At 41.2% G+C, this 144,179-nt stretch overlaps 1 protein-coding gene across 4 annotated transcripts; it reads right to left on the bottom strand.

The window, feature by feature from the left end:
- Positions 1-41,256: 41,256 nt before the first annotated feature.
- On the bottom strand, positions 41,257-140,803 carry LOC141146942 (transducin-like enhancer protein 1). 4 transcript variants are annotated; one of them, XM_073633761.1, is made up of 20 exons: positions 140,063-140,803; positions 136,836-136,936; positions 130,094-130,157; positions 129,946-129,990; positions 107,045-107,107; positions 105,478-105,582; positions 97,079-97,283; positions 93,517-93,533; positions 82,771-82,887; positions 78,275-78,328; positions 75,337-75,489; positions 72,334-72,478; positions 67,745-67,932; positions 67,199-67,275; positions 59,884-60,133; positions 54,864-55,111; positions 48,693-48,840; positions 46,416-46,566; positions 42,875-42,951; positions 41,257-42,787 (listed from the first exon to the last, which is right to left on the bottom strand). In XM_073633761.1, exons 1-20 carry the CDS (start codon positions 140,084-140,086, stop codon positions 42,680-42,682), a joined length of 2,340 nt encoding a protein of 779 aa, XP_073489862.1. In that variant the 5' UTR covers positions 140,087-140,803; the 3' UTR covers positions 41,257-42,679. The 4 variants fall into 4 exon arrangements, with proteins under 4 accessions (XP_073489862.1, XP_073489870.1, XP_073489881.1 ...); XM_073633769.1 differs by having other exon boundaries at positions 97,079-97,280; XM_073633780.1 differs by having other exon boundaries at positions 105,508-105,582.
- Positions 140,804-144,179: the final 3,376 nt, after the last annotated feature.

The following is a 144,179-nucleotide window of genomic DNA, read 5'->3' as shown; positions in this document are numbered from 1 at the left end:
CAGAACAATGCATTCCTTCCAGACCATGGAGCCGTCTGGAGGGGGTTAGCCTTAAAACAGGGCAGAAGACCCCCACTGTATAATAGGATCAAAGGAGAAATACTTCAGTATTCCAAGCTTCATGACAATACTCCCCCCTGGAAAACAGTCCAACAGCCACAGTGGGACCCCGAACGGGTCAACTGTTGGGATGTTGGAAAAGGAGTCTTAAGGTTCCAACAGTATGAATCGTCACTCTTTGTAATATGGCAAATACAGGGTTCCCAGAGTCTGTGTCTCTTAGGGATATATGTACCTGAATCCAAAGTAACACCACCTCAAGGGTCCTCAGGCATACAGCTCACAAAGAGCACCATTCCCCCAAATGCCAGCGCCCACGATTGGTCAGCAAGAGGCTAGCATTCAGTCCCCTCCAAAAGCCTCTGTCCTGGCTAAGTCTGTCACATTTCTCCCTTGTCGGCAGATGACTAACACAGGAGGAGACCCCAGGCGGATTTACTCCAAAGTTAGTCCATAGTTCCAGTCCCCTAATGCCTGTACCCACACAGTACCCCAAACAAATTGTTTCAAACAGAGCATTACTTACCCAGCCAATCTCTGCCTCTTTCAGAGAACATGCCCGCCACTGGGGACAGGCCTGGACTGGGCCTTCTCCCTGGAGTCCTTTCAGCCGCTGGAGAGAAGACATGGTGACTGGGCTCACTCCATCATGCTGTTGGGGATCTGGGCTGACTGCCCAGCATCCCTGGTGTATACAAGTGGGGACTGAAGTGCCATCCACTTTTAGTAGGTGAAAATCCCACAGTGCTTGCAAAGCATGGCTGACATCCTCCTGTCTCAGTGTCGCACCATTTTCTTGGGTTGTGTCAGTGGAGATCAAAGTCCCATCCACTACCACAGGAACTCCCTCTTTTGTTAGTTGAGGGCAGAGGCCAGCAGCACTCTGGCCTCTTGCCAGTACTTCTGCTGGGGACTCTGCACCCTCTGCTCTGGCTAACCGGTGAGGCAGGAGGCTGGCTTCCTCCACTCCCAAACTGTGTAACTGCCATTGGTGAGGTGAGCCGGCTGCTTCCTTTTCCATTCCCTCATCTGGCTGATATGTCTGTGGTACTGTCTCCCAGGTGCACGGATGTTTGCTCGGGAGGAAAGACCGCTTCCTCCACTCTAGCCAACTGTTGGGGAGGCACGACGAACACTACCTCTCCCTTCTCCCCCTGTATCCTGATCTGCTGCTGGGAAGTGACCACCTCCTTCTCACCCTGAGCCTCCGGAACTGCCACAGATGTGGGGCAGAGGTCTTGGAACCTCTGTCCGGTGGCCAGCGCTTCAGCTGAGGAAGTTCCTTGTGACTCCACAGATACTGCTGTTGGTGCTGGGCAGAGCACAGTGAAGTTTGGCCCTAATAACAGCTCTTCTTCTGCTGGAGGCTCACCAGGTTGTTCTTCCTCAGCAGAAAAGTCTATCAAATCCCCTGTCTCTGCAACTGGTGTCTGGGGATAGAGGTTCACCATCTCCTGTCCATGGAACCCAGAAGATGCTATCAGTGCTGGGCAGAGGTTAGCAGAGCTCTGCCCTGTTGTCAGCACTTCAGCTTTGGGGATAGCGATCTCCAGATTTTCCACTGCTGATTCTCTGGCATTCTGCTGGACAGGCACATTCCTCCATCCAAGATCATCCAATGCAGAAACAGGTTCATCAAGGTCAGTCAGCACTTGCTCCATCCGCCATAAGACCTCCGCGTCCATAGCTGCGGGGGCAGGTTGGCAAAGCACACTGTTACTCTGCCACATTGTCGACTCTTCAGCCAGAATTTCAGAGTTGTCAACTGGTATTTTCTGATAGTCCCAGGCAAAGGGAACCCCACCCTGCTGCTCAGCAGAGGCTAGCAGCTGTCTGTAGGCAATCTCCAGCTCCCATTCCTGAACCGCCAGAAACTCCAAATCTTCCTGTGCCCAGTGCACTTCCGAGACATTCAGTCTTTGCTCTCTGTGCTCCATTATTTCCTCCAAACGCCACTTCCGATCACTCCCAAAGTCAGGGTCCCTGGACAGCCTCCAGTACAACAATCCCAGGCCATGGTAGTCAAAGCCTTCCGTGGGGCTGCCATCTGCTGTCCACGGGCACACTTAGGCTACATACCACCAGAGGGCTCTGTAGCTCTCGTCCAATCGCATTTCTGCCCGGATCAGCCTGCTTAACTCAGCTGTCCACTCCTGGTTCGGTTGTTCCCCCAATAACAGCATTCGTACTTCATACTGTGACCAGTACCTTACATGGATGGAGGGGAGAACTTTTCCCTGGTGTCGCTGCTCACGGGCTAGCACTTCCTTCCAGAGTTTGCAGTGGATAGAATCAGACCATCCCAGCAGGACCTGCTCTGATACTGGTGATCTGTACTGTATCTGCATCTCTCGCAACCTCCTTCTGAATTCCTCTTCCATGGTGGCTGGTATCTGTACCTCTCCTCTCCTGCTATCTGGACCTTGGATCCAGGTGATGGTTTAGATGTGTTCACGGCAAGGAAGCACGATCCCACTGGTCCCTCCCCGGCTCTCAGGTAAGTCTATCAGCATGGCTCTCCTGCAGGCTGCATAGCTGGTCATTCACTGTGGTGGTTTGGAGTGTCCCAGTAACTGGAGAGCAAATCTCACTGCTGTCAACCAATGTAACAAGCCCCTGCTCGCTCAGTTTCACTCTCCCGACACTCCTCTGTGGCTATAGAATTAGATTGCAGATCACAACATCTGATGGTTCGGTCATCCGATGCTCCGGGATTCGAACTACAGCTATTTGCCAATCAAATCCAATTGTGATAGCTCAGAACAAACACCAGGCAGGCTGTATGTAAGTTCAAACAGGGATCTCACTTTTATTGGATGCACACAACACACTTTTATACACAGCAGTTTAAACAACCCCACCCCAATAACCACTTTCCTATTGGTCAATTGTAAAGTACACTTTAGTCCTCAATTAGGTCCTCTTGGCCATGCAAATGAGGACTTGAAACAGGGTCAGCAGGGATTGGTCCGATAGCTTGAATAGGAGGACTGATATGTGTAATGACACAGAGAAATCCCAGGGGGTAATTAAAGTACATAAACAAACAGTCAAACACAGAACAATGCATTCCTTCCAGACCATGGAGCCGTCTGGAGGGGGTTAGCCTTAAAACAGGGCAGAAGACCCCCCCCCCCCCACTGTATAATAGAATCAAAGGAGAAATACTTTAGTATTCCAAGCTTCATGACAGATACTTTAGCTGTCAATTGTGGGGTCGTGTGACCCAAAAAAGATTTATGTGCTTTTTTCCCACAAATAGAGCTGTCTTTTGGTGGTATTTGATCATTTCTGCAGTTTTTATTTTTTGCGCTTTAAACAAAAAAAGACAACCTTGAAAAAAAAACAATATCCTTAAATTTCTGCTATAAAACATACCCAATTATAAAAAAATCAAATTTCTTCAAAAATTTAGCCCAATATGTATTCTGATACATATTTTTGGTAAAAAAAATCCCAATAAGCATATATTGATTGGTTTGCGCAAAAGTTACAGTGTCTACAAACTATGGGATAGGTTTTTGGAGTTTTTATTTATTTAATTTTTTTTACTAGTAATGGTGGTGATCAGCAACTTATAGTGGGACTGCGATATTGCGGCAGACAAATCGGACACGTAACTGACACTTTTTGGGGACCAGTAACACTAATACAGTTATCAGTGCTAAAAAATCTGTCACTGTACTATTGACAATGGCATGGAAAGGGTTAACATCAGGGGAGATCAAAGGGTTAAATGTGTTCCTAGGGAGTGCTTGCTAACTGTGTGGTATGTTCATGTACTGTGGGAAGGCAGGGATCCGTGTTTCTGCTTAGCAGAAACACAAGATCCCTGCCTTCCCTTGTCACAGAACAGTGATCTGCCTTGTTTACATAGGCAGATTGCCGTTCTGCCTGTGCCTTGAACGATCGTCGGATCCAATCACAGCAGGAGCACGTTCACAAGTGGCGCAAGTGTGCGCCCCAGACCCGAAAGTGCAGAATCACGTACCTGTACGTGGTTCTGCGCAGAGGAGCTGCCACCCCGCAGTAAATGTACGTTGGGCAGTCAGCAAAGAGATTAAATATAACTAAATATAAATTTATCTTACATCACATTTATCAGGATAACCATCTCTGTACCTTTGCACAACTAAGAGAAAAATTTGGAGTGCCCAAGACCTGGTTCTTTCGATATGCGCAGTTACGCCATGCAGCGATTCCGCAGTTTGGGGAGGGTGAAGTTATGGTGCAGAACATGGATTTGGAAAAGGTTCTGATTGATCCGGATCCAGCTAAGTGAATCTATAGATACTATGGGGCAGTGGGTCCAGGGGTAATGACTACAACTTCTAGGCCCATGGCATACTTGGTGTCTGTTGCCCCCTCTACGGATAAAATGATCCAGTTCCCGTACCTTCACCAACAGTATTATACACCAACTAGACTTTACCGAATGCAGAGGAGGGAATCGGCCCTCTGTCATAAATGTAAAGGGGCAGAGGGCACTTTTCTACATATGGTCTAGGAATGCGAAAAAGTGAGATCACTATGGTCACAGGTGACTAAATTTATTTCAGAGCAGTTTGACCTACCTAACATTTGCTCCCCCCTACGATGCCTCCTTGGGGTATTTGATCAAGAGGAGATGAATGCATATACAAAACTATTCCTTAGGATTCTATTCTTTGGTGTGAGGAAACTTATTGCCAGACGATGGATACATGACGAACTATTGACGCTGGGGATGTGGATGAAAATAATAAATGCTGATGTATTGATGTATAAAATGACCTATGAAGCTAGGGAGGCCCCTAAGAAGTTTAGGAAGGTATAGTTTAGGTGGGTAGACTCTGATAATACCCTGGAGGATGAGGGGTGATAGACCATTTGACTGCTTGAGGCCATTTTCTACCTTTTTTTGAAAGCTGATGGAGGGCAGATAGTGAATTTTTTTTTTTCTTGATGTGGACAAAGTTATTTTTTTGTATCCTACCGAATACAATACCAAAAACAGACATCACCTGGGGAGGGAGAGAAGGGAGGTATTATTAGCTGGGTTATCCGGCTGTTTTTTTGTTCTGGTTAATGTTCGTTTTTTTAAGAAAGAAAAAAATGTACCTCAATATATGATAGGGATGGAGACATGGTTGGCTCAGATAAGAGAGCATTGATATGTATAATGTTATTGTTAATATCGGATGTGGGTCTCCCTATTGATTGGGATGTAACTCCTATCTGATGTATTGTATGAATAATATGTATGTGCGCAATAAAACATTTTTGAAAAAAAACAAAAACATAAATTTATAATGCACCTAGAAAGAGATAATTATTTAAACATATACTTGGTAGAAAAACTAAAACATCACGTCTAAAAGTTAGAAAAAATCCTACACAATTTCTTTAAACATCAAGGGTCTTTAAACAAAGGCAGAAAATTCTTGAATTTCACTTAAAATCTGTATTTTATATTGCAGATAGAATATTGACAGAGCACCAAAGGTTAGTTTTTCTTGCAGTATTAATAGCTGCACTGGGAGTGTCAGTGTCGTGCTATCACACATATTTTCAAAGCCTGGAGATACAATTTCCTCCAATCTGTAGGCTATTTCCCACCAATTTTCTTAGTGAAGTAATAAGCTGTGACAGGAGATGGAGCTAGCAAGCAGCAGGCAGCCTCTAAAGGAGAAATTGGCATCTCAACTAACTAAATGGGCAATGTACTTTAGTCAGGTAAATGGAATTAAAGTATTTCTTGACAACTGTACTTGTGAATAATTTATATATTAAGGACAGAAGTTCAAGGGTTCAAGTGTAGAGGAAAAGTTATCTACACAGCATTGATCTACTTTATTTGAAAGGACTTCATTACACCAAAAATAAAAAGTGCGGGGATGCATGTAAGATTTTTACGCTGCTTGGCACACCTGTTGAACATCTATGTAATTCAAGTAATAAAGAAAACCCATGTGACGGGTTGTACACACACACAAATATTAACACATTTGATTTAAAATAATGGGGGTTATTTATGAAAGGCAGATCCACTTTGCATTACAAGTGCAAACTACAAGTGCAAAGTGCACTTGGAAGTGCAGCCACTGTAAATCTGAGGGGTAGATCTGATATGAGAGGAAGCTCTGCTGATTTTATTATCCAATCATTTGCAAGCTAAAATGCTGTTTTTTATTTTCCTTGCATGCCCCACTCTGATCTACAGCGACTGCACTTCCAAGTGCACTTTCAGTGCAATTTCAAGTGCACTTTGCACTTGTAGTTTGCACTTGTAGTGCAAAGTGGATTTGCCTTTCGTAAATAACCCCCGATGTTTTTATTTCAATATATGGTGTCTGTAGGATGTTGCATCATGCATATTTGTTGCACCGTTCCATCAATCTCTTAAAACTAAAGGCTTAAAGACCAAAGACCAGGAAGTGAAGGGAGCAGTGCTAAGGACAGAGACAGTACTTGAGGGGAGACAGTGAGACATGGAGCCAGGTTCCGCACTGGGACCGCAGCTGCGTGAGCGCTAAAGTGCTGATCCTTTTAGTGGCGCTTTAACGTTGTTTAAGCGCTGCTTTTCAGCCGCTAGCATGGCGCTTTTAACCCCAAAGAAGGGATTAAAATGTCCTTGTTGCGTCGCTTTCGAAATGCTTTTCAGGCGCTTTGGAAGCACTGCCCATTCATTTCAATGGGCAGGGCGTTTTGGGAGCACTAAATACAGCACTCCCAAACCACCCCATAGATGCTGCTTGCAGGACTTTTCCTAATGTCCCGCTAGTGCACTGCTACGTGTGAAAAGTCACACTGAAATGAATGGGAGACGGTTTTCAGGCACTTTACAGGCACTATTTCTAGTGCCAAAATGCCTGAAAACCGCCTCAGTGTGAAAGGGGTCTTAGGGATGGGGGGAGGTGGGACAGGGACAATTGCAGAGAATGCATTAAAGTAGTAAACTCCGCTACCCCCAGGTGGTTTAGGCCATAATGTGCATTGCAGACTTACCTGTCAAAGGAAGCCTTCCAGTGTTGCAGTGCCAGTGCCTGGGAACTTCCATCTTCAACCCTGTCTTTTTTTTGGATACTGTCTGTTGGGCCTATTTAATGGTGGGCCGTGATGACATCATTCCCACACATGCACATGGAACTCACATCATAGCAGCACAGATTAGGTGCCATTAATACACGCTGAGCTGCACATGCATGGATGCATGGCTCAGTGAGCATTACAGCTGACAGGCAGGGGAAGCACTTATGACATAAAAGACCGATAATGTCTCACCTGTCATAAAATCCCTACCAGTCAGCAGTGGGTTTACAGCCACTTCAAAGCAGACCTTCAGTCATTTTTTCATCTTTCATCTTTCCATTTAAATCTTATGCCCTTGTTGTTTTAACTTTGGATAGTATAAAAAAAAAAAAAAAAAAATTCTCTGCCAGCAAATACCCTATACAGCCCACTTCCTGTTTCTTGTCTGGTAAAAATCCTAGGCATATGACATCATGCACAGCTCTCTCTCTCACTCTCGTAAAAGGGCCAACGAAAGCTGCATTGCTGTAGAGCTGGAGGTGTGCGTCTATGTAAATCCAGGAAGTGAACAGCCAGCAGCTTCAGCTGTCCACAGTTAAAATGGATGCAGCCAGACTCAGTGGAGGGAGATTTCTGCAGAATATTTGGCAAGTACAGAATCACAGTATATATAAAATAATATGCAAAGTGGTTGGAGGGAAGCTTCAGAATGGCGAAGATGTTTTTATTACAAATTATGTGAGCAGACTGCAGGCTCCTCTTTAAGGTTAAAAAATAGATTTAGGCTTTAGAATCATTTCAAGCTATCTAGCAAATAATCAAAGCATACTCATAAATCAATTAGCAACCAACTGACTGGTGGCAGATTTCCACCTTCTTGTTCTGCTACAGTCCTTTTCATTTTGACTTGCAGTTTTCCCTATTTGACAATGAAGAATGAGATAATAAAATCAGCACAAGGGACATTACTTACTGGGAGTGTGATGCACCCATTGTCACCCGATTTAGTTAAAGTGGATGTAAACCCGCAAATTTTTTTTTTATCATACTGTAGAGTATAAGATTTCCTATCATTTGAGCCCAGTCTTGCCACACAGAGTTAATCCATCTCTGAGCAATCCTCTTTTATTGACAAACTGAGAAAAACTTTGTCAAATCCTCCCCCTTGCTGTGAGTGACAGGTGATTTACATATCTTGTGCACTAGCCTAAGACATGCAATATTTTTTAATTCCCTCCCACTCCTTTCTTCAGCAGCTCTGCAAGGATTGGCTGTTCCACACCTCAGCATAATTTGGCATGCTGAAGTCATGTGGTTACTTTCCTGTCTTTTCACTGGATGTTAGAGATCATAGCAGAAGTTCAGTGTAAAAAATACACAGGATAAATGCATATTGACAAGGGGAGTGTAGAGGTGGGCGGGGAGTCTACTGGCATCACGACTCCACCCACCGAGCTCCAGACAACAGACCCACCCACAGACTATGCAGTTTTTCGGGTCTAATAACAGACAGAGGAGAGACATTTGACAGGTAAAGATACATGCAGGAGGCATATATATCCTTATAGATAACCCCTATGGCAGTAGTTTAGAAAGGATGACATTGGGTTTACATCCACTTTAAACTATTTCTCCTTGGATTATCTCGCCACCATAATGTTCCTGCACAGCAGAGGTTAAACAAGTTGAGGGAGCTGTGAAAAGCATTCATCAAGAGTGCCCAACTATGCCCACCCTTTTCAAACACCTCCTCCATTCAAAGATGTTGTAGTACTATAGCTTCGAAGAATGAAAAACTATCTATAAATAAAGGGAGGGCAGATAATAGGATTTTTATAACAGCTTACCTGTAAAATCTTTTTCTTGGAGTACATCACAGGACACAGAGCCACAGTAATTACTGTATTGGTTATATGGCACCTTCAGGTGATGAACACTGGCACACCCTAGACAGGAAGTTCAATTCCCCATATAACCCCTCCCCTTACCGGGAGTACCTCAGTTTTGTAGCAATGCAATACACGTGTAACCAGAAAGAGGGGAGGGACCTCTGTGTCCCGTGTTGTACTCCAAGAAAAGGATTTTACAGGTAAGCTGTTATAAAAATCCTATTTTCTTTATCGTACATCACGGGACACATAACCACAGTAATTACTGTGTGACAGACCTAGCCAGGAAAGAGACTTTTGGAGGGGACTGAATGCTAGCCTCTTGCCGATCGATCGTGGGCCCTGGCATTTGGGGGAATGGTGCTCTTTGTGAGCTGTATGCCTGAGGACCCTTGAGGTGGTGTTACTTTGGATTCAGGTCCATATCCCCCCAAGAGACACAGACTCTGGGGACCCTGGATTTGCCATATTAGAAATAGTGGCTGATTCATAATGCTGGGACAAATACTGTTAGGAGATGCTGATGTCAATTCCAGCCACCTGTCTGTCTGTTGCCTGCTAGAATGTGTTTATTGTAAATAAGTCTAGTATGGGATCTAAGAGTCATTAGATCCCCATTGTTGTTTGTGTTAATTAACTCTGCTATTGTGTGAAGAAGAGTTATGTGTTAATTTGTGATAATGTTGATTGTGTTTTCTGAGCTACAAGACGGCCAGTCTGGCCTAAAAGTCATGACTGAGTCATCTAGGCTGTCTAAAGGGATTAGTTAATTAGCCCATGTTAATTCGGTTTCTGGTCACAGGTGTATGTTCAGAGTAATATGAGCAGGAGGTATGCACCTCCTCTTTTACTGTATAAAAGAGCCTGTATTCCTTTCAATAAAAGAGATTCCTGGTTGAACTTACATACAGCCTGCCTGGTGTTTGTTCTGAGCTATCACAACTGGATTTGAATGGCACATAGCTGTAGTTCAATTCCCGGAACATCGGATGACCGAACCATCAGACGTTGCAATCTGATTCAATAGCCACAGAGGAGTGTCGGGAGAGTGGAACCGAGCGAGCAGGGGATCGTTACATACTGTATGGGATGTACCAGAGCAATGCCACCTGAGGGGAGGGGACACAAACAAAAGTAGGGTGCAATCAGACCCAAGGACCTATACTGCTGCCTGCAGCACACTGCACCCAAAGGCAATATCCTCATGCCTTCTTACATCCACCTGATAGAATCTGGTGAATGTATGGACTGAAGACCAGGTTGCGGCCTTGCAGATTTGAGCCATGGCGGCTTGGTGATGCACTGCCCACGAAGCACTAACAGCCCTGGTGGAGTGCGCTTTGATTTGAAAAGGTGGAACCTTCCTCTTTAAGCCATAAGCTTGAATAATTACTTGCCGAATCCATTTGGCAATAGTGGATTTCGACACTGCCTGTCCTTTCCTAGGACCTTCAGGCAACACAAACAAAACATCTGTTTTCAGAATCTGAGCAGTCGCCTTCAAATAGATTTTGACTGCTCTCACTACATCCAAAGAATGTAGTGACTTTTCTTCCTTAGAACAGGGTTCTGGAAAAAATTAAGGTAAAACAATATCCTGGTTTAGGTGAAAACCTGAAACCACCTTTGGCAGAAAGCTAGGATGAGGACGCAATACTACTCTAAGAAAGAGCCGCCAACTCTGATACCCTTCTTGCAGAAGAAATGGCTACCAGAAAAACTAGCTTCCTTGTCAAAAGGACCAAGGGAATATGTTGTATCGGCTTAAAAGGCTGTTTCTGTAATGCCGACAGAACTACATTCAAGTCCCAAGGGTTTAGGGGTGCTCTAACCGGTGGATTAAGCCGCGTTATCCCCTGTATAAAGCTTCGGACCAAAGAATGCGAAGCAAGCGGACGTTGAAACAATACCGATAAGGCCGAGACCTGGCCCTTGATAGTACTCAAGGACAGTTTCATCTCTAGCCCCATTTGCAGAAAGGCAAGAATTCTACCTATGACATACATCCTAGGATGCCAACCCCTGGATTCACACCAGGAAACATATGCCTTCCAGACTTTATAATAAATGACTCTGGAAGCTGGCTTCCTTGCATTAATCAAAGTAAATATCACTAAGCCTAAAAGCCCACGATTCTTCAGAATGTGGGTTTCAATAGCCAAACCGTTAAATTTAGCCATGGGGCCCCTACCACCATCTTTACTATTTCTGCATACCAAAATGTTCTGGGCCATGCTGGAGCCACAAGAACTACCAACTTCCTTTCCCACTTGATCCTGCAAAGAAGTCGAAGTACCAGCAGAATAGGAGGGAATGCTTAAATCAGTGAGAACTGATCCTACTGGGTCACCAACGCATCTGTTCCACATGCGAGTGGATTCCTTGTTCTTGACACAAAGTTGGCGACTTTGTTGTTTAACCACTTCCCTACCCGCCCATAGTCATATGACGTCCCCAGATGGGATCTCCCATCCTGGGTGGACGTCATATGACGTCCTGGGATTCCCGGGCGTCTAGGGGGCGCGCGCGCGCGCCCGCCGCATTCCTCGGGACCCGGTGCGTGTGCCCGGCGGCCGCGATGTCCGCCGGGCACCCGCGATTGCCCGTTAACCGGGCCGGCATGTGGATCTGTGTGTGTAAACACACAGATCCACAGCCTGTCAGCTCTGAGGAGACACTGATCGGTCTCCTCCCCTAGTGCGTCCCCTCCCCCTTCAGTTAGTAATCACTCCCTAGGAAACACATTAACCCCTCCCCGCCCCCTAGTGGTTAACCCCTTCACTGCCTGTCACATTTACACAGTAATCAATGCAATTTTATAGCATTGATCGCTGTATAAATGTGATTGGTCCCAAAAATGTGTCAAAAGTGTCCGATGTGTCCGCCATAATGTCGCAGTCACCAAAAAAAATCGCGATCGCCGCTAAAAAAATAAAAAAATTTTTTTTTTTTAAAAATGCCATAAATCTATCCCGTATTTTGTAGACGCTATAACTTTTGCGCAAACCAATCAATATACGCTTATTGCGATTTTTTTAAACAAAAATATGTAGAAGAATACGTATCGGCCAAAACTGAGGAAAAAATGTGTTTTTTAAAAAAAAAATTGGGATATTTATTATAGCAAAAAGTAAAAAATATTGTGTTTTTTTCAAAATTGTCGCTCTTCTTTTGTTTATAGTGCAAAAAATAAAAACCGCAGAGGCGATCAAATACCACCAAAAAAAAGCTCTATTTGTGGTGAAGAAAGGACGTCAATTTTTTTTGGGTACAACGTCGCACGACCGCGCAATTGACGTTTAAAGTGCGACAGCGCTGAAAACTAAAAATTGGCCTGGGAAGGAAGGGGGTGAAATTGCCCTGTATTGAACCGGTTAACCCTGGACACAAACAGATCTACATCCGGGATTCCTCATCTTTGGCATATAGCCAGGAAGATGTCGGGGTGAAGGGACCATTCCCCCGGGAACAACTGCTGGTGACTTAAGTAGTCCGCCTGCCAGTTCTCTACCCCTGGAATGAAGATTGCCAATATGCACGGCACATGCTTTTCTGCCCAGGTTGGGATATGGTTTACCTCTCCCTGGGTTGCCTGACTTCTGGTGCCCCCTTGGTGATTGATATAAGCCACTGCTGTGGCATTGTCGGATTTAATCCTGACAGGAGAATACTGCAACCTGAATGTCCAGGCCCTTAGGGCTAGACACGCTGCCCGAATCTCTAGAATGTTGATGGGCAAGGTCCTTTTGGTTCTGGACCATTTTCCCTGGACAGAATCCTCTTCCAGGACTGCTCCCCAACCTGAAAGTCTGGCATCTGTTGTTACCACCTTCTAGGTAAGGATTTCCCCTTCTGCAGATTCTTAGATATCCTCCACCAACTGAGGATCTGGCACACTTTTGGTGACAAATGCATCAGAAAATCTAGTGCTTGGACCTTCTTGTTCCAGGCCGATAGGATACTGTTTTGCAGCAGTCTCGCATGTAACTGAGCATAGGGTACTGCTTCGAATGAAGCCACCATCTTCCCCAACAACCTCATACAAAGGTGAATGGAAGGACCCTTCTTTGCCCTGACCACCTGAACCAGCTCCTTTATGGCACTGATCTTTGCCTGGAGTAAAAACACCCTCTTCTGGGCTGTATCTATAACCAGACCCAAATACTCTAATCTTCTTATTGGCTTTAAAGAAGATTTCTCTAGGTTGAGGACCCAACCTAGGTATTCCAGGTAGTCGACTGTGGTGACTATGCTTTGGTCCAAGCGGGCTACCGACCGGTCTATCAAGAACAGGTCGTCTAGGTATGCTATTATTGTTATACCTTGAGTCCTTAATTTGGCCAGAGGAAGGGCCAGAAGTTTTGTAAACACCCGAAGTGCAGTAGCTAGATCGAAAGGCAAGGCTACACTCATGGGGGGCGTGACCGGATGTCGGTGTTGGCTGAGTGTGGAGCGTGAACGAGCAGTGTGTTGTGAGCTCCCCCTCAGCGTATTGCCACGGCTGAAGTACCCGGCAATACTAGACTGCTCTGCGCCCTGTGTGACAGTCCCCGGTGATCTGAGCGGTAGAGGGCGAGTGTGGAGGAGGGGTCCGGCGGAGGAGGAATCGGCGCCTATAGCCTGAAAGCCAGCGCGCTCTGTGGCAGCGTCGCTGGTGCTGCTGCCACCACTGCGCATGTGCAACCGGAGCCCCGGGAATTGAAAGTGCTCAGAAGCAGTGGAGGGTGAGAGACTGGCGGCTTCAGTGCGGAGGTCCCTGCCAGGTGGCACCTAAAGAACCCCCCCGGAGGCTGGGTGGAAGCCAACGGATGTGCAGCTGAAATCCGGTCTGGAGAAGGCAGGTGAGCAGGACTTTGAAATAGGGCACAGGCCTTGACAGCCCGCTGTTCGCTGTTCGCTGTTCGCTGTTGCTGTTACTAAGAGACGGTGTGCGGGTAACTGTGGCACAATCTTCAAAGTTTCAGGATCAAGTAATAGCATACAGCATAATTATTGCCTGTTTAAAACGCCACACTGCCAACTATAGCGCTTCTGTTTCTAGTGACACTTGCCATTGGTGACCATTCTGGGACCTGCTGTTTGCTGTGCTGTAATAGGACTTTGGTACAAGTTTCAAAGTCTCGGGATCAAGAAATAGTGTACAGCACAAATAGTGCCTGTTAAATGCCATATTGCCATTTATTTTGCCTCTGCTGTTAGTGACATTTTGCCATTTGTGACCACTCTGGGTCCTGCTGCTTGCTGTGCACCCCTCTATTTTTCTTTGTGTGATTTAGACATTTAAAGTCAGCAATGTCAAGGAAAAGAGGGGAGGAACCAGGTAACATGGAGAATCTGGGGACGCAGTCACTGCGATCCGCAAAGGAAAAGGGAAATCAGGCGGCGGCAGCAGCAGCAAAGCTGGAGAAATTTGCGCATGCCCCTGAGCAGACCCCCACAAAAACTGGGTTAGCAATGCAAGTTAAAGCATCTGGGGATAGGAAAAGCCAGGGACAGGCTTCATCAACCGCAGCAGGAGGGGGGCCTAAGAATGTGAATAACAACAAAAGCACAAGGATGGGGGAAAATGCTTATATACCATTACCAACTAATGCTCCTACTAATGCTCCTACTATAGATGCTGAACCCACCCTGCGGGAAGTACTACAAGCGGTTAATATGTGCAAAACATCATTGGAGGGTTTAAGCTGCCAAATTAAAGAGGTTAAAGAGGAACTATTATTAATAAAGCAAGAGTTGCAAAAGGCAGTGGAGAGGATAACAGCTTTGGAGGGAAGGGTGAGCCAAATGGAAGATGATGTATTTCCACTACAGCAAGATGTTAAAATCATGAAGGATCAAATGGGCAGAATTACTGAAAAAATGGATGACATGGAAAACCGTTTAAGAAGGGACAATGTAAGGGTAGTGGGGCTCCCAGAAGGGTGCGAGGGGCATAACTCTATTGTTTTCTTGGAAGGTTGGCTCATTGAAATATTTGGAAGAGAAACATTTTCTCTACAGTTTGCGATTGAACGGGCTCATCGAGTCCCCTTCAGGGCCCCGCCTCCTGGAGGCCGCCCCAGGTCTCTATTAATGAAGCTCCTGAACCACTATGACAAAATAATTTTACTGCGTAAAGCCAGAGAAAAGGGGCCTATTTTTTACAAAGGAGCTTACAAAAATTCGAAGTAAAATACGCTCTATTGTACCCAGCTAGGCTACGGGTAGAGGCAGCTGAGGAGGTTCTCTTTTTTGATTCCCCGACAGGAGCAACACGCTGGTTTGAAGGAAACAAACAGAGACTGAAATTCAAGGAGAGGAGCCAAGTGAGCTAAGATACCTGATATGAAGATTTGGGACGATGGGAAGAACTATGGGCTTGGCAAAGGGTGGTAGTAGGAATTTGTATGTTAAGTAGGAATGAGAGAAGGGGATGGTTTTACACTTAAAATTTGGTACATGAGTACATTATTAGCAGTGGGTGGGGGGAATATGGTAGGAATGGGTATGGCACTGGGAATGGATGAGGTGGTCACGAATAAAGCCGCTAGGGCGAACCTGGTAAGGTGGGGGAAAAGCGGGGGTGGGAGATTGTTGGGGTGGGGGGGTGGGACGGATGGGAGGCAGGGTGAATGGGGGTTTGTAAAACCAAGACAGAGTGAAAATAGAACACATTTAGTAGTTGGGGGGGAAGGGGATAGGGGATAGGGGAAGGGGATCCAGGATTGAAATCAAGTGTGGTAAATAAAAAAGGAAAATGGAAGATAAGGGGGAACACATGGAACAGTCACCAGAATAATAGTAATAGTAAGAATAGTAGGCTAAGTCATACGGGCATTAAAGCACAGAGTGCAAGCATGGGGTGTTTTTTTTTTTTTTTCTTCTCTCCCTCATATAATGCACTTCACGGCAATAGCAGTGGGTTTCTTTGTTATTTGCCTTAAGGGTATGGAGTCACAGAGGATGCAGAGGATTTTTGCAGAATATATTGTACTAAGCCTAAAGTTGGGATTCTCCCTGTTTTTTTCGTTTTTTTGTTTTTCTGATATGCGTACCACGGGGTCTATAAGAACTGTTTCCCGCTCCTCGCCCTTTTGATGCAGTCTAAGGTTTTTAAGATAGGCTCCTGGAATATACGGGGGATGGGGAACCCAAACAAGAGATCGGCCATCTTCTCGCTGTTGGAAATGAGGGGGGTGGACCTGGTCTGCTTGCAGGAAACCCACTTTATAAAGAACACAGCAAAATACCTGCAAAATAGGAGGTTTCAGGCCCAATTTCACTCGGCTTACTCCTCGTATTCCAGAGGGGTGAGCATATTGGTGAAAAGAGGTGTGGTGTTTTCCTGTCGGCAGACCAGGATAGACGATATGGGCCGCTATATTTTTCTGCATTGTTTAATAGAAAATAGAATGTATGTCTTAGCTAACATCTATATCCCCCCACCTTTTAAACTCGAAGTGTTGTACAAGCTAATGGAATTTATGGTAGACAAAATGGACACCCCGGTAATAGTCGTAGGTGACTTTAACGAGGTGACGAACATAGCACTGGATAGATTCCCACCAAGAGCTCAAACACACAATCTAGTAGAGGGCTGTTTAGGCCAGTTTTTGTTAGAGGCACGATTGATAGATGTGTGGAGGCTTCGGAATCCTGGAATAAGACAATACTCCTGCTTCTCGGCCTCCCACTCCACCCTTTCCAGGATAGATCTGACCCTCGGGAATACAGAAGTGCTGCCGTTAATAAAAGATGTAGCATACTTCCCGAGAGGGGTCTCGGATCATTCCCTGATGGTGGTCTCAGTGAATATAGGGGGTAGGGAGTCCCGGGGATCCTGGAAATTGAGTCCATATTGGTTGGAGTTAATGGGAGAACCGGAGAGGATAATAATAAAGCTAGAAGAATTTGTAAGATTTAATGCAGGTTCAACCACAGGGGGTATACAATGGGATACCCTGAAGGCATTCCTCAGGGGTATACTGATCCAGGGGGTGGCAGGTATCAAGAAGAAATCAAGAGAGTGGGAGGAAGGGATTAGGAGGGATTTGGAGATGGCAGAGAAACAATTCCTGGAGGATCCATCCCCAGAGAGGCAGAAACAGTGGGAGGACAAACAAGAGTCTTACAGAATAGCAGTATTAAGGAGGGGGGAGAATAAGCTATTTTTTCAGAGACAACGAGTCTTTGTGGAAGGAGAAAGTGTGGGACGCATGTTAGCCTACCTAGTAAAAACCAATTCCTCCTCTTCGACAATTCCTGTAATTAGGACCCTAAATGGTGAGATCTCTTCTCATAGTTCAGAGATCACGGACACATTTGGGAAGTATTACGAAAAGGATATGGATAAATTCTTCAGTAATATGCCAATCCCCAGTGTCACAGAGGAGGATAAAGAGAGATTGGACGCGCCAATAACTTTAGCTGAACTAGGGCAAGCGGTGAATGGAATGGCAAATCATAAATCTCCGGGGCCAGACGGTCTCCCGGTTGAGATCTATAAGCAATACGGGAAAATCCTGTTACCAGAATTACTTAAAACTCTGAATTGGGCATTAAAGGCGGGGAGGTTGCCCGACTCTATGACCGAAACCACCATTATCCTGCTCCACAAAGAAGGGGGGGACCCGTTAGAGCCGTCGGCATATAGGCCAATATCTCTGTTGTGTACGGACGCCAAGATTCTGGCAAGGGTACTGGCGTCTAGACTTAATAAAATCATTTGTAAACTAATACACCCGGACCAAACGGGATTCATCCCTCACAGGACTTCTAGCATGAACATAAGGAGGGCATATATGAATCTCCATACCCCGACAGAGAATATGGGGTCAAGAGCCGTGGCGTCCCTAGACATAACTAAGGCCTTTGACAGCCTGGAGTGGAATTATCTCTGGCGGGTTCTGGAAGAATTCGGACTAGGCCCCGTTTTTATAAAATGGGTAAAAATTCTGTATAATGGTCCGAGTGCGAAGATTAAGGTTAACAATGAATATTCACAAAAAATCTGTTTAGAAAGAGGAAAGAGGGACGAGGCAGGGGTGCCCTCTATCCCCTCTCCTCTTTGCTCTTGCTATGGAGCCACTAGCAATCTACATCAGGTCTTGTCCTAGGGTGAGGGGGTTTATAAGAAGAACAGGAGAGGAGAAGATTGCCCTGTATGCCGACGATGTCCTGCTGTTTCTTGGAGACACTGAGGACTCCCTTAGGCAGGTAATGGATATAATGGAAAGGTTCGGTAACTTGTCAGGATTAGTGGTGAACTGGAAGAAATCGGCACTTCTGCCCATAGATATCCCTAATATTTCTGTGTCATCTGGAATTTCCCAGTTGAAAGTGGTTGCAACAATACGATACTTGGGTATAGACATGACAAAGGATCCCAAGCAGTATATAGAAGATAACCTAGCCCCATTACTGGTTAAATTTAAGCGCAAAATAGATATCTGGAACCGGCTACCCCTATCAGTGGCAGGGAGAGGTAACTTAATTAAGATGGTCTGGCTGCCCCAGTTACTGTATCTGTTACATAACACACCGGTGTGGGTGAATAAAAAATGGTTTAAGAAAATTGATACTCTATTTAGGGAGTTGGTGTGGAAGAGGGGTAAGGCTAGGATCAGCCTCCAGAGTCTACAGCTGCCAATCAAGGAAGGGGGAATGGCACTCCCGCATCCAAGATGTTATTTTCTCGCAGCACAGCTGCAGCATATAAGCGGCGGAAGCGTAGATGGAGGGTTGTTGACCCTGGAGGCGCCACACAAGACAGTGGTGGAGGCATTGGAGGCTGACTCTTTTCCTGAGAGCGGCCCCACAATTAGGATGTTAACAAAGGTCTGGAAGGCAGTAAAGAACTTAATGGGCTATGTTGGGTTTACAGAATATGCCCCCCTGTGGCACAATAGGAACTTACAGGAGGTGGTGGCCATGGGGGAGTTTAAAGAGTGGGAGAGATGGGGCATAAACAGACTATCCCAGCTATACAAAGGGAACGTATTAAAATCTTTTGGGGAACTTCAAACTGAAAACGGAATCCCAAAGCAAACCTTCTTTAGATACTTGCAAATGAGATCTGCTTTGGCTACCCAGTTTAGGATACATCCTTTAGTGTGGAGCGAGGCTGCATTGCTTCAGAAAGTGGTTAAACCTGGAAAAATAAAGGGATTTATTTCAGAAATATATGCACAGCTGTGCGGTAAAAGTATTGTAAGGCCAGAACACCTTGGGTGTAGGGAGGGATGGGAGGTGGATGTTGGGAAATTATCAGATGGACAATGGAGGAAGATATTGGAGATCGGGCAGCTGGTCTCAGTATCCCCTGCGCAGAGAGTTTCTCACTTAATGCTGGTACATAGGGCATATTATACACCAAAAAAACTATTTAGATGCGGACTAAGATTAGATGCTAAATGCCCTAGATGTGGTGGGGAGGGAGACCTGATACATATGGTCTGGAGATGTCCCAAGTTAGCTCGGTACTGGACAGGGGTAGTAGAAGCCATTAGTAGCAGGTGGGGGATACCCTTGGAAACAGAGGCCAGACTATGCATTCTTGGAGATAGAATATGGGGACAGGAGGAGATAACACTAAAAACAGCAGTTTTGAGGTGCCTGTATCAAGCCCGGAAGTTGATTATGCAAAGATGGCAAACTGTAGCCCCCCCGACGGTGGAGGAATGGGTAAAAACAGTAAATGAGATCATTTGGAAGGAGAGAGCCCTATATATTAAAAGATGAAATATAAAGAAATATGAAAAGATGTGGAACCCCTGGTTGATAAGTATCGGTTGTAAGGAATAAATGAAAGAATGTGGGACCTTGGATGGGATGGGAGGAGGGGGGAGGGGGGGAGGGGTTAGGTAGAAGGGGTAGATAAAATGGACATGGATTGATTAAATGAACTTTGTCTATACGAATTGGAGGTTGTCTCCACATGCCTGTTGGAAGATATGTAAATTTTATGAATTGGAAATTATAAGAAATGTTAATAAAGAATATTTAAGAGAAAGGCAAGGCTACAAACTGAAAATGAAGTTTTTCTACTCCGAAACGCAGATACTTCTGGTGAGCGAGGAAAATAGGTACATGCAAGTATGCATCCTTGATGTCGATTGATGCCAGAAGTTCTCCTCCTTGTAGGATGGAGACTACTGATCGGATTGATTCCATGCGAAATTAGCAAATTTTCAGGAACCGGTTTAGATCGTTGAGATCTAGAATGGGTCTGACGTCCTTATTTGGTTTTGGCACCGTGAAAAGGTTTGAATAAAACCCCAACCCCTGCTCTTCCATGGGGACCACCATGATCACTTTTTGCGACAAAAGTCGGTCTAACACTAGAAAGAGAGACTTCTTTTTCTCTGGGTCTTTGGGGACATTTGACCTGAGGAAACGAGGAGACGGGAATTCTCAGAACTCTAGTTTGTAACCTAGAGCTATTGTGGAGACCACCCATCTGTCCCGAAATTCTTCCTGCCAAACCCTTGAGAACAGCAGAAGTCTTCCCCCCTACTCGAGTGAGTGGGGGGCGCCCCTTCATAAAGAGGCTTTAGCGTTCCTCTTGAACCTGACTGTGGAGGCCGTCGCGACTGCCTGGAGGCTGATGCCCCCGGCACTGGAGAAAGAGCCCGTTTTAATGAGAGACGTTTACTCTTTTTCTTAACTGGCAAAAGGGTACTTTTCCCACTTGATATTTTTTGGATATATTTGTCCAAATCCTCCCCAAACAGCTTTTCATCGCGGAAAGGAAAACCAGCCAGGAGATTTTTGTATGGCGCTTCGGCTGACCAACTTTTCAACCATAAGATTCTACGCATATGTACCAACCCATGCGTAAGGCGAGAGGTTTGAAGAATAGAATCTCTGATTGCGTCAATTGCAAAACACAAAGATGCTGGCAGCTCGGCTAACTCCTGGGCTTGCTGTTCAGGGAAAACCTTGAGCATCTGTTTCAAATGGTCTCTCAAGGATTGACATACCCCAATTGCCACCACTGCGGGCTGAGCCACTGAACCTGCCAAGGAGAAAATGTTTTTTAACAGGAATTTCAATTTTTTTATCAGTTGGATCCCTAAGCATTTGCACATTGTCAACCGGACAAGTCAAACTTTTATTCACAGAGGAAATAGCAACATCAATTGCTGGTATACCTCACATCTTAGTAAATTTTTCCTCCATAGGATAAAGTGTTGAAAACATTTTAGGAGGGAAAAATGCTTATCTGGGTGATCCCACTCAGAATACATAAGCTTTTCTAGTAATGAATGGACAGGAAAGGCGTGCAAGGCTTGAGGAGGCTTTAGTGAACCCGCACAGGAAGTGGGCTCCTCAACCGACTCCATTAAGGGTAGCTTAAATGTGGAGCGGACCATTTTAGTAAGAGAATGCTTCAGCAACTTCGCAGTGTGTGAAGCTGAAGAAGCTGAGAAAGGTCCTTCCTCAGATAAGGAATCATCAGCCTCTTCACAGTCCCCTGAATCATCTTCCCCCTCCCACTGTTCCTCTGTTTGAGGATCCTGGGTGGTAGAAGGGGACCTAATGCATTTTCTTCCACTGTGTGAAGATGCAATTAAAGCTGCTAATCTTTCCTCCAATCCATTCATAGCTGAGGACAAAACCTGCTCAGTCATATAGACAGGGGCTGAAGTGTTCGAAGCAAACAAGCTAACCAGGTGGGGGACATTCCAAGGAGAAAAAACAACCCTTCCCACGTCTTACCTGGAGCTTGAGCCGGAGGAAGCATGCAGCTTGTGACACAGAGCGAGACTGACAAGCATGGAAACAGGTACATGCTCGACAGCCCCCGATGGTGACTATAGGCATGACAACATTTACTTTAAAGGAGAAAACCCACAAGAATTAGAAAAATCCTTAGGAATCTCCCTTACTTTATCCAGCTGCAGGGTTCTGTGGTAACAGACCCAATCTTCACCACTCACAGTGGGCTCCGTTAAAAAACCTTCAGGGGCCGGGGCCCCTTTTTCATCAGGGGATCCACAGCCCTGGGCCTGTAAAGGACCCCACCAGGAATATGGCTGAAAAAAAACAAATACTGGATCACGGGGTCCAGCTTTCTAAAAAGAGAAGCGTTACAGGCAAAACCTTGTTTCTTCGGGCACGAGGCCTGGGTACCATTCAATTCGGCCTGGAAAAGACACTTTGAATGGATCCAGTTGCATAGCTTGACCCAGCAAGGAATATTTCAGTGGAGCTCAGCACAGCACATCTTTACTTGTGCCCAACACCTAAGACACTGGCGAAAAAAACAGGTACTCCCGGTAAGGGGAGGGGTTATATGGGGAATTGAACTTCCTGTCTAGGGTGTACCAGTGTCCATCACCTGAAGGTGCCATATAACCCATACAGTAATTACTGTGGCTCTGTGTCCCGAGATGTACGATAAAGAAAATTGAATGGTTTACCTCCTCTATTCATAGATCATGTTAAATTAATGGAAGCAATAGTAAGGTTTCTATGAATAAAGGAGGCGGGCGGAAAGGGCAGTAACAGTCAGATACTTCTGATGGAATACATCACACTGACAGTAAGCCCCCTCCCTTGTGCTGATTATTTTAACTAAACTTAGGCTTTAGGTTTTGGATTGAGTGGGGTTAAAGAAATCACCCTGTAATGTATTTACTGCTGTCTTTGTCCTTGTGTGGACATTCAACATTTGCCCTGGTGACCACTGTCATCAACACTGTGAGTAAGAAAAAAACAAAATTTTAAATTTGAATTTTGTCACTGGAACAGGAATAAAGGGGAAACCTACAATACAAGACTTTCTCTGATTGGATCAGGTGGAGAGGCAGGCAGATGATGCCACGCTTCCTACCACAGAGGAAGCCTTGTATTCATTACAAAATCCAAGGCTTCCTAAAAATGGCTGAGCAGCACTCAGCTTAAAGGGGTTGTAAGCCCTCATGGTTTTTCACCTTAATGCATTCTATGCATTAAGGTGAAAAACCTTCTGTGGTGCTGCAGCCCCACCCCGAGTCCCCGTTTTACTTTTTTACCTGACCCCAATCTCTCTCCGGCCGGGAACGAGCACACCAGCTCCACCTGGCGTCTCGTGTCCTGATTGGATAGATTGATAGCAGCGCAGCCAATGGCTCCTGCTGTTGTCAATCAAATCCAAAGATGAGGCGCCGGGGGGCGAGGCCAAGTCCTGCATTCTGTATGCGGGACTCGGGAGCGGTGTTCACCGAGGAGAGCGCTTCTGGACAGTCGATGCAGGGAGGAGCCACTAGCGCCGCTGAGGGCCCCCAGAAGAGGAGGACCAGGGCCACTCTGTGCAAAACAAACTGCACAGTGGAGGTAAGTATGACATGTTTGTTGTTTTTTTTTTTTTGTTTGTTTTTTTAAACGAGGGTTTACAACCCCTTTGATTCGATTTTGTTCCCACCAAAATCCAGTGAACAAACTATACATAAAGCTAGCTTGCAAAAAAATGTGGGCTCTCTCCGGGCAAACCTATTCTTAATTTATCCACTGTTATGTGTCCACCAACTTGGAGTCTCAAATATAGTTAGGACCACAGTATATAGAGCATCCTTGCCGAGGCACTGCGGCCATGCACATACGTTTGTAAATGTGTGCAACTAAACCCTCTGTTACTCGCGTGAATTGTTACACAAGGTCAATTTTTTTTTCTAGCTGGTAAGTGTGCTCAGAAATTTTTGTTTGTTTGATATTAAGGGTGGTTGTCATCGTTTGTATAGCTTATTTAGTGAAAAGCTGCCACTTTGCTCCTGCTAGGCGTCTAATGTGGTCCTGTGCCTTTAAGGAAGAATGGGTTCTTTTCAGGTAAACCTGCCTAGATTATCTACTACTATATACTGTATGCTCCAACCTAAAGTCTTTCAATTTTAGATTTAGAATTGCAGTATATAGAGGATCCTTGATGGGGCACCGTGGAATCCACATATAATTGCAAATGTGTGTAACTAGTTTTTAATTATTAGACAGGGTCAATTTGTTAGCTTTAAAGAGTTGCTAATGTGCCCTTACACATAAGGAGTCAGTGGAATTATTTGATCAATGCTATACCCAGGGCTGGTCCACAACGTTATTTATTTTGGGCCTTTCCTACTGGATTCTTTTTATCAGACAGGAAGTAAAGGAATCTCTTCAAAGAGCCTCCAATGACAATAAAAACTTGACAGGAGTTAGAATTCCTGACTCTTTCCAAAACTACAAAAAGTTTTGACTATGGATACATTTTAAAATGGATTTAAATCAAACCTGTGTTTTGTACATTGCCAAACACACAACTTTACACACACTGGTCTATATGAAGTTGGGCAATGTGAATTTTCTCTAAATGCCACATCAACGGGGGCAGTTCTGGAGATCGGGAATGCATTCCAGTGAAGCTGGCACCGGAAATAAAGTGGAAGGAGGAGGGAGGAGACTATGGGAAAAAAAAAAAAAAAGGAGCGCACTGCAGGGTAATTTTTGCAGCAGCTGTTGTTACTAAAACTATTACTCTGACTAGTTTGTAGCATTTAGACCAGTGGTTGTCAACGTTCTTGATATGGGGGCCTCAAGTGCAGCTATCAACATCACCAAAGGTCTGCACATTAAATTAAGTAAATATTCAGTCTCGTCTCAAGATAAGACACAGCAAGACATAGGCAAAGACTTTGGGTATGATACAAGAGAATCACACACTGTGGACATGGTACAGGAGATGGTCAGAGAGAGTGGACATGGTACAGAAGATGGTCAGCGCTTGCAGACATAATACAAGAGATATTACATGAAGCTGATAAAAATCGCTGCTTTATCAGGGCAATAAGGAAACCCAGATTAGTGTCTGCACAGGTCCTGAAGGCCCATAAAAAAAATTCAAAGGGCAGCAGGTTGGGCACCTGGGGTTTAGACTGAGATCCCACCTTTGCAGTGTGTTAACACACATGTAAATGTGAGTTTTACATGTTCACGTGTGTTGCGTTAGGGCAGCTCATTTATTTTAAATGGGCTGCCAACATACCCTAGCGTGGACAAAACTGTACCTGACCCCCTTTTTTTTTTTTTGTAACACAATGCATGGTAGTGCAATACCGTGCACTGGAATGCAGGCATATTGTCTCAAAAAGAATTCTACGGCTTGGATGGTGCAGCATTGTGCATTGCGATTTCTGGCCTACAGTAAACCTGTTTTGTCCTCAACAGGCAAAATACTGGTTCACTTTATGCAAATCATGTTTTTTGTTTTACTTAAAAAAGACCTCAGATGTCAGCGAGTCATTAATAGGCTTTGTATAATAAAGAAATAAAAAAATATCGGCTTTGTCATTTAAATTTCTTAAACTGAAATGAAAACTAAAAACATACAGGAGGAGAGAAACAATTCGAAGAAAAAAAATGTCTTTTCTGAAGAGGCAATAAAGGATTTGTGGAACAGCTTGCCAAAACCTAATGAGTATTTTGGCATGGTTTTGTAGCTGTTGAGAACTAATAGCTCTGAACAGACCAATACAGCCTGTTCAGATGTATATTACAAATGGAGCAGACACTACAAGATACAGAGCAAATATATAAATATATATATATATATTTTCCAAACACTCAGTTTCTCAAACAGAAGATGTTCCCAACAGCATATGTTTGTCTTAAACCTCATTTGAAAGAGTGATTAGTGGTATTAAATACGAAGCTACTGAGATGCTAGAGTGAGGAAAAAAAACACCTTGGTAGTTCTCCAAAAGAGCACAATGCAGTTAACCAGAAAATATGAGTTATTAGCTTATCATAATTACATCCAGTTTCTAAAGTAATGGAGCAGTCCACAGTGAATTTCTTCAGGGAAGTGTAACAAAGAGTGTGAAATGAGCAGATGGATTTAATTTTTGATGAATTTCGACTGCTAAAATGATCTCTCAAGCAATCCTTGGTTAGGCATGTGCTATGTTAGTAATTCTTAACCCTTCTGATGATCAAATTGCTGCAGAATATTAGGTTACCCTTTTTTTTTACAGAACCACGCACAATACAATCACCTCTTTTTATACCATATATGTTTTCATTTAATGCATTTACCCAGCACAAATAAAAATAAGTACAAGTGGTAAGTAGATTTTTAATAAAAAAATGGTTTTAGGTCAGCCATTAGCAGGCAAAAGCTAAAAATTAGGGACTATCAAATTTCAGGTTTTTATTGTTGTGTCTGTGTTGAGATTTTTCTGTCAGATATCAGGGCCCATTTACCAGATTATAAATGCATTTTCCACTAAGTCAATAAAGAAGCAACAAAAGACGTGTTTGTGTGTTGACGCATGTTAACATACAATCCACATTGTATTGCATTAAGTGGAAATGAAGGGTAATGTGATGAAAACATTTTAATGCGATAAACTGACACGTGTGAACGGGCTTCCAGTGCTGGGTCCCCATTAAGAGCTCTTTTTCTGTTTTGGCAACCATCACCCAGTTAGGAAATGTGGGGAAACACCCCTTTATGTGAACAGTGTTTCTAAACTATCCTCACTGAGCTTGAACATTTTATTTTAGGATACTTCCAATTGAAGGGATTTCCTGTCTTCCTGTTCTGTCTGACACCCATTGAAAAGACAAGAAGGGAGAAAAGTTTTTCACTTCCTGCTATGAAATATCAAACTAAAAGAAATAAAGGGAACTTTCCCAAATGGGGACACAGGCAGTAATGAAAACACACCCTAATTTTTTTTTTTGACTGCAAGTGGACTAGAAGTGCAATCCCAGGTTTGGAAGGAATTAAAATTTAAGCATCTGAGGTTCTTATTGAAAAAGCAGTCGGGGGGAGATGGGCGGAGTCTAGCGGAGCAGACATGCATTGTTAGACCTCCGCACCCCTGGACAAAGCGGAGCCTGCAGGCTCAAAAGGTATCCATTTGAACCTTTTTGCCCCAGGGAACAAACTGTGAAAGTTTGGGCAGGAAATATGGTACTGGGAAAAAGCCGTGGCAGAAATAAAAATCACCTCACAAAGAGCTCACAGGCACTCACTGCAACTAAAGCAGCTCCAGTCACCTCACAATATACAGCATCAGGGCGCTCTCACAGACAGAAAATGTCACAGCAAGACTCTCCATTTGAGTCAGATACAGAACAAATCCTCTCACAAACTTCTCCACAAGCCTCCTCAGCATCCCCAGTAATATTATTACAATTTGAAAAGATGCTTCATAAGGCTTTAAAACAAACCTCAGACCAAATAACAAAAAGCCTAACCAAAGAAATAAGAGAGCTGGGAAACCGCACCGCAGCCTTAGAAATAAAAATGGATGAAATTGAAATTACAACCCAAGAAAATATAACAGAATTGGAACAATTAAAAGAAGAGAATTTAATACTTCAAACTAAGCTCGAAGATTACGAAAATAGAGCCAGACGTTCAAACTTGCGCATAAGGGGAATACCTGAAACTGTGACAGACCTGCAATCTACTATTACTGCTCTATTACAAGAACTAAAGCCAGATATCCCTATTGAACGTTTAGAACTGGACAGAGTACACAGAGCCCTCACAGCCAAAAAGAAAGATGGACCCCCACGTGATATAATCACAAAATTTCATTATTACAGAACGAAAGAACAAATACTAATTGCTGCAAGAGAAAAAAAGGAACTTAATTTTCAAGGACACAATTATCAAATTTTTGCTGACCTATCCCAACTTACTATTACTAAAAGATGATCCATGAAACCCCAACTAATGGAACTGCAACGCCACAACATTATGTATCAATGGGGCTTCCCCTTTTCAGTCAGATTTAACTACCAAGGTACAATTTACAGAAGCAGATCAGCAGATGAACTACAACAAACCCTTTTAAAATTAAATCTGACAGAACCCACAAGCAGCAACTCTCCCACACGCAGAAGAATGGCATCATCTTCACCTTCAGGCAGCACCCAGAAAATTTCAGAACAAAATGGGAATCATCATTCTCACAAAAGAGGCCGTTATGCCACATCATCCATGGACCAAGAAGATTCAATGGACTGACATCCTAATTCCTGATATCTCTTCATTTATTATACTAAGAGATGGTTCTCTATAAAAAACCTGTATTTATAACTGAATGTAACTGCATTCTGATAGTCACACACTGTGTGGGATCATGTTGCATTCCAGTTATATTTCTTATTACTTCTGATTCATATAGCCTTAGAATATATAAGTGAAATAAGGAAATTCTTGTTCATTTATATATTTTCAGGTAATAACAATAGATTTATTACTTTTTAGGACAAATATGTTCAATAATCCAGAAGTAATGGAAGCTTTTTCTTTCTTTTCTTAAAACAAATATATTATTACCTAACTAGTTCCTAGAACTATGTTTTTGTTTATTCTAATCTGAAGCAATACAACCTCAATTTTATGAGTTAACATATCTAAACAGTTACATATGAATAAAATATGTAATTGTTTACTCTAAAAGGGTTAAAATCCCAAAATAATTCAAACTATCTTCATCAATACCAAAGTTATTAACAGTACCTTTTTAACTGAATTATTTAGCCTAGGGCAAGACTAACCATATACAACCACCCTGGAATAAATAATTTCAACAAAAACCATATTCTGCACTCCAATTAATGAATCATCATTTTGATGTCTTTTGACATAGCACTTCTCTCCTGTAAGCGGAAGATCCGTGTACCCCCATTAGCCCTCCTCATTCTCCCAACCATATTATGTGGGAGTGTGACGAAGGCACTTATTCCCCTGAGAGAGATATTTATTCTCTTTCACGGGTAAATTGTGATTACTTGCAAAAAATAATTTATACAATGTATCATCTAATCTCATATGTTTTTTGTTTACTCTTTACTCCAGAATTCACTGGTTTCTTTTCTATCTTTTCATCTCTTCAGTCCACACAGGTTGATCTGCGCAGTCAGCTCTGCGCAGTCAGCTCTGCATAACAAAAAGTAAGTCAAAACTATTTGATCTGTTGCCATGGCACCACTGAATATACTTTCCCTGAATGTTCAGGGAATAAATGTCCCTCAAAAAAGGACCAAAGCCTTCCGTACTTTCCATAATAAGAAGGCTCACATAGTATGCCTCCAAGAAACACACTTCACCAAAGATTCTACTCCAAAATATATTTCTCCTTTTTTTTCAACAAATTTACACGGCTTCTGCCTGTACCAAACAAAGGGGAACTCTAATTGCATTTCACCGATCCACACCATTCACCTTATCATCAGAAATTAAAGACCCAGAAGGTAGATACCTGATACTCATGGGTTATATAATGGATACAGCAATCACGGTGATTTCCTACTACGCTCCTAACAACCTACACCATTCCTCTCACATATATTACAAGTGATTAATACACACAAAATAGGAACAGTGATAATGTGCGGGGATTCGAACCAGGTCCTCCTCCCATTTCTAGATAAATCACCTTTTACACCATCCAAAATAACCTCTAGATTACCTTTTTCTCAACTTCTTTCCAAATACAATCTGGTAGATTCGTGGAGAGAAAGTAACCCAATGAAAAAGAAATTCACTTATTTCTCGCACCCTCATCAAACTTTCACCAGAATAGATCATATTTTTCTAACAATAGGAATGATACCAGAAATTATTGCATCAGATATAATTCCGATTCCGTGGTCTGACCATAATGCAGTATACACGACTATAGCCTCAGCCATACCAAAAGCGCATGACCCAACGTGGTACTTACCGGACATAATGCTCAAACACCCACTACATCAGATGGCCATTGAACAAGCTTTAAAGGAATACATATCAATTAATAATACAACAGACATCTCCCCAATAACACTGTGGGAAGCTCATAAGCCTGTCTTGCGTGGTACAATACAAAGACAAATGGCACTATTTAAACGGGAACGCAAAAATCTAGCAAAAAAACTAGAACTCAATTTTAATGCAGCCTACATATCATTCCAAGATAATCCATCTCAGAGTACAAAATCTCATCTGGAAAAATCTAGATTGGAATACGATCTATTTCGCACTGAGTCAGTTGATAAATCCCTCAAACGCTCCAAACACAATTTCTACATGAATACAAACAAACCAGGTACATATTTGGCTCGGGCATTAAATTCAACTAACAAATCTTTCAAACCAATACGTTTGAAATTATCAAAAAATGTTTATACTTGTAATCCAGTTAAAATAGTCCATAAATTTCACTCACATCTCGCAACTTTATACAAGACAAACAATTAATTTAATCCTACAGAGGCTGAATCCTTCTTCTCAAAAATAACCTTACCTGAGTTGTCTCAGAATCAAAAAAGCAGTTTGGATGAGCCTATAACTATAGATGAAGTTGCTAACGCCATAAAAGACCTAAAACTTAACAAAAGACCAGGCCCAGACGGCTACTCGGCTTTATACTATAAAACATTCTCAGAAATACTCTTTCCCATTCTCACTGAAACTTTTAACAAACTTCTAGAAGGACATTCTTTTCGGCAAGAAACACTAATGGCAATTGTTTGTATGATCCCAAAACCCCTTTCTGATGATACTTCCTGTGTGAATTATCGGCCTATCTCTCTGTTAAACCTTGATATTAAATTATTATCAAAAATAATAGCAAAACGCCTCAATAGCATTATAGGAAAATTAATACATAGAGATCAAGTAGGCTTCATGCCAAATAGACAGGCAGGCGATAATATACGCAGGGCAGTGTTATTGGCACATATTGCTAAAAAACGGAAAATCCCTTTATGTTTTCTATCTCTCGATATTAAGAGGGCATTTGACACAGTATCCTGGCAATATATGCAATATTCATTACAAAAATGGGGTTTTGGACCCCACTTTTTAACATGGATCAAAGCATTATATAATAAACCCAAAGCCTATATAAAATATGCTGGATACAAATCTGATGCCTTTAATATCGAAAGAGGTACCCGACAGGGTTGCCCATTATCTCCCTTATTATTTGCCCTTATACTCGAACCCATGGCCCAATACATCAGAACAAACCAAACTATAACTGGCATTGAAGTAGGAGGTATTACACACAAATTATGTATATTTGCAGACGATATATTACTTTTTCTATCATCACCACAGGTCTCTGGTCCTAACTTAATACCAGCTCTTGATGGATTTGCAGCCCTATCCGGCCTTATGATTAATCCTAAGAAATGCCTAGTGCTTAATATTTCGCTCACAAACATGGAATTGATCCCGGCTAGGGCTGCACTCCCATTCACATGGGCAGAAAAATCAATCCCATATCTTGGAATTCATTTAACAGCATCTCATTCTGACTTATTCTCAACCAATTATCCTCCTGTATTAAGACAGATCACAAATCTAATAAAACAATGGTCGCAACTTCCTTTATCCTGGATAGGGAAGATTAATGCAATCAAAATGACTATTCTACCCAAATTGCTTTATCTATTCAGAGTCCTCCCTATTCCAATTCCTTCCTATTTTTTGAGAATAGTACAAAAAAGAGCAACTTCGTTTATATGGGGCTCTTCTAAACCACGTATACCTATACACACACTACATCTTCCCAAAAATAAAGGAGGCCTGGGATACCCTAATTTTACTAACTACTACAGAGCAGCACATTTGGCCAGTCTGTCCAAATACCATGCAAAACAGGAAATCCCATTATGGGTATTTATAGAGGCTTCAGAAAATGACCCTCTATTAATATCAAACTTGTTATGGCTTGATCCTAAAGACCGCTTTAAAATTCATAATCCCATAACTAAACACTTCTTATCTCTCTGGGATAAACTAAAAACCAAATATCAGTTACAATCTCCACACAATCCTCTCCTTTCTTTTATCAGAAATCCGGCCTTTTATCCGGCATGGATCTACCCAAATTCTTTTAAAGCTTGGACAACATCAGGCATTCAGACACTAAATGACTTCATAGCATCTAAATCATTCCTTTCATTCCCATCGCTTAGAGAAAAATATGATCTACCAAACTCTGAGATATTTAGATATCTCCAAATCAAAAATTTCTATACACCATTCCTAAAGGGGGATACACCATTATCCCAATTATCCATTTTTGAATCAATCTGTACAAAAGATCCATTTGCTAAAGGTACAATTTCATCACTTTATAATCAATTATATGGAGTAGTAAATCTTAATAGACCCTCTTACGTTCAGAGGTGGGAGGAGGACCTGGGACGAACTTTAGAAGACACGGACTGGTCTAACATATGGCTCACATCTAAGTCATCTTCACCCAACATCTTAGCACTGGAGACAAATTATAAAGTCCTAACTCGCTGGTACCTTGTACCCGTTAGAGTGGCAAAATATTCACCTAATACCTCAGCTCTTTGTTTTCGAGGATGCCCAGAAATAGGCACACATTTACACATATGGTGGACGTGCCCAATAATCCAAACCTTCTGGAAGGAAGTCTTCGTGATTGCATCTAAAATATTTAAAAAAATAATACAACCAGATCCATATATAACTTTACTTAATCTAAAACCGGAATAGTTAACACTCTCTCAATTCAAACTTATGATCCAACTAATAACGGCTGCAAAACAAACAGTGGCCAAGGCATGGAAATCTCCTACATTGGTACTAGCAGAAACAATTCACAGAATGAATAATACAATGTCCCATGCTAAGATGGTAGCCATCGATCAAAATCAAATTCCAAAATTTGAAAAACTTTGGCATCCTTGGATAAAACAACAGTTCCTGTCAAATTTCAATGACTCTGTCCTGTTGCCATGGTAACAGATTAAATGACTTACAGAGACACCCATTCTAAGGCTTCAAAGAGAACTAAAAAGAATAATAAACTGACGAGCGGGACAACCTTGTGGACCATACCTCTGCCTTTCTACCCTTTTTCTTCTTTCTCTTTCCTTTTCTCCACCTTACGATTAAAGCTCACTATCAGAATTTATTTGACCTATATACACTCTACCTGTAAACAATATGTATAGTAGGTATAAATCATTTAAATACCTACAAAAGTAACTAAGGAAATGATATATATCTTTAATTTAGGTTTACGTGAACCCAATGTTTAATATTTGAAATTTCATGATATTTACCTATATAAACCCTACTGTAAAACAATGAGTTTACTTTATAGATCCTTGTAAACTTACTTTATGTATCTTTATAATATTGTATACTCAATAAACTTCTTTTGACAAGGAAAAAGCAGTCATGTGGGCCTTACTGTGCCAAGAAAAAAATCCAAAAATCAAACACTGATACTTTCTTTGCTTGCTTCAGGACTCCGAAGCATTCAATTTTGAATTAAATTAATTTTTGAAAAAAATCTTGGAGGGAGAAGATCTTGGGCATGTGACCTATCAAAGTGAAATAATGGAACACTCTATGCAGCATAATGCAGAGAACTCAATGAGCAACTGCAGGCTTCAAAACGAGCTACGAGTGTAACGTGGAGTAAACACTTAAGTCCAATGAACAGCGGATGGCAATATCTGCTCTCTATTCTAAATGGGGACAGAATAATTGTCCTTAGGACTGAAACAAGCATTGTTGTAGACCATTATTATGCATGCACTATATATGCTTTCCAGAGAAAGGATAACAATGCAGATTAAACCAGTACAAATATGGATAGTTGGCCTAATGGGGCCAATAAGCCTTCCAGTGGCAAGACAATGAGGGAAGGCACCAACAAATATCAACTTAAAATACAGAACTGTTTGCTCACTTTACATACATCAAGTAAACAAGAGCCACAATGCATGTTCCAACAAAATTGAGGTAAGTAGTAGGCATCAAGCTGCACATCATCAGATGCAGTTCTTTTTACACATGTATAATACATTTCAGGTCATCAGGCAGCAAGTGAAACAGATAGTCAGTTTCCTATGCCATTCAGTCCTTAGTCCTTATTTTCTATTGCTACTAGAATAAAATGACGCCACTTCAGAAAGCTGTATATTTATGTCTGCTAGCAACAGATATAACACACAAAACATTATAGAAACAGTTGTGCCTTCCACCGGTTTCATTTCTGAGATCATACGGCTTGACTAACCATAATTCATGTTAATCACATTAATTTCATCTAATCATCTTTGTAACGAAAAACAAACACTTAAAGACACAGAAATAATGTCCAACTGCAATTACAGGTCGCAACCCTCATTTTACCATTAAAATAGTTCTGGAGCTTTAGATTAATCTTTTGTGTTATATTTACAAATTGAATTTACATATATGAATAGTTACTATTAACTGATATAACAGGTCACAAAGGTTTGGTGTCATCCTTGCGGTTAGGAATGGGCCCCCCACCCCCCGGTTCGGTTCACACAAGAACAAGCAAAGTCTATGGGACATGAACATAAAAAATAAAAAGTGCTCATTTTAAAGGCTTATGTGCAAGTTATTGCCATAAAAAGTGTATGGGGGCCCGGGTACTGCCCTAGGGGACATGTAACAATGCAAAAAAAAAAAAAGGGTTTTAAAATAAGTTTTTCAGGAGCAGTGATTTTAATAATGCTTAAAGTGAAACATTAAAAATGAAATAATAAATGATAATAAATGATATTCCTTTAAATATCGTGCCAGGGGTCCTCTTAGTCTGCTTGTAAAGTGGCGCATCTGTGTGATGTGTAGAACAGTGCCGCAGCAATAATGACATTTCTAAAAGGAAAAAAACTCAATTTAAACTTGCTTGCGGCTGTAATGTATTGCCGGTTCCTTTCGGGTCTGGTATGGTTTTTAAGAGGAACTCCACGCATACTAGCTCATTATGAAATACTTACCTTAGTTCGAAGCCTCCCGGAGCGGCGCCCGCACACCACTAAGACGGTTGACATCTCCCCCGGCGTTTCTTCCAGGTTTGCGGGCTATGACACGGAGTGGCTTCTGAAGTTTCACGAAAAGAGTTTGTAAACTGCTGGACGTTTTTTTTTTTTTTTCTTACCTGCAAGGCAAAAGCATAATTTGCTAGTATGCATTGCATACTAGCACATTATGTGAAACTTACCTGAAAACAAAGACATCGCATCGCTGGAGGCCGATTCCATCTTCACCCTTCTTGCTTCCAGGTTTGCGGACTTCGGCTCTGTGATTGGCCGGAGCCACGATGACGTCACTCATGCATACACGAGCCACCATTCACGGCACAGGGCTCGGAAGGAACAGCACCCTTGGCCATTCCTTCAGAGCGCATGCACCAGTAATGTCATTGGTTGCATGTAATGTAAATATCTCCTTAATGGTACATGCTCAGGAGATGTTTATACTACCTATAGGTAAGCCTTATTATGGGTATACCTATAGGTAAATGTCTGCAGAGGACGTTTCCTCTTTAAGCTCTGAACTGGTTATACATAAGGAATCCTAGTAAAAATGGTTACTTTAAACCACTAATACAGTTTGCATACCCTGGCAGAAATCTTGAAATTTTGGCATTATAATTGAAAATATGATTGATCAAGCCAAAAAGCTATTTTATTTAAGAATAGTGATCATACGAATCCATTATCACATAGCTGTTTGGGTGATTTCTGTTATGATTAAAACAGAAGTCAAACAGCCGATAAAAAGTTTACATACCCTGGAATGTTTGGCATTGGTACAGACATACAGCGGTTAACCACTTGACCTCCGGAAGATTTAACCCCCTCATTACCAGGCCATTTTTTGCAATACGGCACTGCATTACTTTAACTGACAATTGCACGGTCATGCAAAACTGTACCCAAATAAAACTGATGACTTTTTTTCCCCACAGAGATTTCTTTTGGTGGTATTTGATCACCAGTGCGTTTTTATTTTTTTGCATTATAAAAAGACCAATAATTAAAAAATAAAACAGTAAAAAACTGCTATAGGGTGGACCTGAACTTGTTAAAATGGCAATTAAAGGTTAATTTCCTACATCTGTGGCTTTTTAAATTGCAATTAGCGTCTGTGTATAAATTGTCAGCAAGTTTGTTAGCTCACGTGACTGCACCGAGCAGGCTGGATACTGAGCCATGGAGAGCAATGGTCAGAAGACCTGCGTAACAAGGTAACGGAACTTTATAAAGATGGAAATAGACATAAGATAATCAAAAGCCTTAAACTTTGCCAGTAAGCACTGTTCAATCACTTACTAGCCTCCCACCTTGGATATATAATATGTGGCTATTTCAACGTTAAATATTGGGATTATGGCAGCAGTTGGCTGCCATAACCCCTGTATATTTTTCGCCAGTGGGCGATCCTCAAACATAAAAGTGGTCCCAGTGATGCGCACTGTGAACAAAAATGTATCTATTAAGGGACTAGACCTAGGACGTACCCACTGTAAAACTGCCACTTACGCGGATGACTTTTTATTCCTCCTTACACAACCACATATCTCGATCCCCAATCTTCTAAAGGAATTTGAATTATATAGTTAGATTTCCAATTTTAAAATTAATTATGATAAGTCTGAAGCCCTTAAAGTCTCCCTGAATCCCCAAGGCGTCGTGGGGGTCCGATCCAACTGCCCTTTCAAATGGGCGACAAAATTGGAGATTGAAGCCTTTCTCCTGGTTTGGCAGGGCGGTTGTGGTGAAGATGACAGTACTGCCTAGGGTGCTGTGTCTTTTTCACAACTTACCCATCCTTTTGCCCAAGGGCTTTTTCTCTCAACTAAACTCAATGATACAGGAATTCAGTTGGGCAGGTAAGAAATCATATATTAGTATGCAGACCCTGACTAAGCCAAAGACAGAGGGAGGCATTAATTTACCAAATTTTAAACACTATTATGCGACTCAGTACAAATCCTTGATTGGAATTGTCACGCAAAGGCTAAAGACTGGATGGGAATTGAAGGAATGCAGACTAAAACACCTTTACGGTTCCCCTTGGGTTTCCAAGGACAGCACCATGCTAACCTCAAAATCACATCCCACCATTGGCCATGTTGCCCATGACGACAGAATGGCTACTTGCTGTGGACTCCATTTATAAAATGGAAGCGACAGCAGCTATTGCTTCCGAAAACACAGAAAAATTCCACAAATTGTGGAGGTCCTGGTTTCTTTTTAACCACATCAATACTGGGCACTTTCGCCCCCTTCCTTCCCAGACCAATATTCAGCTTTCAGCGCTCTCGCACTTTCAATGACAATTGCGCGGTCATGCTGTACCCAAATGAAATTTTTATCATTTTGTTCGCACAAATAGAGCTTTCTTTTGGTGGTATTTATTCACGATATAAGCGAAAAGAGATTTGGAAAACACACAATATTTTCTTCTTTGTTTTAAAAGAAATCCAATAAAATCAAATTTTGTCATAAATTTAAGCCAAAATGTATTCTGCTACGTTTTTGGTAAAAAATTTTCCGTTAAGTGTATAATTGGTTTGTGTGATCACGGACATATGTGTGCAGATAATCAATTGGGACATGTGATTCTAGTGGGACATATGTGGGGGACAGGTGTTTTTATTATTCGGGGACATGTGTGTTTTACATTGTGTGGTGACACTAGATCAGTGAGTAAAAAGCTGTATAAAAAAAAAAAAAAAAAACTCATACTCACTGATCACCAGCTGGCTGCAGCGATCCCCTCTCCTCACTGACAACTTCTGCGAGAGGAGAGCCGATTGCCTAGCAATCGGCTGTTTACATCACACTGTTTATGTGCATTGGCCGGGTGGGAAGTAGTTAAATACTCTGATTCCTTTGACAAAATGCAAAATGGCTGATTTACCGTTTCTACTCCCTGACTTTTTCACTTCTATTTGTTGCAGACACGTCTGGATATTGTATATTTTATGAAAGTTTAGACGACTTCTCCACCTTGGCTATCTATTTGTAAACTCAGCTATGAGGGACTCTACCTAACTAGCTAAGGCTGTGAACATAAATTTTGTTTAATCCTTAATTATGATCTAGAATGTAACGAGCCTCCTCTTCCCTTTTTTCCTTCCTTCCCCTCCCACCACACTCTTTTCTACCTAATTTGCATCTTTGGCTCTTTCTACGTACTCCAATGATCTTTAGGATATTCTCAAAGAAAAAAAAAAAAGTATGGTTTAAAAAGTATCTTTATGTATAACCCTTAACAGTTTTTTTTCTGTTACACACTGGATGTACGCTTAAAATTGAGGTCACTTGTTGCACTGGAGCAATTAACACTACCGTTTATGCTCAACATATGTGTAAAACTAATTTTGTACACTAATGTTCAAACTGTTGTCATTTCAATAAAAACCTTTATCGCAGGAAAAAAAAAAAGTGGGCAGCGAGAGGGGTGGTCCCCTGCCACATCCCGGAAAGATAAGCAGAGTCGGAAATTGCGCTTGTAAGACCGCTGCGCAAATACATGTGACGAAGTATTGCAACGATCTCCATTGTATTCTCTAGGGTCTCTGCTTAAAAATAAATAGAAATATATATATATATATATATATATATATATATATATATATATATATATATATATATATATATATATATATATATATATATTTTTTTTTTTTTTTTTCAAGCAAGAAAAATACTGGATTTTAATTTGCAAACAAATGTCAGAAATAGGCTTGGTCCTTAAAGGGTAAGTTCACCTTTACAGAAAAATCTGTAAGGTGATCTTACACAGGACCCCCACCCTCCCCAGTCCCGCTGACCTGGATTGCGGCTATCTCCCGTTCTGAGCCCTGGTATAGCCGCCTCAGGGGTTAGAAATGCTCACAGCTGAATCTACAAAAAACATACCCTGTCAGGAGGATGTTTGAGCATTCTAATTGGGCGGCGCCAACCAATCAGAACCCGCGTAGCCAGTCTTGTCAGTGGGGAAGGCGACGTGTGAATGGCCGAGGGGAATTTCTAAGCCTCGGACCCCTGATGCGGTTATACCGGGTCTCAGAACGGGAGATCACTGCGCAACAGGTCAATGGGACTTAGGGGGGGTCTTATGAATGTTTACCTTATAAGATTTTTCTGTAAAGGTGAATTTATAGTTTATAGTGGTTAAGAAGTGGTAAATTTGGGGATCTCAATACCAAACCAAGGTCAGGTAGACCAAGAAAATAAAATATCCCAAGATACCTTGCAGGAATTCCTGTACAGACTATGCCTTCTGAAACTACTCCTACCTCTGTAGTTCAGACAACAGGCTCTGTGAAATGTGAGGAAGCAAACCATAGTGCATATGAGTCACGGATATAAAATAAATAAAGCTTCATCCACACTGGGCATTTGCCCAGCTCTCCTAACCTTTCCTCAAGGTAGCAGTGTTTAGGCAGAAAAAAAAAGGCTGACGCATGTAAAAACGCATCTAAACGTGTTAAGTGCTTGGGAGTGAATTCATTTCAATGGCCAGAATAAAATATTATGCTGGCAAATTAAAAGAACACTCGAGCGATTGACTGGGCTAGTGTTAACACACATTTGGATGTGACATTGGCAGTGGAATTTTTTTTTGCCTGTAAAACTTGTGTGCATGGACACACAGGTTAATATAGATAGGCGGTTATAGGCCAAAAAAAAGAAAAATGCCCCTAAAAGCAGCTTTTTGACAGTCAGCATGCATGAGGCCTAAATGTGTGGGGATCTTCACAAAGTAGGTTTACAAATTACATCATTGTTCATAGGATAGGAGTAGGCTAGAAATAATTTAAATATAATGTGGAAATGTAGAGGATTTTACATTTTAACCATAGCTCTGATTTAATAGTGTCCAAAGGCAGGCACTTAAAAGGTACTACCAGCTTACATGAAAGAAAATCAAATGGTTTTAATAATTGTCAATTTTCCCCCTTTTAGTACCCTAGAGCAGTGGTTCTCAACTCCAGTCCTCAGGACCCACCAACAGGCCAGGTTTGCAAGATAGCTGAAATACATCACAGGTGATATCACTTGCTGCTCAGTGATTGCAGTATTCTAGTCTGCAACTCCCCAAGGTGATACTTAAAATCTGACCTGTTGGTGGGTCCCGAGGACTGGAGTTGAGAACCACTGCCCTAGAGTGTCAAGCACTATACCCAGGAAAAAGACCTTAGGGCCTTACAGCAAGGCACTGAGCTAGTATTTCCTTTCTGTGTCAGAATAAATTTCATGCAATGTCCACATGGGTTCCTTTTAGACTAACATGATTAAAAACCAGACTATCACAACATGTTGGTATCAGAAACCCAAGCTCTTTTGCTAGAGATCTGACAATTAAAAGGTGTCCTTTTTTTTTTAATTACATGCAACTTTTGACAGTTTATTTTAGTAGTAAAAAGAGTTGACTTTCAGGTCATAATTTCACGTGACTTGTAGTATAAAATGTTCAAAATAATGTTTAGGACACGAGTGCTTCCAGCAGCAATTATTAGTAACATAAGGAATGTCATACAGCTGGCCACATTTTGGGAAAGCTACAAGTGCAGCGGGTATGCTTATGCTTGTTCATACTGCTACAAATTTAAATGTTAACCCAGCTGACTTTATTATGTGTGTTGCAGATGCAGTAAAGTGTATGTAAGGATATTTATTTTGCTTTATACAGAATAGGGGGAATGATTAACACAACTGTCAAGGTATGTTTTTTGTGGTCTTTGTTGAGGAGCATGGGCGTGTTTGGATGCTCTTCCACCCCCCACCAGGACGCTGTCATCTGTAATGGGCCAGTCATCTGAGGGGGGTGGGGTTACTCCCTGCCCCACTGCTGCACATATACAAGGGGCGTGTATACATACAGCTGCAGGGTGAGGAATGCCTTCTGCAGCAGATGATTGTACATTACAAGTGACAGTTCCTTGCAAACTTGGCCATGTGGGTTTGGAAAAACAACTGAACAAACCCAAGTTCATCTCTAGTCTTTTCCATCAGGGGAGATTTCCTCTTACTTCCGGTCTTAAGCACATCCCTCTATTTATCCAAATAGAGGGATATCCTCTGGGACAGCTGTCACTTCAATAGGTTTCCTTCTGGAAGATGTCTGATCCTGTGAAAAATTGGGATTTCCCATCTCCGTATGAGAGACCATGATCACTAGGATAAATAAGGGTGAATCTTCCTAGCGGGGACAGACAGTCATAACAGCCTTACAGATTCTAACCTCTCAACATACTAAACAAGACAAAAGTTCTGATTTTACATCAAAGTTAAAAGGAACCAATCACTCAATCACGCGTAGAAAATTGCTGAATAATCAAACACTTTGCATGTTCAAATTCTGTGTGCATTAACAAGCACTTTTATACCCATCATTTCAACATATTACAAAATTATGATACATATTTCTCAGCCTGCAAAATTTTTCAATAAAAAAAAAAAAAAAACACTAAAAAACTAAAAACTTCATTTCAACATTTGGACTTAAAAAAAAGTGAAAACCAGAAAATAGTGTATTATGTTTTATTCAGACATAGTAATGAAGTATAGACTTCATTAACAGAAACCGAAAGTCTTTGCTTTTAGAAAAACATTCATAATGGACTCTATGGAAGGCTTACAATATGATGCAAAGTTTACTGCTCACTAAATGTTTTCATCTTAAAATAAATAGATCAGGTGTGTGGTGGAGGTGCAGCTGAACAGCCATCATCCCAAACGATGATGTAATATTTAAAAAAGTGGGAGGAGCAGCACAATAAGTTTTGGGTTCTAAGACCCACAAGAAGCCAATTACACATGGCTGAAATACTGAGCAGGCTCATCATATTTATCTGCTTAATAAAAAGGAATAAACCAGAGTAACAGAAGCAAAATAATTCTGCATAACTATTTACAGGGACTTGTCTATCGTTTGTTAATCACAGAAGTGGAAAAACCTTTTAGTATTAGAGAAGACTAAAGACCATAAAAAAAAAAAAAAAAAAAAAAGTTCCCATGGGCTGCACTTTTTCACAGAGATATGATTAGGATGCCATTAAATGGCGGCACCCATCTAGACTGACTACACAGAACGGAAACAAATCATATAAAAAGTGTATACACCTAATCCTCTTAGAAAGGCATTTTAATTGTATATACATACACTTCAAAAACGGTTCTTCATAAATTCTGGATCGACAGTCAGATTTGTGAAATGGAAAGAAATGTTTTGAAAATAAATCGAATGACAGTCACACTACAAGAGCACGTTATGAGGACAGAATACTGTCTAGAGAAAGAGGATTCAGACTTTAAAACTTACAGGATTCGGAATTATATAAACTAATCAGGCGTCAAGTTACTGTGCATCTGCTATATCAAATAACATTTACAACTTGACTAGACCTATCACAGTGTAGTAAAAGAATAGACAGTCACAACCTTGGTAAATGCAAGTAATTACAAATCCTATATACACCATGAAAATCCATTTACATATTGACAGTTACAAAATAAAAATGCTGTTGGTACTAAAAGACTTTACTGTAGGAAAACAAATATATGTACATTTTTACAACTGACCTTCAACAAAAATAAAAAATAAAATTCTACGAAGCACAGAACCTTATATTTCAAGAATCTGATAAGTTGCCATGTTGAGAATATCTGTGAGCTCACAAAAGAGTCACATTAAATGTAAGACAAAAATAGATGCTTAAAAACAAAACAAAAAAGTTTTCAGCAGACATATTAAGACATATGTTCACTTCAGCTTGTTCCAGGCAGTCATATCCACACTGGTAGGAGATACAGCAAGTCCATATTGCATTTTCTTTATATACACAGGCAAAATTTTATAATCGGGATTAAAAAGTCTGCTTGTTCATCCTACTGATATGCAAAAGTATATTTTGGCCCAGATAATTTGTACAAAATAATAATGTAGTCTTTCAGTAGATCACTTCATACACTGTAGCCTTCTTGTCCCCTGATCCAGTGACGATGTATTTATCATCTGCAGAGATGTCGCAGCTCAGCACCGATGAGGATTCTTTGGACTACAAACACAACAGCACAGATTAATCCACACTTCTTATACCCAGAGTATATTCAATATAAACAAACACATATATGCCAACACTTGCCTGGAATATGCTTGCTCCATATGGTGTTCTCCAGGCATTAAGAAGGTTGTCTTTCCCTGTGCTCACAAACCATTTACCTGAGCAAACAAAATCAAAAAGACGTCACATGCTGAACACTAAAGTAGGATGAAAATATGACCAATAAAGCTGCTCCAGCAAAGTAATACTTTTTTTGATAATGGTCTTTTCATTAAAGTGGAAGTTAAAGTGGTTGTAAAGGCAGAATGTTTTTTTTTTTTTTAATCTGAATGCATTATTCTATACATTCAGATAAAAAGCCTTCTGTGTGCAGCAGCTGCCCCAGCACCCTCTAATAGTTACCTGAGCCCCATTTTTATCAAGCGATGACCACGAGTGCCTCGGCCGTCGATGACTCTCCCTCCTTATTGGCAGAGACACAGCAGCAGCACCATTGGCTAACTGATTTTGACCGCAGCGGGAGCCAATCAGGAGAGAGATTGGGCAGGGCCGAACTGGGGCTCAGTGTCTGAAAGGACACACGGAGCTGCAGCTTGGCTGCCACCATAGCGAGCTGCTTGCTGTTGGGGGCACTCGACAGGAGGGAGGGTCCAGGAGAGCCAAAGAGGGATTCGAGAAGAGGAGGATCTGGGCTGCCCTGTGCAAAACCATTACACAGGGCAAGTAAGTATAACATGTTTGTTATTTTTATAGAAAAAAAAAAAAAATGACTTTACAACCACTTTAAGGCAAAACCTAACTAATACTAAATCTACGCTCAGCTACAGTCTGAGCTTAATCTAGCCCTGTAAAGAAAAGATTGCTATACTTACCTGTATTGAAGTTGCTCCGGTCAGGTCTCCAGCAGTGCCCTCTGTGTGCAGGAGAAAGCCAACAAAGGTTGGGAAATGACATCACCCATAGAGTTACTATGGGGCTTCCTTTGTCGACTGCTCTCTTGCACACAGAAGCCACCGCTGATGCTGGGACTGGACCAGAGTGGCTGCAGAAAAGTTAAGTATAGAGAGATTGTTTTCTTTACAGGGCTAGGATTAGGCTTAGAATGTGGCTGAGAGCAGGCTTAGCGTTAGTTAGGTTTTGCCTTTATTTTCCACTTTAAAATTTTCAAAACTAAAAACGGACCACAGTAGATACTAAGTATACAAGCCCTATAGCCCATGTTGCACATATAAAAAAAGTGTTATGAAAGAGGCTCAGAGATATCAAGGTATCAATTAGATTTTTAGGTGGTAGTTTATAGACTTCCAGGTGAAAATACAAGCAAAAGCATTGCCATGTACTGTATGTTGAGCTTTGATTCAGTTAAATCAGCAAGGCACAGTGGTCTACATTAGTCACAGTATGAGAAAAGATGCATTCTGTATGGGAAGTAGCCTATGAAGGAGGTTAACCCAATTTGGAACATAGGAAGCAGAAAGGTATGGGGGAAAATTGTAAAGTTTAGGCAAAAGGAGAAAAAGGAGTGGGGAAAAAGAAAAGGATTTGAGTAACCAACGTCCTCTAGCCTCCACCTGTAATGAGCTTGTTACCATTTAAGTGCAACTAGATAGCTTGTTGCTGTGAAAATATGCATTAACTGTAGATGCTTTGCAGGTTGCAAACTTTTGTACAGATAGTTGCAGGGAGGAAGAGAGAGCCAGGAGGAGGTGTGGGCTACACTCTCTCCCGCCTCTTTCTTTACAGGAATTAACGCAGGATCGCTCTAACATCTTAAAGTACAGGGTCGGGACAGCTTGCCCCTTTTGCCGCGACACCCCTGAGAACTCTTTGCGGCACCCCAGTTGAGAAATACTGCCCTAAGCCAAAAATGTAATATATTGCAGCTTACCAATCCTTAGATATGGTGGCTGCATAATTTTAGGATTTTTTTCCCTTGGATCTGGCCATTAACACACCTCCTATATTAGAGTGCCCCAACTCTGAATGAATGAGCATAGGGGGCACCTTTGGAGAGCAGCATTGTCAGTCTGGGGGGAGGGGAGTGTTAGATGTACTAGCAGCTTTAAAACACTAACAAATTGAAGCTGAACTCCAGCTAATATTTTACATGCATTTTCATCAGTTCTTTTCCTTTATGGATAAAGGTTTTAAAGAAATGCTGATCATTGTAAGCATCCCTGCTAGTAGTAAATGGTTTCCCTCATCTCTCTAGCTAATACATTCTGTTGGAGAACTTGTTCTGTTAAAAAACAGACTTACTGGTTGGATCGCTAGATGAAAACAGAATTAAGCTGGGAAAAAAAAACAAAAAAAAAAAAACAAAATGCACCATTTAAGAAATGGTAGGCTGCAATATGATAAAATATTTGCTTTTGGGTTTAATACTGCTTTAGGTGTAAAGGGGATCCAGGAGTTAAACAAGTGATACTTCTTTAGAGCCCAGGAAAATTTAGGCATCATTCATTAGATATAATCATGGACAGCCTAAAGAGTAAGGAGGTACTATTACCTTATTTATACTACACGCTCAAAAAAAAGCAGGGAGATCAGTTCTCAAGTGCTTCAAATGTATATTCAATAGTACGGGCTAAAAAAAAACCTTGATGGGTTTTGGCCAAAACAAAAGTACTGTAGGACAGGGGCATTCAATAAAAGTGGTTAAGCTTTTGACCTACACACTGGCTAAAGAATCTACCCTACCATTTTCCTGTTTTAGAACATGCCACATTTAGGCCTCATGCACACTGGACGTTTTTACAGCTGCTTCTAGGTGCGTCTGACTTTTTTCCTGCCTCTAAAAACGCCCCTCCATGTTGGTTTGTGTTCATGCACACATAGGAATTTAGCAGCATTTAGTGGCAGGGGCTTTAATGCCCCTTTCACACTGGGGCGTCGGCGGTAAAGCGTCATTTTTGCGGTGGCTTTCAACCCCCACTAGCAGCTGAAAAAAGGTTAAAACGATCCGCAAAGCAGCACTTTGCCGGTGGTTCGGCAGCAGTGCCCATTCACTTCAATGGGCAGGAGCGGTGTATACACCGCTCCAAAGATGCTGCTTGGAGTTTTTTTTTTTAACGTCCTGCCAGCGCATCGCCTCAGTGTGAAAGCCCCCTAGCTTTCACACCGGGACTGCAGGGGAGCCGTTTTTCAGGTGCTTTACAGGCACTATTTTTAGCCCAAAAGTGCCTGGAAAATGCCTCAGTGTGAAAGTTGTCTTAAGAGACAGGTAAAAAGACCCCACTACTAGTGCATCCAAGAGCAGCAGAGTTAGGGCAGAGTAAACTATTGACGCTGCTAAACTCGCCTAAACGCTAGTGCTTGAGCATTGATTTATTTCAATGGCCAGAATTAATGCCCAAGAGCTTGATACCTGTAAAAGCTAAAAGCTTACCTAAAAGCTTAAGGACACTTTTACAAGCATCAGGCTTCCTTTCTGCAAAAACGCTGCTGGCTGGTGTGCATAAGGCCTTAGTATATTTAAAAAAAAAACAAAAAAAAAAACAAAAAAACAAAAAAACAAAAAAACAAAAAAAAAAAAAACACACAAAACAGATGTAAAATATATACACAATGAATGTTACTGTTCCTGTATGCCTCCATTTTTTTCCTTTATTTTTACACTTACCACAATATGCAAACTTTAGCGACAACACACAGCTCTCATGTAGATGCAGCTGATATTTATCTGGTTTATTTACATGCAGGACTTCCACATTACTGCTTTCCATTCCTACTGCAAGCCATTCCCCAGTTGGACAATACCCAAGGGAGAAGATCTAAACATAAAACAAAACACAAAGCGTGTTTAAAATATCAAAGGCTAAAAACATAAGAAAGGAGGTAGGTACTCACATAAGAAATCGCATTCTCTGTACAGGTTAATAATAAAAGGACAGTCAGGCAGCCTATGAGCACAGAACAGGCACATTCGTGAACTTTCTATGAGAGGGTAATTACCCGACAAGCTTGGACATTTTCAGCCACGACCAAACCGTTTGGACTAAATAATCAGAGCACACAAAAGAATGGAGCCAAGGCACTCAGCTTCCAACATGCATATGCTTTCAGTATATGATGTAACATTGTCTTGCTGGAAGACGGTGGGCAGAGAGATCTTTATAGGAATTTTTTTTTTCATCCTACTATAATTTCATATAAACAGTATGCAGATCGAACCCGATTGAAAGAAAAAACTCAAATCTTTTTTAAATAGTCACTCAGACTCTCTGTACTAGCTGCCGGTAGTAGTGCCTTGCACATCAGCATTAAGATTTGGAGAGGAACTGACAGCGCTGTAAGTCAGGTAGGCTTTACTACACTGCACAGTACTCTAAATCCTTACAAATGGATCTTGCTAATTGGAGAAGCTGACCTAATCCCTGAGCTGCTTTTACTTCACCCAGTTGCATTGCTTTGACTGTTGTCTAGTAAAAACAGAAGAATCTAGTAAAACAGAATCTTGTTTAGTGCCTGGAAGGAGTATCTGGATTAAACTTGAATTATACATTTTTTTTTTAGCAGGTGAGACAGTTTCCACATGCATTTCATCATTGTATTTTGCAGTCTGCCAGTCAGAACAGGCAATCCATTGCTCCATACAGAACTATTGATCTCTATTCTATCCTACTGCGTAGTTGAGACAGCTTTTCTATTTTTCTTAATATTCTGGATGTAGAAATGGGTCCGAAAGAGGTGTGTGTACCAAAGCTGTTAAGTTGACAATAAATGTTACCAATGCTTTTTTTTCTTTAAATAAAAACACAAAAAAAAATGCAATCACAACAGTTTTGCTCTGCCACATTAAATTGTTTAAAGCAGATCTCCAACTTTACTTTCCAATTTAGTTTGTTTGGGCCAATCGGGCCCAAACAAACTGCTCACTATACTAACATGTCGGTGGGCTAATGATGTCACATTCGCTGCCTGTGAATAACTGAGCTTTGCTCAGCCTGATGCAATTTTGTTCCGCGTGCGAGACAGAAAGTCTCGACTCTCACCTAGAACAGAGTGGTGTATACTGTATGTAGCTGGGGCTAAATTCAGTTTATACAGCACATTCAATGGGCACGTTAGTGTAGAAAATAGTTTGTAATGCTGGAGATCAGCTTTAAGCAGATCTGTCACGTGGTTTGTAAATTGGGCAAAACAATTATTTTGGTTATATTAAAAATGGGAGTAAAAATTTGTAGATCTAAAATCTGGAAAGCAAAAAAGTTAAGCACATAAGCACTTTAGGGCTACCAGTGCATTACCACAGCATTCTAAAATGTTAGGCTATTCTGTTGGCCAGTGGTGTTGCCACCAGTGTATAAATACCGTACTTATTGGCGGATAACACGCACTTTTCCCCCCTTAAAATCAGGGGAAAATCGTGTGTTCGTGTTATGCGCCGAACGGCTGCCTCGGAGGGGAAGGAGGGAATGAACGCCGCCAAAATAGACAGAGCCCAATCTCCTGTGTACTCGGCTCTGCTCACAGTCACGCCCAGTGCCGCCTCCTATAATTGACATCCCGCCATGTCTATCATAAGAGCCGGGCACACAGGAGATCCGGCTCCGTTTATTTCGGCAACAAGGCTGCAAATGCGTACTGATCATGCTGCATAGAGGGGCAAGACTGCCGATGAGCACTGATCATGCTGCAATGAAGGGCAAGGCTGCCGATGGGCACTGATCGTGCTGCAATGATGGACAAGGCTGCCGATGAACAACAGGCACTGATCAGGCTGCAATGATGGGCACCAATCAGGAGGCATAGATATGCTTCAGACCTCCAACTCCACCCCCCTCCCCAATCCATATCTACATTTAAATGTGTGTAAAGCAAGCGTAAAAAAAACAAACAAAAAAAACAAAACACCAATTTTACAGAAAAAAAAAAAAAAAAAAATCACAGCATTTACCTGTGACGTGAAGTCATGTTGTTGTAGCTGTCGTCCTTCACGCAAGTCCCAGGATCGCACTGTGTTGTCCAAACCTCCTGTCCAGAGCTTGGTACCATCATTTGAAATGTCAATACAGCTGGCTCCATCTGTGTGGCCCTGGAATTGCCTGATAAGACAAACAAGATTGAATAATGATTTCCTGCCAGTACTCAAGGTAAACACTGCTGCGTTGTTAGCTTTGGACTTTCCCTACATGTGTCATCTCTTGTAAATCTAGTGAAATGGAACAACACTCCTTTTTCTTGCAGAATTAAAATACACCCACAAGTTCTTAACAGCAGGAATTACTCTGGTTAATTCTAATGGCTAGCAATCACAAGCTTCTAACAAAAAGGCTTTTGCCATCAAGCCTACAATAACATGCCTTACACAGACACAAAATGAGAAAAAAAAAAAAATCAACCATTATCAAATTTTACACAATCCCACCAGACCAATGAAACTAATTACTAGTGCTAATTATGTGTCAATCAAATGTCTTATTAGCCTGAAAACTAACAGCAAACAAGTAAAACAGTATTATCACATACTAAAATGATTACAAAATGGTGTGTACATAGTGCTTGAAGCGGGTGCCCATTTTAAACTAGGCAGGAGTTGCAAAATATGATGGAAGGCAACAACTCGTGTCATCTTAAATTATGTTAACATTAACTGTTCTCAGTAGCACTTCTGGAAATATCAAGTATAATGCATATGTGCCTGTGCCACCTGCAATTCATCAAATCATACAAAGGACTAGTATGTACACTTGATGGGATGCAAAAAAGACCTCCTTAGAAAGCTAGCTGCCTGTCCTCCGTTGCTTTTAATACACCGCGTACTGACTTAGAATAAGAAAACAGCAGGTTAAGGTCAAAGTGAAGTCCGAACTCTTGACAGACATGTTTTGTTATGGGGAGTATAGATATTGCTGGATTTGACTAATGGCCTGTCAAGCAGTTTTTCCAAAAGACGGGGTTAGCAATGGCAGCCTACAGATTCCTTCAGTAAAGGTTTCTTTTTAGTATGCTATTACTGATCTTTTATGCACCTCAGAAAAGTATTGCCTGTGCAAATCCACGACTGAAACCAGAGGAGCTGCTCGTGGTAGAGGTTAAGGATTGCAAAGGGTTATACATCCTTTAATTACACAATCGGTGGCAAACATTTAAAATAACCTGAAAAAAGAGGTAGCATAGTCCTTTCTGTAATTAATCCCATTAAAGTGGTTGTAAAGCTTAAACATTTTTTGTCTTCATGCATACCCTGCATTAAAGTAAAAAATGTTTCAGTATGTCTAGCGCCCCCTGACCACCCCCCCCCCCGTCGACTTAACTGAGTCCGATCTCGATCCAGCGCTGTTGTGCCCACCTGTAGTGGCTCTATTCTCCCTGGTCTCACAGGCTTTGCTGAGAGCAGTGGGAGCCAATGTCAGTCAAATCCTGCGACGAGTGAGCAGGGCCGAGCTTTGATGTCTGTGTCTATAGAAGCAGGCAGCAATGCTTGGGATCGAGCCTGCAGGCGTACTACAGTAGGAAGTGGCTTCCTATAGTGGCACACCAAGAAGAGGAGCCAGGAGCGCCGAAGGGGGACGCCAGAAGAGAAGGATCAGAGCCGCTCTGTGCAATGTCATTGCACAGAGCAGGTATGACGTTTTTTATGATAAATAAGGACTTTACAAACACTTTAAACATAAGCTTTTCATGCAGACATAGAACAGGGTGGGTAGATGCACATGTACACCAGAAATGCTCTTCATTATGGAAAAAAAAGTAGTGAAGGCGTTAAGAATTTGCATAAATGTGAAAGTTTATTTGCAGTCATATGGCATAAGTATATAAAGAAAAAAAGTGTTGCGCTGTCAAATATGCTTCCTCAATATAATGATATCAGAGGATGAAACAGAAAAAAAAAACACTTAAAAGTCCACCACAATGATTCAAAAACATTTAAAAGAATAATGTAGTCAAGTGAATATCCCAAAATCTGCAAAAGTAATTTTTTCTTCACTCAAGTAGCGTCCTTCCAATTATCAACAGGTGTAACACCCCGTTCTCCCCAAGGGATAGATAGGACACAATTCATCTTCTTACCAGATAATTAGACCTTTCAGGGCCTGTATACGCATTAGTGAGTAATCACCCCTCACGTCGGGTATATGCCAGCTTTACTGTTCAGCCTGTTTAGGGATGCCAGTGATGCATATATTGGTCTTATAGGAACCTCAGACCCGATCTTTGATCTAGGAGAATGGAGTTTTACGAAAATACAGAGAGCTCTCCACCATGCTTTCCAGAGTCCTTAAAGCGGGGGTCCACCTATCTTTTTTTTTTTGTTTTTTGAGTTCATTCACAAACTTTTCTTCTCAGCATTACATACTCACATATTGTGTGTAATATGTCCGCCTGTGTCAGATTTCGTCGGAAAGAATAACTTATATTATTCACTGCAGGCGGTTTCCATCTTCATTGTGGGCATTTGAAGCCCACAAGCATTTATTTCCTGGATGCGGTGAATGCTGTGCTCCCAGCATTCACCGCTTGTTCCCGATGTAGTGATGACGGCGTTGCACACTGCATGCTGGGAAGCCTGAGACTAGCTCCCAGGAGACTGTGCGGAGTCTGGGAGAGGCTAGAAACACGCCTACTCCCACGGGAGGAGAACCAGGAAGTGCAAAGAAGAATAGAAAAATAAAAGGTAATTACGGCGATTTAAATTTTTTTAAACAGCATGTCAGCATCTAGGCAAGGAAGAGAATACATACAGATATTGTTCAAAATTTGTGTGGAACCCCGCTTTAAGAGGAACAGGAAGTGAGAGGTGAACGTTTACCCTCTAGTTTCCGCTGACCAATTCCTCCCACAGACCTGCTTTATATTTTCTTATTTTATTTCTATATGAATTGGGATACTTTGCTTTTTGTGTTTATATATGTATACATAAATCTAGGAATATGCATATTGTAGCTGGGAATATCTGTCCCTAATGGGGAATGTGTATACAAACAAGGAATTGCACTAGCCCTCCCACAGGAGGGAGGGCTTTCAATCACATGGGCCAATTTGTTAATCTAAGTCATCCTTTAAAAACCATCTACAAGCATTCCAAACTTAGCTCTGAAGAAGAGGGGACACCCTCAAAAAACACATTGGCTGCTTTTGGACCATACATCCCACCACCGTTACTGGCCAGCTGATCTTGCTGGATGATGCAATTGATGGACTTTACACTATATGCTTGACTCGTACTCGTTTGTGAGTATGCATTTTTTTCCTTTATACATTAAAGTGTTGCGAAAGTAATGCGCAAGGCTGGTGTGTTTCCGTTAGGTTCCTATAAGACCAATATATGCATCACTGGCATCCCTAAACTGACTGAACAGTAAAGCTGGCATATACCCGAAGTGAGGGGTGATTACTCACTAATGTGTATACAGGCTTTGAAAGGTCTAATTCTCTGGTAAGAAGATAAATTGTGTCCTATCCCTTGGGGAGAACGGGGTGTTGCAGATGTTGATAATTGGAAGTATGCTACTTTTTTCTTCACTCAAGGACTCTTGCAGATTTTTTTGATATTCACTTCACTACAAACTTCTTTTAAATGTTTTTGGATCATTGTGGTGGACTTTTCATTGTTTTTTCAGTTTCATCCTCTGATCTCATTATATTGAGGAAACACAATATCAGATTTATGACAGCGCAAGACTTTTTCTTCATATAACTTGTTTATATGGTGTGTACATATTTGTGAGTTCTGCTGTTATGTCAATTATTAACTAACTCCATTTTTGAGCACACTAAGCGTGTTTTTTCCTATACATAGATATGGCATAAGTAACCAATTCATAACATTTTAAATGGATAAAAACAATTGCAGAAGGCCATGCCAAGAGGACACTGGCTGTGCTTGCTTAAAATTACATCTGAAGGTTGGGAGGAGAATTATCAGAGTCCCAAATCTGTCATGTGCCTGCCAAACTGCCTGTAAAGCCTTGTGGATTTATTCCAGTCAGAATAGTTTGCTGGCCTTCTACGCAGGCAGGGTTGCCAACCTAATAGGATTCAAAAGCTGTGCGCTACATACAACCTAGCTCTAAGAGCAATTAAATAAAAATCCGTGCTAAGCCTTGTTTAACCCTTTTGGCATTCGCTGCTGGTATTAGGAAATTCCAACTGCTAGGGTCATGGAACATAAAAATACTAAAGGTCAGTTCCCAAGAATATGGTGTCAGCATTCCTATCCTATAAAATTATATTCCTCTTTAGCAAGGCCATACAAATATATCTGTAAATTTTTAAAGATTAATCTGGCTTCTAGGCTAACCTACTACTAAAGACAATTGCCTATCTCCTCCTGAAAACAGAAAAACTAAAATATGCAAAAGCGCAAAGACATACTGAATTTGAATAATTAGGCAAGGCCTAAACTGAGCTCACGCTAAGACCTGAAAAATCTGGAAACCTGTTAATACAAGCAGTGGGTGACCTGGACATGATTATTCAATCTTCAAAACTGGTAACCTCTGAGTACAGGTGACAGGTCTATTGTTTTTAATGGACATCTTGCATTTTCTCAGTATTAGAAAGGTACATCACAAGTACACCCGAGCATAGAATGCAATTTCCAATCAATGTAACCGCTGTTTATGTCTCAACATAGTTGTTTTAAATCACATCATTAAAACTGTTGCACATGCATACACAGGTATAAGATTTAAATATTAGGTTTCAATTTGATCCATAAGCAGAATGAAATGAATCTCCAAAAAATGCCTTGAGACAGTTAAAAATTACAGTACAAAAGAATGAGTCATTTGCATTTTTTTGCTACAGTTCTGTAGCCTATGCAGCAAAGTACATGTAGCATTTTGCCTCATGTTGTTAAGACCTCTTTCACACGAGTGATCCGTATGTCCGTTTTTCATCCTTTCGTTTTCGGATGAAAAACGGACATACATGTATCCTTATGGAGCGTCGGATGTCAGCGGTGACATGTCCGCTGACATCCGATCCGAAAAGTGTAACGGAGGAAAACCCTACTTTTCCATCCGTTTTCGGATCGGATGACGACGGACACTACGGTCCGTCATCACCCGATCCCCCATAGGGGAGAGCGGCGCTCTGACAGGTCCGTCGCTGCACAGTGTGCAGCGATGGACCTGTCATCTTCCTGCTCAGCGGGGACCGGCGGAGCAATCCCCGCTGAGCAAGCGGGTGTTCACGGGGCGGATCATCACTGATCCGCCCTGTGTGAATGAGCCCTAAGTGTTTTCTAACCCTAGTTATGCGGTCCGACCTGTCCTTGTCTCCTGCTGATCCAACAACAGCTTTGATGGAGGGAGTGACAACTGAAGTTGGTCTTGGCTGTGAACACTTTCAACAGAAAAGTAGTGGCATTCAAATGGAGGGGAGGGAGGGACCTGCCATGCTATGCATTCCTCTTGCTGCTTATCTGTCAAAAGTGTCCACAACCGAGACAAGCAGCAGCTATGAATCAACCATCTCCTTCATAGCGGTTGTCAAATCGACTGCAGCAGGAGGAAAGCGAAGCAGGTTTGACTTCATAGCTAGAGTTGGAAAACACTAGCAAGGGACAAAATACTACATTTACCTTTCTCCTACAGGATACAGAACTGTAAAAAAAAAAAAATGTAACATATCATCTTTATGCACAATGTCAGCTTCTATTGTGATCGATATGAAGTTTATGAAGAGAAATCTCCATAGGGGAAAAGAGGTCCATCACCTTAGGACACTAGCGTAAATCTAAGGACTCACGGAGTGGGGAAGAGCTATAAAGCATGTCCTCAAAAGCTCGTCAGTGTCCAGTCAGCTGAAGGAACCATCCATGGTCTGACTATTCAGCCTGTGTCCTGTTCTGTATGATTAGGATACAACTGTTTTCTATACAGTAAACATATAAGAGAGAAATTTCTACAGACTGGTCTATTGCACCGCAATCATCCATGTAATGTAAAGAGGATTATAACAAGAACACATCAGTATTTAATGTCCCTTTACAGTGTTTGCTACATTACAGATTAGTAAGGTGGGTGTGTGTGTGTGTGTGTGTCTTTTTTCAAACCTATCAATTCAGAATTAAACTATTTCCCCATCAAGTAATAAAACAACATACTTTGACACATACCTTACAAGAGTCTGATTGTGTAAGTCCCACACTGCAATGTTGCCATCACTACAGCAGGAGAAGCAGACCTTGGAGTCAGGGCTGATAGCCAGAGCATAGCAGGCAGGAGCAGATGATGTCAGCTCTGCTTTTATACGTGGGGTGGGAGCTGCCAGGTCCCATATGGATAACGTGCTGGCTTCCCCTCCGACAATGAGAGTGCATCCATCGGGGAGTAATTTACAGGATCTAATATAGTTATCTCTGTTCTAGAACGAGAAGACAAACACTTTATTACCCTAGGTACACAGCTATAACTATTTCAATAGCATTATAAAGTTCTAATGCTTATTTATATTAAGTACAGTGGGGATCGAAAGTTTGGGCACCCCAGGTAAAAATGTGTATTAATGTGCATAACGAAGCCAAGGAAAGATGGAAAAATCTCCAAATGGCATCAAATTACAGATTAGATATTCTTATATTATGTCAAAAAAGTTAGATTTTATTTCCATCATTTACACTTTCAAAATTACAGAAAACAAAAAAATGGCGTCTGCAAAAGTTTGGGCACCCTGCAGAGTTAATATCTTGTACTGCCCCCTTTGGCAAGTATCACAGCTTGTAAACGCTTTTTGTAGCCAGCCAAGAGTCTTTCAATTCTTGTTTGAGGTATCTTTGCCCATTCTTCCTTACAAAAGTCTTCCAGTTCTTTGCGATTCCTGGGCTGTCTGTCACGCACTGCTCTTTTAAGGTCTATCCATAGATTTTCAATAATGTTGAGGTCAGGAGATTGTGAAGGCCATGGCAAAACCTTCAGTTTACGCCTCTTGATGTAATCCCCCGTGGATTATGAGGTGTGTTTGGGATCATTATCCATTTGTAGAAGCCATCCGCTCTTTAACTTCAGCTTTTTCACAGATGGCATCAAGTTACCATCCAAAATTTGCTGAAATTTTATTGAATCCATTTTTCCTTCTACTCGTGAAATGCTCCCCGTGCCACTGGCTGCAATACAACCCCAAAGCATGATTGATCCACCACATGCTTAACAGTTGTACAGAGGTTCTTTTCATTAAATTCTGTGCCCTTTCTTCTCCAAACGTACCTTTGCTCATTCCGGCCAAAAAGTTCTATTTTAACCTCATCGGTCCACAGAACTTGTTTCCAAAATGCCTCAGGCTTGTCTATATGTTCATTTGCAAAGTTCAAATGCTGATTTTTGTGGTGAGGACGTAGAAGAGGTTTTCTTCTGATGACTCTTCCATGAAGACCATATTTGTACAATTATCTCTTTATAGTGGAATAGTGTACCAAAACTCCAGTGTCTGTCAGATCTTTCTGGAGGGATCGTGCAGTCAAACGTGGGTTTTGAATTGCTTTTCTCACAATCCTGCGAGCTGTTCTGTCTGATATTTTTCTTGGTCTTCCAGATCTTGCTTTAACTTCCACTGTTCCTGATGACTGCCATTTCTTAATTACATTCCGAACAGAGGATATTGACATCTGAAAACGCTTTGCTATCTTCTTATAGCCTTCTCCAGCTTTGTGAGCGTCAACTATTTTCAGTTTTCTAGACAACTGCTTAGAAGAACCCATGGTGCTGATTGTTGGGGCAAGGTCAGATGAGTCTGGCCATTTAAAACCTTTGAGATTGACGTCACCTGGTCTTCCCAGACAATGATTGAGAACAATCCATGACACTGGCAGGTCTCAGCTTTACAAAGGGGGCAGTGCATGCTATAAATTCTGCAGGGTGCCCAAACTTTTGCAGACGCCCTTTTTTTGTTTTCTGTAATTTTGAAAGTGTAAATGACGGAAATAAAATCTAACTTTTTTGACATAATATAAGAATGTCTAATCTGTAATTTGATGCCATTTGGAGATTTTTCCATCTTTCCTTGGCTTCGTTATGCACATTAATACACATTTTTACCTGGGGTGCCCAAACTTTCGATCCCCACTGTATGTTGTGGAACCCATCATGTATACTGAACTACAGGTTCAAGAGTATCTATGGTCAAAATTTAAACTCCTATTCATTTCAACAATCTCTGGCCTACTTCTATAAATCTGAAAGATTGTGAAGTATGAAAATATGCACTTTTACTTCTCTTAACTCTGACATGCATTGACTAGGCCCTGTGAGTAGGCATTGTCATGTCACACGTTTCATAGAGCCCGCCCTCTGAACTAAGAGGGGGCTTAAGTGAATTTTTGGAGGCGGAGTCAGTACGGGAATCAACTTGCCGGCAGAAAGGTACCATGGAATATGTAGTCCTTATAAATGAAAAGTAAACAGCAGAATAGAAGCTGCAAAGCATGCAGGGAACACAGGAATTTGTGGAAACAGAGTGCTGCCTGTCTACTGGCTATCAACATGAAAGGAAATGTTTCAATTAAGCTTACACTGGATTGCCAAAAATAACTATTGCTATTATTGGTATTACAATGCTGATGTTATAAGATGAACTTAGAAATGACCGTAGAAATCCTAAAAGGTAAACAGATCCATTTCAAGCAGACAGATCCTATCAATGCGCGCACACACACACAAAGCAAATATGAAAATTCTAGATATTTAGAAGCTGGCCATAAGGGTTTAAGTAAGCATAGGGGAAAAAAGCTGCATGCATGATGGGGAATTTTCCTACCCAGCAGTATTTCACCAGAAACATTTCCTAGCCTAAATTACAATTCCACAAATGTCCTCAAAGAAGAGAACTGTACATTGGTTACAACTTCCAAGGTGCTATGCTGCAGCCATGTTATGGTTCGAAAAGCAAAAAGGAATAAACTATAATTTATAATATCTTAGCTATGGAACAATTATGAGCTTCTTTAGGGGGAAGGGACGATAACAGATCCTCTTCAGTATTTATAATTCTACTGTCATTAATAGTACAACAGTATTTGCACAGGTACGGTCCTTCAAATTAATAACAAAAGCAGTCTGTAGGTGAATGACTGTAGAAGCCTGGGTAAACACTCATCATAGCAACGTTAAGTCCTTAGATTATTTTTCATAACCGTCAACCAACAATTTTTTAACCACCTACTTGGCAAACACGTAAAGCAAACATGCACACACAACTGAGATGAATGTGTTATACGAAAATGGATCTCTCCTGAAAGCAGAGCTCAGGCACTTCACAGTTTTAGATTATAATGGTAGGCAGATTGAAGACCGTAGCATTGACTGTAAAGTGGTGATTAGCTCACACAAAACATGTGTGATTTTATATTAAACATTTTAGGTAAGGACACTAAAGAATAGTTAATTAAAGCGTTCTTTCACATAAAAGTGATTTCAGTATCAGGTGGGCATGATGAGTCAACTTAGGCTGATGGCAGGATCTCACTACCATAGTTACTAGCTCTGTCCCCACCCTCCTTGGAGTTCAAGATATTCCAAGCTACCTCTTGATCATCCAAGTTTTCCTTTATATTCTGCTTAACATAAAATACAAATACAAAAGGGGAAGTACGACCCATTCATAAAGAGTGCAGATGTACAACCTAGCAACTCAAGAGGTGTAAAAATGTTCAGCAGTTTAAATCCCCAGAAACTATCTAAAGCTTGGGGAAAAAAAAAAAAAACACACACACACACACACACACACACACATACTTTTGGTAACCCTTCTCTATGTCACTTAGACCAGGGGTCCCCAACCCTCGGGCTGGGTCCCACGGCCTCTCTGCTGCCGGGCCGCAGGACAGGTGTGGCATGTTGGAGCCAGGCGGGCGAACAGCATGTCAGAGCCAGGTGGGCAGGCGGCATGAGAGCCAGGCATGCGGCATGCTGGAGCCAGGCAGGTGGGCGGCATGTCAGAGCTAGGCGGGCTGGCAGGCGGCATGAGAGCCAGGTGGGCAGGATATTGGAGCTAGGTGGGCATGCGGCATGAAAGAGCCGGTGTTCTGTCAAACTAGCTGGGTGGATGAGAGAAGTGTGTGGGCGGATGAGACAAGCGGGCGGTGAGAGATGACATCTCTCTCTGCCGCCTCTCATTACCGCTCGTCCGCCCTCACAGCCCAGGCTCTTCAATGTCAGAGGTGCAGCGAGAAGCAGAGATGACATCTCTCACCGCCCACCCAGCAGCTCACTCTCCTTCCCTCACTCAGAACTGGCCTCTGTACTAAATGGACCAGTGCTGCCACCAATGCAGTGGCAATACACATCTGGTGGCACTGGCAGGCGACATGGCAAGCGACATGGCAAGTAACAATCCACGTCTGGTGGCAGGCGACGTGGCAAGTGACAATCCACGTCTGGTGGCAGGCGACGTGGCAAGTGACAATCCACGTCTGGTGGCAGGCGACGTGGCAAGTGACAATCCACGTCTGGTGGCACTGGCAGGCGACGTGGCAAGTGACAATCCACGTCTGGTGGCACTGGCAGGCGACGTGGCAAGTGACAATCCACGTCTGGTGGCACTGGCAGGCGACGTGGCAAGTGACAATCCACGTCTGGTGGCACTGGCAGGCGACGTGGCAAGTGACAATCCACGTCTGGTGGCACTGGCAGGGGACGTGGCAAGTGACAATCCACGTCTGGTGGCACTGGCAGGTGACGTGGCAAGTGACAATCCACATCTGGTGGCAGACATGGCAAGTGACAAGCTGCATGTGGTGGCAGGTGACATGCCCAGGGCTCCCACTGATTCTGCCTTATGGTGAGTTGAACTATTTCATAGTATATTACAATGTAACAATATAAATAATGTGCTTCAATCATCCTGACACCATAAAAACCATGGTGCTGGGATGATTGAAGCGCCAACACCAGCCATTGCCCCGACAAATTGCCCATGAAAAATAACCCCCCCCCCCCCCCCCCCCCGCCGGGCCTTGGCACAATCTTCTTCCAAGCAGCCGGTCCCCAATGCCAAAAAGGTTGGGGACCGCTGACTTAGACTAAAACACTGCTCTTCAGAGCAAAATCGATTACTTGGGCTTTAAGACAACAAACTAAAGAATAGAAAGCCATTTCCTTGTACAGTCTCCAAGGACCCTAGTACACAAGTTTCTGTACACTTACCAAGCAGTCCAGCTGAGAAACAGGGCTTTTGTTGCCAGGTTGGCTGATGTCCCAGACTTTGACACATCCCTTCCCACCAGTGTAAACATGTCTTGTGGGGTTGCTGATGGTTACTGCACAAACCACTTCCCCGTGATTTAGTGTGTTTATCTGGCGTGCATGCCGAGGGATTCCTTGGCCAATCAGAGCATCAGGAGGGAATGGGACCGGCTGCATCTGGCCATCTGCAGTAACATGGAACGAGTAAGCCCTAAGAATAAGAGAAGAAGGGCAGGTGGAAATTTTAATAAAATCAGCAAATGGTGTTGTAATTAACACCTACACAATTCCATGTTGAAACTATACAGATTTTTAAAAGACCATATTAATTCCATTGATACCTTTTAGAAGAAATATACCACAATCTTCTACGCAACCTTTACAAAAAATAAAATATAATTAAATATGGTTTCTGATTTGGCTTGAGGTACAGAAAACAATTAGAGGTAGAATCAATGTAGAAGCATTTTCTCTCTGCTACATACTACTCCTCTGTCGACTAAACAATTTAAGTCAGAACATCTGTGCTTCCACTTATTGTAAAACATACTTCAATCTGTGACACTGCAAGCACTCTCTACAGGGAAAATGATTTAGAATATTTATACTTCAGTGAACGATCAGTGCAAAAACAGTGTGGTTCCGGATGGAGTGATGCATGTGACTAGATTTACTATCAAATATAATTTCAAATCTACTTCAACAATATCCTCCTGCACATCCTGTACCTCAAAATATAGAATCAATTGCTCAGTAAGCTTAACATTAAAATATTAAGCATCATCAGCTGGCTTGATTATGTTTTATCAATTTTAAACTCAATGATGCTAAATCAAAAATATATACGGCCGTAATGTTTAGGCACCTTTCACAGTTTGTCAGGCAGACCTGATTAGAAACTGTTAATCTATTGGTGGCCGTTTACATCCAATTGTTTCCAAGCTTGTCCAGGTAAAAAAAAAAAAAAAAAAAAAAAAAAAAACAAAAACAAAAAAAAAAAAAAAAAAGGGTCTGTGTTCCCCTTTTCTGTTTTTTTGGACCTTAACATGACTGATCAGAGGTAATCGGATTTAAACACATGTAACACAGAAGGGTGGTCCATGTCCTGTATTCCAAGATATAGAAATACTTTATCTTAAATTCTACAGTACAGGACACAGGGTTGATATTTATAGACTCTGGGGCTTTCCCAAACAGTAAATGAGAAGGTTGGGAAATAACACAAACAGAACTGTGCCAATAGGTGCAATAAGCATTAGACATGACTAAGTTCACTTGCAACAACCTTGTGGCTGAACTCTGCATCCACCAAGGACTGGAAAGTATGGACAGATGACTGGGTGGCAGCCTTACAAAGCTGGGCAACAGAGTTGATGTCAGAATGTCCAGGAAACGTATATATAGACCTGGTGCTTTATTTCATACATAAGCTCTCGAGGAGTCATCTAATCCACCTAGCAATGGATCTTGAAGAAATAAGTTCCTTGCGAGGTCCTGAGAGCAGGAAAAACGAGTCTCTTCCAGATAGAAGCCTCATACAATCAGTAACAAGCAATCTCCTTAGGGTGCTTAGGAGGAAGGATGGTGCCTTTATTGAAGTGGAAGGCTGACAACACCCAAAAATGAGGGTCTTGGACGCAAGATTACTTTGTCCTTGTGGAGAATGAGAAAATACTCTTTACAAGCATCCTTGTAAAGACTTCTGACTGATGTGATGGCCACCAAGGTGGACACCTTACAGGGGATATCATCCAAAGGAGTTTTTGCAGGGCAGAGAAACATGTTTCAATGAAGCACATGGTTTTCTGTCAGGATGGTTGCAGGGCAGAGAAACTGATGTTTCAATGAAGCACATGGTTTTCTGTAAGGATGGTTCGATCCAAAACACTTTGAATAAAAGGTTTTTACAAGGCAGCACAGTCAGAGGTTTTTTTGGAAAAGCATGAACAAAGCCAAAACCTGTCCCCTAAGAGTACTTTTGTAGGAAGGCCAGACTGCACAGAGTAATTTTTGGAGTTGTGCCTGTGCTTACACTAGGCAAAGGATTTCCAGGTAAAATAATAGATCTTTCTTTAGTAGTTTTCATTGCTTTCAGCAATGTGGGAACAACAGAAACGAAGACCCCTTTGTCTCCCAAGACATGGGCTTCAACAGCCATTAAAGCCAGTGAATGAGAAGTACAGTGGAGCGTACTCCTAGAAGTCCAAGTCTGTCTGTGTTCTAGGCTCTTCTGGGACAGTTTGCGAATCACAGGTTTTTTTCTCTTGCGCTAGTTTGCAGACCACCCGAGGCAAAATGTGCACTAGAGAAAAAGTATAAATTCCCTGAACTCAATTCAGGCTAATTATCAAGACATTCAATGCCCGTGCTAGAGGATCCTTGGTCCTGGCCACAAAAAGAGGTAACCTGTTGAATCTGGAGGCTAGGATATCTACGCCTGGAATCTCCCATCTCCAACAACTTCCCCTTGGTCCAGATCGTGACAATGGAGGTAATCTGACTTCCAGTTGTCCACTTCGAACAGCAGATATACCTGGATAGTTTTTCTCTATCCAGGAGACAATCAGTTTGGCTTCCTTCAAAGCTGCATGACTCCTAATAAACTCAGTCATTGATGCAGATCAGTCATAGCATTGTCTGATTACACCCAGATTGTGTGTCCCTGAAAAAAAAAGGGGGGAGGGGGGGTTCAGCTTTTAATTGCTCTGAGCTTCAAGATGTTGGAGAGCTTGGCTTCCTTGGCTAACCATGTTCCCTGAACTGTGAGATTAGACCATTCCTCCCTAGTCTTATAGGCTGGCATCTGCTATTACCTTCCATTGGTATGGAAGAAATTTCTTCCCTATTGTCAGGGCTAGGTTAAAAATTTGCCAAGCTATGGAATTCCTTGCTTGGCTGGATAGAAGCATAGGGAGGTTGAGGTAGGGGGAGATATATCTGAATGGTCCTGTGGACATCTGCAGATAGTTGGGAGGAAGAACAGTCCTTCAGAGGGTAGTCATCTAGATATCCTGTGACATGAATGCCCTGAGTTCTTAAAGCGGATTTCCAGGCTTTCAGTCACAAGAGTGCTCACATGGACAGAAATTAGAGCCATTTTGGAGATTTGTTGGTTCTAGAGCAAGGGTCTCAAACTGGTGGCCCTCCGGCTGTTGCGAAACTACCAGTCTAATGAGGCATTGCAAAACTGACAGTTACAAGCATGACAACCACAGGCGGAGGCATGATGGCGGAGGCATGATGGGATTTGTTTTGCAAAAGCTGGAGCCACCGCCAATTTGAGACCCCTGGTCTAGAGCATCGACAAAAAAAGAGGAAAGCAGGGGGTAAGGTTTGTAAGCGCACTATCAAAGCATGGTCCCGAAGACAGGATATTGTTGGTTGTTCAGTATCCTAGGCCAATTAGCAGCAGTTTGACAAATTGCAGAAATGGCTTGTTGCAGAATTGGGTCTGCAAGAGTAACTAGAGACTTAAAGAACATTTTAAACTTTGTCAGTAGAATCTCTGAATGAAGGACCAATTTCAATGGGTACAATAAGATGCTTAAGACTGAGATGGCAGGGTCTATACTGGAACAGTTCCATTTTTTTATGAACTACCGGTATTTCCAATGGATAGAGCACAGTAATTCACAGATGGAAGGAAATCTTTTCTGGACTGACCCAATCATAAATTGCCCATTCCATTTGTTCATGAATGGGTAATGTCTCAAGACTTAGCAGGTCTCTCCAAAGAGGCATGGTGGGACAGAGGAGAATTAAATGCAACAATGCTATGGCTTTTGTGCACAGCATAAGTGAGCATATTAACACTGGCAAGCAAATTGCATGAAGCTGTAACAAGTATATAGGAGGCCGTGTCAGAAATCTTCCATGACCTCCTCTAACACACCCTCTGGGTCCTTTTCATTCTCCTCAATGTCTATGTCCTCTAGGAGGAGGAATTTCACTTTTTAACTCCAGTAGAGACGGTCAGAGAGAAGGAGCCTGGCACTTCTGTGCCTTAGACAACTATGGCTGTACTAAATCCATTAGTCATCTGGGAAATTGTGACATAGTTAAAGAAAAGTCTGCCATATTCAAGTAGGCCACATGTGTGCTTGAGATGGAGCTAGAATCTGAAGAAAAGGCTGGTGTAAAAATTGGGTCCCGCTTCAGTGCAAGGGAAGCAGCGTTGCCGTTTTGTAGGTTTTCGCTGAATGTTTGCTTCAGCATTTGCCACAGTTTCCATGCGCCTGGTTTCCACCATATAAGAGAAGAGGTCCATCACCTTAGGACACTAGCAAAAAACTGAAGACTCGCTGTGTGGGGTAGGGTTAGAGAGGGCACCCAGGGAACGAGTCCTCAAAAGCTTTACCATTGTCCAATCACCAGAAGGCACCAAACCAATAACACAGGATCTCTTAGATTGCAAACGCCAATGAGCAGGGCTCTCCGAGTCCTAGTGTATTAAACTGTATTGTAATTGTACTGTCTGCCCTTATGTTGTAAAGCGCTGCATAAACTGTCGGCTCTATATAACTCAAGTATAATAATAATAATAGTAATAAATATGAAGCATCAGTGTTGTAGAGGACAACACCTGAATATTGTCTTTAAAAGAGACTCCTCTAAACCAATAATGTAACTGCTGTAGGTATAAAGTGCCTATCCCTGCAGCAACCTCTCAAGTCACCTGGTCACAGCTTGATATGAACTTCTAGGTGCCTTTGTTTTATACCTGCAGCAGTTTTTTGGTTTTGATTGTAAAATCCAGGCATATAAAAAAGACTTGAAAAACTCTTACAGGTAAAGCAATTTAATTTCTGCCCCCCACACACATTTCTACTGGCTCATCTCTAGCCAAACTGCAGATTTATTAGGAATGCTAAAGCTTTGCCTGTCCGAAATGCCCAGGATTTGTCCACAAGGGTTTGTGATGCTGTGCACGTACGGTGCCTTGCAAAAGTATTCACCCCCCTTGGCTTTTTACCCATTTTGTTGCATGTTACAGCCTTTAGTTCAATGTTTTTTTTAATCTGAATTATATGTGATTGATCAGAACACAAAAGTCTAAGTTGGTGAAGTAAAATTAGAAAAATATATACATAAAACTATTTTTCAGAAATAAAAAAACTGATAATTGCCATTTGCAAATGTATTCACCACCTTTGTTATGAAGTTCATAAAAAGCTCTGGTGCAACCAATTACCTTCAGAAGTCGCATACTTAGTGAAATGATGTCCACCTGTGTGCACTCTAAGTGTCACATGATCTGTCATTACATATACACACACCTTTTTGAAAGGCCCCAGAGGCTGCAACACCTAAGCAAGAGGCACCACTAACCAAACACTGCCATGAAGACCAAGGAACTCTCCAAACAGGTAAGGGACAATGTTGTTAAGAAGTACAAGTCAGGGTTAGGTTATAAAAAAGAAAAAAAAAATCCAAATCTTTGATGATCCCTAGGAGCACCATCAAATCTTTCATAACCAAATGGAAAGAACATAGCACAACGACAAACCTGCCAAGAGATGGCCGCACACCAAAACTCACGGGCATTAATCAGAGAGGCAGCACAGAGACCTAAGGTGACCCTGGAGGAGCTGCAGAGTTCCACAGCAGAGACTGGAGTATCTGTATATAGGACGACAATAAGCTGTACGCTCCATGGAGTTGGGCTTTATGGCCAAGTGGCCAGAAGAAAGCCATTACCATCAGCAAAAAACAAAATGGCACGTTGGAGACTCCCAAAATGTATGGAGGAAGGTGCTCTGGTCTGACGAGACTAAAATTTAACATTTTGGCCAAAGAAAATGCTATGTCTGGCGCAAACTCAACATATCACCCAAAGAAGACCATCCCCACAGTGAAACACGGTGGTGGCAGCATCATGCTGTGGGGATGTTTTTCAGCAGTCGGGACTGGGAAACTGGTCAGAGTTGAGGGAAAGATGGATGGTGCTAAATACAGGGATATTCTTGAGCAAAATCTGTACCACTCTGTGTGAATTGAGGCTAAGACGGAGGTTCACCCTTCCAGCAGGACAATGACCCCAAACACACTGCTAAAGCAACACTTGAGTGGTTTAAGGGGAAACATTTAAATGTGTTGGAATGGCCTAGTCAAAGTCGAGACCTCAATCCAATAGAAAATCTGTGGTCAGACTTAAAGATTGCTGTTCACAAGCACAAACAATCCAACTTGAAGGAGCTGGAGCAGTTTTGCAAGGAGGAATGGGCAAAGATCCCAGTGGTAAGATGTGGCAAGCTCATAGAGACTTATGCAAAGCGACTTGGAGCTGTGATAGCTGCAAAAAGATGGCTCTACAAAAGTATTGACTTTAGGGGGGTGAATAGTTATGCACACGGACTTTGTTATTTTGTCCTATTTGTTGTTTGCTTCACAATAAAAAAAAATAAAAACACACATCTTCAAAGTTGTGGGCATGTTCTGTAAATTAAATGATGCAAATCCTCAAACAATCCATGTTAATTCCAGGTTGTGAGGCAACAACACACGAAAAATACCAAATACTTTTGCAAGGCACTGTAAGTGAAAGTCTCTACTGTTATTTTAGTTGCCTATAATCCTAACATCAAGATACAGACTGGGGGATAAAAGGGCAGGCAGCAATTTGGTAACTTACTTACAGGAGGGGAACACACAAGCATTACCCCTCAGTCATTTTTTCCGTATTAGCAGACAGGGATCATCATAAAGAAGCAGGACTTTGGCTGCTGTTTTTTCCTAAGTGTAACCCTTCTGACAGTAGTAGTACCACTATTGCTATGTTTGGTGGTACTGCTGGGTTGTTTGAACTGCACATATGGAGGAAGGGGAGTTTTTTTTACAAGTTTTTATTTTACAAGTTTTTTTTTTTTTTTTTTACAATCTTGCATTGTTACATTGTAAATCACTATGCACTAAGACTACATAAGTCAGCTATACCATACTAGAAGCGCTCACATTCCTGCTGTAAGGTAATCAACAATTTACAGGCCAAAACAACAAAATTAGCACGAGCATGAACTTACTTTGCACAAATGAGAACCAGACTGAAAAATCTGGTTTTCTTTTTAAACAAAAAGCAATCTAAATTACATCCCTATATCTTTGGAACAATGAAAGAGCTACTGTAGTTTATTTCGTCACAGCAAAGCAAGATGCCTTCTATCAGATTCATGAATTATAGACTATGTAGAATTGAGAATACAATTCGGAAATTTCAAAACATACAATTATCCCATCAAACGATATCATACTCTACATAAGCAAATAAGCTATTACTTACGGCTTTCCTCCAGGGATTCCAGCTAAGTTTGGAGGCATTCCTGGTACTCTCATATGAGGAGGCGGATCAAAACCAACCTGTTGACATTTAAAAGAAAGCCAAATTCAGTGAAATTGAAGTTAACTTGAGAAAGAACAAATGAGACCAGTTGTATAATCATCTTGTATACACTGGGGCGGTTTGCAGGCGCTATTGCGCTAATAGCACCTGCAAACCGACCCGAAAGTGCTGCTGCTTTCAAGTCCTGCTAGCAGCATCTTCGGAGCGGTGAAGGAGGGGAGTGTATACCGCTCCTTCACCGCTCCTGCCCATTGAAATCAATGGGACGGCGCGACTATACCGCCGGCAAAGTGCCTCTGCAGAGGCGCTTTGCGGTGGTTTTTAACCATTTCTTGGCCACTAGCGGGGGGGGGGGGGTAAAACCGCCCCCCCCCCCCCCCCCGCTAGCGGCCGCATACCGACGGTAAAGCGCCACTTACAATAGCGGCGCTTTACCGCCGATGCCCACCCCAGTGTGAAAGGGCTCTTACATAGTTTGGCACTCACCATTGGCGACCGTCCATAGGCCACGACAGCAGCTGCAGCAGCACTCATCTGTGGGGACATATTGTGCAAACTAGCATAGGCAGCTCCAGGACTGGTAAGTTCACCGTTCATACCCGCATGTGGAACCATTCCAAAGGGAGTAGCATAGGGGCCCGGAACTGCTAGTGGAGTCCTCAAACCTGCAGCAGCTATTTGTAAAGAGCAAGAAAACATGCAGAGTACTGTGAATTTTTCCTTTAAGAATCTTCCATACCTTAAATTGATTTAGCCAAATTTATCAGTCCAATAACATATGTACATTTAACAATTATCACAAACAGTATACAAAATTAGAACATTGAATACCTAATTTTCAGCAAGAAATACCCATGTGCAGATCAGAACGCTAAACAACTGCCTACTATTCTTTCCTTCCAATATGGTGCCAAAAAAACAAAACACACACAAACTGCTAAGAATGGCATCTTCTGAAAAAGGCTAGCTGCCTGCCTGTAATGCCGATCCTCTTACATTCACTGGCCTAGTATGCAGATAAGACTTCTAATTTTTCTCCTTTTACTTTTATGATCTGTCCACTTGTTCCTGATCAATGAACAAAGCCAGGCAATTAGCATTTTCAGAATTGGACAACAGCAGCCCCCATAAATAATTTCACAAAAAAATTTACAAAGTCCCAGTGGTGTAGAAAGCTATAACTGTACATCAAACAGAAACAAACACCTTTTTTCGAAGGAATAATGGATGAAATATTTCTACACCTCTAGGAACTGGACCAGTTAAAAAAAACAAAAACACACACACACACACACACACACCTTTAAGGCTGGGTTCACACGACTGGCTGCGGTTTGCAGTCCGAAGCCGGCTGGGTTCACACGACTGGCTGCGGTTTGCAGTCCGAAGCCTGATGCAGTTTTGTTCACCGGGTTCAGGTGCAAATTTTTACCTGAATTCACACCTAAACCGAAACCAAAAACCGCACAAGACCCTTTTTAGAAACGGGCCGTGGCCGCTCCAGACATATGTGAAGGGGCTCCACCAAAAGGCAGTCCAATTCACATGTCATGAGAATTGGATGCAGTTCAAAAACGCATCCCATTCACGAGTGTGAACTTAGCCTAACACTGTATAAAATTTAATACAAAAAAAATCCTCCTAAAAACAAGGCATTTATTTACAATAAAGCCTTGTCTAGGCTGTGGAGTTCAGTGTGGAGCAGCAGGAAGGTAAGCAGGGACCAGAGCAGGGGAACAGCAGATAATCGCACGGTACAGTGTTGATACAGCTAGAAAGTGGTGAACAGCTTCTGGATGTGCCTGGAGAGTTGCCATTAAGGGTGCATTTACTGACCGCTGAATAAGGGGGTCAGTGTATATAGTGATTCTACATGCCTTAACCACTTACCGACCACTGCACGACTATATACGTCCTGACTTTGAAGAGGGATATCTGAGCCAGCCTGTGCTAGATGCGGTAACACAGGTACATTAATACATCTTTTGTGGCGATGTCCAAAACTTTAAAGATACTGGGTGGAGGTGATTGGTACCTTAAATAGGGTATTGGATATTAATATTCCGGTTTAACCGCTTATACGTATATTGGGTTACTGTGACACACCTATCTACACCTCCCCTACTGGTAATACTATAAGACGCGCACTTTTTGTTGCCCGTAGACAGATTGCTCTTAAGTGGACCTCTCCATATCCACCGACTGTGTCCGATTGGATTGTAGATCTCAATAGGATCATTCTTATTGAAAAGCATACATATTCCCTAAGGAACTCCCTGAATAAGTTTGATGTTATCTGGTCTAGATGGCTTCAATCTATGACTTAGGTATCATGTCAACCAATGTGTACTTTGTAATGCTGGATATTGTTATTCCTTTTTTTTGTGTGTCATATATACTCAGAGTGAGGTGGGGGTTGGCAGGGCTTGTTGAAGGGAAGGAGTTTGGGGTTTATTTTTTTTATTTTAATTTTTTTTCTTGGGGGTTTTGGTTTGGTGTGATTTCTATTTTTGTGGTTTTGTCTTTATTTTGTCAATGTCGTTTTCATATAAAATAAAAAGGATAAAAAAAAAAAAAAAAAAAAGAAGAAGAGTGATAGCTCGGCAATGGCAGCAGCTGCTGCCACAACCAAGGTATCCATGTCTTCAGGCGGCGGTTTGGTTAACGATAATGGTGGTCTCTGCGGCGGATTTATCAGTGGCGGGAGAGGGGCCCCCCCTCCCGCACCCTTCACCGCTTACCGGAGCGGTCGGCAGCGGCGGAGGCGATCGAGACCTGTCCGTGGCTGGGTATGGAGACGAGTGAGGCCAAGATGGCCCCCACCCATCTCCATACCATAGCAGGGCGGAAGCGTCGTCATAACGTCACTTCCGCCCATACATCTTAAAAGGCACATTTTTCTGTTGTCATTTTTTTCCAATTCTTTTTTTCTTTTATTGCATTTAAGTCCAAATATGAGATCTGAGGACTTTTTAACCCCAGATCTCATATTTAAGGAGGACCTGTCATGCTTTTTTCTATTACAAGGGATGTTTACATTCCCTGTAATAAGAATAAAAGCGACCAAAATGTTTTATTTTTTTTAAACAGTGTAAAAAAAAAAAAAAAAAAAAAAAAAAAAACAAAATAAATTAGAAAAAAAAAAAAAAAAAATTTAAAGCGCCCCGTCCCGAAGAGCTCGCGCGCAGAAGCGAATGCATACGTGAGTAGCGCACGCACATGAGGTATCGCCGTGATTGTTGGAGCGAGAGCAATAATTCTACCCCTAGACCTCCTCCACTCAGATTTTTAAGGGTAAAAGTTTGACGCCATTCCACGAGCGGGCGCAATTTTGAAGCGTGATATGTTGGGTATCAATTTACTTGGGGTAACATTATCTTTCATAATATAAAAAAAATTGGGCTAACTTTACTGTTGTCTTATTTTTTTAATTCAAAAAAGTGATTTTTTTTTTTCCAAAAAAAGTGCGCTTGTAAGACCGCTGCACAAATACGGTGTGACAAAGTATTGCAATGACCGCCATTTTATTCTCTATGGTGTTAGAAAAAAAATGTATAATGTTTGGGGGTTCCAAGTAATTTTCTAGCACAAAAATTTGTTTTTAACAGAGTCTGAAAAAGAGTCCCGGTCTTAAAGTGGTTAAAAAAGGTTCTTGGGACAATCAAAGGCCCTGGCTTGGTTTAGAGTCACAAGTGCTACTGACATTCCATGATAGAAGGTCTGTGCTATCTGGTAAGCAAGCATTTTGCCTACGGTGGAGGTGATTGTCACAGGATCACTTAAAAGGTGGCAGATGGTGCGGATGCTATCAAAGAACCTTTTTTTACCACATTGGGACTTTATCTTTACCATTGGTGTCTGATTCAATATTTTTAAACACAACTCTGTTTGATTTTCTGACTTGGGACTGTGCTAGATCTCAGAGTTTGTGGTTGTTTATGTTTATTTTAGAATAGCGCCTTTTTTTGCTCCGTTTAAAGTTTTATACTATATCATGCACATTCACAGAACAGCAAATCCAGCCAGACTCTCTCTCAGGTGGTATAGACCCTGTAATCTATTTTTAGAAACGCAGAGAAAAGTTACATGTTTTAGAAAAAAGTAATGGTTGGGTGTACCAGAGGTGTAGAAATGAAAGATCTTTAGTCATCCAGTCTATTCTAATTCTTTGATCTTTTGCAGGAAAAGTCCTGTTCTAAGCAACTTCTGACTCAAAGCCTGTACCTTGAATTTTCTCCACAACACTTCTGTTCCAAAAATGTTTATAGAAATATTAGGCATAAAAAGGGAATGGAGCTCAAGGCCAGAATCCAAAAAACTGCGGCTCAAAACTTTCAAATAGTGGTTAAAAAATAAAGTTTGCTAAAATGTCTTTCAATACAGAAAGTATCCTGTAATTTGGCCAAGTAAATTACCAATGATGGCTAATGTAGACAGCAATAATTCTATTCTGCTCTAACCAACTGTTAAATTATAATGCTTAAAGCACACACATGGATTTTCCAACATTGCTCAGGTGTTAGAACACTTAGTTATGGAATTCCACCCCCCATTACTCATATTACATAGCCTGATCTTTGTTTACAATTTGCCTGAGCCAAAACCAAAAGATAATGGTGGAGAGATCTGGCATTAATCTTTCTAGGCCAGACACCTGAATTTTAATAGTCTCTTCAGAAAGGAAAATGGATTTTTTTTTTCAAGGATTTACATGAAAAGACTTGCCTGTGAAAGTAAATATGGTTGCGTTCATTTGCTGTATGCATATAGCAAATATTAACCAACTGGAACTAAGAATTATAGGTTTGAAAAAGAGCATTACACTGACAATAAGTAGATAGATTTTGCCTGCCTGCCTTTCTGAAAATTGGAGTATTTGGAATTAAAATAAAGCCAAGAGTAAACAGTCTGACTGAAAGTGGTGCAGCTGCTGAAAATTGAGTGCAAACATCTGTTATTCATCAGGCCTCTTGGATGAGAGGGAAAGGGAGAAAAACATATTTAAGATTCATAGGGTATTATGTACATAACATATGTAATATAAACAAAGCACAGAAGAAAAGGGGAATTCTTACCGGCTTGGTTAACTAGAGGGTCCATGGAGGGAGGCTTGCCAAGTCCTGGACGCAGACCTGATGTAGCACTTGTGCCGGGAGTCGGTACATCACTACGAGGAGTTGGCGTGCTCGATTTCAGAACAGGCGTGCTGGCTTTTTCATGCTAGTATCATTAAACAAATTAAATGAGTATTATTTTTAATCCAGGCCATATTACACAATTTATCACAACAGCAGATGGGATACTGGGCATCTACTACTCGCTCCTTCAGCCAATTTTAATAAATCCACACAATGTTGACAGCATTAACTTGTGAGAAAGAAATGTTGACCTTTAATTCTTCTGCCAAAATGAAAACTCAGATCTGTAGAAAGAGTTACAGTTTTCTAGCTGCATTGGCACAGTGATGGTTTCATGCTAATTTCTAAGTCTGCATATAATTTTCTTAATATGGCGTTTTCACTGAGCTTGACAAATTAAGGACTATCTGGCTCAAAGTCACACTCTACATGCAGTGCCCTTACAACTTGCCTATTAAGCTTGGTGGAAAATGAAGTTCTCGTGAAACTGCCATCACTTAAATAAAAACAGGGCCAAACGAGCTCCATGTTTAGAATGGCTCATCTTTCCAGGATAATCTATTAAGGTCATTGGCAGATGACAAAAACACAGACAGAAATTAACTGACACAGCTTATTGCCCTATTAAAAGGGCTAAATTAAAAAAAACAAAAAAACCTCCGACTACAAATACTTTTTCAATCTGAAGCTGTCCCCGCCAGCACCCCTACTTCACCACAAGATGTCCTCAGTCTTCTGGGGTTAATGATGCCCAGCGTCATTCAACCCAAAACGGTTGAGCATGCGGTGAGAGCAAGACATGCCGAACCATCATCACTCAGTGTGCTGGTTTAGCTCAGCCTTGCTGTGATGGAATGGATAAACATTCCCCATGAAATCTTACTCCATATATTTTCCAGGTATTGATGATGCAAAACAAAGTACTATAGGTTCAATTCAAAAAGCTAACAGCAGAACAAAAACACACACACATCCCTGAAGTGGTTGTAAACCTACTTACACCACTTTTACCTACAGGTAAGTCTAGAATAAGGCTTACAGGTAGGTACTGGAAAGATCTCCAAAACCTGCACAGATTAGGAGATATTTACCATATCTATACCATATACCGTCATCGGTTACAAGAGAAAAACTCTGCGTGTATACCCAGCTTTACTCATGCTGTCCCATGTCAGCTCCAAGACAAAGAACTAAACAAGCACATAACCATGGATTGTTCAGTTCTTGGTCTGTTCAGAGAGGAAAGCAGTGACTGTCCATCGCAGCGCTCACTGGAGCACCCAGCTGGAGAGAGGGCAAGCACAGCTGCCTCCAGCTCTCAGCAGTGTGCTGAGAGGTGGAGCCAGCTGTCAATAAGGCAGCAAAAAAAATCCCAACAATATTATCAGGATCCTTCTTGTCAGCTGTCAGCCTATAGCAGGCAATAGCTCGCTATAGCTCGTCTATCGGTCACAGAAGGAAAGTAAGGGAAATCCTGTGACTCAAGAGAAGTTTGGCCAAATGGTTTTAAGCATTTGAAGAAATATAATTTTCAAAGTTTAAACAGTTATTGAAATCTTAGGAGATTTCCTTTTTTTTCTATTGCAGTATAATCTTGGTAGATTGTCAGCACTCCAATAATCAACAGGTGTTCACCTTCTAAAACCTGACTTAAGCCCTCGTTCACACTAAACAGCTTTGAAATTGTGCGAGTTGATCTGAACTCACACTATTTCAAAAGTCGCATATCAGTCTGACCTCAGGGGCGACTTGCAAGAGACATCTGTGCAGGTTCATGCACAGATGTCTATTGAAATCACCTCCCGAAGTCGCCAAAAGTAGTGCAGGAACTACAAAAGCAGCGTTGCATCGATTGGGACGCCCCCCATTACTGGTCAAATCGTGCTGATGTGAACGGGGCTGTGTCTTCTTGATCTTTAAAGATTTTGAGAATGAATAACTTTACGTTAAAAAGCACCTAGAGGGGCTAAGTGTAGATGGTTTTAATGCTTTTTTTACAGCTTGTTATGAAGGTACAAGTGCTCTCATGCACACAGGAGCCGTCCTCACAGTGCAATCATGCTACCTATTTTGGTTCCCGGGAGCCCCTGCTAATGTATACAGCTGCCTATAGATATGAATGACTGTAGGCAGCCGTATGCAGGTATGCGCTGCTTCTTGCATAAAGCCACAAGCGCAGACTGTCTGCTTTCAGAGACTTATGTCTGTATGCATGCGCCCATGCTCATTCATGTATATAGGCAGCTGTTCACAGCATCAAAGAATCCTGGGCATCAACACACAAAGCATGTCAATGCCATAAGGAGGAATATGCTCATGTGTGCATTAGCTCCAAATAGTTTAATGCTCATAGTGTGGGCACAGGTGCACTTTAAACTATTCTACACTCCTACTGAAAATGCCTACTTAGTGTGTTGGTGGAACATGTCCCAATAGGCCAGAAACAGATGCAAAATATTTGGTTTCAATGAAAGGAATTATGCCATGTCTGAGGGCTACACTCACACAATTCTAGGCAAATAGATTATAGCACTTTGGCACTTAACATTATAGTAATTGCAAGCATTTTATCCCGAGCTTAATGTAGGTAAAAAAAAAAAAAAAAAAAAAAAAAAAAAGGCCTACTGCATAGAACTGCACAACAACAAAAAGGAAGGTAAAACTTTATCACAGAGGTAACACCTATAGCTTCATTCAATTTAAATTCTTAAATGGGACAAAAATGACCTTTGACCTAAAACTAGCTGACATTTCTGCCACAGTCCCACATATTCAGATAATCTAATTTCCTTTTATTTGCGTGAGAAGAATCAATCCATAGTTATCAGTTGTAAGAATGAGTTCCATAATTGACACAGTTAATATGTTGTTTAAAAAAAGAAACGCTTATATATGTCTGTTAGCATGCATTGTTCCACTGAATGTTACTGTGTTACCTACCAGGCTCATTTCTTTAGATTTCAATGACGTCGAGCTACCTGAAGAAGCAGTGGAGGCTGGGCTACTAGAAGCATCTTTCTTCATTAATCGGCTCTTATCAATACCATTCTCTCGAGGGGAGTGAGCTGGGCTTGCTCTTGGAGAAGATGGATCCTAAGCATGTGCAAACAAAAACACTGCTCAGATTTGGTTGAACACAACAGGATGCATGCTGATCAGTTTCACTTTTTGTAAAAGCTGATGAGCTGTTACAAAGAGCAGCAGCCCAATCAAAAAGCCGGGTTCAGTTTTAAAAGTCACTAATAACCAATACCGATACCTTAAAGTGCATCTAAAGCAAAAAATAAAAATGGCAACATTAAGTTATTTTCACCTGAGGCTCCTGCGCATAAACACTTATTATAAAAAGGGTGTTTACAAATTACTTTAAGTACAGTTTTATTGCAAGCTACTTTAACCAGGTTTCCATCTTAAACCTGTGACGTGGAAGATCACTGCAAAAATCAAAAACGATGATGAAACACTTCTTTGCTGATTTGCAATGATATGCCAGGTGTCACAGAGGCGCTACTACCACTTACAACTGACTTTTTCCCCAGCATGACGCAGTTAATAATTTGCTGAAAGCAAATAGGTTTTTCAAAACGCAAACTACATTATACCAGAAAAAAAAAAAAAAAAAAAGGAGCTGTAGTAGGCATCAAAACTTTAAAAACATTTCCTAACAAATCAACATTAGCAACACAAAGGCTGGGAACCCAAACTGTCCTCACTATGCAAGCAGTTGCTTGGCCTTATAAGCATGGGCGTTTGGAAGTATTAGCTTGTAAATACCAGTCTAAACCATTAGAGGTCGACCAATATGGGTTTTTCTCTGGCCGATACTGATATTTAGAAATCGCGGTGGCTGATGGCCGATATATGATGCCGATTTTTTTGGGCCGATATATTAGGCCGATTCCCCCCCCCCCCCCCTTCATCTCATAAAATCTAACAGTTAGACAGACCCCTTTCACACTGGGACGTTTTTCAGGCGCTTTTGGGCTAAAAATAGCGCCTGTAAAACGGCTCCCCTGCAGTCTGTGTGAAAGCCCGAGTGCTTTCACACTGAGGCGATGCGATGGCAGGATGTTACGGAAAAAAGTCCTGCAAGCGGCATCATTGGAGCGGTGTATACCGCTGCTCCACCACTCCTGCCCATTGAAATGAATGCGCACTGCTGCCGAAGCGCCTGCAAAGCATTTTGGCAGCAGTGCTTTATGGGCGCATTTAACCCCTTCCTCGGCCGCTAGCTGGGTTATAAGCGCCCCGCTAGCAGCCGAATAGCGCCGCTAAAATGACGGTAAAGCGCTGCTAAAACTAACAGCGTTTTACCGTCAACACATGCCCGCTCCAGTGTGGAAGCAACCTTAAGTAATAAGTGATACAGAAAATTTTTTACATTTAAACATTAAACAAAACAAACCTCCAATCAGTTCACTTGTATGTATAATTTAGATTAAAAAAAAAAATCTTAAAATATTAACACACACAAAAACAGGTAATCAAAACTTTTGGACGAAAAAAAATGGGCTAACTTTACTGCTTATTTTTTTTTTATTTCATTAATTTTTTTAAAAAAAATTGCGTTTGAAAGACCGCTGCGCAAATATCGTGTGACATAAAATATTGCAACAACCGCTATTTTATTCCCTAGGGTCTCTGCTAAAAAATATATATATAATGTTTGGGGATTCTAAGTGATTTTCTAGCAGAAAATACAGGATTTTTACTTGTAAGCAACAAATGTCAGAAAAGATTGAGTCTTTAAATGGTTAAACTGAGAACTTCTACACACAGAGTTCAGCTCATTGTTAAAAGAACCTGAAAAGATACAATGTATCTTCTTATCAGACTTGGCAGGCTGCCCAGAGGAGGAGAGAATCCTCTCCACAGATAATCTCAGGAAACTTGCATTGACTTCTATTACAGAAGTCATTTGCAAGTCCCGCTGAAGTTATAATCGGCTTTTTTTTTAATCAGCACAATCCGCCGATGCCGATTAAGTAAAAAAAGCCAAATATTGGCCGATATATCGGTCGACCTCTATAAACAATTAGGCTCTGTAAACCTTCACAAAACCTTTAAACCTTCAAGCAGTTTTTAGCAAAATTTTAGCAAATTTAGCCAATGATGAAGCTAAGGGAGCCTGGTGAAACCTGCTAAAACCTTACATAAAGCTACAGCTATTCCCCTTCTTAAGATCTGTAACGCCTACAAAGCAGGAGAAAACAAATGACCAGGTTATAGCTGAAGGGCACTTTGGGTGAATAAATTCTACACAGAACTTGTCAAGTGCTTCTTAAAGTGGAGTTCCACCCACTTTTACAACTCTTCAGCATCCCTCACTAAACTGTGCACTGTAAACGAATTGGATATTTTTTTATTTTTTTTCTCAGCACCTACTGTATATCTGCTGTATTCATTTTTCACTTCCTCCTCCCTGGCTGTGGCCCATCGCATCATTTCCTGTTTGCAATGCCTTCTGGGAAGGGGCAACAACTTCCTATGACATTGCCGTTGCTATGGTAACCTGACCTGAAACCTATTACACTGCTTGTGCTGCACTGAGCATGTGCGAGATCTGCAAGGATGAGATCCAGGAAGAAATACAGTCTGGCTTCAGATGCCCACACTTAAGATGGCCACGGCCTGCTGTAAGTTTATAAAATAACAAACTACTGCTATAAACAAAAAACAGACCTTAGTTTACAGACTAACTTTACTAGAACACATTAAACTTGTGTATTATAGGGGTATTTTTATTGAAAAAGTATAATTTCGGCCAAAACACCACTTTAAATGTTTACAAAGTAATGCTGACAAATGTACATAAGGTCTTTTTACAGTGATATACCAAACTGTCAAATTTGAAAGTGGGGAAACAACAAAGCCTTACCTCATTTGACACATCAACAACTAGATTGTCATCACTTTTGTCCCCATCGCTGTCCTGTAAATTATAGGTACATTTGTATTCAACATATAGATATAACCTATTAGTATAAAACTAACTAGTAAAAACATTATCGACTAGCAATAAAAAAAAAGTGTACTTAACAAAAACAACAAGTTTAATTATAACACCTCCAATTAAATCAGCTCTGCAAAACAATACAGCAACACTTTCATAGGAATAGAAATGAAGGTGGGAAAAAAAAAAAGGAAGGAGTGAGGAAGTTGGCAAACATCCACATATAAGAAAGCATCTTGAGGATATTTCAGAGGTTTTTGAAATCTGACCCCTGCTGTTGTAGCATGCATTGTAATCTGCATCAGGGTTTGTGAAACTACTGTAAATGATTGCACTTCAAACCGGAAAACCAAGACTGTTAACAGTGTCTGGCTTTCACAAAGACAAACAGGAAATAACTATGCTTTGTGAGACAGGGTTATCAAAGGGCTTCTAAGTAGGCTGCCAATTTTTTTTTTTTTTTTACACTTCTTTTCTTCTTATTTTTGCTTACCAAGGCATGAACAAAATGAATTAAGCAGTATGCACATTTGAAACTATCTGAAGACAGAGGCAAATATATTTAAAGCAAACCTGTTGCCAATAACTGTAAATAAAAGCCATCTTTCTTAAAAGAGTGAAGTGGTTACGCCTATATACCTGATGTGCGCCAGAGTCAGCAGGAAGAACCACTGAGTTAAGTGCACTCCCAAATAGGAAATTTGTGTAACTACTGAACAACCTACTGCTGTAAGATGCCACTGCAAATGTAGCTATACTCCAAAGCAATACAAGATGGGAACAATGTGCAGTTAATTTCCAAATATACCACTCTGCTCTTATAATCTGCAATATACACACGCACAGAAGTACTAAAACTCCTTCTACATACATTAATCCAGATTAAAAGGGAAAATGAACATATTTGAGGGGATGGGTCCCCATCTTATCTGTAAACTCCCTTAAATCTGGCCATGCAAGAAACACTTTAATGAATTTAAAATAACACAATAGTAACCCTAATTTTTTGTATAATGTAAAAGATATCACCCAACATGTCACGCTTTAAAATTGAGCACACTCGTGGAATGGCGCCAAACTTCAGTACCAAAAAATCTCCATAGGCGACAATAACATTTTTTTTTACAGGTTACCAGTTTAGGGTTACAGAGGAGGTCTTGTGCTAGAATTTCTGCTCAAACCAACCTTTTGCAGCAATACCTCACAAGTGGTTCGAATGTCGTTAACATACACAGGCGCAACCTGCATATGTGTTTCGCTTCTGCGCACTTTAAATTTTATTATTTTATTTTTTTTTGTACACTGTCCCTTTATTTTTTTTGGATCACTTTTAATCATATTACAAGAAACGTAAATAAGGCATGACCAGTCCTCTTTATGAAGACATCTGGGGTCAGAGACCCCAGATATCTCCTATACCCTGGAAAGCATGAGGGGAAAAAAAATAAAAATAAACTGGCAGTATTTACAGTGCCAGAAGTGACTTCGCTTCCGGCCTCCCAGGGTCATAGAGATGGCCCGGGACCATCCGGCCTCCTTATCGCACGGAAGAGCCCGAAAAGGCGCCGGAGGTGTAGGTGTGTGCATGTGTGAGTGGGGGGGGGGGGGGGGGGGGGTTACGATGACAACATCCCCTCCTGCTGACTGTAAAAGCCATTCAGCTGCTTAATAGCCGGTAGGGTGGCTCTTACATTGTTACATTGGAGGGAATCGCTGGCTGAAAACAGATATCCGAATGATGGCTGTGTCATATGACATCCTACTGGCGAGAAGTGGTTAAAACTTGTAGTAAGAGAAAACATATGCAGACCTTTCAGTTTAGAAGCCTGACTAACATGCTGATACTAGGACTGAAAGAAATTGAATCACTGATACACAACATACATGTAAATCAGGTGTTCGAGTTCCCTTTAACTTGACGTATTGTAAACGTGTTACTGAACAGCAATTCTGAAAGCAATGAAGCTTGTAACAGTCAAGCAACTAGCATTTTTTAGAAAAAACGGTCAGCCTGAGACTAATGGATGACGGGACACCTTTTTTCAATTATTGCAAAGCATCACACCACCTGGAACCCACTGCAATGCTCTTGACACAAATGACTGTGGTGTATGGGTGGTGGCAATTTTGTTCCCATTTTCTCCACAGAAAAGGAAATGAGCAGCTTCTATTTATGCAAAGATATGTCAACATCTTGACCTAAGTGTGACCTGAAACCAAGATTTTCTGACATGCAAAAGTTCATCATCTACTTGTAACAAACTACACTGAGCCCAACTTTCAAACCAATTGCAAGTAAAAAAAAAAATAAATAAATAAAAAAAAATGATCAGACCTTCTATGAACAAACCTTAAAAAAGGTACACATATTAGTCATGGTCTTACAGTTGGGCAACTCTAGATGTCAACCAGTAGCAACACTACTAGTAGTAATGAAAAATAGCCATTTTGAAGCAATTACCTGTTGCCTCAGACAGCTGTTAACTGGATGCAAGACCTCTCACAAGCATGATATTGTTGCCTGATTAGGCCTAAAACTCCTATAACAGGTAACGCCCATCTGAAATACATGAGTAGGCGTTAGGGACCTGAATGTAACTGAGGCATTAAAGAGGAAGTAAACCCTGATGGTTTGACCTCTTTTGTTCCCTGCAAAGTAAAAGCATAATGGGCTAGTATGCATCGCATACTAGCCCATTATGTGTCACTTACCTGCAACTGAAGCCTGCAAAGTCCCCACTGGTGGCCGTATCAATCGTCGCCCCTCTTCCTTTCGGGGCTGGGAACTCCGGCTGGCTGACATCAGTCCCGCACGTGGGAGCTGTCAGCCACAGCACTTGCAAGTGAAGAAACGTCACGGAGGTCCGTTTAATCTCATCGCATGCGCCAATGACATCTTCGGCGGACTACAAAGGTAAATATCTCCTAAACAGCGGACGTTTAGGAGATATTTCCACTACCTATAGGTAAGCCTTATGCTAGGCTTACCTATAGGTAAAACTCAATATAAGAGGTTTATAACTACTCTACGAAAGCATTAACAAATCTGTACACTTCAGGCTGGGTTCACACTGCTGCGAATTAGATGCAGGTTTCTCCACATCCGATTCGCATAGCAGGAGATGGGGACCGGCTCTCAATGAAGCCAGGCTCACACATCTCTGCAGCGGCTCCGCTGCGAATTGCACAGGAGTCCGGTGCATCTTTTGGTTCATTTCAGGTCCAAATTCAGCCAAAAATTTGGGCTGAAATCGGACCTGAACCAGTGAATGGAGACGTACCGGCGCATGCTGCAGTGTGAACCCAGCACTAAGTACATATTGCAGCAAGACAATGTAATCACCTGCCAACAAGCTATACATCTCAAAAAAAAAAAAAAAAAAAAACAAACCACACCACAAAAACACTTAGGGAATTTACGACTGGAGCAGCTGTGCTTAACTGAACAAGCAGAGGCTAGAAGCCAATTGGCTACTATGCACAGCATCTCCAAGTTCTGTCTGCAGTTATAGTAACTTTGCCCCTCTTTAGTTAGCCATGAACATAAGAATATTCTTTTACAATTTTTAGCTTAACCCTCTAAAGAAATAGTGTCAGGACAGAAAAAAAAACCCCGATACACTCCCCAACCATATTTACTTTCAGATAAGCGAAACCGTACAACTAGGCCCTGTTCACACAAATGCACTGTAGTAACGCAAGCAGTATTGCGCATTTTACCACATCACACCATAACTTTGTGTATGTGTTGGCAACACAAAAAGTGCACAGAGACTTCCTCTGCATTGCTTCCCTTTCAAAATCAAATTCTGTGGCGTTTGTGGTACTGCAAGGCATGAGGGTGTTATTCACGAACACTGGAGAGTGCAAAATCTGGTGCAGCTCTCCACAGAAACCAATCAGCTTCCAGGTTTTATTGTCAAAGCTTAATTTAAAATAAACTGAAGTTAGAAGCCAATTGGCTACCATGCACAGCTTCACCAGATTATGAGTGCACCAGTCTTAGTAAATCTCCTCCATGGAGTAAACGGTCCTCAAGACCTCTTGGTGGTCCTACTTGGCAAATAAATCTTTGATCTCTAGTGAGTTAGGACCTTTTTTAGATGCCACCATCAAAACACATTGGGGTTGATTTACTAAACTGGAGTGTGCAAAATCTGGTGCAGCTCTGCATAGAAACCAATCAGCTTCCAGGTTTTATTGTCAAAGCTTAATTGAACAAGCTGACGTTAGACGCTGATTGGCTACCATGCACAGCTGGACCAGATTTTGTACTCTCCAGTAAATCAACCACATGGTCTATGCTAGAACACTTACAAATATGCAACTGTACATTAAAAAAAAAAAAAAAAAAAAAAAAAAAAAAAGGTATTCTCTAAAAACAGTTAAGGATGTTCAACATTTAGAGACAGTTCACTTACATAGTGGCTAGAATCCTTATCATCCACTTTCCTCTTTTTAAGGTCATTAGAATATTCTGGGCCATTCCTCCGTTTATCTGTGCCTCGCAGGCTGTCAGAAACCAACAGAGAGTTACTCTATAATACAAAAAAGAAAAAAAAAAAAAACCAAGCACGTTAAAACATTTACAAGCAACATTTCCGTGGTAAACCAGCAGACTTAAGAAGATGTCATAATAAGATAGGCTGTGAACAGGTGTTAACATGTATGAATATTTAAGAGCATGATCACTTTGTTCATATCCATGTATAAAACATTCTGGCAGTCTGTCCCAAATTGGGAAAAAAAAACTAGCAGATCAGCTCTTAAGTTAGGCTTCTTTCACACCAGGGTCCGATCAGGTCCGCCTGTCAGTTTTTCAGACGAACCTTAATCGGACAGTCCATTCACCCCTACGGAGTGGCGGGGGGTGGGGATGGGGGGGGGGGGGGGGTAAAAGAACTTGTGTTCATTTAAACCCGCCTACCTCTGATACAAACAAAAAAAGAAAAAAAAAGAGGAAGCAGGCGGCTCTGACGTCTGTCTGATGTGAGCAAACGTTGACATCGCCCTCCTTTTGGAAAGGGGGGGGGGGGCAACTTTTAAACAGGGCAAACCCTATTCATACAGAAGAGACCCATTGAACAGAGAAACACGATTGAGGTTAGTAGGGTAGAAACGTTCTTCCTTCAGTAACCACCTCACGGGAAAGTAAAAAGGTGCCTTTATCCCTGCTGCTGGTCCCCCCTCCAGGGTTCAGGCTTTGCCTGTCATAATGAACATACCCCTGAAGGGGTCTTCAGGATTTGGGTGCTAAAGGGATGGACCATGGACCCGTATAGCATCCTGTAGCCTACATACACAATGCCCCACATGCCAAGGTGAGCATCGAACGCAGGACTCACTGCCTGAAGAAAGCATTACAGGCGCTGCTGTTGAGATAAGTATAAGAAGTATGAGTGTAACTGGTCTAAAATTCGCTAGTGAGCTAAAACTGCAATAAGCAGTTAGATCATGATAGAACAGTCAGTGGAAGGAAGACAAACTGGTGACAAAAAAAAAAAAAACAAAAAAAAAAAAAAAAAGTGTTCATCACCTGTCCTAAGGTCACTAAAAAAAACTGGAGCGTCATGGAGTGGGTGGGGTTATTGAGTACAGCGGGGGCGTTTCCCAGCATAGCCTTTTCCAGTTTCAATCACCTAAGAGTCTATGAATTAGGTCCTGTACGATTAATAAAGGTTTCTCTTAACTTTGTCCTATATTTTAAGTTTGTACATTTTTTTTTTTTTAAATCAAACATTTTAAGAATGCTCAAACAGTGTGTAGAATAATCACCATTTTGTATTTATGCTCTTGGACTACAAATACTTTTTTTAGAACATTAAAAATAAAATTGAGGTATACCAATACTGTTATTGATCAAATTACAGCTTATAAAACTCAAGTATATCAGGCAATATCAAGCGCTGCTACAACTACCACTTCCTGCAAAAGCCTTTATTTTTATTTTTTGTATATGACGTTTGCCTCTTTTTAACCACTTCAAGACCAGACACTTTCACCCCTTCCAGTCCATTTTTAGTTTTCAGCGCTCTCACTTTGAAAAACAACAATTGTTATTTATTTTTTGAGACAGAGCTTTTTTTTGGTGGTATTTAATCACTTTTTTTTTTTTTTTTTTTTTTTTTTACACATCAGATGTCTGGCTCCACCCAGTTTGAAGCCACCACACACAGTCCGATGTGTTTGGCCAGAGTATTTTTGTAGCATAACTGTATTCTCATTGTTTCTGGTTTCATTTACCTATGCTTGCGAGTGGTTTTTTTGGGGATTTGGTCACAATAAAGTATACATATACCATTGAGATCAAGTCAATTGTTTTTTTATTGTGATTGGGGGGAGGGGGGACCATTTATTTCTCACATTTCCCGGGGCTTTCCTAGCATGATCTGAGAGGGATTCTTTGAGATTGGCTAATGTCTTTACATCTTGAGTGTTTATGACCCATTACTAGCCACACAAGTGTGGAGGTTCCTTGTTTTATACACTTTAGAATGACAGAGGATTTGTGCACATTATGGTTTTTGCAGATGCCCGATTATGGACAATCTCGCATTATATATGTTGAATATTTGTTTGTGCTTTTCTTTCACACTTATTTTCACATGTTCTGAAGAGCAAGATTATAATCATATTTTTTGATTTACACTATTTGTTTTGAGCTCTGGACATTTTTTAATTTTGGTTTTGATCATCTGTGATTGAAACACATTGAGCTAGCTGCTTTTGTTTAGTTCAGAAAAAAGGCTGAACGGCTGTGTGTAGTTTGTCTCATCCATGTAAACCAATATGATCTGCTGGATAGCTAGTGCTTTTGAAAAGCAGATTTACTGGCTGAGTCACCGGATGATTAAAAACTGCTATTAGGAATAGTGGTGAACCTATTGCTACACAGTCAAGTGGGAAAAAATATACAGTGCCTCGCAAAAGTATCCCCCCCCCCGGCTTTGATGGATCAGAACACAATAGTCTAAGCTGGTGAAGTAAAATTAGAAAAATATATAAATAAAACAATTTTTCAGAAATAAAAAAAACTGATAATTGACATGTGCTGATGTATTCACCCACTTTGTTATGAAGCCCATAAAAAGAATGAAATGATGCCCACCTGTGTGCAATCCAAGTGTCTCATGATCTGCCCTTACATATACACATCTTTCTGAAAGGCCCAGAGACTGCAACACCTAAGCAAGAGGCACCACTAACCAAACACTGCCATGAAGACCAAGGAACTCTCCAAACAAGTAAGGGACAATGTTGTTGAGAAGTACAAGTCAGGGTTAGGTTACAAAAAAAAAAAAAAATTATATCCAAATCTTTGATGATCCCTAGGAGCACCATCAAATCTATCATAACCAAATAGAAAGAACATGACAACCGCAAACCTGCCAAGAGACGGCACCCAAAACTCACAAATTGGGCAAGGAGGGCATTAATCAGAGAGGCAGCACAGAGACCCTGGAGGAGCTGCAGAGTTCCAAAGCAGAGACTGGAGTATCTGTACATAGGATGACAATAAGCCCTACGCTCCATAGAGTTGGGCTTTATGGCAGAGTGGCCAGAAGAAGGCCATTACTTTCAGCAAAAAACAAAATGGCACATTTTGACTTTGCGAAAAGGCATGTGGGAGACTCCCAAAATGAATGAAGGGTGCTCTGGTCTGATGAGACTAAAATTGAACCTTTTGGCCAAAGAAAACGCTATGTCTGGCACAAACCCAACACATCACCCAAAGAACACCATGTCCACAGTGAAACATGATGGTGGCAGCATTATCTTGTGGGGATGTTTTTCAGCAGTCGGGACTGGGAAACTGGTCAGAGTTGAGGGAAAGATGGATTGTGCTAAATACAGGGATATTCTTGAGCAAAACCTATACCACTTTGTATGTTATTTGAGACTAGGACAGAGGTTCACCTTCCAGCAGGACAATGATCCCAAACACACTACTAAAGCAACACTTGAGTGGTTTAAGAGGAAACATGTAAAGGTATTGGAATGGCCTGGGTCAAAGCCCAGACCTCAATTCAATAGAAAATCTGTGGTCAGACTTAAAGGATTGCTGTTCCCAAGTGCAAATCATCCAACTTGAAGGAGCTGGAGCAGTTTTGCAAGGAGGAATGGGCAAAAATCCCAGTGGTAAGATATGGCAAGCTCAGAGACTTATCCAAAGCGACTTGGAGCTGTGATAGCCGCAAAAGGTGGCTCTACAAAGTATTGACTTTAGGGGTGTGAATAGTTGTGCACAGCACATTGACTTTTTCTGTTATTTTGTCCTATTTGTTGTTTGCTTCACAAAAAAAAAAAAAAAAAAGAAAAAACAAACACACATCTTCAAAGTTGTGGGTATGTTCTATAAATTAAATGATGCAAAGCCTCAAACAATCCATGTTAATTCCAGGTTGTGAAGCATCAAAACATGAAAAATGCCAAGGGGGTGAATACTTTTGCAAGGCACTGTACATAGTAGATTTCATATTAACCCAACCAAAATTTTAAGATGTCTGGTACTCGACTAAACCCTTTACCAAAAAGTTGGGCATTATATTGTGTTTGTTTTAGGTTGAACTACTGTTTATCAATTGCAACTACTATCTTTTATCAACAAGGCCTCTGCTTTCAGAAAAATTATAATGTTCTGAAGGGGGGGGGGATAAGAAAGAGATAGTTAAAAGATGTAAACACAACATTTTATATTCCCAATATGTGCCAGCTCTCCTGCAATGATCAGACTTCTGATACCACACACCCCCTCTCCTCAGCCATTTACTGGGAAGACCAGTGTGCTGCTGTTTCTCCTCCTGAGCAGCTGAGAACAGAGGGGGAAGTTAAAAAAAAAAAAAAAATATATATATATATATATATATATATATATATATATATATATATATATATATATATATATATATATATATATATATATATATATATATATATATATATATATATATATATATTTTTTTTTTTTTTATTAATTATACATTTAATATCTCTCACACATTTTGCCTTTCATTTCTATTTTAAACTGAATGGGTTGTTTTAAAAAGGTGAGGGTTTTTTATACTTTAATTTTACAGCCAAAAATGCACATTCCTACACGTGTGCAAAATAAAAACGCCCATCTGAAATACATGAGTAGGCGTTAGGGACCTGAATGTAACTGAGGCATTAAAGAGGAAGTAAACCCTGATGGTTTGACCTCTTTTGTTCCCTGCAAAGTAAAAGCATAATGGGCTAGTATGCATCGCATACTAGCCCATTATGTGTCACTTACCTGCAACTGAAGCCTGCAAAGTCCCCACTGGTGGCCGCATCCATCGTCGCCCCTCTTCCTTTCGGGGCTGGCTACTCCGGCTGGCTGACATCAGTGGGAGCTGTCAGCCACAGCACTTGCGAGTGAAGAAACGTCACGGAGGTCTGTTTAATCTCATCGCATGCGCCAATGACATCATCGGCGGACTACAAAAGGTAAATATCTCCTAAACGGCGGACGTTTAGGAGATATTTCCACTACCTATAGGTAAGCCTTATGCTAGGCTTACCTATAGGTAAAACTCAATATAAGATGTTTATAACTACTCTACGAAAGCATTAACAAATCTGTACACTTCAGGCTGGGTTCACACTGCTGCGAATTAGATGCAGGTTTCTCCACATCCAATTCGCATTGCAGGAGATGGGGACCGGCTCTCAAAGGAGCCAGGCTCACACATCTCTGCAGTGGCTCCGCTGCGAATTGCACAGGAGTCCAGTGCATCTTTTGGTCCATTTCAGGTCCAAATTCAGCCAAAAATTTGGGCTGAAATCGGACCTGAACCAGTGAATAGAGACGTACCGGCGCATGCTGCAGTGTGAACCCAGCACTAAGTACATATTGCAGCAAGACAATGTAATCACCTGCCAACAAGCTATACATCTCAAAAAAAAAAAAAAAAATATTATAATTAAATTTATACTTTAATTTTACAGCCAAAAATGCACATTCCTACACGTGTGCAAAATAAGTAAAAAAAACAGTTTTCCTGCCAAGGTAGTTAAACAATAATTGAATTAAAAAAAAAAAGTTTAAACGCTTTAAAATACATGTTAAAAGGGAATTATCCAAACTTCTAAAGAGAAAAAAAAATGCACTAGATTAGCCTGGAGTACATTTATTTATTACATATTCTACAGTATAAGGCTACAGTTGTACCAACCTGTAAAACAGAAGCAGTGAAGTATGTGGATAGTTAAGATAACAGGGAATTGATCTCAAAATGCTTCCAGTGTAATAGATAAAATCATCTACATTTCTCTGCTACTTAATCATGATGTCAAGTCAGCAAAGGGAAAGGAGTGTATAAATGACAAATGACACCTGCGATAGTGCGGTCTGCTGCTGCAATTCCCCGCAGGGCCAAAATAAAAAGTTTACACTTCAAAAAGGTCATTATTTACTAAGGGCAAAGCTTTTCCAAAACAGGGTTGATGGGTTACAGAAATATTTGAACTACAAGGCCCCAAGGACTAGTAGTTGGTGCCATGTACTTGTACATGTATTTTCATACCTAAAAAGGGTCAGGTCAAAATAGGATTTTTGTACTAACCCATTTCCTGGCTTCCCTTGAGGGAAATAAGATCTAATGCCCCGTACACAGTCGGATTTTCCGATGGAAAACGTCCGATCGGAGCGTGTTGTCGGAAATTCCGACCGTGTGTGGGCTCCATCGGACATTTTCCATCGGATTTTCCGACACACAAAGTTGGAGAGCAGGAGATAAAATTTTCCGACAACAAAATCCGTTGTCGGAAATTCCGATCGTGTGTACATAAATCCGAAGGACAAAGTGCCACGCATGCTCAGAATAAATAAAGAGATGAAAGCTATTGGCCACTGCCCCGTTTATAGTCCCGGCGTACGTGTTTTACGTCACCGCGTTCAGAACGATCGGATTTTCCGACAACTTTGTGTGACCGTGTGTATGCAAGACAAGTTTGAGCCAACATCCATCGGAAAAAATCCTAGGATTTTGTTGTCGGAATGTCCGAACAAAGTCCAACCGTGTGTACGGGGCATTAGACTGTTGGGGTATACTGACATCTGCAGGAGAAATGAACACTGGCAAAAAAAAAAAAAAAAAAAAAAAAAAAAAAAAAAAAAAAAAAAAAAAAAAAAACCACAGCTTAAGATATCCCAGCCCACAGTCATCATGCCATTTGTAGCAAAGGATGCAGACTTTTCTACCCCTTCATCCTGGGTTCACACTGATGCGATGCAGGAACCAGCGCGATTACAGCGCTAGTTCCCACATCGCTCCTCTCCTGCAGGCAGTTCACACTGCCTTGTGCGAAACGCTGCGGGTGTCATTAACAAAGTTAATGACACCCCCAGTTTAGTTTACAGATCGCAGTGCGGACTGTGAACTCGCACAGGAATTGGATCACATAGGTGAGAACAGCCATGTGATCCAATTCTGGTGCAGGGAAAACAAGTCCCTGCACAATTTTCTGTGCGAATCCAATGAGTCCAGCCATACAACTGTATGGCTGAACTCGCATTGCTCAGATCGCATGTGATCAGCACCTGCAGTGCGGGTGCGAATCACATGCAATCTCTGAGATCACACTAGTGTGAACCCGGGCTTAAGGCCATCAGTTTGGGTGATGGCCTGTACTAGTGACCTAGAAATGGTGGAATGAAAGCTAGAGCACCTTTCTGGGATCTATCCAAAATGACAAAAAAAAAAAAAATAATCAGGGTTCTTAAAAGAAGCCGTAGCTGAGGCTTAGATTTACAGCCCAAACTACATTTGGAAAATGGAGGGAAACTTCCTTTGAATGATCTGGACCTAGATTGGATGGAAAAATTATGCCTCGGTTGAACTGAAAGGCAGAAACGTAGGCAAGGAAGTTGCCCAGGCCCTCAACACCAACTAGTATTTAGCAATACTAAGGCTAACAGCTCGGTAAACTCCTGGGAGATGCACAAAGTTAAAGGGCAGTTACAAACTAGTAATATAGCACAGCAAGACACAGATGTACTGTAAAGTGGGGGACATGCAGGTACGCATCCTTAAAAGTCAGAAGGTCTACATGGTATGGAAACCATGAACAAGTTGATATTTTGATCCAGAAGGCCCAGGAGGGCTTCATGGAGATTTGATAAGCTGTGCAGCAATTACAAAAGATACAGGAAGGTTGGAACCTTCACGTTAGTAAAACCAATTTATAGCCCGTTTTCACCCAAGCATTGGAGATGCAAGTTGTCCAGGAGTCTGCAAATGTTAACAAAAATGTCCAAAACTCTGAAAAGTGTTTGTTGAGCTTCAAGTCATGGAAGGCTAGTCTGTGCCATTGTCAGATTTTGAGCGCCAGACTGCAGGTGTTAAATAGGAACCAGGCTTGGAGGGCCTTAATGACATGAAGAAACTAAAGAATGTTTAATGGTCAGAAAAGGAGGAAGACTATGCTGTAGGTTTCCTCTGCTGAGAATATGGGTGCTGTGATAACAACCTAAATAAATAGGAATTGGAAATCGAGCTAAAAGATGCTGTTCCTTGAAAACCCTGTGAAACAAACACTTTGTATACAAGGACTCCGCAGTACAGCACCTTTATCAAAAGGTGCCTACACGAGTACTGAGAAGAAAATACGAAAATGCAAGCCAGAAAGCCTTTAGCAAACATTTGTCCATGTGTACAATAAGCAAGGGATTGCAGTAGTGGAGAGTGCTCGTTAAAAAGGGAATTTGACAACACAAATTACATGAAGAAAGTGGCATTTCATAATGAAGTTGTTAAAAGGAAATACTTTCTAACATTTAGGGGTAGAACCAACAAGACAAACGATAGAACACAGAAAGAGCCACAATAAAAAGGTGAACACGTTGCAGTCCTTCTTAGAGAACAGAGGGATCCTGGTGAAGAGAAGTACAGTATGTCGATGGCTTTTGCAGAGGAGGGGGGAGGGGATTAAATAATGGACGCTAGTAACCTATTGGTCAGAGGTGGTCCCCTATAGATGACTGAATCAGAGCATAAGGAGCCCCTATCAAAGAGCTAAGTGTGCCAAGTCCAGCGGTTTGCTTGTACACCCACAGTGATCAGAGTTCCGTTTTCCCAGGATAGATGTAAAGGCCTAACAAAAACACACCTAAGACCTCTAGCTAAGATTAAAGCCTATAGGGCTGAAAAGCATTAGAAGACTTTCTGTATTAGTGACTTGTTCTTGCATTTAGGGCAGAAACAACCAATCGATTAATCGGCCAGTCGATTAGTTGGCCTGCATACAGAATGCACTATTCATTTACATATCGGGAAATACAGTGCAGCACATATACAGTTCAGTACACCCTCCATACATGTCAATAAGTGCCTGAGAACTTGTGAATGTATGAGGAGTAATGCCTCATGGGACATGTAGTCCTGGGCAGGAAGCGAGTGGTTCTAAAAGGCAGAAGTTTTTTCTTTTACCTTGCTATAGGGGCGCTCTATACTATACTTTGCAGTTTGCTATTGGGGCACTCTGAAGGCAGGAGCAAGAAGCATCGGTGGGGGACCCCAGAAGAGGAGAATCGGGGGTGCTCTGTGCAAAACCATTACACAGAGCAGGTAAGTAGAACATGCTTTTTTTTATAGGTTAAATTGACCAAATAAATTGGTTATTTGGGAAAAAAAAAAAAAGAAAAAAAAAGTAAAAGTTAGCCCAATTTTTTTGTATAATGTGAAAGATGTTACGCCGTGAGAATCGTGATCTTTATTCTAAGCAAAAAAATTGTGATTCTCATTTCGGCCAGAATCGTGCAGCTCTACTATATAGGTAGTCTCAGTACTAAGAAACTCAACTTGGCATACATCTGCTATGAGCTCACAACAGTGGCAGTATAATACCGAGTCTCGTGGATGAGTCTTTTCTAGTTTTGAATAGTGGAGAAGGATGAAAACATGCCTGTATTATTCTGGGCTCCATTTACACTCATTCACTGTCCTAAGAACATTTTCCCCCAACAGGAATTGGAAAAATGTGTCACGGGGCACAGACAGAAATAAAAACCTAGTTCTGGCCTTTCCCTTCTCTACTAAAAGGGGAGCATGTTCTGTCTCTTGCTAATGCAGAGTGTTACCTACACTTACGGTCTGGATCCCTGAATAGGAGAAAAGAAAAAGTAGGGGTTCCAACCATTATTTTAACAAAGGTTTTGGCTGGATATACACTAGTTCTTGTATTTTTATCAACCACCCCCCTTCCACCCCCTGAAGATCTTCCTGGTGTTGAGATGATTTTCAACTGCATTCACCTTATAACTAAATTAGCAAAACAAGCGTGATTACATTGTAAAATATTAGCCAAGAAAGCTGCAAACTACATAAGCTTGGGAAGTGCTGTCTGCTTTAGACACGCGACTCTCCAAAGTGTATCAAGCATTACATTTTGTTGACAAAAGGTTGCCCATGGAAAAGCAATCCAACCTAAACGCTACCAGGTTCCTTACACACCATAACATAAAATAGCAACAATTATTTATATATTATAGTCATGTATGTTCACCTGTGTTTTCAAAGGATTCCATTCAAATGGATTTTAATGGAATTGTGCAGGGCAATTCACCAAAGAAACATCATGCAAGCCTTTTTTCTAAGGTGTGGTGGTGCTAAAATGAACTTTATTGGAATTATTGATTTTCCATCTGCTTATTTTTATATTATATTTAGTATTGGAGAAAGCAGAAAATTTCATAGCAACCAATTCGATATGAACTTGACATGGTTGTAAGCATGTGTTTTTAATTGCAGCATATGCATGAACAAGAGAAAATATATGGTCTTCAAAAAAGAACTGTTGACACCTCTGTTTTCCCTGCAGTATTTTACTTGGGGAAAAAAAAAGCCAGAACACTGCATTTTTGGTGTAGTGATAGGCATTTTGCCACTCAAGCCAACTAAAATATGGAAGTCACCTGAAAAAATAATACCTACAATGCGTGTTATGCATTAGGCATTGCACTTTAGCATGGATGTAGTGTTAAGGAGCCAGAGATTGCCCACTCCCTTTTACGTATCCAATTCAAGCATAAAGGTACACCAGAGAGACTTGCATCTCCCCATTGATAGTAATTTAGCAGAGTCTCCCTTTAAGTCGTAGAAATAATGAATAATTGGAAAGGTTAGCAAGAAACAAGAACTACTTACTGTTCCTGGCTCTCTCTCTGTTCACGAAGAACCCAGAAATGCACAGACATATATCCGTTCAGACAAACAGGCAAGAGCAAAAGAAAAATAAAAAGGAAAAAAAAAAATTAGAAGTCAAGTCTCTAAAGTTTTAAAATGTTTTTTATTTTGCAAAATAAAAATGTGCATATTTCAAATACAAGCAATATTCACATTACATAATTGTGCAGAAAGGCTGGTAGATTACATAAAATCACTGTACAAAGTGATACACATTAAAGTGCAAATATACTATTTGTAAGCCCTTTTATTTCAGATATAATAAAAGTATGATCTTATCTGAATAGACAAACCATGATACCAACCTCAAATCTGCAGCACACAGCACTGCATGTTACAATGAAATATAGAAAAAGGAAACCTCAGGTTTTTCTCAAAGTCAATTCAGCGTCCATGTTTTACGTTAATACATTGTATTCTACAATTTGAATAGTGCATTTTCTTGTTAAATATAATGCAAGCAAATGGAAGCTACATAGAAGTAACGCATCACAAGTAGAACGTTAATCATGGAACTCCAAGGCTTACCAAGACAAAAAAAGGTCACAATTACTTTGTTTTACAGTGAGGTAAAAAAGTATTTGATCCCCTGCTGATTTTGTAAGTTTGCCCACCGATAAAGAAGTGATCAGTCTATAAAATTGTAATGGTAGGTAAATTTTAGCAGTGAGACTGAAAAAAAAAAAAAAAAAAAAAAAAAAAAAGTTAAATTGATTTGCATTTTAACGAATGAAATAAGTATTTGATCCTTTATCAGCAAGATTTCTGGCTACAAGGTGTCTTCTATCTAGGTAACGAACAGAGATTAGGAGCACTCTTAAAGAAGTGCTCCTAATCCCAGCTTGTTGCCTGTATAAAAGACCTGTCCAAAGAAGCAAAATCAGATTCCAATCTCTCCACCATGACCAAAGAACTGTCCAAGAATATCAGGGACAAGATTGTAGACGTATACAAGGCTGGAATGGGCTACAAGACCATCGCCAAGCAGCTTGGCTAGAGGGTGACAACATTTGGTGTGATTATTCGCAAATGGAAGAAACACAAAATAACAGGCAATCTCCCTCGGTTGGGGATCCATGCAAGATCTCACCTCCTGGAGTTTCAACGATCATGAGGATGGTGAGGAACCAGCCCAGAACTACCCAGTAAAAACTGGTCAATGATCTCAAGGTAGCTGGGACCATAGTCACCAATGAAACAATTGATAACACTACACCGTGAAGGACTGAAATCCTGTAGAGCCCGCAAGGTCTCTCTGCTCAAGAAAGCACATGTACAGGCCCATCTGAAGTTTGCCAATGAACATCTGAATGATTCAGAGGAGGAGGGAGGAGGAATGCTGCTATGACCCCCAAGAACACCATCCCCACCGTCAAACATGGAGGTGGAAACATTATGCTTTGGGGTGTTTTTCTGCTAAGGGGACAGGACAACTTCACTGCATCAAGAGGACGATGGACCGGGCCATGTACCGTCAAATCTTGGGTGAGAACCTCCTTCCCTCAGCCAGGGCATTGAAAACGGGTCCTGGATGGGTATTCCAGCATGACAATGACCCAAAACACATGGCCAAGGCAACAAAGGAGTGGTTCAAGAAAAAGCACATTATGGTCCTGGAGTGGCCTAGCCAGTCTCCAGACCTTAATCCCATAGAAAATATGTGGAGGGAGCTGAAGGTTCGAGCTACCAAACGTCAGCCTTCGAAACCTTAATGAGTTGGAAAGGATCTGCAAAGAGGAGTGGGACAAAATCCCTCCTTAGGTGTGCAAACCTGGTGGCCAATTACAAGAAACCTGATTGCCAACAAGGGTTTTGCCACCAAGTCATTTTTTGCGAAGGAGTCAAATACTTATTTTACTAATTAAAACGCAAATCAATAACTTTTTTAAATGCGTTTTTCTGGATTTTTTTGTTATTCTGACTCACTGATAAAATAAACCTACCATTAAAATGATAGACTGATCAATTCTTTGTCAGTGGAAAAACACCAGCAGGGGATCAAATCCTTTTCCCTCATTGTATGAGCAGCCCTTTGAATTCTCATGCATTGGTTTTATAGGATAGCTCTAGGTTCTCTACTGTGAACACTGAGGTCAAGGGTAATCATTTCTCAATATAGGAAGTAGTTCAGTTTAGAGACGCAATAATGCTATTGTAAAATATAGATACAGTATTCATTTTACAGGGTTTGCATTAAAATCGTACTATTGTTGAACAACTTCCCCCAGTAGCTAGACCAAAGCAACTAGCCTTAGTCAACACATGGAGCAAAATGTTTAAATCCATATGGCTCTGAGCACTTATTAGGGTCCATCAACTCAAAACTGATTTTTGTTTTCAGTAGTTATTAGAAAGTTGAACAATCCAAAACGTACTCAATCTTTTAGGTACTGTGGAGGTTAAGATCTCTATGCTTGAGTTCCAAGATCTAGCCATTTATTATTACAGAAAAGTACAGCAGGACGAGTTTGAAGAGCAAGACTCCGAGGCATGTCAACAAAAGCAGTTATTTACAGAGATGGGATCTTGTCACCGGAGTTCACAAACAGGTATAACCACCCTTTAAACAGTGAAAACAATTTCAGTGTCAAATGACCCAACACATAAATACACTGTACAGTTTTGACAAGTATCAATGCTACCAGCAAAATATACACATTTGTTGTGAGGAAGGATAGCTGTTTACTAGGTGAAATTGATCAGAGGGATCAGAGCACTAGTATGCAGGTAACTCAAAAATGTTTCAACTAAGAATATACCCAAATAGACATCAACATGTACACCATGAAAAGAAAAAAAAAAAACAAACACACAAACACGCATACACACATTGATGGGTAGAGTCAAGTAAAGCTGAAGTGTGGACATACAATAAGCTTGCAGTCTGCAGGCCCCATAAATAGCCACATGTAAATACTGTAGCAGTCTGGTTTCTCTAGAGCTTTGCTAATATGCCTGATGTTCCCTAACTGCATGACCAATTTCCTCTGGACCTGAAAGTTTAGTTTTTCTTGGTACCTCAATGAGGCATGTTATGACTATTTAGATGCATCACTTAGGTTGAAACTGTATGCCCACTCTATAGATTAACTTTAAATACAGTGCTAAGAGACTACACATACAAAAACAAGTTAAAAGTAAAATGACACGCAAAAGAAAAAATAGCCCTCTTTAGTATTAAAGATCAAAGGTTCCAACCATCACCATTGGTGTGTGTATTGTTGATTTGAAACACTTGTATGCCCCAACATGTTTTGTCTTTTAAAAGATTTTCTGAAGAGGTGTTCCATGGTCCATAACATATAAAAAATGTAAAGTACACCAAGTCAAATTTACCAATCCCTGTTAAGTGTACTTAAAAAAAAAAAAAAAAAAAAAAAAAAAACCTGAATGCAAGTAGAGCATATGATGGAAATAACCTGCAAAGTTGAAAAACTAAAAGTATCAACTAAGAGGAAAAGGCAAAATACGATGATGGAATGAACGGTCAAGACATCCTAGGTGGGTTTTCCGTGCCGCTCACCTCTGTGATGGTCTGTGTCATGATGTTTCTTGTCATCTTTTATGGCAAGGTGAGACTGTCCGCCTAGAGCATTAGAAAGAGCAAGAAGGCCCGCACTGCTCCCCAATGGAGGCATGCCAGGTGGCTGAAGTCCTGAAGGATGTGGCGTAAGAGGCACTGGTGGTCCATGACTATGGGATAAATGCTGAGCTTGCAACTGCTGCTGCTGTGGTTAATGATAAAAGCACCCAGAGATGGATTTCCAGCAAACAAGATAAAAAAAACAAACAAAAAAAAAACAAAAAAAAAAAAACACACAATTAGTTTTTCAGATTACATAATGACAAAATGAATGAAACTATGGGGGAAAAAAAAATTATAGAACGCAAGTTATAAATAAAAGAGATAAAAAAAAAAAAAAAAGACAGATGTGTGCTTAACAAATGATGCATTACAAGTAACCCATTTAATAAGCAACTCTCCACTCACTCAACTCACCTACAAAAAAGATTATAAAAGTTTCTGAAATACAACATATATTACTGGCACAAAGCAACTGCAAAACTAACCAGCCATTTGGGAAACTGCCCAGCATAGCCAAATTAAAGTAGAACTGGGGGCCAAACTATCTGCCCATTTTGGATAGAGTAAGGGAGGGTAATAACCCGTGTCCTTCATTTCCTGTCCCATAGCCACAACCAGAAATGAGTGAATTCCTCCAAAGTTGTCCAGAAAACTGAAAGTTCTAGTGTTTGAGACAAACTAGTATACTTGTTAGGGGCGATTACTGTTCAAACCATAAAAAAAAAATTAAAACAACCTTTTGTTGTAACTTCTTCAAAAGTTGGAGTTCGGCATTCATTTGTCGCTTAAAGTGGAGATCTGCCCATCGCTGCAAAAATGAAAAGCCAGCAGCTACACATACTGCAGGCTGCTGGCTTTTAATAATAGAACACTTACCTGTCCTGGAGTCCAGCGATGTCGGCACCACAGCTGATGTTTCCATCAGCTATCGGGTGCTGCTGACGCCATTGCCAGTAAGGGAACCCAGTAGAGAAGCATTACGGAAGATCTACTAGCAGGATCAACAGATAAATGTTATATGTTTATTCAAAATAAAAATCCCAATGAATGAAACTTGATCTATAAATGTAGGAGAGGCAGATGACTGAATGGTGCACCCTGTTCATTTATATAAGCCGTAGTATGGCCTTATTGAGTGGAGGGCAGAAAGGGCAAGACTAGTCGGGCATTCTTGATGAATGTCGGTCACTGCTCCTTCAGTTCTACTAACCTCTGCAACACTGGAACATAATAGTGATGTGTGGTGTGTGGTGTGTGTGTATGTATGGTGTGTGTGTGTGTATGTATATGGTGTGTGTATGTATGTATATGGTTGGTGTGTGTGTGTGTGTGTATGGTTGGTGTGTGTGTGTGTGTGTGGTTGGTGTGTGGGGTTGGTGTGTGTGTGTGTGTGTGTGTGGTTGGTGTGTGTGTGTGTGTGGTTGGTGTGTGTGTGTGTGTGTGTGTGTGTGTGTGTGTGTGTGTGTGTGTGTGTGTGTGTGTGTGTGTGTGTGTGGTTGGTGTGTGTGGGGTTGGTGTGTGTGGTTGGTGTGTGTGGGGTTGGTGTGTGTGGGGTTGGTGTGTGTGGGGTTGGTGTGTGTGGGGTTGGTGTGTGTGGGGTTGGTGTGTGTGGGGTTGGTGTGTGTGGGGTTGGTGTGTGTGTGTGTGTGTGTGTGTGTGTGTGTGTGTGTATGGTTGGTGTGTGTTTGTGTGGTTGGTGTGTATGGTTGGTGTGTGTTTGGTGTGTGTGTGTGTGTGTGTGTGGTTGGTGTGTGTGGTTGGTGTGTGTGTGGTTGGTGTGTGGTTGGTGTGTGTGTATATATATGGTTGGTGTGTGTGTGTGTGTGTATGGTTGGTGTGTGTGTGTGTATGTGTGTGTGTGTGTGTGTGTGTATGTATGGTTGGTGTGTGTGTGTGTATGTGTGTGTGTGTGTGTATGTATGGTTGGTGTGTGTGTGTGTATGTGGTTGGTGTGTGGTTGGTGTGTGTGTATATATATATGGTTGGTGTGTGTGGGTGTGTGTGTGTATGGTGTGTGTGTGTATGGTGTGTGTGTGTATGGTTGGTGTGTGTGTGTGTGTATATGGTTGGTGTGTGTATGGTTGGTGTGTGTGTATATGGTTGGTGTGTGTGTGTGTGTGTATATGGTTGGTGTGTGTGTGTGTGTGTGTGTGTGTGTGTGTGTGTGTGTGTGTGTGTGTGTGTGTATATATGGTTGGTGTGTGTGTGTGTGTGTGTATATATATGGTTGGTGTGTGTGTGTGTATATGGTTGGTGTGTGTGTGTGTATATATGGTTGGTGTGTGTGTGTATATATATGGTTGGTGTGTGTGTGTGTATGTGTGTGTATGGTTGGTGTGTGTGTGTGTGTATATATGGTTGGTGTGTGTGTGTGTATATATGGTTGGTGTGTGTGTGTGTGTGTGTGTGTGTGTGTGTGTGTGTGTGTGTGTGTGTGTGTATGGTCGGTGTGTGTGTATGGTCGGTGTGTGTGTGTGTGTATGGTTGGTGTGTGTGTGTGTGTGTGTGTGTGTGTGTGTGTGTGTGTGTGTGTGTGTGTGTGTATGGTTGGTGTGTGTGTGTATGGTTGGTGTGTGGTTGGTGTGTGTGTGTATGGTTGGTGTGTGTGTGTATATATGGTTGGTGTGTGTGTGTGTGTGTGTGTGTGTGTATATATGGTTGGGGTGTGTGTGTGTGTGTGTGTGTGTGTGTATATATGGTTGGTGTGTGTATATATGGTTGGTGTGTATATATGGTTGGTGTGTGTGTGTGTGTATATGGTTGGTGTGTGTGTGTGTGTGTATATATATGGTTGGTGTGTGTGTGTGTGTGTGTGTGTGTGTGTGTGTGTGTGTGTGTGTATATATGGTTGGTGTGTGTGTGTGTGTATATATATGGTTGGTGTGTGTGTGTGTGTGTATATATGGTTGGTGTGTGTGTGTGTATATATGGTTGGTGTGTGTGTGTGTGTGTGTATATATGGTTGGTGTGTGTGTGTGTGTGTGTGTGTGTGTATGGTTGGTGTGTGTTTGTGTGGTTGGTGTGTGTGTTTGTGTGGTTGGTGTGTGTGTTTGTGTGGTTGGTGTGTGTGTGTGTGTATGGTTGGTGTGTGTGTGTGTGTGTATGGTTGGTGTGTGTGTGTATGGTTGGTGTGTGGTTGGTGTGTGTGTGTATGGTTGGTGTGTGGTTGGTGTGTGTGTGTATGGTTGGTGTGTGGTTGGTGTGTGTGTGTATGGTTGGTGTGTGGTTGGTGTGTGTGTGTATGGTTGGTGTGTGGTTGGTGTGTGTGTGTATGGTTGGTGTGTGGTTGGTGTGTGTGTGTATGGTTGGTGTGTGGTTGGTGTGTGTGTGTATGGTTGGTGTGTGTATATATGGTTGGTGTGTGTGTGTGTGTGTGTATATGGTTGGTGTGTGTGTGTGTGTGTGTGTGTGTGTGTGTGTGTGTGTGTGTGTGTGTGTGTGTGTGTGTGTATATGGTTGGTGTGTGTGTGTGTGTGTGTGTGTGTGTGTGTGTGTGTGTGTGTGTATATATATGGTTGGTGTGTGTGTATATATGGTTGGTGTGTGTGTGTGTATATATGGTTGGTGTGTGTGTGTGTGTGTGTGTGTGTGTGTGTGTGTGTGTATATATGGTTGGTGTGTGTGTGTGTGTGTGTGTGTATATATGGTGTGTGTGTGTGTGTGTGTGTGTGTGTGTGTGTGTGTGTGTGTGTGTGTATATATGGTGTGTGTGTGTGTGTGTGTGTGTGTGTGTGTGTATATATATGGTTGGTGTGTGTGTGTGTGTGTGTGTGTGTGTATATATGGTTGGTGTGTGTGTGTGTGTGTGTGTGTGTGTGTGTGTGTATATATGGTTGGTGTGTGTGTGTGTGTGTATATATGGTTGGTGTTGGTGTGTGTGTGTGTGTGTGTATATATGGTTGGTGTTGGTGTGTGTGTGTGTGTGTGTATATATGGTTGGTGTTGGTGTGTGTGTGTGTGTGTGTGTGTGTGTGTGTGTGTGTGTATATATGGTTGGTGTGTGTGTGTGTGTGTGTGTGTGTGTATATATGGTTGGTGTGTGTGTGTGTGTGTGTGTGTGTGTGTATGTGTGTATATATGGTTGGTGTGTGTGTGTGTGTATATATATGGTTGGTGTGTGTGGGGTTGGTGTGTGTGGGGTTGGTGTGTGTATGTGGTTGGTGTGTGTATGTGGTTGGTGTGTGTGTGTATATATGGTTGGTGTGTGTGTGTATATATGGTTGGTGTGTGTGTGTATGTATATATATATGGTTGGTGTGTGTGTATATATGGTTGGTGTGTGTGTATATATGGTTGGTGTGTGTGTATATATGGTTGGTGTGTGTGTATATATGGTTGGTGTGTGTGTGTGTGTGTGTGTGTGTGTATATATGGTTGGTGTGTGTGTGCGCGTGTGTATATGGTTGGTGTGTGTGTGCGTGTGTGTATATGGTTGGTGTGTGTGTGCGTGTGTGTGTGTATATGGTTGGTGTGTGTGTGTGCGTGCGTTTGGTTGGTGGGTGGGCGTGTGTGTGTGTGTGTGGGGGGGGGGGGGGGGGGGGGGTTGGTCTTGAGGAAAAGATTTCAAGGGAAGCAGGAGCCAGCAGCACAAAGGGCAAATTGGATTAATAATGACCCTTGTGCTGATTTTTGCTTAATTGCGACTAAAGTTTAGCCATTAACCTTTAGACAGACAGCATCATTTGTTTTTTTCCAATAGTTTTAAGATGCAGTGAAGTATAAAAATAAGTTATGATCAACCAGTACTGTGCTATACCAAATCATGAGACCTCTGCTTATGGCCAGCAGATCAAATGCAAGAACACTCTGTTTACATAGTCTCAGAAATTAAAACTTGAGTAAAGTAAACCACAGATTTATAAGAAAGAAAGAAGAGAAAAAAAAAAAAAAAAAAAAAAAAGGTACATTCTTCCATCTGAAGCATGTTTCTTATAGGATGACAAATTATGATCTACGATTTTGTTGCAGGTTTGCATTATGACAATACATGCAACCTAGTTATTCACAGGCTTTTCAAGGATTAACTAGATACTCACACAAATAAACCCTCAAGAGGTTAACCTCATCCTTTTAAGCTTCACACACACTACAATCCTAGATATAGCTGGCAACCACAGTCAAGGAGCGAAATAAACCAGCATCTTGCTAATCCTTTAGCCAATCACCTCATGCAAGGCGAGCCTGTTTGAAGGCAGACAACTCAATCCGCTGGTGCTGGATCAGAACAAGCAGACGTTTGACAGAATGCTCGTCCATCAGACATCAGAAAACGTTATGTACGTACTGATCACAGCATATGTAAAAAAAAAAAAAAAAAAAAAAAAAAAAAAAAAAAAAGTGTGCCAGAAAATCTATACAAACCATTTTGCCATGTACGCTGCCAGGTGGCTAGTCCACAAAAGTAAATTGTGTAGATGTACACCAATGGTGATCACACACAAACACCTAATCAGTATCTATGGCATAAAGTTAGGAAACTACTTTGTTCAAAAACATCCACTTATCTGGCCTTCTATGGCTTCACCACAGTTACTGTAGTTTCATTTTTTTTTTTTTTTTAACTTTGCTAATTTACCCCTACACAGAATTTAGGGCACTGCCACAAACTAGTTATTTCTGGGAAACTCAACCACACACTAGAGAGAATTATGTCTGGCTTATTTGCATCATAAAACTCCTGATCTTTCACACTCATAATAGATGTCTAAACCGTTAAATTACTATTTCTTTTCTCAGCATGAATGACGCTGCTCCTTAGGAGCATGCCCCTCCTCTATTGTTCTGCCTACTAAGTCAGCCTGCTCAACAATACTGACAGCTGCTATCAAACTGGGCAGTGCATACTTTCAATGCAGCTGCTGCTTGTAGCAACAGACAGGCTTCTCATGCCTCCTCCCCTCTGGGGAGACAGGTTGACACACTGCATTTTCAATGAAAAGGGAGCAAAGGTCCACAGAATTGTCAACCCAATTTTCTGCTTCTCTGATTCTGCAGGATGCACAAAGGCTCTTTCAAGCAAGTCAAGCATATGCCTGAGCATGAGACTTATTGCGTTGCCACAGATAATTTAATGAGGGGAGTATAAAGGAGGAAAAAAAAAAAAAAAAAGTAAACCATCACGCACTTTATAATATATCTAATATATATCGAACACATCTAAAATTGCAGCTGCACAAATCTAAAAACTGCAGCTGCACAGATCTAACCAGTAGATACATAGGCATTTGTAAAAAGGTAAGGATCAGCACACTAGAATACGAATGCAACCAAACATTATAATTATTGAATAAACTTGCATATTGATTTCTGGTTGGTTCAATATGAGCTCAAACCTGAAACAAGGCCGCTGTTGAGAAGGGGGGGGGGGGGGGGGGGGGGATGTAAATGAGGCAGTGTTTAGGGCGAGGGAGGTAGAGTGGAGAAGGTTAGGGGAGGGAATGTTTATGCAAGGCTAAGCTGTCAAGTGTAATAAAGCGGCTTGAATAAAACGTAAGCTGAAAATCCACTGAAGCTCCCCATTTCAGGGAGGAAAAAGCTATTAAAAGGAAATGAAGGTCACCCTCCCAGTTTATTTCACCTAATTGACTGCCAATGGCTTACCACAGGCAAACCAACTGCAGATCTGCAATTGAGAAACTGATGAAAGGAGAGTTTTCAAGCTGAGACTCATTCTTTTATCAGCACTAATCCTCCCGCGTTTTTTTTTTTTTTTTTCCTCCATCTCCAGTTGGGATGTAATTTTAAGCACAGATGGATTAACTGGTCCCATTGTCTGTAGACGTCACTGGACTATGGCACTGTTAATCCATACAGCAGCATGTCTAATTATCATTACAAAGTGTCTAAGGGAACCATAAAGACCAGCAGGGCATCTTCTCACCAGCAATTAACATAAATTGATAAATGGGTAATTTGAATCAGCTCAAGCCGCACGCATGAATAAAATCAGAAAGGGCAGCTCCTTGTTTCGGCTACTTTTTCCTGCATGTGCTGGGAGGCCAGAAAACCAGCAGAAATACTCAAGATGTGGTGTTGCGGGAATAATTGAATTCACACAGAGGGAGCAATACATGTTTCAGAGAATTCATTAATGCATAACAAAATAACTTGTGATTGACAGAGTTAGGGAGAGATAGAACTACCCAAGAAAAAAAGAAAAAATAAAACACACACACACACACACACACTAAAGCCTGTAAAACGTGGATTATCTGATATAATTAAAAGTGTGTATATATTATATGTTAAGAGCTCTGACAAGTGAATGGAGAGAAAAAAAAAAAAAAAAGCAATGGCTGACCAGGCCCTTGGGGACCAATTCATCAATGTCTCACAAAGGGTGGGGGACGGGACTGTATCAGGTTAAGAGTGGGGGTTTTATTAACCACAATGGAATAAACCAGTGATCTACATGAGATCTGTTTTACTGATGAGGGATTCAAACAACGTGCTCCCCCCCAATAAAAAAAAAAAAAAAGACCATTTGCATTTCTGCCTTCTGGACAAGGGATATTGTACATTTTTTCATCTATTCTATTGGTCGCTATTTACCCAGCATACCACTACAATATTCAAATGCTCTGTACCAGCCCTGCAACTAGAGATGAATTTGCAAGTTTAGAGGAGCTCAAAACACCACCTAAGCTCATGCATATCTAGATCTATCTATACATACATACAAACCTTTTTTCCCCATTCAAGAAGAGCCCAAATTCACAAATCAGATGACACATGTGTAGTCGTGTAGTGATGGCTCTAGGGAGAATCCACCAGATGGCAGGCTTGATTCTAGTGCCACCGATTTCCTTTAAATTGCCCAATCATGGTTAAAGGGTTACACCATACCCAATTTAAACAAAAACGTAAGGCTAGGTTCACACCAGTTGAACCCATATTCTCACATTTACTTCTGTGAAAAAGACCCTATTCAAGTTACTTGGGAGATCATAAAAATAGAGCACACTTGTAATTCAAATGAATCTCGAAGCAATATGCTGATGTGAACAAGGGTCATTTGAAAAGGTGCACAATTGCAAAAAGATACACGCATTTTGCCAGTGATGGAGAATGTCACAAAATGCACAAAGTTCTCCTGGTGTAAACACATAACATTTCAAAAGAAAGCAAAGAAAATGATAAGCTACAAAATACAATTAAAACACACTCAGGCAAGTATTCAAAGCTAGTTAACATGAGGCATACTCCGTTCAACATTAATATGCCTATGCTCTTTTCACTCACTTTCACAAAATCATCAAGTGTTAGTTCCATTTCCACAACAAGCATACCTTAACAAACAATATTTAAAACAAGTAGAGAAAGCTAGTTATACACACTGTAGGAAGTAGACCTGGAAGGCCACGTACCCCGATGATGGCATTCAACTCTGCCATTGTCACTTGTTTGGCACGCTCTACGGCTTGAGCCACCTGTTGTTGATGCTGCAAATAAAACAAAATGTTAAGGGGAATTGCTCACACATAATGTAGTACAGAATAATCTCATAATGAGCCTGATTTGGTAAATACTGGACTGCAGTCATATGCTAACAATTATAGTTGCAATTTTACCCAGGACAAAGTTAAACTAAAGCACTGAAGCTTAGTTTTTTTTTTGTTTTTAGAGCTTTGTGTCCCTGTTGTGAGATTTCCACCCACTTCCTGTCAAAGGGCAGTAAGAGGAAATCCAAAAAAAAATAAAAATAAATAAATATTCAAGCCATAAAAACTTTCACAGCATAAATTATACTGGAACGGTTTTAACTTCAACAGTATTCATGCAAACAGTTGTCACCAGGACAGGTCTCCTATTTTGAGTTATGGTTAACATTTTTTTTTTCTTTTGCGATGTCTCTATTGGGGGAAGATTTCCCCTTATCTCTTGTTCAGGAGTCAAAAAAAGTACTCCCCTTTTTAGCAGTGGCCACTATGAACGAAGTGATGAGAAATCACAGTGGCTGAGTGGTTAGCACTTAGACCTAGCAGCACCAGGGTTGCCGGCTTGAATTCCAACCGCGACACTGTCTGCTCAGAGTTTACATGTTCTCCCTGTGCCTATGTAGGTTTTCCTTCCACAATCCAAAGACATGCGAGTAGGATATTTGGAATGAATAATGTACAGAGAAAAAAAAAAAGTGTGAAATATATATATTTGCACTAGTATGAACCTAGCCTTAAGGTCAACTAAAATGGACCCAATTTCTGAAGGCAGCAGTCTAAACATCTGATAACTTTAAACAAATAGCATATATATGTCTAAATCTTGCCACAGCTAGATCACATCTCAGCCAGTTCAATAGGTACCGAGTAAGATTCAATCCATCTATGAGCAGGCTGGTTGTACTGAAGTCTATCCAATAACCGACTTCAGTACAACCAGGCTGTCGGATTTTTTTTCTTCATGTGATCACTGCCAATAGAGCTGCCAGCAGTGATTGTGATCTGCCGGCATGAAAAGTTTCCCACTGGTGGAGGGATGTTGATTGGGGAATCCGGCAATATTCTTTACTTCCATCCGTGATAGAAGGAAAGAAAACTGCATAATCTATGATCTGCTTCACTATTTGACTACAAAAAAAAAAAAAAAAAAAAAAAAAAAAAAGGAATTGTGGAGTTTTACTGAATTTTGGTCTACGAAACTGAAGACAGATGTATGCTATACCCTGCCTATCATTTTAGGCAGTAATTAGAATTTTGTCATTTGTAAACTATGGAACTGTCCACATTCTCAAGTTTCTGGAGGCTGGCCTGCAATCTGTTAAAGTAGCAGGGAGCTCTGCACACCATAACTAGAACAGATGTTCTTCACACTTCTGCAACGTGATAAAATTAACATTGTAAAGCCAACTAATCTGCAAACAGAGAAGTAGCATAATTGCACTTTAGCAAGCGGCATTTTACTTACTTCCTGAGAAAGAAATGGGATGACTTGTGCACAAATTGTGTTCAGTCGCTTGGCAATTTCTGTCTGCAAGGGACGAGGGAAATCACATAAGCAAAGAAATGCATAAAATAGAACAGCTCTATAAACTACCACAGAAGTGTACAACTCATGCAGGCATGTACATATTCAAATATTGGTTACTACCACAAAAAAAAAAAAAAATTATAATTATGTTTTACTTGGTGTTCCAGCAACTAGCACTAAAAGTTGCAAACCTCACACTGTATAAGAACGAAGACTGCATTAAGTGTTAAGACCACTGGATTTTAGCATAATACTACAAATACCTGCCAACTGCTCTCAGTGTGAAGACATCAAAAATGGCAAGATTACACAAGCAACGCGGGGAAACATTTGCATGCTGCTATGAGGTGAAGGCAAACTGGAGAGAGGCTTCAAAGGCCTGTACATAGTAAATCCTGAAAATACGATCAGAGAAAAAAAAAAAAAGGAAGGATAATGGCCATGTTTGTTGAATGTAGATTCCCATTACCACTGTCCAAGTACACCAAATTTATTATCAATTTTGTGCCTTGGCTTTTTTACAGTTGCAAATCAGAAAATCTTGTTTGAAAGAACAAAATGTGATGTGCATATTCGGCACTGCACTGCAAATCAAGATAAGCAGAAAAACCAAATCCTTACTACTTGAAGCTTTGGCAGACTGAGCAGTAATAATTGTCCAAGTTCTTTGGCACCATAAACCTCAGCCCACAATGTCAGGAAAAGGCTCTTGTGTCTGTATGGCAGCTCTCAGAACATCTCAAGAGCCCTTAATTGTTTATGTTCTTAATGCTGAGTCTCTTGAGTGTGTTCATTTTTAATAGCAGGCTCAAGTGTACAGCCTATCAAAGAGCAGAAATACAACTTTAGTCATTGGTTCTCTCCATCTGAACGATGGGTTTATTTGCAAAACGACAAGCTTTTAGCTGTGCCCTTCACTCAAGAGCTGCCCTACGATCATAAGGATCATTGCAATTAAAAAAAGAGAAAAGCTTCTACTGTACTTTCTATTAGGAGGGACTTGGAGGTAAGCCCATTTGGTATTTTGATTGTTCTTGCTAAACAATGGGTAAAATACCTGACATGTTTCCTAGCTGTTGTATGTGTGCATAAGTTTTACTTTGACGTTTATGTGAAAGAGGCATACTTCGCATAATTACAAAAGCAACGCAATAGACAGCCTTTCAGCCACTGAGAAAGGCAGAGGTTATTCATCATTTTCTATGAATCATTTGGCTTATGAGGTACATAGCTCCACAAGCTTTTCATACTTTCTGTACAAGTGAAAAGAGCCATTGTACACCCTTTATTTACATAAGGCAATGTACAGATTAACTTCAGTTTTGTAACTACATTTAGCATGAACAATACGTAATTCTATAAGCAAATAACCTAAATGAGACTCAAATTTTGAAACACTTAAATCATCAAAATGTAACTTGCAAATAAGATGTGGTTTGCCTAAATCTTTAGGCTATACAGTAAATCAGCAATATAATGTTAAAGCAAACCATAAATACAAGATGCATCTTTTTTAAAAGCATCTATGCAATGTGCAAGTGATCTTCGCTGTATCCCATTGGACAACTGAAATCAGCCAGTGATAGAAAAGAAAAAAAAAAAAAAAAAAAAAAACGTTTTTTTATGAGTAGGCAAACAAATCCAGTGGCTGCTCACATCTCTTGAATACAGCAGCGTTCTCCCCACTGTCTACTAATCATCAAGCTGAGCCATGCGCCAAATTTTAATTCTTAAAGTGAACTCATAAAAAAATTTAAAAAAGTAACAAATGGACAAACAAAAAGGCACCATACCAACATAAGAACACTGTTGATTCCCTCATTAAGCAACAGCTCACCAAGACCATTGGTGACCACTTAAAGTGAAATTATCACCAATTTATCCCTTTTACTGGTGTGAAAGCAAATTTAAAACAGGTTGAAGGTATAGCATTGTGTTTAAAAGAAGAATGGGATTCAAAACAAGCACACATTCACCTAGATGGATGCAGCATCAGTGTGATGCTGAATCTGTCCCCTACCACCTCCAAAACTGAGAAGCAATTGACCTCTGATCACTCAGTTCTCGGTCTTCAGTCTGTCAGTCACCAGCTCGCTTTCTGTTCTTCTAGCACTTACTGGAGTGTGGGGCTGCTCAGGCTCTCAGCAAAGCGCTAAGAGGCTGAGCTAGCTGCTGGTCATGCATGTGGGAGGATGCTGACATTAAAAAAAAAAGTCTGCTGAGCCTGGACCGACTCAGTGATGTCAGCCAACAATGGACTTTAGCCTGCTGTCGACTGAACATAGGTCATAAGAATGCAGAACCAAGTGCATTCCTGTGATCCTCAGGAGGAGAAGTAGGTCCAAACTAGCTTTGGCCCTACATCTCCCGTAAGGCAACCGAGTTCCATTCTCAAATGCAGTAGAGCTGCTGGCACACACAACTGATTTGCATTAATTCCGGCACACTCAATATGCTAATCTGACCTTCAAGTTACAGCTCAAGAACCCCCAATGTAGCATTTGCAATTCATGGACCTATAGAAAGCACATGTAGTGTATTGAGAGGCTGAAGAGACAAAAAAAAAAAAAAAAATCATCCATAAAGTCAGATCCTAGCAGCAAGTCCTTAGGTAAACCACACATAGGAAGATTTGCTACCAGGGATAATGACCAAAGAAAGAACTGCCTGTCCTCAAAGTGCCACACTGCAATGTTTTTACTATTGGTGTGTGGTCTGAACTAAAGAAAAGTAATGTAAATAGTAAGTGCCCAAACACAGGATTTCCTGGAAAATCCTTGTGCAGTAACAAGCACTTCCCGTGGGAAGAGCTGCATAGCCTGATAACCATGACCAAATCCAGCTCTACTGGGCCATCCTGAGCACCTAGACTCTGCATTATCCTAATAAAATATTAAAATGATTGCTTGTACAAAAATTCTTAACACTTTAAAAATCCACAAAACGGCAAATTACATAAACTTACTAGTAAAACTTGCACACAGCAGGCTTGTGTTACTGGAATGGGGTTAAAAGGCCTGGCTCAATAACTCAAAAGTCCTTCTAGACAGAAAAATGGACTTCCTGCCATTTATACCAAGCAACATTGTAAACCACAAAGGAATAAAAAGGTCAATGTTGCACTTTTTGTCATTACTGAATCATTTGAGATAATCTGTGTGGCGGATGAGGGAAAAATCGAAGGCAGTGAGAACGCTGCAAATGGCTTATTGACCTCAGAGCAATTTTCATCTCCATCTGTCTAACAGCAGACACATGGGAAGGGGGAAATGCTCTCAGTGCTGAGCATTCTTCCTTTTTAAATCCATGCCGCTCTTCTTAAATGCTTGGCACTCATTATGTAAACCAGGAATCCATTAATTGATTGGTTAAGGAGAAACCACACAAGCAGCAATACAGGGTTTACTTTCAGTTTCAAAAGGCAGTCTGATAATGTTAAACAATACATTTATATATATTTATTTATTAATATAAATATATATAAAATTTATTACACACATACTATATTCACAGTATATATAACTCTCATGAAAGATGTAATACTGAACTTGTGAAGCACTACGTAGAAAAAAAAAAATGCAATCTGATGGATTCAGAAAATCAAAGCCCCCACAGTATATCAATGTCGAACAGCATGTCAAGCTAGGAATCAATTCAGGTAGAGGCCACAGCCAAATTTCACTGATCCCAAATGAGCTTTAAAATTATTTTATTGCTCAAAATTTAATTTGTTCCAACTCGCGTCTCCATGACAACGTTGGCTAACCCTGCAAATCATTTGGGTAATTGGATATCTTATCTTTCTATTGCTCTCAAATCAAATGATTCTGCTAGAATTGCAGCAGCCAATCAAATTTAAAGGTCTCCTGAGTAAAGAGCTTAAGAAAGTAGCCACATTCATCTGCTCTCTAATGCCATATTAAACAGGATATGACAAAATGTAGAGGTTGGTTTTTAAATTCATTTGGGAATAAAGAAATGCTTCTTTAAAGGGCACCGTAAAGCAATGCCACAAAGTAGCGATAGCACCTACAACCATACCAACGAATAGTTATAGATTTCTGATAAATATATTATAACATGACGTTTAAAATCAACTTACTTTGCTCCTCATACCCAATTGACTGAGCAGCCAAATTAATTTCTTCAAAGCACAGAGGGGATAAGTGAGCGCATTCCAAGCATCTGATTAGATGAGCACGTTAACTGCTCATCACTACAAGCTATTTGAGAACTGGCCTTGGCAGGATACAGATACCTGGAATGCTTTGTTTGATATAATTGTAGTCAGACAAATCTGCACAGGCATCTCTATTGGGGCGAGACAACACGGCAGTAGGGAGTTAAAACGATCATCTGATGGAGGACAGACTGACACCAATGGTTCAATGGAACATGTGAAATGCTGTGTAATGTCACTTTACATATAAGGAATTCTGAACAGACTGGCACATACCCATCTTAGCACAAGACTCAAATAACAGCGGGGGGGGAACTGGGCTTAAAAAAAAAAAAAAAAAAAACAAGTGCCCTTGGGAAAAAAAAAAAAAAAAACCAAACACACCTCGTATAAAGCATGGGCTTTCTGGCAGAAAAACGCTAACCAGAAACGCAAGGGGTTTTTTTTTTACGCCTCTAATCATCCTAATGTGCATGGACACATAGGCTAACAATGAGTTGCTTCTACAGGCAAAAACACAACTCCTGTAGAAGCAGCTATTTTTAACAGTGCACATGGAGCCTTAAAGTGATTGTAAACTATCACCTTGTAAAGCAACCCAGTTTAAAATAGAAATCAAAGGCTAATCATGTGGAGAAAAAAAAAAAAAAAAAAAAAGCAACAAAAACAAAACCAAAAACAAAACACCCCACCACACATACTTCCCCTCCCCCCTTTTTTTTTGGGGGGGGGGGGGGGGGGAGCACACTGAGCTTCCCATTGAATGGCTGTGCAGCGGGGGCGTGTCAGGACAAGTCTGATCATTGAAGAGTACATTAAGTTCCCAGCACAGCTAGAGAAGGGACAACGTTGTGCTCTACTAAGGCTCGATTCACACCTATGCATGTTGCTTTTGAGCGTCTTTGGAGGTTTTTTTTTCATGCTTGCCACGTTTTTGAGCCGCGTTTTTGCGGCGTTTTTGCCGCGATTTGCGTTTTTTTTTTTTTTTTTTTTTCATTTTTTTTTTACAGTCTGAAAAAAAAATTACAAAAAAAAAAAAATAAAAAAAAAAAAAAAAAAAAACGGCAAAAACGCTGCAAAAACGCAGCACTTGCGTTTTTTATGCTTGTCCATTGAAAACCATTACATGCAAAACGCTGCTTTTTGCATGAAAAAAAGTCCCCGACCCTTTCCAAAAACGCTGAGATACAAAAAAGCATTGATGTGAACATGTTCCATAGGAACCCATGTTAAAAAATTCCCGTGCATTTCTGCAAAATGCAAAATGCATCAAAAAACGCGCTAGTGTGAATGGGGCCTTCGTGTGGTCAGTTTTAATAGGAAAGCAAAGGGACTAGCAGAAACACCAAGGAATTCACACAAAGGAAGCAATACAAAAGAGAACAGAATACTTTCTCATACAAGTACATGGTACAGCAGGCACATATCAGGAATATGAAGTGTTGGGGTAACAAAGGCTTTAAAAGACACAATTGTAAAATTAAAGATGGAGGAACCACACCTAGGAATACATAAATATACAAATCTGCAAAGCAAGCCACTAGACTAGCAGCCCAAGAAATTGTGCTTCCATGTCTGCAAAAATCTAACAAAGCTGCCTGTATTGCTCATATCATTCACTGGCAGCAATTATAAACATTACAACTTACATTTTTATAGAACACTCTGAGCATATGTAGCATTCAACAACTGCTGCATGACTTCGAGAATACTTTTCTTCATAAGACGATGGTGCTGAGCCAGAAAAATGTTTGTTGTTGCACTCGCTTAGCAATGCTTGGACTGCATCCTACTATAAAAATTGTCTCTGTATGCTTCACTCCTCTAATCCTAATTTCTCAATACACAAAAAAAAAAAATAAAAAAAAAAAATTTGCTCCCAGCAGTTTTTGAGCAGACATAGTAAATAACTGTCCAGTTTACACACAGCTGTAAATGTTGCTGACATAAAGCCAATTGGCATGTAGAAATCCCTTGTCAAGAGCTTTTGCTCTTATAACTCTTTAGCATGTCAGAACTCTCAACCATAGTTTGATGGATCACAGTCTTGTCTGACATTCAAGAGTTATCCTGTTTCCAACAACTTTCAAGTACTGTAGGTGAAACTGAAACATTGCTAGCACAAGGAGTAGTCTAAACAGAAAAAGGGGAGAAAAAAAAAAACCCCAAAACACACTAAACAGTGAGCCAAAAAAATTTAAAATATACTTGTTTGCTATAAGTAGACAAAATTCGACACCTAAAACAATGGAAAAAAACCAACCTCGTATTGTGGCTTTCCAAGAAAGATTTGGCCTTCTTAGAAAGGCCAACTGCTATTACATACTTTACTAAAGGACTTTAAAATGTTCACACAGATTAAGCGAATGTTTACTTCAAATTATCCAGTTTCATCATAGGATGATTGAAGTAAATCTTTACACGTTTGGTCAGTCAACATTCTCAAATCCTTTAGTACATGAGATTAGCAAGTTTAAAAAAAGAATTCTACCTTTTGCAAAAAGATATAAATGCCCCCACAAGTCAAAAAGCAAAAGTGTGCATTGTCTTATTTCATTGGAGGGCTAGTACACATCAGTTGTTGTGTTAAGACACAGCAGTTTGTACGCTCTGTGGGCCAGCAGGATCTCGGCCCATCGCACTGTTCACTTTTTTAAAATTAACGTTATTGAAATGTCACACAGACCGGTCAGTGCAACCACGATCAGCAAAAAGGTATGTACTTTTAGTTACGGCGCTAGAAAAAGGATCAATGGGCTAAACGTTCAGTGATGTCACAGTACTTGCTCTCAATTGAAAACTACAGTCCTTCTGGCAGGATGGTACTTTCCATTCAAAAAAAAAAAAAAAAAAAATCCTGAACAACTGACACAGCTGTGTAGGTAGAGGTCACTTAAAAGTGTAATTACCCTTGAACACAGCCCCCATGTAGGTTTAACATTGCTGAAGATTTGAATACCAGCATTCTACACATAAGCCATGAGCCTGGGAATGCTCCAAACTCACCCCTAGCCAAATTCTTCCAACATTTTACTCCAATGAGCTGTGAGCCTGGTCATACCCAACCCGCAGCTCACGTAAACAAAGAAGCGTGCTGAGGGGGCAGAAGTGACCCAGCCTGCAGCTCATTGGAAGAGAGAAGAAAAATATAATATAATATAATATATTTTACACATACTACTAATAAAATAAAAAAACTCTGGTGTGCATTCACCCATTTTAAAACACAATACAGGAGCTCTTAGGTGCCAACTAACTGCATCATGCAGACTGAGGTTCTGTAAATCTATAAACTAGTTCAGGGTCCAAAGTGAAGATTCTCAAAGCATTTGTAAATTACATGTTATGAAATGTAAAAATAAACTCCTTACTGTTACACCAGCTTAGCAATGATTGTTTTTAATAAAGGTTTGCCTTTAGTTTACTTTAAAACAGCCCAAGACAAATGCCAAAAACAAGGCAGCTCCAAAAAAAAAAAAAAAAAAAAAAAAAAAAAAAAAAAAAAAAAACAACACACACACACACACACACACACACACACACACACACACACGCACACACACACAACACACCACACCACACACACACACGGCTCCAGCATTGGAACAGCCAGCCTTTGCATTCTACAATAATTCTTCTATACCTGCATATACCCAATATCAGCCATATGGAGCAACAACAGTACTGGAAGCAAAAACATTCACTGTAGCTTCTTTGAACACACACAGATACATATACCTCCTGCAATAAGAATCTATATCTCTGCACTTGTAGTAAGAACATTGTTTTCAGTGTTTAATTTCCTTTCAGACAAATGATCCAGCAAATAAAAGAAATGGCCCCTTTGCTCTAATTCAAAAATCCATAACAAGCACTGCCCTTGCAAGCTGCCTAACAAGCAGTATTGGCAATTCACTTGCATTCTTTAATCTGTTTTCCACAACTCCCAAAGGCATACCACCTAATGCATTTCTTCTATTATGCGTCTCTATTTAATAGTAAACCTTTTCACTTCTCATAATAAAGGAAGTCTATCGAAAACATCTCAAAACAGGTAGCCGCCTTGAAGACCACATATACATATATATCTTCCATGATGTTCTCCAACCACACCTCAGTCTATATACATGACTCATACAAAATCCCTTGCTACCCAATGGAGTAATGCTTGTTAAAATATTGACAAAGATAAGCAAATTCGTAGCGACAGTCCCAAAATCTTGCCGCAATGAGTATGTGAAGTCAGGTCCGGAAAGACTTTTCAAATTCCACAAACCAGCTCCAAAATGGGAGATCAAGCTACATGGTTGCTGGCTCCCCAACGTGGCTGTCAGTTATAAGATTGGGAGCTATGCACTAGCTGGCTAACTAGCTCAATTCTTCAGAAGACAAGGACCATACTCATTCTCACCCTCTTGATAAGCATACACACGAGGGATAGACTATCATGGTGGATAACAGAGTAGCTTAACTAATCCAAGAGCACTAGAAATAAAATATATAAACAAAAACACCCCAGCCCTTCACCACAATGTAGTATCTTATAGGTTAAAAGAATTATAAGGTTAGTGTTCCTATTGACAGGTTTGAACATTTGCAAGAGCTTACATAAAAAGTGAAGCACGCTGCTTGTAGCTGGAGAAATACTAATCTCAGCATACTCAAACTTTTATTTGCAAAACTGCAGAAGACGACTTCACTTCCACAAGTGTGACTAAAAATAAGATTTTTATCCTATTCAAACTTGTAAAAGTGGGGATCCTTGATGATATCTGTTGCTAAAGACACAAATCCAGGTGACCCGAGTACTTGTAAGGAATATATATGGCAAGGAGGGCAAATCCAATCAGACATCCAAAGTATATGTGGAAAAAATGTGAGAGCACATAGCGTAATACTGCATAAAAAGCTTAAAGCATATTTATTGAAGATAAAAAATACTCACATTTATGAAGAATAAAAACAGTGCTTAGTACATAGATGGTATGGCAGTGTCAGTGTTGTCAGCAGTCCATCCCGACACGTTTCGTCCTACAGATCATCATCTGGGGTACCACACCACTGTATACACAGCCTTTTATATACAGTAAATGACCCCCATGCTAAAACGTGGCTCCAATCCGCAGCGCCGTTAGGTAGGAAAGACTTCCGGGTATGCGAACATGGCGCTGGCCGCGTGCGCTGCATGCCTCGCTTGGGTGAGTGTATTGGAACGCATGGATGTACAGCATCATGGCTACATCCTGCGTTCCAAGCCTCACTCACAAGGCGCAAGTCTAAACATCAGTGTAGGCTAATGGCGTGTGAATAAAGGAACAATCGTCGTGACGTCACGACATTGCCTTTCAAGCCTCACTGTGAACGGGGGACAGATGTAAACAAGTAGTTTCCTTTGTACGTTCCAACAAGATGCTGACCAATGGGTTTACATAAATTTATACGGAGGGTCTTACTGAAAAATGTATATATGAAATTATATATATGAAATGTGCAAGATCGTATATCAAAGATGGAAAAATGAAGCATATCTCGCCCGTTCATACAAATAGATAGTATGAACGTATATATTTATAAACCATATATATCTAGTTTACATGGCTAGAACAAAGAAATGTATATGTTGGTATACCTGATATCCGAAATGAGTAACTTTAGAGAAATATTTTTTAGAAATATTAATCCAAAGGAATGAGAAAATATTGTAAAAAATATGTAAAAATAAAAGATATACAGTCAGGTCCATAAATATTGGAACATCGACACAATTCTAATCTTTTTGGCTCTATACACCACCACAATGGGATTTAAAATGAAACGTACAAGATGTGCTTTAACTGCAGACTTTCAGCTTAATTTGAGGGTATTTACATCCAAATCAGGTGAACGGTGTAGGAATTACAACAGTTTGTATATGTGCCTCCCACTTTTCAAGGGACCAAAAGTAAATGGGACAGATTAACAATCATCCATCAAACTTTCACTTTTTAATACTTGGTTGCAAATCCTTTGCAGTCAATTACAGCCTGAAGTCTGGAATGCATAGACATCACCAGACCCTGGGTTTCATCCCTGGTGATGCTCTGCCAGGCCTCTACTGCAACTGTCTTCAGTTCCTGCTTGTTCTTGGGGCATTTTCCCTTCAGTTTTGTCTTCAGCAAGTGAAATGCATGCTCAATCGGATTCAGGTCAGGTGATTGACTTGGCCATTGCATAACATTCCACTTTTTTTCCTTAAAAAAAAAAAAAAAAAAAAACAACCTTTGGTTGCTTTCGCAGTATGCTTCGGGTGATTGTCCATGTGCACTGTGAAGCGCCATCCAATGAGTTCTGAAGCATTTTGCTGAATATGAGCAAGTAATATTGCCTGAAACACTTCAGAATTCATCCTGCTGCTTTTGTCAGCAGTCACATCAATAAATAAAAAGAGAATCAGTTCCATTGGCAGCCATACATGCCCACTCCATGATACTACAACCACCATGCTTCACTGATGAGGTGGTATGCTTTGGATCATGAGCAGTTACTTTCCTTCTCCATACTCTTCTTGTCTTATCACTCTGGTACAAGTTGATCTTGGTCTCATCTGTCCATAGGATGTTGTTCCAAAACTGTGAAGGCTTTTTTAGATGTTTTTTGGCAAACTCTTATCTGGCCTTCCTGTTTTTGGGGCTCACCAATGGTTTACATCTTGTGGTGAACCCTTTGTATTCACTCTGGTGCTGTCTTCTCTTGATTGTTGACTTTGGCACACATACACCTATCTCCTGGAGAGTGTTCTTGATCTAGCCAACTGTTGTGAAGGGTGTTTTCTTCATCAGGGAAAGAATTTTTCGGTCATTCACCACAGTTTTCCGTGGTCTTCCGGGTCTTTTGGTGTTGCTGAGCTCACCGGTCCGTTCTCTCTTTTTAAGGATGTTCCAAACAGTTGATTTGGCCACACCTAATGTTTTTGCTATCACTCTGATGGGTTTGTTTTGTTTTTTCAGCCTAATGATGGCTTGCTTCACTGATAGTGACAGCTCTTTGGATCTCATATTGAGAGTTGACAGCAATAGATTCCAAATGCAAATAGCACACTTGAAGTGAACTTTTATCTGCTCCTTGTAAATGGGATAATGAGGGAATAACACACACCTGGCCATGGAACAGCTGAGCAGCCAATTGTCCCATTACTTCTGGACCCTTAAAAAGTGAGAGGCACATATACAAACTGTTGTAATTCCTACACCGCTCACCTGATTTGGATGTAAATACCCTCAAATTAAAGCTGAAAGTCTGCAGTTAAAGCACATCTTGTTCATTTCAAATCAATTGTGGTGGTGTATAGAGCCAAAAAGATAAGAATTGTGTTGATGTCCCAATATTTAATGGACCTGACTGTATAGAGCCACGGTCTAACATAGGGATCTGAACAGAAAAAAATTATATAGACCAAAATAACAAAAACACACACTCTAAGATAATTCTATGTGTATTGTGGTGTTGTCCAGAGCAGAAAAAATATATTTTTTTTTTGTGGTTTAGGAGAAGGGACAGACAAGAGAGGGCATACTGATTTAAGATTGGTTAATAAAGGCATTAATGTCCCACTCGACATTAAGCCCCAATGGCGAGTGGGACTGGAGTTTGTATATCCAATAGGTCCCTAATTGTGATACGCCACGGGTTAGAGCCCTCCGCGCCAGGGGGGGGGGGGGGGGGGGGGGGAACGTATCTGTTGATGATGAGAAATTGTGATCCAGATGGGCAGCCCAGACTTCCATCCAGACCCAGGATTCCTATAATAACAGGGAGGGCCCACCCCCTCAGAGGGGTGGACATCCCAAATATTACACTCCACCTCATACACCCAGAGGTGGTAGGAATAATCATAACAACACAAAAGGAAAAAGAGGAAAATCCAAGGACAACCAATATGACTGCAGGCCACCTTATGAGCAGAGAAATAGGGCATATATAGATTCTCTCAGGAGGTTTAACCATCAAGATACACCATATGGCCGTGATTTCCATCACTATAATCGCCCCCCCATTAATACTCAGAATAGGTTCGCTCCCCTCTACAACAACATGATGATTATCGAGATGAATATACTGGAACCCACTATGGCCAAGATCAAAATAGCCATGACCTTTATAGTAAGGATTTTTATCAGGCCAGACAAGGACCCCAAAGGCCCGTAGACCCAAGAGAGGCTCCAGAGGGGGGAGGAGAATCCAGGGGAAAAAGAGTTTAACAGGCCAAGGAGTATTCAACTTGAGTACGAAACAACTAACTAAAGAGGAGTTGGCCATTCTTGATAAAGGCCTCAAGTTTGCCCCCCCCCCCCCAAAAAAAATTGGATAAATTTAACACGTTTATCGATATCCATAAGTTCATCAGAAAAATCAACATTCAACGTTATCTTACTTCGAATACAGCCCCCCCCCCTATTGAGAGGGCTGTGACTTCAGGGACAGTGCACTCAGGTCTAGCGAACCCTTCTGTTCAATCCCCCTGTACCAACTGCCTCTGCAGTCACTATTTTTAAGGATTTAAAACTTAAAGATTTAGCCAATTCACCTATCAAAAAAAGTCAAAATTATTCCATGAACAAGAAGGGTTTCAAATTATTGTGTGACCAGAAAGATTTGCTTGTCCATCCAGCGGACAAGGGGGGTGGAATTCTTGTAATGGATAAGTCTGATTACATTTCAGAAATGAACAGGATCCTGAGCGATCAGGATACATATACAGAATTATCCCTGAACCCCACTAATCGGTACAAGAAGGATCTAGTTACATTGGTCAACAAGGGATTTGATAGACAAATATTAAATAAAAAAGAGAAGGCTTATTGGATACCCACGGCACCTAGGATTCCTATTTATCACTTACCAAAAATCCATACTATATATTGATTATTATATTAATTCCTGTTATTATAGGAATCAATCCTGGGTCTGGATGGAAGTCCGGGCCGCCCATCTGGATCACAATTTCTCATCGACAGATACGTTCCCCCCTGGCGCGGAGGGGCTCTAACCCGTGGCGTATCACAATTAGAGACCTACTGGATATACGAACTCCAGTCCCACTCGCCATTGGGGCTTAATGTCGAGTGGGACATTAATGCCTTTATTAACCAATCTTAAATCAGTATGCCTTCTCGTCTGTCCCTTCTCCTAAACCACAAAAAAATAATTTTATTTTATTTTTTCCGCTCTGGACAACACTCATCATCCACAATACACAAAGAATTATCTTAGAGTGTGTATTTGTTATTTTGGTCTATATAATTTGTTTCTGTTAGTTCAGATCCCTATGTTAGACCGTGGCTTTAGATATTTTACTTTTACAATATATTTTCACATTCCTTTGGATAAATATTTCTAAAAAATATTTCTCTAAAGTTACTCATTTCGGATATCAGGTATACCAACATATACATTTTTGTTCTGGCCATGTAAACTAGATATATATGGTTTATGAATATATACGTTCATACTATCTATTTGTATGAACGGGCAAGATATGCTTCATTTTTCCATCTTTGATATACAATCTTGCACATGTATTTCATATATACATTTTTCAGTAAGACCCTCCGTATAAATTTATGTAAACCCGTTGGTCAGCATCTTGTTGTAAAACAACAAGTCGTTTCCTTTGTGCGTTCCATCTGTCCCCATTCACAGTGAGGCTTGAAAGGCAACATCGTGATGTCACAACGCTTGTTCCTTTGTTCACACGCCGTTAGCCTACACTGATGCTGTTTAGACTTGCGCCTTGTGAGTGAGGCTTGGAACGCAGGATGTAGCCATGATGCTGTACACCTATGCGTTCCAATACACTCACCCAAGCGAGGCGTGCAGTGCACGCAGCCAGCGCCATGTTCGCATACCCAGAAGTCTCTTACCTAACGGCGCTGCGGATTGGAGCCATGTTTTAGCATGGGGGTCATTTACTGTATATAAAAAGGCAATGTATACAGTGGTGTGGTACCCCAGATGATGACCTGTAGGGCGAAACGCGTCAGAACGGACTGCTGACACCACCATACCATCTATGTACTAAGCGCTGTTTTTATTCTTCATAAATGTATTTTTTTATCTTCAATAAATATCCTTTAAGCTTTTTATGCAGTATTACGCTATGTGCTCTCACATTTTTTCCACATATACTTTGGATGTCCGATTGGATTTGCCCTCCTTGCCATATATATTCCTTACAAGTACTCGGGTCACCTGGATTTGTGTCTTTAGCAACAGATATCATCAAGGATCCCCACTTTTACAAGTTTGAATAGGATAAAAATCTTATTTTTAGTCACACTTGTGGAAGTGAAGTCGTCTTCTGCAGTTTTGCAAATAAAAGTTTGAGTATGCTGAGATTAGTATTTCTCCAGCTACAATGAGCGTGCTTCACTTTTTATGTAAGCTCTTGCAAATGTTCAAACCTGTCAATAGGAACACTAACCTTATAATTCTTTTAACCTATAAAAGATACTACATTGTGGTGAAGGGCTGGGGTGTTTTTGTTTATATATTTTATTTCTAGTGCTCTTGGATTAATTAAGCTACTCTGTTATCCACCATGATAGTCTATCCCTCGTGTGTATGCTTATAAAGAGGGTGAGAATAAGTATGGTCCTTGTCTTCTGAAGAATTGAGCTAGTTAGCCAGCTAGTGCATAGCTCCCAATCTTATAACTGACAGCCTTTTACAAGTTTGATTGACACAGTGGGTGTATACCCATCTGTGTCCAATCTTTCCGGTAAGCCCCCTTTAAAAGCGGTGGTGGATCTTCTATCAACACTATATAATTTCTTTACACTTCCTGGTGTTATATATTTCTCAGGACTTTTTCACTGACTTATTTATTTAGAACACCAATTATCAGTGTGTCATAAAATATCCTTTTGTGCCATGAACACCATGTATACAACTTAGAATGTTCACTATATGATATTGCATATCTACGGAATTTATGCACCAATATATTATTCACTGTATGGAATGTCATCTACTATATTTTTTTCACTTTTTAGCGCTGCACTTTCTTTTACACTATTTTACTTGCTGAGGATATAGCAACCAAAAATACCAACTTCCTTGTCAGAAGGACTAAGGGAATATGCTGTATCGGTTCAAATGGCTGTTTTTGTAACACTGACAAAACTAAATTTAAGTCCCAAGGGGTCAAGGGTGATTTAACTGGCAGATTAATCCGCATCACCCTTGCATAAAACCCCAGACTAAAGAATGCATAGCAAGCGGTCTTTGAAATAAAATCGATAAGGCTGAGACTTGACCCTTAATAGTACTCGGGGCCAACTTCATCTCTACGCCTAATTGTAGAAAGGCAAAACATTCTGCCTATGATATATCTCCGAGGGTGCCAACCCTTGGATTCGCACCAGGAAACATAAGCCTTCCAAACTAATATATAGTTCTGGAAGCTGGTTTCCTTGCATTAAATCAAAGTAGAGATAAATGACCCGGAAAGTCCACGTTTCTTCAGAACGTGGGTTTCAATAGCCAGGCCATTAAATTTAGCGTTGGTAAAGTAGGATGGAATATCGGCCCCTGTGAAAGCAGGTCTGGCCTTAGTGGGAGGAGCCATGGACCCTCCACTGCCATCTTTAGGATTTCTGCGTACCATGACCTTCTGGGCCCATGCTGGTGCTACCAGAATTACCGGTTTTCTTTCCAGCTTGATCCTGCAAAGAAGTAGTGGCAGCAACTGAATAGGGGGGAATGTATAGATCAGCGAGAACTGATCCCACAGGGTTACCAGCGCATCTGTTCCGCATGCGAGTGGATCCTTTGTCCTGGACACAAAGTTGAATAACTTCATGCTGAATCTGGATGCTAGAAGATCTACGTCCGGAGTCCCCCATCTTTGGCAAGCAGCCCGAAAATGTCAGGGTGAAGAGACCATTCCCCTGGGAATAACTGCTGGCGACTTAAGTAGTCCACCTGCCAGTTCCCTACTCCCAGAATGAAGACTGCCGATAGGCATGGGACATTCTTTTCTGCCCTAGTTACAATATGGTTCACCTCTCTCTGAGCTGAGAGACTCTTGGTGCCCCCTTGGCGACTGATATAGGCCACAGCCGTGGCATTGTCGGATTGGATCCTGACAGGACAATTCTTTAACCTGGGGGTCCAGGTTTTCAGAGCCAGACACACTGCCCAAATCTATAGGATGTTGATGGGCAGGGCTCTTTCGGATCTTGACCACAGTCCCTGGACAGTCGTTTTCTCTAGTACTGCTCCCCAGCCTGAGAGGCTGGCATCTGTCATTACTACTTTCCAGATAATTGGTCTGAAGGATTTTTCTTTTCAGCAGATTCTGGGTTAGTAACCAGCAACTGAGGCTTTGGGACATTCTTGGGCACAGCCGCATTGGCAAGTCCAAAGCTTGGATCGTTTTGTTCCAAGCAGACAGGATACTATTTGCAACAGTCTCAAATGGAACTGGGCATAGGGGACTGCTTCGAATGAAGCTACCATCTTTCCTAACAACCTCATACAAAGGCGAATTGAGGGATTTCTTTTTGACCTGACCATCCATACCAGCTCTCGTATGGAGCTGACCTTTGCCGGAGGCAAGAACACCTTCTTCTGGGCTGTGTCTATAACCAAGCCCAAATACTCCAGCTTTCTTAGCGATTTTAATGAAGACTTCTCTAGGTTGAGAATCCAACCCAGCCTTTCCAGGTAACTGGTTGTAATGCATACACTTTGCTCCAAGCGAGCCACTGACTGGTCTATTAACAATAAATCATCTAGGTACGCCAAGACTGATATGCCCTGTGCCCTTAGCCTGGCTAGAGGTGGGGCCAGTAACTTTGTGAACACCCGGGTGCTGTGGCTAGCCTGAAGGGCAAGGCTACAAACTGAAAGTGTTGTTCTACCTCGAATTGCAGAAATCTTTGGCGAGCAGGAAATATAGGGGCATGAAGATATGCATCCCTGATATCCATGGACGCTAGAAGTTCTCTTCCTTGTAGAATGGAAACTTTAGGGACTGACAGATACCTATTGCTGCGACTGCAGGCTGAGTAACAGTCCCTGCCAAGGAAAAAGAGGATTTTAACAGGAATTCCAACTTTTTATCTGTTGGAACTTTAAGCATTTGTGCATTGTCTACTGGACAAGTTAAAAACGTTTATTCAGAATGGAAATCGCAGTGCCGACTGCTGGAACCTTCCACTTTTTTGGTGAATTTCTCTTCCATGGGATAGAGAACTGAGAATCTCTTTGGAGGGAGAAAATGCTTATCCGGATGATCCCATTCAACATAAATAAGCTTTTCCAGTAATGCACAGACAGGAAACGCATGAAAAGGCTGTAAAGGTTTTAAAGACCCCGAGGAAGAAACCGGACTTTCAGCTAACTCTGTTAGGGGTAGCATGAAAGCGGAGTGAAGCATTTCTCTAAGGATTTGTACCTCAGATTTTGAAGCTGAATCAACAACTGTTTCCTCCGCAGAGGAATAATCAGCTTGTCTTTCCTCTGGATCGCCTGAGGGTAATACCTCATCCTGTCCCCATTGTTCACTTGGTAAAGGGTTTGGAGTGGAAATAATGAACCCCCTCCTGCTGCCAGGACACACCATGTTGTTGTGACTGGACACAGAGCTGCTGATAGAGTATGTGTATTCTTACTCCCTCTAGATGAGACTTAAAGGCATTACAATGTTAATATAGAAGAAAAGGCATAGGTGGGCTCTGCTGTTTGACTTTGTCGCTGCAGGATACTGCTGAAAACAGACAGATCCAAACTACACCCATCACGGCGGGCAACGTTAGTTAAACCTTCAAAGACCAGGTCCCTTTTAATAGGGGTTCCACTCCTTTGGACCTGTATAGCACCCCTCAGGACAACTTTATGTAATGTAGCAAGACCAAAAAGAGTCCTGGTTCCTAGAGTCCAGCCCTCAGAGAAGCGTTACAGGCAAAACCTTGTTCTATGCAAGGCCGGGTACCATCCTGTGGCCACAGTGGCGTGGATGGATCCGGTTGTGGCAGTTTTTTAAATCCAGCATGGATCCCTCCTGGAGCTCCTCAGAGCACATCTTCACTCGTGACCAACACCTTAGACACTGGCAAAAAAACTGAGGTACTCCTGGAAGGAGGAGGGGTTATATAGGGGAGTGAACTTCCTGTATTGGGTATACCAGTGTCAACACCTGAAGGTGGCCCATAACCCATTACTTACTTAAGGCTCTGTGTCCCATGATGTACGATAAAAAAAAAAAAAGCACAGATGTTGCATTTCTAAACCTGTGAAGGATGAATCAATGTCAGGTACAAAAGCAACATTTGAGTTATGAAGCTGAGTTTTATTTACTAAAACTGGAGAGAGCAAAATCTGGTGCAGTTCTGCATGGTAGTCAATCGGCTTTTAACTTCAACTATATATATATATATATATATATATATATATATATATATATATATATATATATATATACATACACACATACATACACACACACACACTATATATATATATATATATATATATATATATATATATATATATATATATATATATATATATATATATATATATATATATATATATATATACACACATATATATATACACATACATACATACATATATACATACACACACACACACACCTGGAAGCTGACTGGTTTCTGTGCACCACATTCACTCTCTCTAGTCTTCTTAAACAAACCCCTTTGTGAGAAGAAATCTTCCATGTCAGATCCATACAAGAAAGTCAAGTGAACCTGTTATGTGCCTATCATGTGAGGAACTATTTCCATTACACTCAACCAGTCGAGTGGTAATGCTCCCACTGGATAATCAACTGGAATAAGAAGCTGCTGGTATGCAAGGAAGGGAGAATTTCCCCACCTAGTCAACGTGAGAGAAGGTCACAGTGCAATAGTTCAACGAGAACATCAAGTTCTGCTCCAAATGGGCAAACCGGCGATGGAGACGCACGATATGTTGGTGCAAGTGTACAGGACGGAAGCTGTGAGCAGAAAAGGTTTACATGACTGGTTCAAATGCTTTCGTGATGGGAAGGAAGCGATTGAGGATGAGCCATGACCGAGCAAATGCAACAAAAGCTAACACAAGACCGGCGACTGACAGCGGAGGAATTGGGCATTAGCAATAACATGGTGTGCACCATCATCCGTGAAGATTTGGGTAAGTGGAAGATCTGTTCCCGCTTTGTGCCACACAAGTTAACAGACGAACAAAAAGCAAAAACGGATGGAAACCGCTGGGGATGTCATTACCACGAGTGACCAGGATCCATCCTTTCTGCGAATCATCGTCACAGGGGATGAGACCTGGCGTTACCAGTTCAATGCAGAATACAAGCAGCAGTCAATGATATGTCTTCCTCGCAACCCAAAGAGAGTCACCTGCATGAACAGCGCATGTTTTGCAGACATGGCAGCAATCCAAGAGTGTGTGACAGCGGTTCTGCGATCGATTCCTAAAGAGGCCTTTGGTGACAGTTCCCAGACGCTTTATGAACGTTGCCAAAAGTGTGTTGCGAAGGATGCCGATTTTGAAGGCCAATAAAAAGGTCATTTGTTTGTATCTTCTGGTTTGTTTTCTGATACACCTCGTACAATTCAATACAGGAGGAATCAGAGGGCCCTGCTCAAAAAGAATCATTCATAAAACATATCACACGCAGTCACAACAATGCTACACTAAAATTGTATATAATAGCTGGCAATATCAAATTATGTTCAAAAGTAATGCCCCAAACAATTTTGCAACCAAGATAGTGAACAAGAAAATAGGATGAGGAAAGCTAATGAATGCAGGAATAAGTTCTAGGTCTCAAATAGCTGTTTTATATACACAGCACAAGATAGTATACACCTGCAAACCAATAAAAAGCCTTGCGTCTAATTTTGCACATCAAATACAAAGTTTCAAAATGAGAAGCACACCACACAAAGCCAGCACCACCCCCCCTCCCCTCACTTTACCTTGTACATACACTTCAAGCCATAAAATCAGATGACAATGCCGCAAAGGGTTTCACAAACTGTACGTGTGGAATCATACACATAGCAGACAGGCCAAGAGAACATTAACGCTGTCTCTGTGGAATTCCCCCACCCCCTCCTCCCATTTCTCAGTAACAAAGATGTTGTCAGAAATGACATTTTTCTGTCCCTAGATGATTCCTTGCTACCATTTGGTTATAAGCCATAAAGCAGGAATAATTTCAGCCTGTCAGGAGTCTAGCTAATGCCCAGTTCCCCCTAGAGAGAATTCCTGTCAAACGTAATGAGCGCTCCAAAGGCCCTCTCTACAACATAATGAGCACTTAGGCCATGCTGGTGATCAGTCAGCAAAATGCATCAATTTGAGCCTGCCTGCACCCTGGGGTCTGCACGTCACCAGTTTTTAATAAGAATTATGATTACTAGCTACCAAATGTCTCTTTAGAATTAATAGTGAAAAAATGATGAAAACATTCAGTCTTTGCAAAAAGCCAAATCTGCCGTTAGCAATGAGAATAAGAGAATTCAAATAAAAAGGGGGAAGTGTACTAGAATCTGGTATCTGGAACACACAAATGATGCATTTCACAGAAAGAATATGCAGGACATTTAAATGGATGTATGATGTATTCATACTAGCGATTCGTAAGTGGACACAGATGAAAAGCAAACTGCTCAAGACCACTGGTGATTTCTCCAATGACCCATGTGATCTCCTGCAATACACAAAGTGCCTTTCACAAAAACATCTCCAGCAGGCAAGCGAATGTTAATGCCCATTCTACTGCACACATAAAGCTAAGAATATCCCCATAGAAATTCAGCTTCTAACTCAATTGCTTGCTAAAGGTCTTTGAATATACTAGAGGCCTGAAGCCTGAACTAATCAATTTCTCTGCAGCGCCCTGGTCAGTCAGCCATGCTCTTTAATTTAATGAAACAAGAATTTTAGACGGAATAGCACATATACATCAAGCTCGAAGTGTATTGTTGCACTTTGAAATGTGTCCAACTGTGCAACTTCATCTAATGATAATCTTTTTTAAGAGGCAAATCGATTTCTTAAAGACTTATTGTGCCATCATCTCGATGAAAAAGTGAGCGTCAGCATATCTGCTGAATACTTACACCCTGCCATTAATGCTTTCTTTGGCAGACAATATGAGCTCAATTGAGGGTCCTCTGGGTTGAACAATCATTTAGCTGCTCTTCTCTTATGAGGCCCTTAGTGCCTTGTTCCAGTTCAATACTCTTTTTATTCACCATTATCATGGTCATAAGTGAGAATTTTATGGGAACACAAACCAAGGTTCACACCTCAAGTTAGAACAACCAATGACCTATTTGTTCTTTTCAAGGGCTGAGATTTTACAAGGTGACAGCATGCTAAACTGCACACAGCAGAGTCAGCTGCTCAACACTAATCAGGTAACTGATGATGAATAAAAGGAGACCATCACAGGTATACTAAAACATGATGGTTTAACTTTAAACTTATAACTACCAAAAATAATGAGCATAAAAAAGCAAGACTGGTATTACAGTGCAAATGTGCTTTGCAACACAAAAATTTATATAAATCAGTAAAAAAGCATAAAAAGTTAAAAAAAAAAAAAAAAAAAGGTAAGTGTAAATGTGTGATAAGCACATACCCCTCTAGGCCTAAAAGATTGGCAATATTAAAATGGTCATTAAGCCACTATCTCCTCTTTGAATCAACCCTTCTGTCAGATAAAAAGCTGTATCCTAGTGTTTTGTTTTTTCAAGAAAAAGCAGATTTCTACCAGATTTTTCACAGCATCTCCCTGCGACCATGTGACTCCAGGCTCTCAGCACTCCTTGTCCAACAGCTCCAGCAGGCGGGGCTGAGATTCCCCTGCTGACGTCAGCCGGGGAGGAGAGAGCCTGGGGTCTTCATAGCTGAGTGAGGCTAGGTTCACACTGCTGCGAATTTTATTGCGAATTTGAGCCGCTGCGATCGCTCAAATTCGCAAGTCATTTTAATAACATTGTTTTCCATGAGTGCTGTTCACATCAATGCGTTGTGAATTTAACCTGCGTAAAAAAAGGGTCCTGTCCGAGTTTGATCCGTGTGCAATGCGAATTCAGCTCCATAGATTGCAAAATTTGCAGTAGAATCGCAAGAACACACAAAGAATTCGCAATGCAAATTTGCAACGCAATCGGATCAAAATCGCGCTAAATTCGCACTGCAGCAGTGTGAACCTAGCCTGAGGGAGAAGAGAAACATTGGGATTACTACTATTCAGTTCCAATGTGCAAAGATGTATTTGCTTTGGAAGAATAAATGCCTTCTTTTAATGATAGATGTCCTATGTGTGTGGAAAGAAATGACAACTTTTCAAACCTTTAGGACTTATTCAGGACAGAGAGCATGAGTTCAGGACAGAGAGCATGAGTTTTCATGGCTTGAGGGGCTTAATAGACAGCCCATTTGCAATAAATCAGATGTTATGCAAACCACATCTATTTCTGTTTACATTTCAGAGAAGCACTGGGGTTCCATTCACCTTACCACAATGTGTACAGGCTCTTAAATATATTGGTTATAGAAACCTGTTACAAATCCTTGAGGAAAACATCAAACGTATATAAAAGATACCATTGTAGTTTATCAATGCGGTTTAACTTACTTGTTTATGCATCTCAATATTTAGGCCATAAGACATCTCATAATACTGCAAGAGAAAAAAAAAGGAATTGAATTACACACAAAAGAGTACCTACCATATAATAAAAAAGGTGGGGGGGGGGGGTACATAAAAGATAGACAGTACATACCATAACATAGTGCCTTTGCATTTCTGTCTTATCACTTGCCAGTTTTTCACATTCCAACTTAAGGCTGAAATAAATTGAAACAAAAGCAGTTTTTATACACTTGTAGATAAGACTTGAGGTGCCTAAAAAGAACTACATTTCTCCCAGATTTTCTCCTAAAGCATATATAAAACACAAACAAACATGGAGTATATGGCAGCCTACCAATCCTTATAAGTGGTAACTAGATTCTTTTTAGGCAATTTATTTGTATCTCTATTTTATCTATGGAGGGATCCATGGTTGCCACCCAGGCTAAAGTCAACCATGTCTGCCATTTTTCGTCACCATAACATGAGTGATAATGGAAATAATAGGATACACAAATAGGATAACATTGTTTGAGTGATAAGGACACAGCATTAGGTTTCCAGGTTAGCTCACAGAAGTTACATAGTTACATAGTAGGTGAGGTTGAAAAAAGACACAGGTCCATCAAGTCCAACCTATGTGTGCGATTATGTGTCAGTATTACGTTACATATCCCTGTATGTTGCGGTCATTCATGATAAGGACACTACATTTCTGGCAAGATCAACAGGAATTTTCTGTACTTGCTTGGGAGGGGACCACCGCCCACACTACACACCACTAATGCAGCAGTTATCTCAATATGCAATATTTAATTTATGTTCTTGGGTTTTGTTATGCTTTAAATGCTGATAAAACATGATAGAAAATAAAAAGGAATAGGCTGTCTGCAAAGAGGAAAAGACAATTACTCCTTTATAAATAAATTAAAATAAAAAGTAAAGCCATTTTTTCTAGTTTTGGATAGAAGGGTTGAAACCCCTGTCAAGTTTTCATTGGGGGAGTTTGTGCATCTTCTCTGGGGAGACATTTACCCTCTCTATTTATACTGGTGACCATCTTTTGTGAGACAAAAGCACTGGGATGTCAAAGATTTTACAGTGGTCACCAAAATAAGAGGTGGAGGGAAATATTCCAACAGGGACATGTTTCTGTGACAAAGATCTAAGGCTCGGTTCACACCTACACATTTAATGCTTCGTGCTGAAACACACTACAGTCCATTTAACGTGGTTTCATTTGGGACATGTTCACAACTAAGCTTTTTTTCCAGACACTGCATTTTTGGAAAGGGTAAGGGACTTTTCAAAAAAAAAAAAAAAAAACACCACCACGGTGCACTTTTGGTTCAATAGCAGAGAAGCAATAAAAAAAGCAGGTAGTGCGTTTTTGCTGCGATTTTACCGTGATTTGCGTTTTTAATCCACCCAACACACTGGCCAAAAAAATAAACAAAAATTGCAAAGCGCTGAATGTGTTAAAAAATGCTAAATGCACCGCGGAAATGGATCAAAAGAAAACTGCATAGTTATGAAGAAAGCCTTAGAGGGGAATTCTCACTTTGGACAAAAATTTATTCTCCATTCCTGTGACATCCCCCATGGGGAAAAAAAAAAAATTAAAATGCATGTATTTTTTTTTCTTTGGAGTCGGCAGAACATTGCACCCACAATCAGCAGATTGCAAGTGCAATGTCAGGCTCCTCCAGACAGCTGTCAACTCGTACCTCCTGTATGGGAAGACAGTTCCTGGAGAGCAGGAAGGTCAATGAACTACGAAAGCGCTCACCAGTGCACTCGCAGTTCATATAGAACTACAAAGCTATCTGCAGCAAAGGAAGATGCCAGTTGTAGTTCATTCAGAAAAAACGCATGGGTGGAGCCCATCATGGCTGTGTTGGGGGAAGAAACCCCAAAGACAGTGCAGGGAGAGGTTGCTGAACAGGTTAGGCCCCTTTCACACTGGTGGAATCTGCCAGGGGATCCATCTGTTCAGCAGGGGATCTCTCAGTTGAGTAAACAGATAACAGGTCTGTCTGCTCCGCTAATGCAGTGTGAACACAGACACAGCCTGCTGTCCTCTATATTGGATGGAAACAGACAGCCAACTGTCATCAGAGTCACCAGAAAGATGGGGAATGGATCCTCATCCATTTGAATTTAGTAGATAGGATGTTGGCAGGTGTCGTGTCTGTTGACATCTGCAGCTCCATAGAGAGAAATGGATGGTCCAATCAGTTTTTCAGGTGGACCCAATCGGTCCATCAGCGTGAAAGGGGCCTTACACCCTAAACATGGGTGTAACAATGTTTAGAAAGGTGAACTTATCCTTTAGGAAAAAAAAATAAGTCTATAAATACACGGTTTACACAAATTCTAATGCTTTTCACAACATAAAAAAGGGAAATGGCCCGTTTAAGGTTTTGTATACGCTGTACTGTCAACGTGCATTAATGTACCAAGCACTGTTCCAATGTGTCTGTAGTTATCCATATGTATGGAGGCAGCCTTTTTTGATCCTTGTATCTCATTGTTGACTGACTCATCAGTAATGTGTTTGGTAGCCAGAGATCATGTGTTCTAGGCTTCTGAGGCTTAACAGGATGCGGTGTTCTTAGATGCAATGTTGTCATTAGGGTTGTCCCGATACCGATACTAGTATCGGTATCGGCACCGATACCGAGCATTTGCCCAAGTACTTGTACTCAGGCAAATGCTCCCGATGCCTCCCCCGATACCTTGACTGTCAGCTGTGATCGGCGCGTGGGGGAGTTACAAGATTCTCCCCCAGCGGCTTTCACCAGCTTTAGTGACAGACAGCGGTGATCGCTCACAGCTGACTGTCACTGCATCCTCCTCCGTGCCCCCTCCTTTCCTCTGTCCCTCTCAGCTGTCCCCTCCGTTCTGCTCTTATCTGTCCTTATCTGTCCCTCTCCGCTGTCCCCTCGTTCTGCTCTTATCTGTCCCCTCCATTCTGCTCTTATCTGTCCCCTCCGTTCTCCCCTTCAGTTCCTCCGTCCTCCCCCTCCTTCCTTTGTGTATGGATAGAGTCAGCTGACTCTGTCCATTCACATAACTGAAACATTGTAATCTTCTGTGATTACGATGTGTCAGTTTATGAATGGAGAGAAGCTGCGGTCTTCTCTCCATTCATTGTCAGTGCAGCTGACGCTGCAGAGAAAGGGACTGGGGATTCTCTATCCTCTGTCTCTTTCTCTGTCTCAAGGGGGAGATATCAGAGGTCTGTTAAGACCCCTGATATCTCACCAAAGCCCCCCAAAAGGGCTGATTAAAAAAAAAAAAAAAAAACAATAAAGAATAAAAGAAATATTATTGTAAAAAATAAAAATTGTAAAAAAAAAAAAAATAACACACACATACAACGTTCACCCCCTCCCCCCCCCAAAAAAAAAGCAAGCACTGTTAAAAAAAAAAAAAAAATGAAAAAAAAAACACTGTCACGTGACATTAAAAAAAAAGTATCGGTAATCGGTATCGGCGAGTACTTGAAAAAAAGTATCGGTACTTGTACTCGGTCCTAAAAAAGTGGTATCGGGACAACCCTAGTTGTCATTCAGCATAATGTAATCCATTGACGACATATGTGCAGGGCCGGACTTTCCATTGGGCTTGACGGGGCTCAAGCCCATGGGCCCCGGCCAATAGGGGGCCCCGGCCATTCCAAAAGCCACCGAGAGCAGGCGAAAGCCGGCTCTGTATCTCGGCGGCGCCATTTTTAAACTGAAAGGCTGCAATGACAAGGCAGCAATGACACTGGAGCAAGGCTACACTGACAAGGCTGCAGATGGACACTGATAAGGCTGCATTGATGGGCATTTAAATGTAAGTTTTTTTCCTTAAACTTCCCTCCTAAAAGTTTTCTTTCCTTAAAATTCCCTCCTAAACTTGGGGTGTGTGTTATACGCCGATAAATACGGTAATTATAATTTTATCCATTTTTATTAATCATGGACCCAGGACAAATACCAGTACAGTATCCTCCACTTATACGCTTATATATTATCTACTTTTTTGAGTAGCCATTTGGCCGTTTTGTCTTGTCCAATTAAACAGAAGTTCTTTAATACTGCACTGAGTCTGGCGCACCTTGTCCTTTTCTATTTCGGTTTTATAGAGCTGTGCATATGTATAGAACGGTAGGGCCCGAAAGTGACTCAAGCCCAGAGGCCCCCACCACCCTAAGTCCTGCACATGTGCACCTTTGATTCATTTTAGGTGAGAATTTTAATCATTCCACTGTAAAAATATGCAAAGTAGTACTCAGTCATTTACGGTTTTCTTGAAATAGTAAGATCTCAACGTATAACCAACAGAAATCTACACTTTAAAAAGGAAATGTTATAAATAGGGCAAAAAGAAAAAGTCAGATTTTGTGTCAAATTTTAACAATACCACATAGTGGTCAAGAGCACAGACCAGGACTCAGACAAGTCCACACCTACTGGCTAGTCTGTAATCCTGGCCCTGTTAATTCTCACTCAAGCCACATGCAGTTTAGAAGCCACTATATAGCAACTACAAGTCACGCTAACCAAAATTTGATCTGTACCCTACAAATGTATTAAAATGAAGGCAGTGAGAATCTCCACAAAAATATTCAGGTCATAAGGCAGGGAGGTATTCAAACGCTCTACTGCCAACTCTAGGGGCCCATTCACACCAGCAGGCACACATTAAAGCAGATCTTTACTGCATCTGAGCATCACAAACCAATACCACTATTTGTTTGTAATATGCAAAGCAAACTCCCCCATCCATGTCTCTATGCTTTATTTGTTGAGAAATCACTTTGAACCTCCTCCCCCCCCCCCCCATAGCATTTCTGGCTGCGGCCATCTTGAGTAAGGGCAGATGATTCATGTAGCATTTACTTCTAGGAATCCATACGCCCTTAGCTCATGCATGCAGGAATGTGCACTTAGCTGAGAACCCCCCCCCCCCCACCTCTCCTGAAGGCTACAGAGATGCATGACATAATTTGCCTAGGCCTGGAAACCAGGAAGTAACTGAAGAAATGTAATAAAAGAGTAACAAGGAAATAGGATATACTTTAACCATTTAGTGATGCGAGCAGCATAAGGATTAAAAATAGTCAATGTTTATTGGGAGAGTGACATTCCACTTTAAGGTGTGCTGTAATGCACTGTACGACAAACCACATTTATTTTATTTTTTTCACTTTAGTGGGTAAATGTGGGGAGTTTATAACTGTCAGATTTAGTAAAGTGATTGGTTTTAGGGGATACCCAGAGATGAAACTACTCCCATATAAGTTTTACCTGTTTATCTGCAGTCTATTCTCTATATCCCTTCAAAGTCCAGAATTTATACAGCATGCCTGAACAGTCAGGACAAAAAGGGGCAGAGAGCTGACGTTACACTCTGCAGAGTTCAGTGAAGAGAGCTGATTGGAGCGAGGGGACACACCCCCCTTCACACAGCATACAGGAAGAGAACTGAGGCTATCTGCTAGAGATCCCTTCCCTGTCACCTTTTTTTCTCTCGGTGTCAGAAAAACTTGGTAGAAGCGGCTAATGGAGATAGCAGAGGAATGAGGCAGCGGACAGAAACGACACACTATAAAAGAATATGCTTTGTTCATATTTCATGTCTGAGGTTTAAAACCACTTTTTTCTTGTTTTGTTTTTTTAAACGAAGAAAAAAACAGACACCAGGTTTAAAACCACTAACTCCATGAGTGACACTGTTGAAGCGTTTTATTTGCTCCGCTTAAAAAACGCACCTACTTTTTTTCAGCACACAGCAACGTAGCGCATTGATGTGAACTGAAGAATTAGGACATAAGAACAAGCTTGCCTTGTCAATGCTTTGGGAAACAGACCAACGGAGCCCAAATAGGGCTGGTGTGAACGAGCCCTAAATGACTTGTCATGTATGCGTAAAGAACGAAATGGAGGCGAGACAAGTTACCTGCCTAAATGGGAGTATGTATTATCTTCAGTTTACTGAGCCTCCTCCAGCTTCAATCTTTTTACACTGCCTGTGTATCAGGATGTTTAACAAACAGTAACTAATTTACTATTTAAACAAAGCCTTATTACTGCAAAGCAGGTTCCTGAAGGCAAACAGCTTTGACTCATCTGGTGTTTTCAACTCAAGATTTTGTTACAAAATGAAGAGCAAATATTGACAGTTCTCAGGCAGGTTGGGAATAAATACACAGAGAGAGAAAAAAAAAAAAAAAAAAAAAAAAGTTGGTTTGAATGGGACAAACCATTCTGAAAAGAACACCACCTGCTGGCAATAAATATGTAGGATGGGAAAACCACCACAAAAACACTTCACTAAAACGCATAATGCATTTAACTCAACTCATTTATGGTACACTGAAAAATTACTTATCGAAAAAAAACTATTTGAAAAACTGAAGTTTTTACCCACAGCAATCCAACTCCTTGTTATAAAGGATAACTCTTAATTGGATGCTTTCATAAAACAGCTCCTAAGGATATAGTATGCTCCTAGCCATCAACCTGTCCAGAGTAAAGCATTGAATAAATAATCTAATGATCTATTAACAGACATAAAGCTCAGCATACCAGCTCTAAGTACATGTACACAACCACAAGGAAGACTGTTTGAAGCAAAGCATTCCAATATTTGCACTTTAGCTTTAAAACAATAAAATCCAAAGCTTTTGTGTCACAGCATACCAAAAAACCTTTAGAAGACCAAAAGAGAAGTTCACTTTTCTTTTAGCCAAAAATCAATCAAGTTTACGCTTTCCCACCCAATGCAATATACACCTTGAGATCCTGAAGGGCTCCTACCTCATCTTGATTATATCACTGATTTTTATATAAAAAAAAAAAAAAAATTGGATTTAAACATTTTTCTGCAAAGATGCTCACCTGTGATACTGAGCTTGAAGAAACTGGAATTCCTCCTTAATTCGGTCTAAGGACTCAGGGATGGTAAATTTAAATTGCTGGCCTGTGGCCTGGTGTGGCGTCTAGAGGACCAAAAGATAGGAATGAAATTTAAGAAAAAAAAAAACAAAAAACACCACACACACACACACACACACACACAACTTCAATACAACTTCCACTTGAATGATACTTGAGGCAGAGCAGACATAATACCCTGCAGTCTTATTCCCACAACAGTTTCATAGAAGCCACCAAGAAATGTTTCCATTTGACTTGCCAAGCAAAGCACAATGCAGATTAACTCATCCAACTCCAGAATGAATACATCCAGAAGAGACACAGCCAGTATTGTTCTGTGTTTGACTGGAGGAGCAATAGGTGTAACGCATTGCAAGGAAAAGAAAAAAAAAAAAAAAAAACTACTAATCAGCCCAAAAAAAAAAAAAAAATTTATATACATAGCAACCAAAACATCAGTACAGACAGCAGGCCTCACCTGCATGGATAAATATAGCTGCACACACACACACCTAATGACTCTCAATAAACCGGCAATTATATTAATCTTGTGTGACAAGTCTGACTTCTAGAAGTGGTTAACTGGGCCAAGGGTAAATAAGACTTTATGACAAGGCCCATTATCTTTGCATCCTTGAATAGCGTAACAAAACCCACACAGGCCGCATTTAGACAAAAAAAGTAAACCTTTCCTCTTTAAAATTCTAAATTATGGCTGTTGCCTTTACCAGAGAAGCATTGAATCATAAGTAGAAAGGCTTACAGTGTGTGACTAATTGGATCCATTACTGCTAGATTTTAAAGCAAAGGGTCAATGTTAAGGCTATTTGATGCAGCCAGACACATATTTTGCATCTTTCATACTCTATCCATTTAAACATCATTACTGAAGTGTGAAGAACAGCAGTGCAATATAGTACACTCATAGCAAAGAAACGAAACCAAAATTATAAAGCTGGTATAAAAAGACAAATCTACAGTTTCTTTAGCTGTGCCATTTTAAAATCTCAAATCGATTTGCCAATCGATGGCCAAATACAGCGGGATAATGTTACTATTAAAAACTATAATCACAGGCAACACCGTTGGCCAGCTAGCTCAACAAAACTGCTGCTGCCTAAAGAAACCCTGCAGCCAACGTAGAGGTCAGCAGACAAGCAATGGACTGTGTGATCACCAAGCGGGTATATGGCCTATCCATCTCATCTCACAACGGCTTATTTGAACTAAAACCAGGAAGTGACATCTAAACTGGCATCCGCAGGAAAAAAAAAAAAACTGTAAAACCATCATCAACTCTAAATTAAAGAACGTGCAATAAAGACCGAGAGCATGTCAGACCCCTTGAAGAACGAGGAGGGAAATTGGTGGGTGGTATGTGGCATACATAATAAGGCTTTCCCAGCTTCCTCCTCCCAACAACTTGGAGAGCAGAACAGATGGCAGACATGTGGGCATGAGATTTATGTTAAACCACTGGCTGGAAGGGAAAAAAAAAAAAAAAATGTTCACAAGCAAACAAACCGCCATGCTTTTTTTCAACACCACATTAGATAGTCCGAGAACCCAAAATAAAGACAAAGAACCATTAAAATGTGATCAGATGAGAAACCACAGGAGACAAGTAGCCCCTGCGCCCAAAACAACATAACCCAAGTCCACTATAGAATTCTGTTATGGCCTTGTGTACACAGAGCTTATACAGACACTAAGCATTCTTTTTTGTTCAGTCAGTGAAAGAGCCTCTATACTAGCCTATGGGGTTGATTTACTAATACTGGAGAGTGCAAAATCTGGTGCAGCTGTGGATGGTAGCCAACTAGCTGTTGAGCTTTGACAATAAAACCTGGAAGCTGATTGGTTTCTAAGCAGAGCTGCACCAGATTTTGCACACTCCAGTTTTAGTAAATCAACTCCTATGCATCCACACACACATAGGGAGAGATTTACTAAAACTGGTGCACTCAGAATCTGGTGCAGTTGTGCATAGAATCCAATCAGCTTGAACAAGCTGAAGTTAGAAGCCGATTGGCAACCATGCACAGCTGCACCAGTTTTAGTAAATCTCTCCCTATGTGTGCATGGACACACAGGAGTTGATTTACTAAAACTGGAGCGTGCAAAATCTGGTGCAGTTAAGCATGGTAGCCAATCAGCTTCTAACGTTAGTTTATTCAATTAAGCTTTGACAATAAGCCCAGGTTCACACTGACAGCGGGAATGAAATTGTGCAAATTCAGCTGAACTTGCACAATTTCATTCCCGACTTTGGGGTGCGATTTGAGACATCTCTGCGGGTTGCTGCACAGATGTCTATTGAAATCCCACCCCAAAGTCGCCAAAAGTAGTACAGAAACTACTTTTGGGAATCCCACTGCTTTGGACAGGGCCATTGCTGGCAATAGCCGCCATTTGGCATGTTAAATTGCATGCCAAATTGCTGCAATGTGAACCAGTGCTAAAAGCTCAAAGCTGATTGGATTCTATGCACAATTGCACCAGATTTTTCACTCTTTAGAAAAAATTAAGCCCATCAGACATTTACTGGCATATTAGAGGGGGGTGTTTACAGGCAGAAAAATAAACACACCAAAGGCACGTTCTTTAATAGAACATATGCTATATGTGCCTAAATGATAGATGCATAAAGCATATGCACGTTAATATATTCCAAAGGCCAGAATAAATGTATATTCTGCTCCGTAGAATGCATATGCGGCTTTTAGCATTTTTTAATCCACATTCTGCTGTCAGCTCTGGCGTCCAGAGGGGCTCTTTCAGACACCCCCGTGTGCATGAGGCCTTAAGGTGCAGTCAATACAAGCTCATACTTTCCAGCATCTTCAACCCAAAAATCAGAACACTCATTAGCTAAAAACACCCTTTTTTTTTTTTTTTTTTAAGTCCAATTTAGAAAACACTTCTTGATCCTGATTCCTGTTTGCATCTCTGACAACCTCCACTTCCTGTCTTCATACACATCCCTGCTCTTCACCAGCTACACAACAAAAACCGTGTCAGCACTGGTAGCGGGTGACAACGCAAAAGGGCAGAGCCGGGATCCGGTTGTCACCCCACAAACAGGAAGTAGCAGATTTAAAAGGCCAGAACCCTTGTGAGGGTAAACCCTTAGATGATGATGATAGGAAGATGTAGTAGATTAGGCCATCCAGGTCCAGGGAACTCACCGGGTGTCTGCTCTGGGGAAACATGGCTCTCCCAGCCGCAGCTTTGGCCCTGATCAGCTCAATTCTCGGCGGTGTGTCGGTGGGACAGCGATGTGATGAGCCTAGGCAGAGCCACCCAGCATCCTCCTCGTCCTTCCTTTGTGTGGAAGCTCCGGGGACCCTCCGATCGCTTCTCCCGGACACACGATCACCGATATTCCCAGCAAACTTTCCCGGACAACTTGCTATAAATCCCAAAGGCGGACGAGGTGATGGCGGATGAGGTTGTGGCGGATGAGGCGATGCCCCGGCAGATGGGGCTCAGCAGTGTGTCGGAGGACACATGTACACACGGGTGTTGACAATACGGCCCCACCACTTCTCCATCCACATGGGGAAAAGCTCCTCCAAACAACAATAAGAGCCCCTCACTTGTGACGGCTCCGCCCGCTCCTCCCCCACCTTCCTGGGAACAAAGTGACGGGCCGGACAAAGCCCGCCGCAACAAACTTCTTCCCTCAGTCACCGGGCGAACAAGCTCCGCTCCTCCGTCCAGGCCTCTCCGTGTAAAGGGGGGCCTTCCTCCTCCTTCTCCGCCGCTCGCTCCGTACTCACACACACGGGACACACCACCGACTCGGGCCGCCCTCACTTTTCCACAACTGGTTACATTAACACGCGGTTTCACACTCCTCCAGCTAACCAGAAGCCGGCCCCGCCCAAGCCCATTGCGAGGGCAATGCCGCGTCGCCTCCAATCGCGGCGCCGCTAGCCCAACGTGGGGTCGTGACGTGCAGGGCCGCTGTCGCCAATCGCGGCTTTCCCCATGTCGTTTCTGGGGACGCCTTCCATTCGGGCTGCTGCGAGCCAATGGGGGGAGAGGGAGGCGGGGCCAACTGCCAGAATGAGTGGGATGGGCGGTGAGATGGAGAAGTAGCTGCCTGGCTGTCAATCAAAGTAACGTGGTGGGACGAGAGCGTCAAGCGGCGTGTGTGTTTATAATGCTGAAATATATGCTCGGGTATTTATGGGAGTATTTATGTGGAGGCCATGCTAGGTGCTTACATAGATGAAAAGAGACACGGCTAACTACACCGCGTTTCACCTTCTTTTCTTACCATTTCGATGTATTTGTATTACCGGAATTGACATTGTATGACAGTGGTGTGTGCAATACTGTGCTATATATCAATAGAAACATGCTATATATGTACACTGTATGGCCATGCATCACATTATACAGTGCTGGGACAAAGTCATCTAGAACCCCTGGCAAATATGCCAAATTGACCCCCCCCCATTATGTACGAGTATATAATACATATAATACATGTCAGCAAAAATCCCCCCCCCATTATATATGAGCATATTATGTGTCAGCAACCCCCCCCTTATGTATGAGCATATAATACGTGTCAGCAAACCCCCCCATTATGTATATGCATATAATACGTGTCAGCAAACCCCCCCATTATGTATATGCATATAATACGTGTCAGCAAACCCCCCCATTATGTATATGCATATAATACGTGTCAGCAAACCCCCCCATTATGTACATGCATATAATACGTGTCAGCAAACCCCCCATTATGTACATGCATATAACACGTGTCAGCAACCCCCCCCCCCCCATTATGTACATGCATATAATACGTGTCAGCAAACCCCCCCATTATGTACATGCATATAATACGTGTCAGCAACCCCCCCCCCATTATGTACATGCATATAATACGTGTCAGCAAACCCCCCCATTATGTACATGCATATAATACGTGTCAGCAACCCCCCCCCCATTATGTACATGCATATAATACGTGTCAGCAAACCCCCCCATTATGTACATGCATATAATACGTGTCAGCAAACCCCCCCATTATGTACATGCATATAATACGTGTCAGCAAACCCCTCCATTATGTACATGCATATAATACATGTCAGCAAACCCCCCCCATTATGTACATGCATATAATACGTGTCAGCAAACCCCCCCATTATGTACATGCATATAATACGTGTCAGCAAACCCCCCCATTATGTACATGCATATAATACGTGTCAGCAACCCCCCCATTATGTACATGCATATAATATGTGTCAGCAAACCCCCCCATTATGTACATGCATATAATACGTGTCAGCAAACCCCCCCCATTATGTACGACCATATAATATGTGTCAGCAAACCCCCCCATTATGTACATGCATATAATACGTGTCAGCAAACCCCCCCATTATGTACATGCATATAATACGTGTCAGCAAACCCCCCCATTATGTACATGCATATAATACCTGTCAGCACCCCCCCCCATTATGTACATGCATATAATACGTGTCAGCAAACCCCCCCATTATGTACATGCATATAATATGTGTCAGCAAACCCCCCCATTATGTACATGCATATAATACGTGTCAGCAAACCCCCCATTATGTACATGCATATAACACGTGTCAGCAAACCCCCCCATTATGTACATGCATATAATACGTGTCAGCAAACCCCCCCATTATGTACATGCATATAATACGTGTCAGCAACCCCCCCCCCCATTATGTACATGCATATAATACGTGTCAGCAAACCCCCCCATTATGTACATGCATATAATACGTTTCAGCAAACCCCCCCATTATGTACATGCATATAATACGTGTCAGCAAACCCCCCCATTATGTACATGCATATAATACGTGTCAGCAAACCCCCCCATTATGTACATGCATATAATACGTGTCAGCAAACCCCCCCATTATGTACATGCATATAATACGTGTCAGCAAACCCCCCCATTATGTACATGCATATAATACATGTCAGCAAACCCCCCCCATTATGTACATGCATATAATACGTGTCAGCAAACCCCCCCATTATGTACATGCATATAATACGTGTCAGCAAACCCCCCCATTATGTACATGCATATAATACGTGTCAGCAACCCCCCCATTATGTACATGCATATAATATGTGTCAGCAAACCCCCCCATTATGTACATGCATATAATACGTGTCAGCAAACCCCCCCCATTATGTACGACCATATAATATGTGTCAGCAAACCCCCCCATTATGTACATGCATATAATACGTGTCAGCAAACCCCCCCCATTATGTACATGCATATAATACGTGTCAGCAAACCCCCCCATTATGTACATGCATATAATACCTGTCAGCAACCCCCCCCATTATGTACATGCATATAATACGTGTCAGCAAACCCCCCCATTATGTACATGCATATAATATGTGTCAGCAAACCCCCTCATTATGTACATGCATATAATACGTGTCAGCAAACCCCCCATTATGTACATGCATATAACACGTGTCAGCAAACCCCCCCATTATGTACATGCATATAATACGTGTCAGCAAACCCCCCCCATTATGTACATGCATATAATACGTGTCAGCAACCCCCCCCCCATTATGTACATGCATATAATACGTGTCAGCAAACCCCCCCATTATGTACATGCATATAATACGTTTCAGCAAACCCCCCCATTATGTACATGCATATAATACGTGTCAGCAACCCCCCCATTATGTACATGCATATAATACGTGTCAGCAAACCCCCCCATTATGTACATGCATATAATACGTGTCAGCAAACCCCCCCATTATGTACATGCATATAATACATGTCAGCAACCCCCCCCCATTATGTACATGCATATAATACGTGTCAGCAAACCCCCCCATTATGTACATGCATATAATACGTGTCAGCAAACCCCCCCATTATGTACATGCATATAATACGTGTCAGCAACCCCCCCATTATGTACATGCATATAATATGTGTCAGCAAACCCCCCCATTATGTACATGCATATAATACGTGTCAGCAAACCCCCCCCATTATGTACGACCATATAATACGTGTCAGCAAACCCCCCCATTATGTACATGCATATAATACGTGTCAGCAAACCCCCCCATTATGTACATGCATATAATACGTGTCAGCAAACCCCCCCATTATGTACATGCATATAATACCTGTCAGCAACCCCCTCCATTATGTACATGCATATAATACGTGTCAGCAAACCCCCCCCATTATGTACATGCATATAATGCGTGTCAGCAAACCCCCCCCATTATGTACGA

Source organism: Aquarana catesbeiana, linkage group LG01 (assembly GCF_042186555.1).
Source record: "Aquarana catesbeiana isolate 2022-GZ linkage group LG01, ASM4218655v1, whole genome shotgun sequence".
NCBI classification, from domain to species: Eukaryota; Metazoa; Chordata; class Amphibia; order Anura; family Ranidae; genus Aquarana; species Aquarana catesbeiana.
This window is presented reverse-complemented; position numbering and strand designations above follow the sequence as displayed.

Excerpts from the sequence above, each read along its gene's own strand:
- LOC141146942 (XM_073633761.1), bottom strand. The coding sequence starts at position 140,086 with ATGTTTCCCCAGAGCAGACACCCG. Across the intron at positions 72,479-75,336 it reads AATCTAAAGAAATGAGCCTG|CATGAAAAAGCCAGCACGCC; the intron begins GTAGGTAACACA and ends TAATGATACTAG. Across the intron at positions 42,952-46,415 it reads GCTAAAGTTTGCATATTGTG|GTAAATGGTTTGTGAGCACA; the intron begins GTAAGTGTAAAA and ends TTGTTTGCTCAG.